Source organism: Vigna unguiculata, chromosome 1 (genome assembly GCF_037176805.1).
Source record: "Vigna unguiculata cultivar grain cowpea cultivar isolate G323 ecotype 2 chromosome 1, ASM3717680v1, whole genome shotgun sequence".
NCBI lineage: Eukaryota > Viridiplantae > Streptophyta > Magnoliopsida > Fabales > Fabaceae > Vigna > Vigna unguiculata.
The window spans coordinates 12,006,093-12,150,271 of record NC_140792.1 but is presented as its reverse complement, the minus strand read 5'-3'; the positions used below and the strand labels follow the sequence as shown (position 1 = coordinate 12,150,271).

Here is a 144,179-nt window from a genome sequence, read left to right as displayed (position 1 = left end):
CAATGTTATTGGAGACATAATGAATATCAAATACAACATATATCTTAATATACATTTGAACATTGAGACTAAACTTCATTGATAAATATTTAAACATATGATTGTTTGTCTTTATTGCTTATGGTTATGTAAATAAGATGTTCAAAGGTTCATCATGATTCAATTAGTTATCAAATTCAACTCTAATTTGTTAGTTGTTATATTGAAGATATTTCAAAAGTCAATTTATACCCATTTGAACCACAAAAGATCAATTTATTTTAGTTTGGATTTAAATTTGTCTTCAAATCAAACCATTTTCAACCCTATAATACTTTTATGCTTGGTTGAAATCACTTTTTGTCTAAAACCAAACCATGAATAACCCCAATAGAAATAATCTGCAAACATTTGGTGGTTTGTGTCAAAATAGGCAAGAAAGCAATTCATGTTGCATGAATGAAGCTTTGGACAAGGTTTATGAATCCCATCACTACCGCACGGTGAAATAATGGACTTTTGTGGCTATGGTATTCCTATATGCTCACATTCCCTATCTTCAATAAGCTCTTCCTCATTCATATTTACATGAAAGTCAAATTAGGTGAATTCCAATTAAAAAATGGAATTTATCCATAAATACAGTCCAATAAACCTAAGATTGAAGGTGTTAAATATGAATATAAATATGCTTACCATATCCTATAAACATATACCCATTTGTTAAATTTTATTAAACTTGTTTTGAACAACCAAATTTTCTTATAGTTATCTCTAACCTTTAATATAGTCTTTTCAACTTTGCTTAGTTCCATTGGCACAAAATTACTGTTTCAAAAGCAACATGAAAACAAGTTTGCCTTCATTATTGCAATTGTAAATCCAATATATCTCTATTTACATAAACCTTTTTTCAACATCACAATATTGTGCTTGCCTAATTTGTATTGAAGGATCTTAAAAACAATATTGCCTTGTACTATTGCCATTTATGTTGTATTCACTTAGAAGGAAACACTATTACAATGGATGGAATGACGAGTGACATTTTTGTTCATTTCCACGGATTTGCGAGTGAGAGTGAGTAACGATTTGCAGGATTAATGGAAGATATAATCTTCGTTCAGGGGAGAAGAGTTGTGGGTTAATATTGTAGATGGTGGGTGGTATCACAAAATTACCCTACACAAGTATGCATAATTTCATGTTGTAGATGTTGTCTTTTTGGTTTGCAACGGTCGTCGAAGTGGGTGTTTGTTGTGGTGAGAGGCAAAGTAGCACCGTATGTTGGTTTGAAGAAAGAGGACAAGGAAGGTGTTGAAGGTGACGTCGTATTCGATGGAGTGGGCGATGTAGTCTGTTTTGACGACTTGTTCATTAGGCTCATGGCATCAACGATCACCCGCCGGGGAGGGATAGGTTGGAGAGGCCGAATTTGGTGCGGTCAAAAATGAGGACAATGTTGTTTGGAGGAGCTGCATGTCCATGGCAGAGAAGTTGTCACTAGTTGTAGCTGTTGGAGATGATGACACAATGTTCATGCTCTTTCTCAAACATATGTTGTTAATGTTTTCTTTTACGAATTTATTAGTTACAATGACAATTTTGTAATCTTTACTTTTTATGTATTAAAACATTTTTTTTGTCTATCACATCCATCAAATAATTCACAAATTTTCACAAACTTTACCTTCAAATCCACTCACTTTCATCTCCAAATGCCTTATAATAAACAACACAAACATTACCTTCAAATCCCCTTAAATTCATCCACTCACCCTCCTTCAAATTCATCTTTCAAAGTGAACACAAACTTAGAACCAAGTAACGAATATCTTTTGATAGACATGATACCTAAATATGTATAACATATTTCTTCTTAGTTAAACATTGTGAGAGCAACAACTAGGGGTCCATCATATCTTATATTGAGCTTAAGTGCAATATCTTGAAGCATTATGGTCAATCCTCGAGTGGGGAGATGGAATGTATAAGTCTCATATCTCCATTTCTCCACCAAAGTGGTTACCGAATAGTAATCCACATTTATATGCTTTATTTTTTTCAATTTCAACAAATTCAGCTTGCCCTAATATGGGAACTTCTAAGGGATGTCAGTTTAACACTAATAAGTGGTTAAGAAATAATATGTTGCCACTACTAGAAGAAACTGTATGGGAAAAAACTTTACACCCTTGTAGGGCATATGTCTTAAGTTTAAATACAAGTGTGTTAATGCCTGACAAAGCATGCAACAAAGTACACATCAAATTCATAACTTTTGAAATTAACAGGGGTCTAAAACCCAAAAAATACTGAAAACTAATTATTGACATTACAAGGTTTCTGTTATAACTCAGTATATGCGTAAAAAATCAAGTGTTTATTCAAGTATGAAGGCATTGGCTTTTATAGCCTACAGACTCAAAAACAAAATAACAGACTTAATGTTGTTACTGCAGCATTATAGGAGGCCTAAAATAAGGAAACAAATTGACCTGGTACATCCTATAAAATAGGAATAGTTATTGACACGTAAAACATAAAGTAACTGACACTAACAATCCCTCCCTAAAGCTTAGCTTACTTCATCAACCTTGAATACTCCAAGCATGCTTCTGATTTTTTCAAATTGATCAAGTTTCTAAGCTTTGGTCATGACATCAACGATCTGTTCTTTTGTACTGCAGAATCTTAATCTAACTATCTGATCATTAACTAAATCTCTGAGGAAATGAAACCTCACTGCAATGTTTACTTCTGCCATGAAAGACATGATTCTTGGATAGTTGAATAGTAGAATTGTTGTCACAAAGAATCTCGGTGGGTTTTTGTTCTTCTCTTCCAATATGTTACAGAATTCTTTTGAGCCAGATACATTGACATGCACAATGTGCTACAACAATGTATTCGGCCTAAGTGGTAGAGAGGCTTACCACTGGCTGTTTCTTTGAAGCCCATGATATAGCTGCAGTTCCCATCATAAACACTGATCCGGAAGTGCTTCTTCTATCATCTGGATCTCCTACATAGTTGCTATCATTGTAGGTTGTGAAATTTATCTTTCTTCCTTTTTGATAAAAGAAACCGTGTTCAATGGTTCCTTTGAGATACCTAAAGATACGTTTAATTACTGCCCAATGGGACTCTTTAGGATTGGCCATGTATCTACTAATGACACTGACTCCAAACATCAAGTCTGGTCTTGTAACTGTCAAGTACATAAGGCTGCCAATGGCTTGTTTGAATTGTGTAGCATCGACTGGACTTCCTGTTTCATCCTTAGATAGAATTGTTCCTGGTACAATGGGATTCTTGATGGGGTTGCTATTTAACATGCTAAATCGTGCAAGAATTTCACGTGCATAGCGCCTTTGACAGATAAAAATTCCTGCTTCGTTTTGTATTACCTCAATGCCAAGGAAGTATTTCATTTTGCCCAAGTTTGTCATATCAAATTCTAGCTGCATCGAATGTTTGAATTCTTCGCAAATATCTTTGTTGCTCCCAGTAAAAATTAGATCATCTACATACAAGTTAAAAATTAAAATATTGTTTCTAACCTTTTTGTGTGAACAAGGTGTGTTCACTGGAGCAACATTCAAATTGTTCTTTAACAAAGTACGCTTCAATCTTGTTGTACCAGGCTCTTGGGGCCTGTTTGAGTCCATATAGGGCTTTTTTTAGTTTGTAAACTTGTCTCTCGCGGTCTTGCTTGATATATCCAGCGGGTTGGTAAACATAGATTTCTTCCTAAATTTCACCATGCAAGAACACACTTTTAACATCAAGTTGGAAGACTTCCCATGCATTTTGAGCAGCCACAACTAACAATACTCTTACTGTATCGAGCCTAGCAACAGGAGTAAAAATCTCTGTGTAGTTAATTCCATGTTTCTGAGCGTAACCTTTGGCTACCAATCTGTCTTTATGCTTTTCAATCTCGCCTTTTTCATTTAACTTTGTTTTGAAAATCCACTTCACTCCAATGGGTATAACTCCATCAGGTGGATCCACTAGTACCCACGTGTTGTTTCTTTCAATTGCTTGTATTTCCGTATCCATCTCCTCTCGCCATTTCGAACTAGTTTTGGCTTCTTCAAATGTGAGAGGATCTGCAGAATCAGTCAACATCATTGCCAGTAGATCCTCCTCCTCTTCTACGAAGAGATTAGTCTCATAATCTCCCAACCATGAAGGTTGTCGATGAGTCCTTGTCGCCCTCCCTTGAACTAGAGTATTTGTGAAATCTGATTGTTGCGACTCTGTGGTTGCCATATGTGGAGGTGTAAGCTCTACATTTTCACTTTCTTCTCCATGTTGAGATGTGACCACTACATTATCATCTTCTTCTTCTTCTTGGCTACTTTCGTCTTCATTTTGGCCATTCATATTAAGAGCAGTAGGCGTAGATTCTGCTCTTTCTTCTTCCCAATTCCAGCTTTTGTCTTCTTCAAATATCATGTCCTTGCTGATAATAATCTTTTTGGTAATCGGATAAAAAAGTTTATAGGCTTTTGTTTCATCACTCACACCTAAGAGGACACATTGATGACTTTTATCATCTAGCTTGCTTCGTCTTTGATCAGGAACGTGAACATGGGCAATGCATCCAAATACCCTGAAGTAGTCAACCCGTGGTTTGAGTCCAGTCCACATCTCCTCTAGAGTTCCATGATCTATGGCAGTGGTAGGACTCTTGTTTTGCACATGAATACACCATTTGACAACCTCAGGCCAGAAGGATTTTGGTATTTGTTTTTCATAAAGCACTGCTCTTACAGAGTTCATGATGGTGCGATTTTTGCGGTCTGCAACTCTATTCTGTTGAGGGGGTGTAGGCAGCTCTCAATTGCCTGGAAATACCTTGCTATTTGCAGAAGTCTGAAAATTCCTTAGACATGAATTCTCCACCCCTGTCTGTTTTTAGGCAAGCTATGAACGATCCAGTTTCTTTTTTAACACATGCTTTGAAGCTCCTGAAGCCGTTGAATGTTTCGAATTTCTCATTTAAAAAGTAAACACATGCTTTACGAGAGTAATCATCAACAAAGCTTAGTATATACCTTTTATTGTTGTTTGAAGCAGGAGAAATGGGACCACACAAATCAGCATGCACCAATTGGAGTTTAGTGAATGCACGCCAAGAGCTTTGCTTTGGTATAACATTTTTGTGTTGCTTGCCAACGAGACACGTAGTGCACGTAGTCGTAGGAATTTTTAGTGAAGGTAAACCAACCACCATTTGCTTATTGGCAAGTGTGGTAAGTCCTTTGAAATTGAGATGCCCGAATCTTTTATGCCATAGTTATGTCTCCTTTTCTACAATGGTGTCTTCAATTTGAAAACACTTAGAGTGTTGAGAGCTCATTGAAGCGTGAAACATGCAATTTCCTTTCATGGTAGTGCAGATGACTAAGCTTTTGTCGGGATGAAATATCTTGCATGTATTATGTTTAATCAGAATGGTGAGACCATGTGCTTGAAGTTGACCGAGACTAAGAAGATTGGTCTTGAGTTCCGGCACATAATATACATCTGAAATGACATAAGCCACGTTATTGATGTGTACCTGAATGCTTCCCTTTGCAGCTACTTTCAATGTAGTTTCATTGCCAAGCTTGACAGTCTTATTGAGTCCTTCTTCATGGATTTTAGTGAACCAGAGCTAATTTCCAGTCATATGGTTACTGCATCCAGAGTCAAGAAACCAGTCTTCCACTTGACCAAACTGGATTACCTCTTCATATGCAACCAATCGAATCTCCTCTTTGTCTTCCACTGCTTCTCCAAAAGTTGCATAATGAACTTGCTTATGTGCTCCAGGACACTCATACTGATAATGACCAAGCTTGTGACATTGAAAGCACTCAACAAGCACTTTGTTAAAAAATTGTCGTCAACAGCCTCTTCCACGTCCGTGACTGCCTCTTAGGGATGTCAACGGGGCGGATAGGGTACGGGTAATAGCTCCCCCGTACCCTACCCGCTAGATAAATATTTGCCCCGTACCCGTACCCATATCTGTCGGGTATCCGTTATGCAGGTATCCGTTATGCAGGTACCCGTCTATTTTCTTCATACCCGCGGATATCCATGGGTACCCACGGATATTTACAAAATTATTTAAAAAATAAATATTTAATCATAAATTCAAATAAAATAAAATAAAATACATCACTGTCATAAATTTTAAATAAATTTTAAACTAAATCAAGTCCATACAAGTCCAAATAATTATAAAAATAAATATAAAATGACGTTCAACACAATGGAGATTCTTTAATTAATGTTTTGATCAACAAGTTCACTCTCTCCGATTGATTCCTGAAAAATAATCAAATAATAAACCTCTGTCACGTGTCAAGTATTCTTATTTTGATTTCATCATTTGACAACAAGCATACCATAAACGCCATTATCTATATATGGTTTGATGTATATGCTAGGCTTGGCAAAATGGGCCAGACCTGACGGGTCGACCCGTCAACCCGCTCAAAAAAAGTCGAGCCGGGACAGAAATTATAACCCGTTAGCCCACTCCAACCCGGCCCGCTCAGCCTGGCAGCCCGTCGGGCCAGCCCGTGAATTCAAGCGGGCCAACCCGCAGCCCGTTTACAATTTAAAAAATTGGACTACATCAGTGGGCTGCATTTGTTTTATTTGTCACCAGCAGCAACATCATTCTCTCGAACCCTCTCGAACACTCACACCAACATTCTCGAACTCATACCAACACTCTCGTCTCCCACCACCACCACTGCGAAAAAGTGAACCCGCCAATGACCACCCACTACGAGCAGCGACCACCTGTGAGCAGCGACCACCACTGTGAGCAACAACTGCCACCGCGAACAACAACAACCATCGCGACACCATGCGACACGATGGAGAGCGAGATCGGAAAAGGAGGCGCGCATCGACAACAACCACCACCTCGACGCAAGGGAGAACGGGATCGTGATTGGAGACGCACAGCGGCAGCAACCACCACACTTCCCTTCCATCACTCTTCCTTTCTTTCTACTTTGAGAACCCTTCTTCCCACTACGAAAGGTTGTTGATTTCTGGTGGTTGTGTTCTGGTTGTGATGTATTGTAGGGTTAGGGTTTCTACTGATTGGGGTTTTCTGTATTGGGGATTTTATAGATCTGAAATTTTGCACATTGAAATTTTTTAGGTTGGGGGTTTTACATATTGGGATTTTTACATGTTCTCATCCTTTTTCTGTGAAAATCCTCTGCACGGTGCACTTCATCTCCATTTTTTATGCGATCGGAAACATAGAAAGAAAAAAAAATTAAAAATGGTGGGTCGGCCCGTTAGCCCGCCAACCCGTCTGGTTGCGGGACGGGTTCTATTATTCAACCCGTTTCCAGGTAGCGGGCCAACCCGGCCCGACCCATTTTGGACGGGTTAGTAACGGGTCGGGTCAAAACGGGCTGGGTTGACCCGTTTTGCCATCCTTAGTATATGCCCAATTTCAAAGAATGAGAAGAGAAAAATGTCAAGGGATGTACTTGGAAGAAGACAACGTACCAATACTTGAAGTTGGAAGAATGAAGACAGAAGACAAGATGTGTAGCTTATAAAAAATTAGGACAAAATGTTTTTACTAATATATATATATATATATATATATATATATATATATATATATATATATATAAGGGTATTTTTCTGAATTAAAGTTTAGCGGGTATAGGTATCCACGGGTACAGATACTATGATACCCGTACCTGCTCCGTTAATATGCGGGTATCAAAAATACTCGTACCCACGGGTCGTACCCACGGGTAGCAGGTATCCATTTTTAATATCTATTTCCTACCCATTGCGAGTTTTATCCGCAGATACCCACGGGTAGTGGCAGATCTTGACCAAGAGTTTTGGAGGGGCCATAATAATATAATTTTTTGATCATTTGATTAGACCATTAGTATAACACTTTAAAAAATGTCTCTTCTATAAAACAATTGGATCGTTAGATTGGATTATTAGTATAATGCTTTAAATACTTTAAAAGATGTGAAGAAATATAATTTAACTTGTTTTCATCTTTACGTGTAGCTTCCTTTTACTACTTCTACAAAATAAATTCATTATTTTATTCTTCATCGATATGCTTTTTTTAAAATATATTAAAAAATAATTTATCATAATCTAATAAAATATTGAGAGACATAAGTATTAGAAGAAAAATATATTATAATCAAGTCACAATTAAAAATCGGTTATAAAAAAACACATAATACATTATTTTTTTTCTTCTATAATAATAAAAAATAAGTATACAAAAGGCTCATGAGATAAAAAATAATTTTAATAACTATTAAAATAATATTTCATCATCAAATAAGACAAGAGAGAGTTATATTTTTTTTTCTTCGAGAAATGAAGGAAACAAATGAGAAATGAGAGTGAGAGATGTGTCTAACTTCAATTTTCTTCAAAAAAAAAACATATGATAGTGAGAGATGAGTACAATTTTGTTAAAATTTTAAAAGGCAATGACAGAAGAAAATAAAAAATATTTTAATAAATGTTTGATTTAATTACTCTTTTGATTATTGTTTTCAAAAATATAAGTTGATCTTCCAATTTTAGTTTCAATTTAGTGACAATTTGATATTTTTAGACGAAAACAGATACTAGAAGACTAATTAAACCTAAATATATTTTTATTTTTTATTATTTATTAACATTAACTATTGTATTTTATAAAATAAATAAAGAGACACAATTTAATTATCATCAATTTCTAAAATATACTATTTATAGTTTTAAAATTTTCAAAATTTTTAAAAATTAAAAAAATGGATATATAATTTTAAAAAAATCAAAAAATATTTGGGGCCCCCTCCTTGCTCCTATGAGGCTCCGCCTCTGCCCACAGGTACGGATATTTTTGACATTCCTAGCCACGACCACGATTGGACTGGAACGATCATCATGTGTCACCTTTAATACTTGTTCTTCTGGTTGAGCGTGCTGCATCCACTGTTCATGCACTAGTAGGCTGCCATGGAGTTCGTCAAGACTTAGGGTACTCAAGTCATTAGACTCCTCAATAGCACACACTACATAGTTGAATTTTGTGGTTAGAGATATGAGAATCTTACTGACCACGGTGCTGGAGTTCATAGTTTCACCATTAGACTTCATTTTATTGACAATACTAAGTGTACGCCCTATATAGCTATCAACCTACTCGCCATCCTTCATGGTTAGGAGTTCAAACTCACGTTGTAGTGCTTGCAGTTGAGCACGTTTCACTCTTGTTGAACCTTGATATTTCTGCTGCATAGATCTCCATATGGCCTGTGATGTGCTTTTATTCATCATTGTCTCAAGAATTTCTCGATCGATAAATTGGAAAAGAAAGTTCTTAACCTTCAGACCTTTAAGACGTGCCTCTGTTTCAACTTTCTGTTGTGCCTCAGTTGGTGTGATACCAAACGTTGGTATGCCATCTTCCACAAGCTACCACAGTTCCTTGCTTTGTAGAAAATTTTCCATAGTCATGGACCGAAAATCGTAGTGCCCATCAAATCTTGGGATGGCAGGTTGAACAAATTTTTCTGCAGTAGACATGACTGTACACTCACAATTTTCACTTGATGCTTAGCTCACATTGTATCAGGCCCCTTGATGTTTAGCTCACACCATATCAAGTCCCTTGCGGAGCTCTGATACCAATTGTTATAACTCGTAATCAAGTGTTTATTCAAGTGTGAAGGCATTGGCTTTTATAGCCTACATACTCAAAAACACTAACAGTTTCAAACTCAAGGTTACTGCAGCATTATAGGAGGCCTAAAATAAGAAAACAAATTGACCAAGTACATCCTATAAAATAGGAATAGTTATTGACACGTAAAAACACTAACAGTTTCAAACTCAAGAAGTAAATGAGATTTTAAAAATCTTCAATCCATCTTCAAGTCAATATAACAATTTTATTGCGTAGTTTCCAACTTAAGGTACGTACTAATATATATAATATGAGTGCGAAATTCATGTGAAAATTTTCGTGTTTGTGGCCAACAGAGAACTTTGCCCAAAGAACCTGCTCAAATAATAACGTCAACCCAAAAAAATAAGCACCACCAAAACATCTAATACATAACAAACTTCATCCTTGTTGCTGCTTGATGCTCAAGATCATTGTGGAGACTAAAACTTCAAAAATGCAAATAACACTAATAAAAATATGGATTAATATTACTCAAAATAAAATACTGTCTTATAAACTATTTTCAATCTAAATTTTATATTTATAATACTTTTTGATACCATTAAAAAGTCACACACACACACACACACACACACACACACACACACACACACACACACACACACACACACACACACACACACACACACACACACACACACACACACACACACACACACACACACACACACACACACACACACACACACACACACACACACACACACACACACACACACACACACACACACACACACACACACACACACACACACACACACACACACACACACACACACACACACACACACACACACACACACACACACACACACACACACACACACACACACACACACACACACACACACACACACACACACACACACACACACACACACACACACACACACACACACACACACACACACACACACACACACACACACACACACACACACACACACACACACACACACACACACACACACACACACACACACACACACACACACACACACACACACACACACACACACACACACACACACACACACACACACACACACACACACACACACACACACACACACACACACACACACACACACACACACACACACACACACACACACACACACACACACACACACACACACACACACACACACACACACACACACACACACACACACACACACACACACACACACACACACACACACACACACACACACACACACACACACACACACACACACACACACACACACACACACACACACACACACACACACACACACACACACACACACACACACACACACACACACACACACACACACACACACACACACACACACACACACACACACACACATATATATATATACCATAATAATAACATTATTATTTGTGATTTAGTATATTCGTCACATAAATAATACATAATTACTTTAAAATCATGTTAATATAAATTAATAAAATTATTTGAAATGTTAAAGGTTTATATTAAAATGTTGATCTAAGTTATTATATAATAAATTAAACTTTTGATGGTTATTACTAATTTAAATTATACTTTAAGTTTTTTAATATCAATAATTAATATTAGTAATTTAAATACATGTGAATAAAAGTTTAAATTAAATTAGATTATTATTTTACAACTATATTTATTAATAACACATTTAATGATCTATATAAATTATCAATATAAAAAATTTTCTAATTCATATTCTTATTAATAATTTTAAATTTTATAGAAAAATAAATATTAAAAATATATTAAAGAACTAAAAAAATAAAGATTATTATGGTCACACATAGGAATGTCAACAATGGGATAGGTAGGGTACAAGTAGTAGCTCCTTCGTACCATACCCGCTTGATAAATATCCGTCATGCACCCATATCCATATCCGTCGGGTATCCGTTATGCGGGTACCCACATAATTTTCTAATATTCATGGGTACCCGCAAGTATTTAAAAAAAATAAAAATAAATATTTAACAACATATTTTAATCGTAAATTCAAATAAAATACAATATATAACATTCATAAATTTTAAATAAAGTTCAAATAACCCCATTTAAATAATGTTGAATGATAGTTTTAAAAAAATGATTTTTTTAGAACTAATTGATAAAAAAATAATACATTCAAAATTAATATATTAATATTTTAATCATGTTTTTTACATTTTTTTAATTTAAATTAGAATATAATAAATATAAATATCTACATATAAAAATACTATAATATCTATATCCACTCTATTAATACGTGAGTATCAAAAATAACTGTAATCATAAATATATCCGTATCCGTTATCGGCATGCACCAATCTAAATACATCCTAGTCATACTTTCTAATCTTACAAAGAATGATTCTAAATGTACTCTAACATCAATCAAATCGTAAAAGACGTGTTAGAACAAAATTTAGTGTCTTTATTATGGTTTTAATTATTTTATCCATAAAATTTTACTTTTTCTGCTTTTATGTTGTATTTTTAATATTCTTCTTAATGATTATTGACTCTAAATAATACTATTTGACTAAATGACACGAATAGTATGTACAACTATTAAGCTTCACGAAAATAAATATATCATTTAAGTTAATTGATAAAAAAATCCAACAACTTCTTTTATCCACAAACTTAAAAAAAAAAAAAAAGTCTTTTATATTTTTTCCCAGTTTTCGGCCACTTTTTAAATCCAAACACCACGATTATGCACCGAATATGATAGAGTTGAATTCATTGATACAAAGATTAGAAAATGTAACGTTACAGTTAAATAGATAAAATTAATTTAAATAAAATGTGACATATATAAAAATATTCAGAATACGGAAATTTGAAATATGACGTACACAGTATCCCAACATATTCATAACAAAAGGAAGAGGCTCCACATGGCCTAAACGAAGTACAGAGTCTCGTCAAGAACGAGAGAAATTACTACTACTAAACTCCAAAAGTTGTGGCCCCCAAAGTGAGCCCGATAGTCGTCCAAGATTCATCAAACTGCAACATCTCTATTATTATTACCACTGCCAAAGGTTCTGACATCTGCTCACATCAATAAGGTTGATGATCATCGCAAAGAGAAAACCACACATAATCATACAAATAAGCAAAGGGTAAGCTAGTGAAAAAGTCCTCATATCATACACTCAACATACAATTACATATTCAAGCATAAATATTGGGAAACCACACATGATATACCAAACCATTTAAAATTTCCAATACTAGACTATCCGAATACGCTTAATGAGGTACCACCACGAGACAGTGAAATTATGTCCTAGCAGTGAGGCGTCAACACGAGGCCTTCGCAGAATTACATCCTTACAAGAGGCACCACCACATGGCCTTCGTGGAATTATGTCCCGGCCTTGAGGCACCACCACATTACCCTCGTGGAATTACGTCCTAATCTTGAGGCACCATTGTGAACTCTCACCTCGAGGTTCATGGAATTAGGTCCAATAGCTAAGGCACCACCATGAACTCCCCCTAAAAAGGCCCACAGAATTATGTCCATATGATGAGGCACCACCACAAGCCCCGCTACAAGGGTCATGGGATTACGTCCTACGCAAACCTTACTCATACATTATCAACCAATCATGAAGTTCCTATGCATACCATTAACATGTCATTTAGTATACATGACCAACCATCAATCATATCTCATGCCAAGCTCATTACCAATTCATTAGTTCCCACCCATAACATACATAGTACATGTATATCCACCCCCTTTATATAATAAATCAATGAACCAGCCAATCAAACAACCAACAACATTCATGAAACGAAGCTAGGTCTCGCTTAAGCTGGGAGTCCTCGCAAGCGAGAGGAGTGCTCTCGCCCAAGCTGCAGAATCTCGCTTAGGCGAGACTGCAACAGTGGCCCTGGAGAATTTCGCGAGCTCTCGCTTAGGCAAGGTTGTGTCGCCTGAGCGAGACAGTTCGTCACTAAAAAACATAGCCTCCTGCCTGGGCGAGCGCTCGAGCAGAAAACTGGGCGAGTTCCTGCTATTCTCACCTAGGCAAGACGAGCTCGCTTGGGTGAGAATATCAGTTCTCTCCCACTATTCCACGCGCGTTCAACCAGGAACTCATTCACCACAACACCCAACGCATTTTCACAGTATCATAAGCAATACACTATCACCAGAAACATGTAACAAAACCAAAAGCATGCAAAGAGCGAATTAAAACATGAATCCTAGCTTCCCTTACCCGGAACTAGCTAGAAAGAGGGTTCAACTCCAATAGCGGGATGCAACAGTTCCAGGGACTGATGGGCAAGCTGGAACAGAAAAACGGAACGAGTGTTAACACAAACTCACAACGAAAACCTAGCTAGAAAAGTGAACAACGAACGGAAACAAAGGGGTGTATGAGTCGTAGAGTACTTACACGAATCAAGAAGATGAACTGAGCTCACTTGATTGAGATTGGGTAAATCCTAGCAGAGCTCTGGAGAGGGGTTAGGGACTTGACGACTGCGTTTTCTCCAAATGAAGAAAATGGATTAGACTAGGACAGACTTAGGGTCTGGTTCCTTTCTTGGGCCAGCCCTAGGCCCAACCAACTTTGGAATAATCCTTAAGGATTTAGGCATTGGACCAACTTTGAAACAACCCTTAAATATTTAGGCACAAAAATAATTGGACCTTACAGACAAAAACAATTAAAGTAGAAAAAGAATCTTAGCAAATTTAAGAAAAGATATAGGTATCTCAATTAACTTGTCATAAATATATTTTGTATTTTAATCTTGTGATATTCCCGATATAGATTATAGATTTTGACCATTTTAATAAACTAGTTTGTTATAAATTATACCAGTGGAAACGCGCACAAGTGTTTCTCTTTATTTTTAATTTTAAAAATAAATATCAACAACTTTTTAAATTTTATTGTATATTTTTTTATTTATTTTGTAGATAATTATTTTATTAAAAATATTTATTTTAGTTTTAAAACAATTAATTTAAAAGATAAATTAAATGAATAAAACAGTTTAATCAATAAAAACAGTTACTTAAAAATAAAAATATAAAACAATTGTTTTAATTAAAAAATATATTATTTATTAAAGGATAAAATTAAAAATAGAAATATGGACACTAAAATAAAATATTCTTTTCTATACATACATAGATATATAGATAATTTAAAAAAGAAAAACTTATTTTAATTTAAAAATAATTAATTTAAAAGATAAATTAAATGAATAAAAGAGTTAAATCTATTAAAAATAATAAAATAATTATTTTATTTTTAAAAAACAGTTATTTAGAAAAGGATAAATTAGAAATAAAAATATGAACACCATAATGAAATATCTCTTTTTATATATCACATAAATAAACATTAAGTATGTATTTTTAAAATATGTATGATATTATTTTAATAAATGTATAATGATATTATAATTTTATTAAATTAATATACATGATAAATTTATATTTATCGAGAATAAAGTGGGAGAAATGAAGAAAAGAAAAAAAAATAATAGTAGATGAATAGAAAAAAAAAGTAAAAAACAAAACATAATTATTAGGACAATTTTGTAAAAAACATGTAAAAATATCTGTTATTTTTAGAGAAATGATAAATAATTTATTATAGAAACTAAAATAGGAATAATAATTATGAAGAAAAGAAAATTTATTTTTATATATAGTTATAGAATATGAATATATATATATATATATATATATATATATAATTCTATTAAAATATAAGTAATTAATATTATTAATATAAATTTAGATTAATAATGATATATTTATTTTATATAATAAATATGTTTATGATAAATTATTATATTTAGTATTAGTAATAATAATAAATCACATTTAATAATAACAATAAATTTATAATGTTATACTATATTTACCCATATATTTATAATACTATTTATAAATTAATAATAAATTACATTTACTAATAACAATGAATTTATAATGTTATACTATATTTATCCATATATTTCTAATACTATTTATAAATTTAATATATATTGAATATTTTTTAAATATTAATTTTCTAATTAATACTAGATTTATAAATTTATTATCAATAATAAATTTAAATTAATAATAACAGCCAATCACATTTTCTTTTCAATTAACAATAATTAAATCATTATTTTTAACATATCATAATAATAAAAGTGTTAAATTTGATATTGTTAATCCGCATCGAAAATAATTTATATTCAAACCTATCATTGTTTATTTTTTATTATATTATGCTACAATTATGTTGAAATAATTATTCATAATTATTATTGCTCAGAAATATATATGCTGTCAAATCTTTAGTAATACTAAAAGTAGAAATTAAATATTAACCTTTAGTATTTTAAATATTTTATTTAATTTAAAATTAACATGAGTATAAGATACTTGTAAATTATTAATATATATATATATATATATATATATATAATATTATTTATGAACTGAAAATATTTTCTAATATTTTAAGACTTTATACATGATTTTCTATTACAAAAAATATATTAGATATAACTTTTAATATTATATTAATTTATTACATATAAGGAAACGGGCTTAAGAGGATAAGACCAGTGGGACACGGTTTCGAAATCAAAATTGACTCATCAAACAAAACATCAGATAAGCATGAACCTCAAAAATACAACAAAATTTCTACAAATAAATAATAAATAAATAGGTTCATTTATGTAAAGAAAGAGAATGTGTCATTGGGTTATTTATTTATTTTTTAATTTGCATTTCATAAAAAAAAAAAATTCCAACCGAGTCTCGTGCTGCAAATGTGGAAGATTTTGTTTTAAAAACATAATTGCACCAGAAAATTGAAGATTTTTATAATACTGAATTCATAAAATATATATAATAAAATTTTTTTTTCTGATATTTTGTAGAAATGATCCAGCTAATAGTGTATTATAAAAAGAGAGACTTAACTATTAATTTTGTAACAGAAAAAAAAAAAAGGTTAAGAGACAAGTATGGAATAATGATGAAGTGAAATTTTTAATTTTTTTGTTGAAAAGGAGAGAGAGAGAGAAAAGAGGGAGACACGTGGCCCTAGTTTCCATGTAGGCTGAGAGAACTGTTATATATGCGTCTTCTTCTGCCACCCACCATTGCTAACCTTAACCTTAACCTGCACCAACACACTCTCTTCTTCTTCTTCGCTACTTTCTTCATTCATTCTGCAACTTCTCTCAAAAACAAACACACCGTTGCATGATCCTCTCACAATGGCTTCCGCCTGCGTCAACAACATTGCAATCTCGCCGGAAACAACCTTCCTCGACCTTCCTCCCTGGCTCTCACCACGCGGATCCGAACCCGAACCGGACTTCGAGTTCCCCCTCGATCCCCCCGCCACCATGCTCCCCGCCGACCAGCTCTTCTCCGACGGCAAACTAGTCCCTCTTCACCTCAAAACCCCCACTATCACAACCACCACCACCACCTTTCAAACCCTAACCCTAACCAACGCCGCAACAACAACAATCTCCCCACAAACTCCCAAATCCCCTTCTTCCACAGCCACCACTACGCCTACCGACCCCTATGTCTTCTCCCCCAAAGCCCCACGCTGTTCTTCCCGCTGGAAAGACCTCCTCGGGCTCAAAAAACTCTACCACACTACCACCCCTACCAAACCCTCCCCCTCCACCACTTCCAAATCCCTAAAAAACCTCCTTCACCGCAAAACGGCGTCGTCTTCTACCACCTCCGAAAACGCGCCACTTCTTACCAACTCCTGTGACGCCGAATCCCTCTCAATCTCCTCTCGTCTATCTCTCTCATCCTCCTCGTCCAGCCACGACCACGACGACCTCCCTCGCCTCTCGCTTGACTCTGAAAAATCAAACCCTAACCCCAATATGACCTCAAACGTAAACCCTAACCTCAGTCAGATCTCGATCCACCGAAACCCTAACCCTAGAATCCGATTAGTCAAACCTCGCGCCGGGTCCTTTGACTCCAACAAAACCGTTTTGGATCAGCCTTCCCGCCCTGGGAGGAGTCCGATCCGGAGAGAACCGGAAACGGTTGGGTGTAGGGGGGTTTCCGTGGACAGCCCTAGAATGAACTCTTCGGGGAAAATCGTGTTCCAGAGCTTGGAACGAAGCTCGAGTTCTCCCAGCACGTTCAACGGTGGGCCCCGCTTCAAGCACCGTGGCATGGAACGTTCTTATTCAGCTAACGTCAGAGTCACGCCCGTTCTCAACGTCCCCGTTTGCTCCCTCCGCGGCGCGTCTAAATCCGGTTCTGTTTTCGGGTTCGGGCAACTGTTTTCTTCTCCGCAGAAGAAAGAAACGACGGGGAGTAACAGGGGGCATCACCAAAGTGGTAGGAGTAATCGGAATTGACGTAAATACCCTTCTTTAGAGCAAGATAAAGGGTAACATATTATTGACTAGGCTTTTTTTTGTTTTTTTTTCACCTTTTTGCCACTTGATCAATCCATCTCTCTGTTCTGTTTTTATCTAATCCCGGAATGGAAATATTGCAGGAAGAAGCACGGTGTTGATTTGGGGGTTTGGTTGGTTCATTTAATTTGATTTTGTTAAAGTTTTAGGTTGATTAATGTAAATACGCGAGGTGGGGTTGGATGGATTTTTAGATGCCCTTTGTTGTTTTCTCATCATGATGATAATTGATAAAAGATCCGTTACTGTGTCTGAAACAGTGAGCTCTTTGGTTGTTCACGGCGTTGTTATTTTTTTTTTTTTTAAATTCATAGTGGGAAAGTAGAAAGTGATTTTTTTTATTAGTATTGATTAAAATGTTTCGAGATCTGTGGGGATAACATGTTAAGTTTATCTCGTGTCTGTTTGTAGGTTTTGTTTTGTGGTTATTGTTTTTTTTATGTTGTGAAGGGTTTTGGGAAATGATGCCAAAAATTCAAACAGAGGCGCCAGCTCTGCTGAATTATTATTTGCACGTCAGTCTGATCCCAAACCTTATTACAATGAAGTTTTAATTAAAACTTAAGTGACCAATTATGGTCTATTTTTAATCTATGATGTGTGGTTTACATGGATATATTGTATTTTATTTTTCTGGGATGGGATTAGTTTGGGGCTGGTCCACACACCTGAAGCTGATGAGTGTGTGACCTTTATGGAAGATTCAATAGGGTGGGGACAGGGTTGTTTTCTCTCCTTTTAATTTTTTAATCAAGATGTGTATTTTGATCTTGGAGATGGGATGAGTTTCCCAGAAGGGATTATGATCCTTGAATGAATAATCTAACACGATTTCACTATTAAATTTGCCGTTTGTGTGCGTCCGAGATATTGATGGAGGGGTGGAACAGAAGAGCCTGAAATTGGGTGATCTATGTTTGTTGTCCGTCAGGGTTTTATGGTTTGTTGGATGAAGTTGTTTGTGCACTTGATGATGGATCCATTGGATGAAAAGATCTGAGTGATGGAGGTGATGGGGTCCGTTGGTAATTAGATATGGTAGGACCATTTCCTGTTTGTTAGAAGCAATTTGATATTTGGTATAAGCAAAGTGCATAATTGAGGGAAGGGATATGTTGAAAAGTTGAATGGCTTTGGACCCCTTCCCCTTTTCCATCCTTTATGGTGATAGTAATGGTTCTATTTCCGTGGTACTATCACGGGTCTTGGGGATTAAACTCCTAATTAGATTGGACCCTCTGTCGGTTTAGTTGCCTTGGTTCATGATCCATTTATTCCCATTTCCAAATCCCAAACTTCATCCCTTTTTTTTTCATATATTTATCTATATCTTTACACACGCATCATGTACCCCACTAGTACCAAGCTGCGATCAAACAAACAACTCTTCAGCAACGGCAACGAAAAGTGCACCAACCAAGGAGATATAAAATAATGATGCTTCCATTTTTGTTTTGTTTTTCTAGTAGTTAGGAACAGGCTAAAATCACGTGGCTAACATGTTGCCATACTCGGGCTATATTAGCCACCATAAAAGCCAAAACCCATGTGAAGAGAGCGTGGTCATTTTTAATTCTCTGAATAAATAAAGTAAAATGAATCTTGTATCGTGTCTGCATCACTGTAGACTGTCTCTGTAATGGAGGAGGAATGAGTAAAGCGATGAAAGGTTATTAATTGGGGATGTTTTACTTTCAAAATTGAAGGAAAAAGAATTGTTGATGTGATAATAATTCAATGTTATTAATCGGAGGAAACAATAGATCTGAGTTTGTTTTTCACAAAATTCAGTTGTGGAAGTGGTGTCCCATCTTTCACCTGAGCGCATGCTCTGGGGTCTGGGGTTCTGTATACTGTGAACTATTGATTCGACATTTTCTCATTCCAGCCGTAGCATAGCATGCTATATCTATTACACCCCAAATAAATAAATAATTCTCATTTCAACAAAGAAATGAAAAACATAATGTATGATTACTGCTATTTTGCTTTTGATGTTCATGAAAATAAACATCTTTATTAATCGATAATTATCGAAGGAATTAAAATCTAATTTGAAAGATAATGATAAAAATGTTACATGAGAAAGTTGAGACATAAAATTAATGATGATGATATTTTAATTATTTTTCTAACTTATTTTTAATTTATTATAAGATATTTATTTTAAATTTTTTAGTGATGTAATATAATAATTTAATGGTGAATGATGGGTTAAAAGTGGATTAGGTATTATTATCATCAACTAATATTGACAGGTAGGGGGTGCATCGGAGCAATTTATTGCATCCTATAGTGTGTAGAAATGAAGAAAAGCGCGAAAACCTGAAAACCCTACCTAGGCAGTATCGCAGGCATGAGGAGCCATCTTGCTCACCTTTTCTTTTTCTTTTTATATATTTATAGGCTTTTTCGTCCATACTCGGATTTTGATGCATCTGATATGATATATGGGTGAGCTGTGTTGACCAGTCCTAAGCTAGTAGTCCCCATTATAATACCACATTTGTTCCCATTAGAGTTTGGGCTTTGTGACAACGTGAAAATGGATGCACCTACCAACACTTCTTTTTATAGTGATGCTGCCGGTGTCTGTTTACTGTGTCCCAATGCAGCATCGCAAGGCTACTTGTGTCTTTTCACATGTGCAGGGAAGTGCATGTGGTTGTAATTTCAGTAGTATTCCCTAAATCCAAATAACTCTAGATTCTTGCCATATTTTGCTAGTTTATTCGTATTCTTAATTAATTTCATTACGAAGCCAGGTCAGGATTGTGTGACGTGACTTATAATAGTTTGGTTTTTTTGGTTAGTGAGCTCAACTTTATCATTACTTTCTTCTCTCTTTTGCTTTATATGGAGATGAGGATGGATAGGTGCAATCATTTCTATCTTGCGAGGTAAATCAGCTGAAAAGCAACCTCATTAATTACATTAATTAAATACTACTAGACCTAGTAGTAGTATTATTGAATAGGAGGGAGGGGGTGAGTGTATTTAAAGCATGATCTCCTCCCTCTGATTTTCTGTGTCTCATAAAGAAAACAATATGTTTGTTGAATAATAAGGGAGCCTGCAAAAGGCTGATGGGAGAGTTTTGGGGCATCAAAGAGAGAACGTGCTTATGTACAGTTGGGTCTCTGCACAGATTCCCCCTCATCCAATCCCTTTTACCCTATCATATGCATCACTGCCAACCCCAACCCCAACCCCCCCTCCCCCCCTCCCTCCCCTCTCTCTTGCATAGGGAGTGGGTCACTGGGTCAGTGCACAAAAGGGATGAGAAAAGGAGGGTGCTGTTGCTAAAATGCTAACGGCTAAAAAGTGTGAGAATCTAAAGTTGAGGAGGGCAGACACAAATAACAAATAATTTCTGTATAGTGAAAGATAAAACAGTTAAAAAAGAGGGAAGATATGATTAAATTAATCACACTTCATTTCAATTATTAGTATTGACATGAAAGAAATTTGAAGGAAGAGATGACTGACTTGGGAACATATCTCTGTCCTCATCTTCATCAACATTGCAGGTCCCCCTTGTAAGATTGAAGAGCAGGTGAGAGGATGGATGTTTTAGAAATAGAATAATGCTACCACCACCACCACCTGTGAAGTCCGTACTACAGTGTGGGGGCATGTGAACTACTGGAGTTACATCAAAGTATCTTCATGAGCTGGACTGTCAAGGATAATTTGTTGTTGTTATGTTAGCGCATGTCATAAAAACTGCAATGGGCTTGGGTCCCTTTGGAATTTAGTACTGCATGCATTCCACAACTTTTTACGGTTTTACTGTACCTCAATCAGAAGAACCTTTGCTTCCAGCTGAGATGTTATGTTATTTCCTTTCTTTCCTTTTCTTCTTCACTCACTAGTGCAGCAAAACGACAACAGCAAACAAAGCCATGATTCTGGCCACTTGCTTCGGGAAATAAGATCTGCTAATGCTTCGCAAATTTTGCATGTGTCACCATATCCTTCCAATCTTTAAGTATTTTTATATATAAACATTGCACGTCTTGAATATATTACGACTATATATCATCTTCTAGGCATCTAGATGGTCTAGAAGATGCAAATAGTTCAATGAAATTGATTGGGTTGCATTTGCAGACTCTGTCTCACAAGTTCAATGAATGAAACGGGCCGATTTTTTATTACCACCAACAAACAACGTATGCTAATTTAGATGAGGAACCTGTTAAGTAGCCCCACCATGCTATAGCTTCCTGCTTTCCTCATTTTTTCCCCATTTCCTAAATGCAGGGAATGGGATATGTATAGAGAAGCATAAAATTGAAATAAAATGACTACTTGTAAATACTATCAAAGGTAATACAATATTTTCCAATTCTTATATTTGTTAACAATATAAAGTTTATCATTTAAGACAGGTTTTCAGTTTAAAATAAGAATTCCTTAATGAATGAAAAGAATTTTTACTTCGTCAAAAGTAACCCAATTACAGCTTGTTACTGGAATCCTATTCTAAAATCCTTACTCCTTAATGGGCACTAAGCTGGTATGTGCTTGACAAGAAGAATTCAATTTAAGTATACATTACATATTTGGTACATGAGGGAAGAAAGGAAGCTGCTTATTCTGACGACATTTCACCTAGAACTTCAGTGGTTGTTTTTCTCTGCAAAATTGCACACAAAATAAGTTGGTATTAAGAATATGAATTCAAAAGAAGGTTATTAATTATGTCAATGCTAACTAATGGAGTACAAGTCATTCATCATCATTTTATTGTTGGAAATTGTTTGACAAAGAACTATTTATCCACCTACTAGCCACTGTAAATAAAAAAAGAATCACTATATTGTCTGCTTGTAGCAAAAAAATTATGCAAAATGCAAGCTCGACCTTCCTGTCAACTAAAAAGGCACAGCGTGCACTTTGGCAAGTTATCAATATTCTAATTCAGATTGTCACATGCTAGGACTTCTGATCATTTGTGTAGTAGTCAATCCTAATCAGCTCAAGCTACAGTAGATACCATAACTAATAGGGTTGTCAAAATCTTCAGTGGCCCTAGAAGCAGATTTAAGCATAGAGTGGATACTGACCACTTTCCTTATCAGGCCAGAGCAGCCGTGATGCTTGTGGTCTACCCGATAAGATAACTATCACAGTGACTCCATGATTGATCTGGAATATGCCAGCTAGAGTGATTGATTCCAGTTCTCTCATGGCAAGTGTATGTGGATTCAACAGTTCCTCTTAAAGCCTAAAGGATAAAACTCGATTGTAAAGTAAAAAAAAAGTTGTCACGGAGCTTTCTCCAACTAAGAGGAAACCAGGTCAGAGCTATGAGCTAGGCTAAGAAGAGGAGTCTCAAGTCGTACACAGTGATGCAAACTGATGTAGTTCGGCTTAACTTGTCAGCATGAAAGTGATGAGAGACAAGAACTATTAACTTCAAATATATATAGCACAAAGTATTAGTTTTCCATCGTTTTTACGTGGAAGGGAGCTTTTACTAATTCATTTGATAGAAGAACAAATTTGCAGCCAAGGTTTAAATATAGCCGAGAAGATTACACTTTGACTGTTGACAAGCTAGTAAACCTGGACAAGTTATTCTGGTACAACTTAACACAAGCACAGAGGCACAAGCTATTTGAGATGATAAAATCAAATAACAATTATATTAATCACAACAATAAGGAGATTTAAATAAAGCAAAAACAAAATTCCTGCCGTATAACAGCAATATTTGAAATCATTTGACCAGAGTCACTTGCCCCTACTAAGGAAGAAAATTATAATCTCACATGCTTAAATTTAGATTTTGTCATGATGAAATATGTAACAATGACTGGTAAATTCATCTAGAATCTTTCGGTTATAGATTGTTGAAAAAAATGGTCAGAAAATTAGACTGCAAATTTTATCTAAACATTGCACAGCGAAATAAAACTGTAACTGACTAAAGGAAGAGCATACACAAGGGGGGAAACCAGCAACAGCAAAAAAATCCAATACTCAGTTACTAATTATTAGAAAACGACCATGAAATAAAGTCTATGGAGACCTGTCTATACCATGAGCAGTACCAACAGATATCATGCGATCTATATTATCAATCCGCCCTTGTATGGACTTTAGAAGTGAATTCAGGGATGAAACTCTTTTCCTAACACTAGAAATCTTAGCAGCATGCTGCATTATGAATGGCAAAGGTGCATCTTCAAGCAACTGATCAAGTTCTGCCAAAGAAAAAGATGAATTTCAGGTCAGCAAACTGGACACCTAGTGTAATAAGAAATTAAGACATCTTAAAGTAATAGGAGAATCTTTAGTAGTGGCATAAGTTTGACATGCTAATGAAGACAACATGGAGAGAGACTACAAGAGCACTAGAATTTTGTCATCATGCAGACAAGTATATAAGTTAGTTATCTTGGGAGGAGTGTAGTTTATTTTACATTTTAAAGTCAGTGGAATACTTAATTGGCTTTATACACATCTAACTTTCACGCTCTGTTTTCCACACTTCATTAGTAAAACACTCTTTTATAGAGGTTAAGCAAAGCATCTTTCACAAAATATGCTACACTATACCCATATAGATGTTTTCACTGACATGGAATGAGTCTTCTCTAGAGTTATAAAATAAATGTTCCAACCAAGGCATTAATTCAAATAGATATTAACTTTTCTGAGTAAAACGTTCCCCACCGGGAGGTGCTATGAAATCAACCCTCTACAGAACTTTGCTCATATGGACCACATAGTTCGTTGGCATAACTGTTTCCAACATCAGAATTTTATAACAGAATTCTCAGTTGCAAACAGTAATTTAAGAAAGAAAAAACTGGAAACAATTAGCCCATCAGGAGCGTATAACTTTCCGGCTTAACTTGCTTATTTCAGTATATGCATCATGCCAAATTAATAACAGAATCGTAATGCAAACATTATTCGAGAGTGTCCAATAATTTTATCTAGCAGCGCCATAATATAAATTCTTCTTCCAATAGCAACTAAAGCAAGCAAATGCATAAAATTAGCATTAAGTTGGCAAATATACGAAAAAAGCAGAGACTATAACTACTGTGCAACTTTAGATACTGTGCAACGAACAAAAACTCTAAGTCTAACCACAGAAATTAAAATCCCGTGCACCTCCAGTACACTAGACAATGCCTCTTCATGAATTGCACGTTCTTCCTTCTTCCAGTATACTTAGAATAACAAGCAATACTTCTTCTCTTCATGGCTTTTCCAAGTTTCCAAAATATAAAGCTTAGAGAGACTGTGGCTAAAAGTTATGACCAAGTACTAAAGGTGCCTACTTTTCTCACTCAAGACTCAGGTTTAAGTTGTTTCTAACGTTTCCAAAGTATCTGGAGAGACAAACCTAAGAACCACAAGCAAAATGGTGGGATTAATTGTTTTCTCTCTTGACCATATAGCATAGTAGTCAGTAGTTCACTACAGTGGAAACATTGAGCAGCCTTAGGTCACTACAGAATTAAAATAGTGGAGCAATTCTCAGTAGCGGCTGCAAGAGCTGAAACTGATGACAGAACAGAAACCTTGTTCAAAGCTTCATTCATGCAGCATGAATTGCTTTCTTGCCTGTTTTGACACAAACCACCAAGTGCTTGCCGGATTGTTTCTAGTGGGGTTATTCATGGTTTGCTTTTTAGACAAAAAAATATTTGAACCAAACATAAAAGTATGGAGTTCAATATGGTTTGATTTGAAGACACTTTTGAATCCAAACTAAAACAAACTGATGTTTTGCGGTTCAAATAGACACAAATTGACTTTTGAAATATCTTCAATATAACATCTAACAAATTAGTGTAAAATCTGATAACTAATTGAATCATGACTAACCCTTGAACATTTTATTTACATAACCGTAAGTATAGAGAAGCAGAAGACAACATATGATAATAATTGCATCACAAACCTATTCTTAAAAAGTGGACTTTAAGTTTAGTTCAACTTCTCAAAATGGTTTGATAAGATGAAATTTTCACCTTACTTGTATATTATAATTTGACTATATCTCTGGACAATGTGTGATCCCCGACACCCATTATTAAAAAAAGAAGTATATAATAAATCATTCACAATCAGTTAGCCACATATAGTCAATGTCATTCTCCAACTCACATAGAATCACATATTATCATTGAAAATTTCAAAATACCATTACATAATGCTACAAAAAAATATAATCACATTATTGGAGTGGTTTGGTTTAGTTTAGTTTTAACAGCAGGTGAAAAAACCAATCTAAACCACAATTAAAGTTGTTCTTTTTACGGTTTTGGTTTGATCAATTTTTAACTTTTTTTTTGGTTCAGTTTTGAAGTTCAAAATCTGTTTGGCTCCATTTTTTACATCCCTAATTTCAAGCCAAGCATTTTTCAGCACAACCTAGGTTTACCCACTTTTCTGTTTTGTACATACTCTGTTTCGTCAATTGCTTGCACTTCCTTCATTGCTTTCATTTCTCACAAAAGTCTTAAGATTCTTGCCTTCCCTGCTTCTGTTCTGCCACTCAACCCTGTTTATTTTTTCTCGTGTCCTCCTCCTAAGTACTCCTTAGTCTACTGATCACCCCCTCTGTTCTATCTGTTTTTGTGCTGAATTATTCTGTTATTTTAAACATCAATTTCACCCTGAAGCAATCATAGTATCACCTGCTTAAAAATCACACTTGATTTCTTGATTTTTGTTCTGATTGACTTGTGTGTTTAGCTTAAGAATATGATTTTCGATTATTTAATATATCTTCGAATTTGTAATCTTTTATTTTTTAGCATTAATATGTGTGGTATACATTATTTACCTTGTATCGATATTGGGATCCTGCTATCCACTATCTCATTGTAGTGTTTGTGAGGATGGTTGCTATGTGCTGCTATTTGATATCGATAACAATGAGAAAAACGTCACCTCTGTTTGTTGTATATCCACAAAAGTTCATATTCCGGTATTAGTTCCATCTATACAATAATGAGCTTCTTTCGGACACCAGTAAGTTGAGCACAATAGTGTTACAGTTTAGTACTAGAGTTACTACTTCACAATTTCATATAGTAAGTAGAACAAGAGGAATTTCTTCCCATGAGAAATCCACTTGATCAGCTCACTCAAATATACATACAATTTGACATGGACCTCAATTCACCAAGTAAGCTGACTAAACTTTTGGATTAGATTAGCTTATTTTATTGTCTGCCCGAACCCAAAAGAACCTGTTACCAAACATGCTCTAGGCCTATGTCCACAACCACAAGCAAAGTTTGTTCAATTTCCAAAAGCCATAACAGAACTCACTCTCATAAACTAATAACGTTAACCGTTCAAAGACAGTAAAAAAGAAATTCAGAAAAGCAAGGGCAATATCATAAAAGTATTATGAATTGAAAAGATAAAGAAAACTACAATTACACAGAAGAGCCTTATATGATAATTTTGTTTGGGTGAACCATCCTCGTGTGGGGGGCTAAGACTAATCTCTGGAATAACTGAGATCCCTTTAGAGGTTGACCAGTTTGAATAACAAATATATTTCATATGTGCATATCAAACCTTTGATTACGTGTTTAAGGGACAGGGCTATTTGCCAACAATTTAAGACCCTGTTGATGCACACGAGCCTCATATTCAACTAACTATAACCAACCATATAACTAAATCCAATTTTCAACCAATTCAACACATATCCAAAGCAATAATAACAACAAGGTAAAAGTAAAAACTACTTGCAATGCACTGCTTATAAATTGAATCGTTCTCAAAAGCAAATAACAATTGAAAACCTGGCACAATGTTGTTAAAAAAAGATGAAGAAACAAAGATAAACCTCCCGTGAGACGATCGAGGACGGAAGAGAGGTGGTCCTGACTTCGGAGAGTTTGGTTAGCTCTGCAATCGAAATCGGTAATCACCGAAGAGAGCATGGAAGACAAGCCTCTCGCCAACACTTCGGAGCTCTGCCGGAGGGGATCGTCGCCGTCGGGAGCGTGGGAAGTGGAAGGCTCCGCCTCGACGACGACGCTGTCGTTTTCCTGGGTTTCCATTGTGGTTTGATTGAGTTGGGTTCACGGAGGAAAGTGATGTTGTGACTGAGAAGGAGGATTGAGAAAAGCACGTATATGATTATTTTCCTTCAAGTCTCGGTGTGCATTAATTAAAAAAGAAAAATAAAAGCTTTAGAGCATATGCGAGAGGTACTTGAGGTCAACAGAAAGGGATGATTATGATGTCTAGTCTGTCTAGACTGGATTCTACTGCTTTGGGCTTCCTTCGTTATAGGGCTATGGCCCATCTATTTGATTAGCCTCTAATTTTAAATTGGAGTTATACTTATGTTCCAAGACCGCGCTGCTATATTATCCTGTGTGACGTATCTTTTAATTAGGATTATCGATTAAATGGGACGTTACAAAAATAAACTTGAATTTATAAAAAAATAAAATATAAAAATAAGATACTAAAATAATTTATATTAATAAAAAAAATCAATGAAAAAAATTATGAATCTATTAATAAATCTTTAAATTTATTGATCAATATATTATAGACAATAAATAAATAAAAATATTTTGATTTACTCCAAAGCTTTTATTTTTCTTTTTTAATTAATGCACTTGTGGTGGATATCTCTGCTCACCCCCAAGCTAAGTGTTACAAGTGGTACAATGTCTCAATCCCCACACACAATTTTAGTCCTTAATGAGTTTCAAGCCTCCTACTACTCTCACCACAAGAGTTAGTCCGCTCTAAGTTAGACTAATTGACTCCTTAGAGTATCAGGATGCAACCTTACCTTGAATCCTTACCAAATTCAAATTATATAAATGGGGCATCACCATGAACTCCCATTAACAGGGTCATGGAATTACGTGTTACGTCCGAACATTGAAGCACCACCATGAGGTCTCACCTAGAGGCTCATGGAATTACGCACTGACACAGACAATCATACTCAATCAATCAAGTATTATTTATCATGCACATAACTCTCATGCCAACCTTTATAACCAAATCCACATTCATATTCCATGTTGAATCCATTCCAACTCATCCTTCCCAATCCATGAATATAGAATTGTACTTCATACCAATACCATGCCATTTTGATACCAACCATTTCATTGAATCGCATGCCAAGATTTATCCAAGTTCATCATTCACAATCCATGAATCACATCACTCATGCAAATTCATTCATCTCATACTTTATAAATGCATACCAAGACATACATATATCACAAAATAGTATTCATCCCAAATAAATGAGTGCCAACATTTAAGTACTTGCGATTCCATACAATCAAGCACAACCCATAACCATAATTCTTACACCAAAATTCCTAAGAAAATTTATTATCACAAAACCAAAAATCATTGCAGTAATGCGTGACACATTTCTCAAGCTACAGACATTTAATCAACGATCCAACCTGTCAAACCATAAAATAGCATGTTATGAACCAAATGTCAAAATTTGAGCTCCATCCAACGGTTAATGAGTCAGGAAAGTTAATTTTACTAAAACTGCGCATATAAAAAAAATACACAGTAGCCCAACGAGCAAGTCAACTCGCCCAGCAACTGAGCGACGCATCAGAATACGAGAAATAACGTCAAATATCACAGTTTCATGAATATTTGAACCCCTAACTCAAAAATATACCAAAAACTAACGTTTTCCCCAAACTTTTCTCATATTTCACAAAATATTAATCACATAAAATAGAAATAACGTGAAACCCTAACTTTCCTTACTTGGAAAGGGGTTAGCAGAGGACTTCGACACCTGAACTGTGACGAACAATAGCTCAAGCAATAGCTTCGAGGCGGAACCCTAGCAGAGCTTCACAGCTACTCAAAGAGGAAGTAAGGGAGAACTATTTTTTTGAAATGATAGAATGAGTGGGTTAGGACAGGTCTTGGGTCATTTAGCTCCCTATGGGCCAACCCTTAGGCCCATTAGACCTTGGGACAACCCTTAAAGATTGGGGCTGAAATAAGAGGGCTTTACAATTATCTTATAGTTAAACTTTTTGGAGTCTCCTCAATTACTACTAATTTGATAAGAAAGTGGTTTAGACATCTTAAAGATTTTCTATATACAATGCACACACCAAACTTATATTTCAAAAATATTTCCTTAAGAGACTTAAGGAGACAAAAGAAGCTCAAGTTCTTAATAATAAAGTCTTTCCTAACCAAACTTTACCTCAAGTCCTCTAGCACTAAACGCCTCAAAGGGAATTAAGTGTTTGATAAGCAAGTATACACACTAAACTATAAGCAAATAAAATCAATTAAGAAAAGCAATAAATCTAAACTATGATGGCTAACTATAAGACTAGAAGACACTTAGAACCTTCAAAGCGCTCATTAACTTCTATGATTTTGAGAGGTGTTTTTGATTTTTCGTGTAATTTTTATCTTTTCATTAATCATAGGAAATGATCATTCATATAATGAGGATTAAATATAGTATTAATGATTATTAAATATTAGTTATTAAGAATTATTCTGGAATGCAAAATATTAATTCATCCTATAAAAGGATACAATTACAATACAAATAAGATAAATGAACATGATAGAAGATTGAGTTTTCTCCTTGTGATAGTTTTTTTTTGTGGAGTTCTACGTTATAAAAACCCTAATTTTTATCTTATCAGGGTAACCTGTGATGACCAACCTCATAACTTATCACTCACCTTCTCATCTTTCTTGAGTGTGACATTAATATCTTTCCCCAAACTAAAAATCAAAATGATCCTACCCCTAGTTTCTCATCAGTTGGTATTAGAGCATCAACTCTTGATATTCAATGATTTTTTTTATGTATATACTTTCAATTTTTATTTCTATTTTTTAAATTTATGGCAGGCATTGATGCTAAAAGTGTCCCTCAACTTTATGCTTATCACAAATTATTTGTTGATGAGTTTGTTTCAAAGATGAAGAGGAAATTAAAAAAGATTTTTGAGGAGAGAAAAATGAAAGAAAAGAAAGAGCAAATGTATAAAGATAAAGAAAAAAAGATTGATAAATATTGGAAAAGATATGCTCAAATTATGATGGAAGAGAGTTAATGAAGAAGAAAGAGAAAGAAATTAAAGAAAATGAGTTGAGAGAGAAATAAGTTAGAGAAAAGGAGTTAAGAGATAGAAATATTAAAGAGAAAGAGTCTAAAGATAAAGAAAGTAAAGAAAAATAGTTGAGAGATAAAACACATTCAAAGGAGTTGAAAAAGAAAGAAATTCAACAAAAGGAGCTAAGAGCGAAAGAAGTTCAAGAGAAGAAGTTGAAAAGAAAAAATATAGAAGAAATAGGAGAAGAATAAATAAGTAAGAAAAAAGTGACCAATAAAGAGGAAGAAAAAACATGATAATAAAGATAATGTCTTATGATTGTGCAAATATTGTTATTTTGTCCATTCAACAACATAGGGAAGAGTTTTTTTTAGACGGCTCAGTAACAACGCATCATTTGGCATCATTGATAATGTCTATTTTTACCTATTTTTGTATGTTTTTTGTTATGAATAATACAACTATTTCTTAGCTTTTATCTTGTTTTATTCTTAAGTCTATTGTGTTTTGTATTATTTTGTTTTTAGTTGTTTTATGCTTGTTTTACCTCTAATATCTTTTTTTAAATGTGTAAAATAATTGAATAGGGAGCACTTCTAGTGGAAGAAATCAAGTAAGAACTCAAGGGAGCATGTTTTGGACAAGAAAGGATCAATTTGAAGCAAATACTCGTTCGGGCACCATTGAGATCACGCCTAGTGCTTTAAATATAGAATGTTGTCAAACTATCTTGGGTTGAACGCCCTTATGCCGAACGACAGAAAAGTGCTAACTAGTGCTGAAGAACTTGCGCTGAGTAGTGGAAAATGGCATTGAACAGTGGAAAATGTGAAAGAACTAGCGCTAGGCGATGGAGAATGACGTTAAGCGCCATCTTAATAGAGGCCATTGGTCATGTTTTAACTGATGGCACTAAGCGGTGTTGAGATGGCCTTAAGTAGTGACATTGCTGACATGTCGAAATGGGTTATTTATTCATGCTTTTTGCAAGGATTTTGACTCATTCCTCTTTTTCACGACTTCTCTTCACCTAGGGTGCTTGGGAGAGAGGCCTTGAGAGACTGTTCAAGGCCTTGTAAAAAAAAAATTGTTTCCAAAAACATTTGAAAATGAGTTTTCCTTACAGTAGTGTGCATTTAGGTTGGCATAATAGTGTGCATGTAAATAGGCATAATAGTAATGAGTTGCATCATACCATTCATAGTGACATTCCATTCTTTGGGGAAGATATATGACCAATATCATTTAGAGATTGGATGTGGGATACAGGAAGTTGGTGCAACCATTGTTTAGTAAATATAGTCAATTTGATATTCTTAGGTATGTTACTTATAGGTTTATAGGACGTGCATGTGAATGGTGGCAAAAGAGACAATCAAGAGTGCAAAAGGGGAGAGATTCATGCATTAACACATTTTATGAATTGAAAGCATGCATGTGGAAACATTTCATTCCCCATTCATTTAGGATTACTTGAGAGCAACAATCTAGGATAGAAAACTTCATTGACATAGGTGATGCATTCACCCAAAATCTTGCTAAGTTTTCTAGACTAGAAAAAGATTTTAAGAACAATTTGGACTTGCTCTTGAGTGAACAACGAGAGAGAGAAAAACAAAAAGAGAGCACGAGAAAAGATTGAAAAGCTTCGAGAGTTTGATAAGCAAAGAGTAATAGAAAAGCTTGAGAAGCTTCGTGCTGAAGCAAAGAAAAGAGAACAAGAGGAATGTGAGAAAAATGAGAAGAAGAAAAGAGATGAAGAAGAATAGGCAAAAGAGGAGAGTCTTAAGAAAGCCAAAGAAGAGAATGAGAGAAAAGAATTAGAAGAAAGAAAGAAAATAAGACAAGAGAGTGAACTTGAAAGAAAATCACAAATGGTAGAGTTAAAGAGCATGTCAAAAGACAAAAGGGAATTCATTGTTAGGGATTTGGTGTACCATCCTTCACCAATTCCTTCCATAAAGACCCAATTTCCAAAAGGAGTTCTCCCATCTTTAAACTCTTCTCACTTTTTCATTAAATCTTTTGTTTTGTTTCCTTCTCAAACTTTTTGTTCTCCATCTCATTCACATATTTCATCCACCTCAAAATGTTGTGCCAAAACACACTTTGACTTTAAAATTCTTTTCAAAAATCATCTAAGTCAAAGTGTAAGATACTCTTTTTGTGAAATGGGCCTAATACCAACTTTTTTCAATTTTATAAGCCCATTTTCACACATTGCACAATAAATTATATTGCATGGTCATTATGATTTCATTATAATTTTGTTTGATGATTATTGCAAATTTGTTTTTGATCTTGGTGGAATCTTCATTTTGGTTGCTGTGAGCCTTCCACAACCCTCTTGATCTGGGACAGATCCTCTTCAAGAGAGAGGGGATGATGTGATCCCAAGGTTTATAGCATTGGGCCAACTCCTAGGCGCATTCCTTTTAATTCCTTTTAATTTCTTTTATTTTTAATTAAATAAAGTTTGTTCTAATTGGGCTTATTTTGTTAAATGCAGCCTTTAAATTCTGTTTGAGATTGGACCTTGACGTGCTGCAGGCCAGCTAGGTTCATTCACACATGATTCAACTTTTTAAGTGTCATGGGGCTTAAGCCCAATTTGTAACGTTTAAGCACCAATACGTGTGTCTGTTGGGTCACTCCTGAATTTAAGCTACTGCCAATTCATCATACAACATCTGTGAGTGGTGTGGAAGCATGGGTTGAGATACTCGCTTCAGGCAGCCCAATTTCTTTCAGACCTCACGCGTTCAATCCATCTGCAACCAGATTTTCCTTTGCATCCACGACAACAACAACTCTCAATTGGGCCTGACATACAACCCAATTACTTCAAACCCTTGCAATCTGTTTCATGACAACAACCACTAAGTCATTTAGTTTCCTTCATGCTGTTTTCAGAAGTCACAGCCAGAGTTCTTCCACCAGCCGCTAGGGTGGATCTTTCAACCCTTCACGTGTCCTACACTTTCCTTTAGGGTTTATTTTTGTTAGGTGTTTTTATTTGTTGTTTCCCAAACTTTATTGCCGTTAGGTTTTGCTAGACGACCATCCTTGCTAAAACTTTGTTGGTCACGACAGCTTTGCCGTTAGGTTTCTTCCATTCTCTTTTCGGTTGCCTTCCTCTATAAAAGGCAGACCCATCTTTGTAACAAACCAGCTTTGATGAATGCGAGATTGGTTGAGATTAATCCCCCCTTTCGTCTCAGCTCAAACCCTAAACCCTAGATTAGGTTTTCACCTCGTCGGGTTTACCAAACAAATGAGAAACCAGAGCGATGCGAGTGTTAATCTCCAAATTAGAGTCTTCCGTTGCGTTTCCCTTATATTTTGCGAGTTTCAATTGGTAGAACACCGATTGGAGAGGCTTTCCGACGAATCCCACGACGGAGCAGCCTCACACTACAAAAAAATATATTTTTAGCAGGGATTTATTTATTGGGGTTCCAAGAACCTCCAGAAAAAACTAATTTTACAGGAGGTTTTAATAAACGTCCTTAAGTATAAGGGGTTTGCTAAAGAAACCCCAGTAAATTTGAATCTTTCCTTTTTTTTTTTCATTTCCCATTTTTTTTATAATATTTTAAAATTTTAATTAGACGTACTTTCTCATTTTAATCGTGGCAATCTTACTTAGGAAAGAAGGAGACTGTTATCCACCGTTCTCCTTCGATGCTCCACCACCGTTCTCCTCGATCTCCACCGTTCTTTTCTCAATGCTTGAATTTAATGTAACGAAGATCATTCTCTCTACTGTCAATTTCGTTTCTCTACTTCTTATCATTCTTTCTCTTTCAATTTCATCTCCCTACTCTTAATTTCGATTTCGTTTTCATTTTCATGCGTTCGATTTCAATTTTCCTACCTTCGATTTCGATTTCACTGCGTTCGATTGCGATTTTCCTACCTTCAATTTCGATTTCATTGCCTTCTATTTCAATTTTGATTTCACTACGTTCGATTTTGATTTCCTGCTTTCGATTTCATTTCTCTACTTTTCATTTTGTTTTCGTTCACTCATGCCCTAACTGACTGTTGCTATTTTCAGGTATTTAATTGTCCCATAAGATCAGTTTCAGCCACTCTTTTATTTTGAATTAAAGAATCTTCACATGACTTCGTAATTCAAATTAGCTTCTCTACTATTGTATCATGGTATCATGCTTAGTTAACCAAAAAAATTTCATCTCTATAATTGTATTTTACTCTCTCTTTTGAGGCATGTTTGTATATAATTGTCCCCATTCTCCTCCTTCCTCTGTTCCTGATTTTTATTATGATGTTGAAGAACATGGCATTGGGATTGGTATATAACATTGATGGAGAAGATGAACAACCCTTTGCATAATGTAATGGTTTCTATTTTTGTATTGTAAGGTGTGAATTGTGGATGGTATTATGTAGGTTGATGTTTGTGGATTGGTTCTGTGTGTGCAGGGAAAAGTGAAAGTGACGATGGTGTTAGGAATTGTGAAGATGATTGCGAAGAAGAAAATGGGTTGAAGGCGTGGTGAAGGTTCATTGTCTTGTGTTGATGAAATTAGGAAGGAGAAGAAGAATTAAAAATGAAGGGGAGAATGTTACCCGTGTGTGTGATTCTATGAAGAGAATGATGTTTAGAGAATTGTAGGATGAATAGTTTTGAAATGATGATTGTCGATGGATGCTGGAAATTGAAATGAAATCGATGAAAAGTGGAATTGAAGTGGGCATGGGGTGCAATGAAGGAGTGGAGAAGGAGGTGAAAAATGAAAACTTTGTGATAGATGATGATGATGAGTATGGCAAATGGCATGTCGATCAACTTGTTATTGCTTTGATTGGTGACCACTAGAATTACAAAACTTAGAGCAACATTTATAAAAAAGTTAAATGGTATAATTTCTTCATACAATTTGTATTTACTACCAGTGGGAATTTGGAAACTTATGTTGTTTGAGGTTCTTCCATTGCTTAAAGCTTGAGGCTTGTGCCCACGTCGAAACCCATAGAATGTAATTGTTGTAGTTGATTTGGATAATCCAAAGCATTTTACACCATAAATTTTGATAGTTGTCTTGTTTTGTTTAAGGATGATTCCTTTCATTATTTATAGAAAGTAATATGTGCATTGTTTTCCTTTACCTTTAGAAGTTGATTATATGTAGATAACAAAAGTATTGTATTGTCCGCATGACAACTTTTAATATCATTTGGGATAGTAGAAATCTTATATCCTGTAGATTCAGAAATATATTCAAACTCAAGCTTACATTGACATTGTAGTTGAATTGATTGTTAATTAGTTTAGCTAAATGAATAGATTTAGTGGCTAGTATGGCATTTCGTCTCTTGATTTTATAAAATGGCATTGTGTTAATACATTGCGTGGTCGCTGTAATTGCTTTAATATTTTGTTATCATACATAGATCCATAGGTGATATTATATCAGTCCTGAAAGCTGAGAAAGAGGAGATGGAATCATCACTCGGCAAAGAGAAACAACATGCTCTTCAATTAAAGCAAGAGTTGATGGAAGTTAAGTCTCGTAACACTAACCTTGAAAGGTAAACTATATTAATTATTGAATTTACTTTTTTAGTTTGGAATTATAGAAATGTATTTTGATAAGAAATTAAGCATTAAAGTGGCTAATGACTACGAGCATTAAAGTGGAATCTCCCTATAGTTGATGAATTGTGACGATCCATTAAAATTCTTTGCATTTTTTTTGTTTCAAAAAGAGTTTAATTTCTCTTTTTAATACCATTTTCTTTAATAGGAATATTCTTATTTTATTAAAAATTGACAAGCAGACCAAAATGTAAGATTGAAGCATTTTTTTTTTGTTTCAAAAAGGGTTTAATGCATAGCCATCCTTGCTGCATTAAACCTTTAAACTTCTATTATTATCCATCACGTGCACATGTCTTTTTATGCCCCACACACCTTGAAAGGGTATCAAGGGTTGCAAATTCTTTTTTAGTGGGTATACTCTTCAAGATTTATTATTTGAGACGTATTTTTACTAGGTATTAAGGATTTCTTTATTTTGGGAGTGTGTATGAATATTATGCTTGGGGATTGGTGACTTTGTATTCCATATGTAGTCTTGCAGCTTTGTCTAAGTGTAATTTTTTCTGAAAATGTTTGTGGCCAATTTCTAAGACTTTGTGTCTGAATCCATCACCGACAAGATTTGGTCTAATAACCTTGCCCTTCTGGTAGAACAACATGTGGAGTGCACATTTCATCTTAAACAAGCAGAACAATTTAGCCAACAAAGGTGTAGAAATTGAGAAGATTATACCTATGGATGCTACTCCTCTTGGAGTTTCCATCCCGTGCTAATATCAAGTTGTGAATCAGAATAATTGGGCAAGAATGAAGATGAATTTAAATTGTCAGACCTAGAGCAGGTATAAGAAGTTGTTATGCAATGTAGTTTGAGGGATTGTCATTTATGTACATGAATTTAATTGGTTGTCTTTGACTAGATGGGTTGGCTAGATAAATACCTCATTTGTTTGTACATAGGAAATAGAAGGTTTGTTTCATCTTTGTCGCATAATGAAGGAGAATCACTGAACAATTTGATTGTGATATCTACTATTTTATGGTTGAGGTTATGTATACTTCAATTTGTTTCTTTAATGCTGAAACTGGACTTTATCTAATAAAATAAGCTGGTTGGCTCTGTCCGAATATGATTCTCAATTTCCATTTTTCTTTACTAAACGTGGCAAGTTTTGTCCTAGTAATTTAATCTTGAGGCCTGAGAATGTATGCAGGGATCAGTGGTGCATGTGTTGTAGTGTCTCGAAACTCTAAAAACTCATTTTTCTTATAATGCTGCATGAGAAAATATCCAAAGTTATTCTAGAAAGCATTTCAAATCAAGTTGAAAGCATGAAAAATGTAAAGTTACAGTTCTTTTCACATTTTCCACTTTAGAATGTTAGGTTTTTTAATTGCTCTTGAATAATGACTATTTAACTATGTTGCATACCTGAAGCAAAACTATTGTTTCAAAGTTCATGAGGGATTATCGAATAAGAATACAAGCACTTGAGACCTTGACAATAGGGACAACTGGGGTTTTCGGAACCCCATGCATTACTAGGGGTTTTCGGAACCCCATGCAGTACTAGGGGTTTTCGGAACCCTAGGCATTAATGGGGGTTTTCAGAACCCCAAGCATTAACGGGGGTTTTCGAAACCCTCAGTAAGTTGTGCTATTTCCAGGGGTTGCTAAAAACCCCCGGTAATCCGTTAGCGACGCTTGCACTTCTGGGGGAATTTCAAATCCCTGGTAAAACCATTAGTGGGGGTTAAAACCTCCATAAACGCCAAATATAACCCCCGTTAAAAATAATTATTTTTGTAGTGTCATCACATGGCTTTATCAATTCTTTCCTTCAAGCTTGCTTGTGCCAAGATTCTCCCCCTGAATTGATGAAGCCAACATCCTCAAGTTGAATTGATGAGCTAAGATCCATAGAGAAACCTGAAAAAACTTTTGCATACAAGATACCAAAATACCAAACATACATCCAAGCAAAAGCGCACAAGCATACATACATATCACATATGCATATGCTCTCCCTATTACTAATAATGTGATTTAACTTCAGATTTTAGATTAAGTTTGCAGTATTACATTGTTCCAGAAGATTTATTTCAGGTTTTCCAATTAAATACAAATTTACTCCTTTTTCTCCCCCTTTGGATTCATCAAATGAAAATAGATTCATAGATCAATTCTGAAAGATGAAAATTTTCATAAAGGCATTAACATAAGGTTGTATCAAGGCAACTGATACGCAATACAAACAGAGCAAAATGAAAACATAATGAAAAGTGCATCATGAAGCTAAGACTGATATAATCAGTCGATTGAAATACGAAAACAACTAATTAAAAAACTAGAACAAGTAGGCCGACACACAAAATGCAACACAAAAATGCAATGCATGACCTATGAGTCATCCCTTTCACTCATTCTCAGGGTTGTCTCTATTCTAGACATTGGAGAGGAGGTCATGAACATTATGCAACTGATCATCCAGGTCTTGGAACATTGTTGTGCAATAAGCATGATGTGCATTTTGTGCCATATTGAGATCTTGAAGTTGGTTGAGAACCATCCTCTCAAACTTGGAATATGAAGTTCCAGTGTTCTCAGGAGGGTGATAAAGCTCAATTGCCATGGGTTGGGGTTCATCTTCCCCTTGATTTCCTCCACTATTTCCTGCTTCATGGTCATTGGCTCCAACTTCAATATTTGCACCATGATCTCCTTCAATCAGCCAAGTGTTACCTATCTTGCTGAATCTCATCTTGTGCATATTCAGTGTGGAAACATGATTTAGAAGACCAATAGACTCCTCAAGCTCTTCTTCCACATCCACACCAAAGTGCTCAATGAACTTGAGATAAGCACCACATATGGAAGCTTGAAATCCGTGAGCCTTTTTGCCTTCATCATGTGGTCATGGATGGTGTATGTCCAGTCCACCATCACACCATTTTGAATGCAATACATCACCACAAGATCACCTTCATTTAAGGTTGCATGATTGCTTCCCCTAGGCATGATGATCTTGGTCACCACCATAGCTAACAACCTTTCCTCCACATGAAGCCTTCCCACATGGAAATTTCTAGTTTGCTCACCTTGATTACGCACACATTGGTTGAAATATTGTATCTTGTTGAACTCATCCACTACACTAGTTTCACCCTTGCGAACTTGCACACCTCTTTTCCTTAGGCCATCCACATCCTTCCATGTTTGCCTAGCGATTTCCATCTCCACACCTTTGACACTTGTTTTGAGAATGTCATTGCTGAACTTGAGGTTGGCATAGAACACCTTCACCAAATCTGGATACACCTTGCCCGAAAGTTCAAGGAATGTCTTCAATTTTTGAGCTTTGAGATGTTGCTCAAGGTGCCAAAATTCTCTGCCCTCAGCCATGACATGTGTATCACCTTAGAAAGGATTATTTGCTTCCTATTGATTTCAATCAAGAAGGTTCAAATTCTGTCTTCATGGCCTTCAAACTAAACTTCAAGTCTTCCATGATTCAAGGCATTAGAAGAGGACGAAGTAGGTGGGGTGGAGTTTTCATCATCTAAGGGGGGTTGTTTGTTGTCTTTTAGGCATGGTGAATTGTAGGTTTGGCTCTTGCTTGTAGATGAGAATGCCAATGCATGATGCTTATGCAAGTATTTATAGAATCAACATGTTGATTTTCAAAATCAGTCAATTAATTTGGACATACTTTCTGTTTTCAATGCAGTACAGGAAATCAAAATCAATTAAATGTTAGGGAATTTGTATCAGAGTGTGCAATGATGTGTTTCCCATGCGTTTTATGAACAATCCACTAACAAATAGTTCACATCTAATGCATGAACATTGGAAATCATGTGATTAAAGCACTTTATGGTCAATGCAATATGAAAAGTTGATTTTAGCTGATGTAATAACTGTTACATGCTGCTACTACAATAAAAAAAAAGTCATGTGATGGATACTCTGACTGGGTCAATCAATTAAAATCAATTTAAGCAAATCCACATTAACATAAGTGATTTTAACACATAAAAATACAGAGTCAGTGGACTAAAACTGTACCAGACAACTGATTTTTGGTGTAGTAGCAGTTTTAAGTGAAATCTATATGTTGATTTTGCAGTTTTAGTTGACTGAAAATTTCAGATCACACAAAATTCACACCAGACCAATTTAAATGAAATACATGTGCTATTTTGCGAGAATTAGCAGATTGAAACAGTTCTATAGCACAAATTATGCATATTTTAACAGTTTAAGTGAAATCTATATGTTGAATTTGCAAATTTAGTTGATTAAAATTCTGCCAGTTCACAAATTATGCAAATTTTATCACTTTAAATGCAACACACACACACACACACACTTTAAATGGAATTTGGTGTGGTGAAAGGAGAACTAGACTAGTGGAAGGTGGCTAAAGGAAATGTCTCTAGCTTAAGTGCTCTCCAAATAATAGAAGAGTGGAGTGATCTCAATACAAAAATTCTATTAGAAATTTCAAGAGTGATTCCAATAGCTTAAAATTTAGGCTTTTATATGAAAGTAAATACACATAAGTCCTCTTAGCCTTTGGATGAGAAAAGGAGAAGGAGGAAGCTCAAGGCCATTGGATGATGCCTTGGAAAAGGAGGAAGCATTCCTAGCCCTTGGATGCCTTGGATCCATGAGGTGTAGGAAGGAATGTTGACTTCCACTTAGTCCACCTTGGACCTTTGGTAGCTCATGGCCAAATCTCCTATTGGGCTTAGTCAAGCCCAATTTTATCAATTCAACTACACATTGTTTGACTTATTATTCTAGAAAACAAGGCCTACACAATGGACCAATCTTATTGCTATTCTATTGCTCTTCCATACACCTCTTCAAATCTTCACATCTTCTTTGACCCATGTGAAGAGTGTGAGAAGCCCATGTGGGTTTGGGCCATCTTGGATGAAGCCCAATTGGATCTTTTTGAGCATGCCCCTTGTTATTGGGCCTCTTGGTGGGCTTTGGGATTGAGATGCATGTGGGCCATGGATTGGGTCTTGAGCATGAATTGGGCCTAGGTGTTGGCCCAAGCTATAAGCCTTGTTGGGATCACATCATCTCCTCCCTCTTGAAGAGGATCTATCCTCAGATCAAGAGGATTGTTTAAGGTGCACAACAACTAAAGCTGGGTTCCACCAGGATCAAAAACATATCTACAACAGTCATCAAACATAATTTCAGTAAAATCATAAAGACCATGCAATAGATATTGACAAAAAATGTGTGAAGATGGGCTTTTAAGTTTGGAAAAATGTGAGATTCGACTCATTTCCCAAAAAATTGTGATTTTCACTTTGACTTAATTGAAACCTAAAAGGTAACTTTAAGTCAAAGTTTGGTTTTGAAAAATCTTTTGAGGAGTTTGAAATAATGAATGAAGGTGGAAAAACATTTTTAGAAAGAACCAAGACAAAAGAATTAATGGAAGATAAGGTAGAGTGTAAAGATGGAATTACTCCCTTTGGAATCTTGATCTTCAGGTTTATGCAAGGATGTTGTATCTTTACTGCCCTAAATAATAGTTCTTTTACTTCTTTCCTATTTTCTTTTTAACTCTTCCTCTTTTCTTTTTAATTCTTCCTCTTATCTTACTCTCTCTTTTTCTTCATACTCTTTTCTTTCTTTTTCCTCCTTATCTTTTCTCAACTTCTCTTCTACCTTTTGTTCTTCTTTGTCCCTCATTTCTTTCTTAAAATTTTCTCTTTCCTCTTGCTCTCTTTGTTTTTGGAATGCTCTTTCTCTTTTCTTCTTCCCATTTTTCTCATATTCGTCTTGTTCTCTTTTCTTTGCCCCAGTACGAAGCTTCACAAGCTTTTCTTTTACTCTTTGCATATCAAGTTGGCAAAACCTTTCAAGCTTCTCTCGTGCTCTATTTTGTTTCTCTCTCTCTCTCTCTCTCTCTTTGTTCACTCAAGAGTAAGTCCAAATTGTTCTAAAAATCTTTTTCAAGTCTAGAAAACTTAGCAAGATTTTGGATGAATGCATCACCTATGTCAATGAAGTCTTCTATCCTAGACTGTTACTCTTTAGTTATCCTAAATGAAGGGGGAATGAAATGTTTCCACATGCATGCTTTTAATTTAGAAAAATGTGTTAATGCATGATTTTCTCCCCTTTTTCACTCTATACTACCTCTCTTGCCACCACTCGGATGCACATCCTATAAACCTAGAAGTAACATGCCTAAGAATGTCAAATTGACTATATTTACCAAACAATGGTTGCACTAATTTTTCTGTATCCCATATCCAATCTCTAAATGACATTAGTCCTATATCCTCCCCAAAGAATGGAATGTCACTATGAAATGTATGATTCAACTCATGATTGTCATGCTTATGCAACCTAGGACTATATGTAGAATATATACTTATGGTGATTGAATGAACTTATGAAACTTTAACAAAGTGTGGTAGAGGAAATCAATCACAAGTGGACCTCCAGGTTAGGCGAGGTGAGTCTTTAAGACTTCTTAAATACCAAGGCCAATCCTTGCCAAGATGCACTTGTAAATGGTTTCAAAGATCACACAATTGTCTAAGTGCTAAGTAAATAGAATCACTTGAGTCACTAAGCACAAAACAGGCAAACAAGACTCAAAGAAATTTAACACTAAAAACGGACCCCTAATTGGAAAAATTTAGAGACTTTGGTCTCACAAATCAAGCCACCATGCAACATGAAAACATGAATCTAAACTATGCGGCCTAAGGCAAGTGAGAAAGCACTTAGAACTTTCAACACTCTTACCACTAAAAATGTTTCATTATAGGAGAGAAAAGTTCTACTTAGGAAATGGGATTGAACACCTTGTAGTTCCCTAAGACACCTAAGTAGGCCACAATTACAATGAGAAAAAATAACTAAAATTTGGAACACAAAGTAGGTGCTAAAATGAAGTATCCCGCAAATACAAAGGATGCCAAAAGAATGGCCAAAAACAAGTTTAGAAACTCACAATTTTTTAGGCCATTTTACCAAAATAATTTGCACATAAAGATACTTCAATTTGCATCAAATGAGTGACCAAAAGATGAAGAGAAAATAAAGCACAAAACTACAATGGAAACAAAGCAAAAGAAAGTGTCGAATGGTGCTGCCAAAATAGGAGTTTCCTAGAGCTTGATGGCAGTTTTAAAGCCTTAGTTGATGGCCAACACTTAGAGCACGAATTGTGGAAAATTTGGAGACACCACACTCAAGTATTTGGACATTCAAAGAGCACCAAAATAGCACCCAACAGCTGCAAAACAGTGAAGAAAAACAGCAAGAAAACTATGCCAAAATAAAATGGTTACAAAGGTTGTAGGATCAAAACTCTCAAAGGTGAGGGAGAGGAAGCAATTATAATGAAAACACAAAGCTAAAAGTTTACTTCACATCCACCACCTAAGATGCTACCACTAGAATAGCAACCAAGCTAAAATTCATACCAAACACTAAATCAAATCCAAAATCCGAGAGGCATTGCAATTGAAAAGAAGCAAAGAATAAAGCAAGAAAAACTAATTAGAAGTGCTAAACCAAAGTAAATGAACATGTAACATGACTGAAAGAGTAATGAAGGAATGACAAGCAAGAAATTAAGGCTTGAAAGAAAGGAAAGCACATCAAAAGGAATCCTAGAATGGAACTAGAATGGATTAGAAAAACTGAAAACAGAAACTGCAGTGCTCATAAAATGCTTATGGTATTCATTGCATGTGTGCCAATATGAGGGAACTAAGCCACTCCAAATGAAAGCAATTGATGGCAATATGGATACACACATAGACAAACAAATGTATAGAGCAAGAGCATTGAAATTTTGAAGCAAAACACACCAAAAACGCACTAAACAATGATTTTCCCGAAAACACAACACCAGAAAATGCTGACAGATGCCTTAACTTTGAAGATTTATCATATTTTTTGTGTTGGACATATTTGAATGATTCTTTTTGCTAATTTTTTCCCAGATGTTAAGAAAATTAGGCGAAAATCAGAAGGTGATCCAGTGCTATGAATTGTTCCAGTTAAATCAAACAAGAAAAGTGTGTGTCGGGACACAACTGAAATAGCAACAGATTTGCACTAAAAAACGTAGAAAGTTGCTTCTACTTCAAAAATTTGTCTAAAATTCAATTCTCAGCATAATTGAATGATTCTTGTTGGAGAATTCGTCTAGGACTTAGCTTTTGGAAGCAACAATCAGATTAAAATTTGGTGCACTGAGTCACTCGTGACACCTCTCAAACAGAAGGTGTGTAGTGGAAAAAAAGTTGAAAACTGGAGCAAAAGCAGAGTGAAAGTGGAAGATGTTCAATGGACAAATCAATTCGATTTGTAGCTCGATTATGATCTAAAATTAAGCATAGATCAAGATGAACATCTAAGGCACTCTAAGGCACAAACCAATCGGTGAAATGACATTAAAACAGTGAGGAAAGCTGACTCAAACATCCACACGCATAGCATGAAGCTTCATTGCGTTTTTGAGTGGATTTTGGCACGATTTTACTCAAGCAAGTGTAGAAATTGATTTCAAACAATGGAAAATGGGAGAAACATGTAAAATAAAGCATTATCAAGACTTAGAACACAACTTGAATGGTGGAAATGTAAAAGAAAGAAGAATCACCGAACAAAATGAAAGAAAACAACAGCCAAAACATAAAAATAGTGCTGGAAAATAAAATGGATTCCTAAGAACAAATGTGACCCAAAAATCATGGAGATTTACAATTTGAATCCATATAATTCAAGTAGACTCATAAATGTTTGGTTGATTTGAAAGAAAGTTGAAGAAAACTTAAGGAAAATGGAAGAACAACACAAAAAATGAAAGAACACAGTGAAAAATGGATGAACAACACGGAAATTGGAAGAAAAACACAAGAATAGACTGAGAACCTTACTCGAACTTGAGACTCCAAGCATGAGTGGCTCTTGATACCAATTTAATGGAGCTCTAATGTGTGGTGGCTGGTAGGAACTCCATAGGTAGCGAAAAATGGCATGGAGCTCTAATGTTGTAAACCTTTAGCTTAGGTTCTCTCAAAATAATAGAAGAGTGGAGTGATCTCAACATAAACATTTTATTGGAAATTTCAAGAGTGATTACAATAGCCTAAAATTTAGGCTTTTATATGAAAGCAAATACACATAAGCACTCTTAGCCCTTGGATGAGAAAGGCATTCAATCTTGGCCTCGGAAGATGGCTTGGAGAAGGAGCTAGGCTTATGGCGATGCCTTGAAAAAGGAGGAAGCATTCCTAGCCCTTGGATGTATTGGATCCATGAGGTGTAGGAAGGAATGTTGAATTCCACTTAGTCCACCTTGGACCTTTGGAAGCTCATGGCCAAATCTCCTATTGGGCTTAGTCAAGCCCAATTTTATCAATTCAACTACACATTGTTTGACTTATTATTCTAGAAAACAAGTCCTAAACAATGGGCCAATCTTATTGCTATTCTATTGCTCTTCCATACACCTCTTCAAATCTTCACATCTTTGGCCCATGTGAAGAGTGTGAGAAGCCATGTGGGTTTGGGCCATCTTAGATGAAGCCCAATTGGATCTTTTTGAGCATGCCTCGTTATTGGGCCTTTTGGTGGGCTTTGGGATTGAGATGCATGTGGGCCATGGATTGGGCCTTGAACATGATTTGGACCTAGGCGTTGGCTCAAGCTATAAGTCTTATTAGGATCACATCAAGGATTAATAATTATGGAGGTGTACGAAGTAAATGACACAGAAAAAAACACAACCAATTCTACAAAATAATGGGGGGGCAGAGATTAACGAGAGAGGTGCGCGGAGTGAAGATTGTCCTAGACCAAACTCCTTATTCTCTGAAGACCAAAACCCTAAGATCTCTCCATTCATCTTCCCCCTTTCACCTATCTTTCTGAACAACGAACACAGCTCCAGTCCTGAGGCCACGCACCAATTGGAGCCACCACCAACGACACCGGCCACCGCTGGAGGCCTCACCGACGACGCCATCGCCCTACGCTCCAATCTGCACGAATCGCTCTTGCACCAGCGTCAACAATGTCTCCTCCTTCGTTTCTTTAGGGATTCTTAGATTGTGCTATAATTGTGACTCCCACGACGGCACCCACTCAAGCATCAACTCCAGCCGTCGTACACCTCCTTTAGGCCAAAGCCACCGTCGTTGGGCTAGCCTTTGCCAAAAGGCCACACTCTTATGCTCAAACTCTAACTCGCCGGTGGCATTGACTCTTCCTCCTTTGATATCTTTGTTATTTTGTTGTTATTTTGCACATGGAAGGGGATTATTTTCTTGTTCTTTTGGTTGGGCGTGATGGTTGTACAAAGTGTTGAGGAAAGAAAATAAGAGTCGGAAATTGAATCTATTATTTGGTGATGGAGGTCTGTTAGTGGCGGATTGGTGTGGGTTCGTGATGAAAGGGATGATGGGAGAATTTGTGTTGTATAGGAATAATGGAGTGGAGTGAAAATGAAAGTGTACCACACCTAGCCGGCCTAGCCAAAGACGCCAACACTTATCATGCTTTACCGACATAGCTATACCGGTAAAGGCTGGGGGACTGGTGTACCACACCTAGCCGGCCTAGCCAAATAATAACCATAAAACTCGTCTATGTAACCACCAAAGACGCAAATAATAACAATCACCATATATATGCTGAGCAAATAAAAGTAACCGGCTTAAGCCGCTAAAAGAACAATAGCAACCAAACCTGCTAAAAGAGTAACCGGTCTAGGTCGATAAAAGGTAACCGGTCTAGGCCAGTAACTTTGGGAAACTAAGCAAAAACTTGACAAATTCAAAACATTACTGGTAAGACCCATAAGGCCCACAATGATCGAACTAAGGGACCTGGGCTAAGGCCTAAGCCCACCTACGACCCAAACAGGGCCCAGTCCATGACGTGGCTGATGAGTTCAAATTTTTGCCCTCATTTAATATTTAAATTTGGGGATTTAATTGAATTTTTTGTGCTTAAAGATTGATTTAATTAGGATTTGTGATTATTGGATTTATTGAGTAAGTTTGGTAAAAGTGGCGTAAAAATTGATTTTAGTTGCATAAAATATTATTGGATATTCTAACGTTTGTTAATGCAGCTGGAATTTATTTTTGGTCAATTAATAATGTGATTTTGAAATATTCAAAGTTACAAAATAAGTCCAAAATCAAGAAATTCTGAAAAAGAATAAATCAGGAGCTAAATGCACCCCCAGATTTTATTTGCACACTCCTTCCTCAAGTGGACCACAAAAACCTGTTCTGCACCCCCAGTTTTCACTAAGTTGCACCCCTCCTACCACTTAAACTCCACTAAACCAGATCATGCCATGTGGCAATCCCCACCTCTTAAAATTAGCCAACCAAAGCAAGCCACGTGGCAACAATCCTTGCACTAACAAGCTGTCCAATGGAAGGCTGCCACGTCATCATCTTCATCTCCCAAAACCCTAACCCTAATTTTCTCCTCTCCTTCCACCTTCCACGGTAGCCGCCGCCGCCAACCTCGCCGGCCACCACCTCCACGCCGGAAAACGCAGGAGCAAAACCAGCGGCAGCAACAACCTTCGCGTCCAGCCGCTCTGCGCGCCACCACCATCTTCCTCATTTCGCGCAGCAACGGCGGCGCCACCATCTCCTTCTCGCGCCTCCACCATCTGCGCGAACCAGCGCCGTCACGCCGCAACCACCATGCCTCTCCATCTTCTCCATGGCAGCAGCGAACGCGAGCATCTACCAGCCGCGTCCATCTTCTCGCACAGAACGCACCTGCACCTGTTCGTAACACCACCGCGTCGCATTCCAATCCCAGCTTCCTCCTCCATCTCTGCAGCAACCACCGCAACATCGTCGCACACCGCCAGCGCAAACAGCGCGCATCTTCTTCCTTCCTCTCTGCGCCACCTATTCGCATCTGCACCTCACGTCGTCACAACAACATTTCTGCACTTGTTCAAGTAGCCAAGTCGCCGAAATACAGCAACAACGGAAGCCACCAGTACCTGCACCAGTTCCGGCCACGCTGTATCTGTCGCCACGCTCGCCGGAGAAGAAGCCGGAGCAGCCGCCGTCAGCCGCGCAGCCAAGGAGAAGAGTGTGAGAGAGAAACCCTAATTCTGGAGAGAGAGTACTCCGCGCCACGTGTCAGCGTCTGATAGGCAGTCAACTGGTCAACTCTGGTCAACTGGTCAAAGTCAGCAGTCAACTCTGGTCAAAACTGCAAATATGGTTAAATAAGAGGGGCAGAATTGGAAATTGGACAGGAATTAAGTTGCTAATTAATTAAATAAAAATAAATGATTTTAGCAACTGACAGATAAAGCCCAAAGTCCAGTGGAAGCCTATATAAAGAGACTTAAGGGAGCAGAAAAAAAAAAAGACTGACAATTTACAACTGACAGCTTAGACACTTAGAACTCTCTGGTTTTGGCAGATACCGTCTCCACCACATCTCTCATTCTTTCTTTTATTTTCTTTCCTTCATATCATCATGTATTCCATCAAAGCCATGGAGGGCTAAGCTTTTAGGGTTGATTCCACTGTAATTTCTTAAATGGATTCTGAGGTTAGATGAATTTATATGTTTTGTTATTTTGATTATTGTTGTGGTTTTTGTTTATCTATGTCCTTTGCTTCTTAATCGAATAGAAAATAATGATTTTAAATCTACATACATGATAATCATATGAGTTAAAAGGTTTTTAAATTAAATTGAGACTTTACTTTGATTTTGTTTAGAAACTTTCATTTGATTAAATAAGTTTTTGCCAATAATTGAGACTTTAATTTGATTAGAGGTAATTACTTTAACTAAAATTAGTCAAGACTTTACTTTGATTAATTAAGTTTTCTATTTGGTAAAGAAACAAAGGAATAGACATGATTAGGCATAGTAAAATTAATTGAGACTGTACTTTGATTGAATTTACTATGGATAATCTAAAAGTTCTCACTTTTAATTGAGACTGTACTTTGGTTAAAAGTGAGAACGCCAACAAATTAATTGAGTCTTTACATTGATTGATTTGTAAATCAACAACAATAATTAATTTAACAATAATCTCTAGATAACCAATGAAGAATCTTATTTAGAAAAAGCAGTGGAATTGACCTATTTACTATTACTGTGTTTACAATCTTTCGTGTCATTTTCTTTGCATATCAAAACCCCCCTATTTTTATAGTTGCTAGTTTTAAATTGCATTTTTGAGAATCAAATATTTGAGATCAATTCCGTATTCATTGTGAGACGACTCAGGGTTATCTTAACCCTAACTATTTTCTTCACTACAAACTGGCAATACTGAAGTTGCTAAAGTAGTGGTAATTTGATCGCCTAACGACAGCGATATCAGTGGCCAAACATAATTAATAATCTATAAATATGCATAGACCCCACGAATTAAAGGTACGCATTCATTACTCTCCTAATCACGAGATTTGTCTTTCTAAGAGATTTTGCTGACTTGAGCTTCAGAGTCTCTTCTGCAGGTAACCCCCTCGGGTTCAAATCAATTCACACCAAGATATCCACAGGCGACACGTATCGACCGGGAGGAAGCCTACCGAGGAGATTGTGGACCGAAATAAGGTAACGCTTGTGTCTTATACATCTTATTTGTTCTCTGCAGGATGATGGACGACAATGTGGATGACCATGTGAGTGCTGCTTTTGGGTGTATGTTTTTTTTTATGTTTTATGCAGGTGCGACATGAAGATGATGGTGAACGAGAAAGCGAGTGAAGATGTGTTCAACAAAATATATCTGTTTGGGAAGTTGTGTGTTTGGGTTCTGATTTGGCAATTTCTTGCAAGTGGAAGGTGATGAGGGAAAGAATGGAGATTACCAAAATAAGAGCGTGTGATACTTTTGAATCAGGGTCCAACAGACAAAATGTAGCAAACATAATATTTATTGAAGGTGTAGGGCTTACCTCTCGGAGCTCTTTAACTTGTGTTGTAGCCCCAAATCTTTCCTTGCTTGAACTGCTTGTTTCCTTTCTCCTTTCTTGTTGCCTCTCCCCGCTTTGTTGCTCTGGCTCCCTGTGATGGAATTGTCTCCCTTTTGTGATGAAATTATGTTCGAGGTCTTCTAAAGAGCATATGAATCTCCCCTTTTCTTGTTTTGTTATCTCCCCTCCCGATGCTTGGAAGTTGTGTCTCTTTTCCAATGGCTCTACTTCCAGCCACCCTATTAGCATTGCTACCTCTATTGCTACGAGTGTCATGGGTTCCACAATAATACACACAGACATCCAATATTTCTGTTTTTGTGCTAATACGTAGAGTTGGGGTAAAATATGAAGATTTGAATGTTTTTCTTACATGGAGAGGGAAGGGTCAGTAGAGGACTTACGTTGACTTATAATTTCCACCTTTTCAAATCATCTTAATTTTTTTTTTATTTTAATACATAATATTATTTTTTTAAAAGCAAAACGAAAATAATAAAAAAGGGAAATAAAATAAGATAAGATGAAAATTTAAATATAAATTAAAAATAAAATGAATATATAAAGTAAAATAAAAAAAAACAAGATGAAAATAAAAATAAAAATATGTATACATAATAGAAATAGAAATAAAAATATATAAAATTAAAGTTAAAAAAAGATAGAAAGTAAAAAACAATATATATATATATATATATATATATATATATTTATACTCTATGTTCACTTTTTTGTATTTTATTAATTACTTTTTAATATTAAAATTTTTATTTTTTATCCGGACGAAATTGAGTATTACAAGAATAAAGATATACCTTTTCTAGCTTTACACCATAATCCATAAGTTGATGCTTCAACCATATGCTTTGAGCACATGCATGTCCACCTGCTATGTACTCAGCCTCAGCTGTAGATAGTGCTAAACATGATTATTTCTTGCTATTCCTTGATATTAGGCTTGATCCAAGTAGATGGCATGTGCCACTTGTGCTTTTCATATCCAATTTACACCCTGCATAGTCAGAATCTGAAAAAACACTAAGAATAATGTTAGATTCATTAGGATACCAAAATCCAACATTAGTTGTCCCTTTCAGATACTTGAAAATCCTTTTTGTAGCTTTGAAGTGTGATTCCCTTGGATTAGATCGAAACCTTGCACACAAGCAAACTCCAAATTAGATATCCGGCCTACTAGCGGTTAGATATAGAAAAGAGCAAATTAACCCTCTATATTTGGTTGAATCAACTTGTTGTCCAGTTTCATCTGCATTCATAAGGTCATTTGTGGCAATTGGAGTGACAACCCCTTTGCAATCCTCCATTTTAAACTTTTTCAGTAGGTCAAAACAATATTTTGACTGGCTTAAAAATGTCCCATGCTTGAGTTGCTTCACTTGCAGCCCTAAGAAGTAGGTTAGCTCATCCATCATAGACATCTCAGATTATCCCTACATAGCTGCAACAAACTCTTCACACATGGAGTTATTATTTGATCCAAAAATTATATCATCTACATATACTTGAACAAGTATTACATCACTTGCATGATTTCTAATGAAAAATGTTTTATCAACCGCACCTCTAGCACATCCTTTAGATAAAAGAAAGTTGCTTTACCTATCATACCATTGTCGTGGTGCTTGTTTCAAACCATATAAAGCCTTTTTCAATTTGAAAACATGATTAAGATATAGGCCATTTTCAAAGCCAATGGGTTGTGATACATACACTTCTTCATTTAAGAAACCATTCAAGAATGCAATTTTCACATCCATTTGAGAAAGTTTGAAATTACACATGCAAGCATAGGCTAACAATAACCTCACAACTTCTTGCCTAGCTACACTTGCAAATGTTTCATCAAAATTAATACCTTCCTCTTAATTATAACCTTTAGCAACTAGCCTAGCCTTATTCCTAACAATGTTACCATTTTTATCCATTTTATTTTTAAACACCCATTTAGTACCAATCATATTCATTGCATCAGTTTTAGGAACAAGAGACCACACATAATTTCTAGTGAATTGATTAAGCTCATCTTGCATAGCAACAACCCAATTACTATCACCTAATGCATCATTCACATTCTTAAGTTCAATTTGAGAAACAAATGCAACATGTTCAAAGAATACAAGCTTGCGTTTAGTGGATAATCCTTGTTTTATGTCACCAATTATGTTGTTCTTTGATAATCCCTTGGGTTCAATCCACTCCTTGGGTAAGTTGTTGTCTACAGCTTTTTCAGCCGACTGAATTTCCTTTTCAGCTGTCTGATTTCTTGTAGCAAATTCCAGTTTTGCAGCAGTTTGCTTTTCCTGCAATATATCTTTTTCATCTGCAATCTTAGGCCTTTGATCTTGCTGCACTAGGTTAGTTTCATAAAAAAAAACATGTACATATTCTTCAACAATCATTAGTCTCTTGTTATAAACCTTATAAGCATGACTATTTATAGCATAACCTAGAAAGACGCCTTCATCCGCTTTTGAGTCAAATTTGCCAAGTTGTTCTTTTCCATTATTTAAGATAAAACACTTACAACCAAATACTTTTACGTGATTTAGAGCACGCCTTCTATCTTTGAATAGCTCATAAGGTGTTTTCTTTAAAATTGGCCTTATCAACACACGGTTTAAAACATATGAAGATGTGTTGACTACATCAGCCCAAAAGTACTTGGGCAATGAGGTTTCATTAAGCATGGTTCTAGCTAGTTCACCTAATGATTTGTTCTTTCCTCAACCACTCCATTTTGTTGTAGAGTTCTAGGAGTTGAAAAGTTATGCTTTATACCATGTTTTTCACAAAAATGCTCAAACTTTTCATTTTGAAACTCTTCACCATGATCACTCCTTAGAGAGACTATTTTAGAACCTTTTTCATTTTCTAAAACCTTGGCAGGTTTCTTAAAAGCATAAAAGGTTTCATTCTTGGCAGCTAGAAATAAAGTCCATGTAAATCTAGAGAAATCATTAACAATAACCAATGCATAGTAGTTACCACCAAGACTCATAGTTCTAGAAGGACCAAATAGATCCATGTGAAATAATTCTAAGGGTCTTTCAGTTGAAATACAATTTTTGGGTTTAAAAGAAACTTTAGTTTGCTTTCCCTTTTCGCATGCTTCACATATCCTATGCTTCTCAAACTTAAGTTTTGGTAGCCCTTCAACCAACTGTTTTTTATTTAGCTAATTCAAATGATGCATATGTATGTGACAAAGCCTCCTATGCCATAACCAACTATCATCCTCTTTTGTAAGCAAACAATGAATACTAAATGATGCATGATGCAGATTGAGCAAGTATATATTGTGGACTCTCTTTCCTACCAACACAATGCTACCACATGCATCATATATAAGGCAATGGTTTGGTTCAAACACAACTTTAAAACCTTTGTCACACAATTGGCTTATACTTCTCAAATTGTGCTTTAGCCTTTTAACTAGAAGCACATTGTGGATGTTGAATGAGGCTCCATTGCTTATGACTCGACCTCTAAGTATCCTTCCTTTGTTATTGTCACCATAAGTCACAAAGCCTTCTTCCTTTAGTTCCAACTTTGTAAACTTTGACTTATCATCAGGCATATGCCTCGAGCATCCACTATCTCAGTACCATAGGTCTTTCTTTTCTTGTTTTATGACCTACAAAACAACATAGCATTACATGGTACCTTTTGATAGTTTGATTCCAACATGGTTATGCCTTTCTAGATCCTTTTGGGATCCATTTCATAAATCCCTTAGGTACATCATATTTTTTTAGCATAGCAATTCTTAAGAACATGACCTTTCTTCATACGATAGTTGCAAGAAATGAATGGCATAGCATTTGGTTCACTCTTGGAAAAGAAACTTGAGAACTTCTTGGTTTTCTTTTCATGGATAGGTGTATAACAAAGTCCAACCTGATGTGATCCCAACAAGGCTTATAACTTGGACCAACGTCAAGGCCCATTCCATGGCCCACATGCACCTCAATGCCCAAGTCCAATCAAAGGCCCAATAACAAGAGACATGTCAAGACATAAGATTAGACTTTAATTTAGGCCCATTGTTTAGGTCATGCTTTAAAAATAAATTGTAAAATTACTAGTAGTTTTGGGTCATAATTGATCTAGCTTTTGTAATTGGGTTCATTCAAGCCCAATTACAAAAGTCTAGACCAAGTTTGCATCTAGCCTTAGCCATGAGTGCACATTTAGCACATGTGTTAAATTAGGAAAGTGTGACATGTCACATGGCATGTGATCCACTTTTTATGGATCTTAGATCTAGATCTAGACACATGTACTTCAGATGGCCACCTTGCATTTGCATTTCATTTAGTCTTGCATTTGGTTTCATTTTAGGAGATGCTCTCTATTATAAATGAGAGACTCCACACTCTTTATAAGGTTACTCTTGAATTTTTAATGCAAATACATGTTGAGATCACTCCATGACTTGCATTTTTTAGAGTCCAAGTTGCTAAAGCATTCTCCTAGATATCTCCTCTAGCCCTCCTCCCTAATTTGGCCTAACCTCTTAGGAACCTTCACCAAACCACTTTCGTTGCCACTACATCTCCAACCTTCGGTGCTACATCCATTTTGCTGCAAGGAAGCTTCAATCAACCATCAAATTCCACCATGGAGCTTCATTACAACCTTCCCAAAAACAAAATTTTGAGAGCCACGAACAATTTCCAAGTTTGCTTTTCCTCTTGTGAACTTTGCACAAGTTTTCAAAATATATTTCACTTGATTTTTCAAAGTTGTGCAGTTTTCACAAGGTTTTATAGCCAATTATTTTTTTAGAACAATCGACTGAATTACTGTAAATCATTACCAAATGTTTGAAATCAGTTTTTAAGTTGACTGTTTCTGATTCTAGTTGGCTAACTCTGTTTTCTAGCCAACTATTTAATCCTTTTAGCCAATTGTTCATGACAACAATTTTGTTAGCCTCACTATGCAATTCTTCAAAGTCATGCAACAATTGGTAATAGTCATTTTTATCTTTAGATGACAAGGAACTCACTTGGCTTGATGAGGATGATTCATATTCGGCCTTGAGGCATAAATTTGCTTCCTCACTTCCTTCTTGAGACGAAGTGCTTGTTGAATCATCATTGTCCTCCCAAGTTATGTAGGCTCGTCTTTCCTTGGCCTTTTTCTCTTTTTTCCTATCACCAACCTTCCCCTTTTCTTTGTTAACATTAGGACATTCAACCTTGATATGTCCTTGCTTTCCACAATTATAACATGAGAATTTAGAAATATTACTTGAATCATTTTGTTTAGAAGTGTACCTCTTTTGATTACCTTTGTTGCCTTTCCTTATGAGATACTTCCCAAATCTCTTGACTAGTAGATTCAAGTTCTCATTATCACTTAACTCAACAACCTCTTCCTCGGTTTCATCACTCTTCTTGGAGCTAGCCTTAAAGGCTATGGTTTTTACCTTTTTCTCACTTGACTTAAGCTCACTTAGCCTTTGCATTTCAATCTCATGCTCTCTTAGTATGCCAAACAGTCTGTGGTGATGATGGATAAATCCTTGGATTCAGAGATGGCAGTCACCTTTGGTTGCCAATTTCTATCAAGACACTTTAGCACTTTGATGTTTAGCTCCTCTTTGTCAAATTCTTTGCCTAGACCCATGAGATGGTTGACTATGTGAGTGAACCTATTTTGAAATTCATCTATGGACTCTCCTTTTTGCATCTTGAAAAGTTCATACTCTTGAATCAAGACATGCTTCCCTACTCTCTTCACTTCATTCGTCCCCTCATGTGTGACTTCTAGGACATCCCACATCTCCTTTGCATTCTTACATTGGGAGATCCAAAAAAAAAATCATCCATACTTAAAGATGAAATGATGACATTCTTGGCATTGCAATCATATTGAGCTTTTCTCCTTTCTTCATTCGTTCATGCAATCCAAGGCTTATTCACCTGCTTATTTTCAACAAGACATTTTGGAGTATATGGTCCATTAACTATTGCATCCTAAATCCCTTTGTCTATATATTCAATGAAAATTTGCATCCTTATTTTCCAAATCTGATAGTTTAGGCCACAAAACATAAGTGGTCTATGAATAGAGGCACCTTCTGCAAAATGGAGTTTATTTTTAGCCTTTTCAAAAGATTTTTTATCAAACTTGAATATCTTTCAAGAACCTTGCTTTAGATATCAATTGTTAGTTTTGAAATGGTGATTTAAGCCAAGAGGGGAGGGGGGGGGGGGTTGAATTGGCTATTTAAAACTTTTTTGAAAGCTTAAAACTCTTTTCAATTGAATCAAATAGACTGGAAAGTTAGGATGTAAAAGCAGCAGACCAGTACACTTTCAATCGTTTAAAAAAATAAAACAACAGACTAATTTGTTCTTGAGCTATGAAATAGTCGATTAAAAAGACAAATCAGTCGGCTAAAATACTTGAGGTTTATGTAGAATGCAAAATTCACAGTTTTAACTCAAACAACAATCTTTTACATACAAAACTTGTTCCAATAAATATTTCTAACTATTATACAACCTCAGATTGCATAAGAACGCATTAAAATACAATAAGAAGTGGATTACTTGATTTTCTTGAGATTTTAAGTGATTCAAAGTGAGTGAGATGAGGGAAAGAGAATTACAGAGTTGTTTTTATATTGGTTCACTCAATCATAAAGCTACATCTAGTTTTCCAGGACAACCTGAGCTTGGTTTCCATTATATTCAAAAGTTTTACAAATCAAACACCACGATTAGACTTTTGAACAAAGAAACTCACAAGATTTTTGACTCCAAACAAAAATCTAGACACACACCTTGCGAGAATCATACTTACAGACTTGAAATCACATCAGGCAAACCAACCAGAGGCATAAGAACATCTAAACTTGATGCTGGTTGCCCTAGCCAACAATACATGTGTTCTTCAAGCTACTCACAAGCCAAAATGCCTCCAAGATCAACCAACATCTTCAAACAACGAGTTGCAATTGTATTTTGCAGAGAGAGAGTTTTCCAAAGAGGAATGACAAAGTTTTGTGCTAAAAAACTCAAAAATATGACTCTGCTCTCGAAAACACAACATATATAGTCTAGTTTAAGTGAAATCAATCGATTGAATTTTCCGTACAATCAACTGATTTCTCTTGACTTAAGTGAAATCAGTCAATTGAAAAATAATTCAACTGACTGAATGCATTCATACCAGAAAGTAGATACTGCAAGCCTTTTAACCTATTAAAATACATTTTAACAGATTAAAAGAGACACACCAAGACTAACAAGACATCTAACCTATGTCATATAGTCTACCAACATGATATAACACCAAAACATTACATTTAACATATTATTTCTAGATTTAACACTCTAAAAACTTAATCTTCAAGTGGATCTTCATCAATCTTCATCAAACACTTATGATCTTTATGCACATGGCTTTATCAATTCTTTGTTTCAAGCTTGCTTATGCCAACAATGTCGTAACTTTAGATAGTGAAATTATATTGTACTTACTCAATTTTAGGAAGTAAATAGATAAAGTAGGATTTGTAGAGCAGTTTTAATTTTAGCTGGCCTTTAGGGAGGATTTCTAGGTTTGGATAGGTGAAATTTTGCATGCTACATACTTTTCAACAATTAGTATTAATTTTATACTTATTTGACTGTTTTAAACTTGTAGGAAGTAGTCTACATAGATTAAGGTTTCTTGTTTAAGGTTCTCCTATTAGTTTGCTATAATTAGTTTTTAAGTAGTGTAGTTTCTAGGTTGTTATAGGCAGAATTAATGTTCCTAATGTTTAGTTTAGTTTCTTAGCACTTATAATGTCTCTACATAGTTTCTTACCTTTTTCCAAATTCTAGCTTAGTTTTTATATTAGGTTCGTACCTACGTTTGGTTTTAGAGTTAAATTTAGTTTTAGACTTTATGAGTTAGTTTTATAGAATTAGCACATAGAATTAACTTAGTCAGTGAATCTAGTGCATTGAGTTATGTCTAGTTTTGATTCCTTTAGGTGAATACAAGGCTAACTTGTGTTTGGTAACTTTTGTGCAGGATAAAACATTCAAAATAATGGTTGAAATTTGATTGGAAATCTGAATTCGTGGAATCCAGCAGCTGCACACAAAGATGAAGCAAAATTGAAGAGCATTTCTAGGATGGAAGTTTGACCTTGGGGTTGACTTCCAAATATGTAGGCTGTATTGTGATTCAAGAGTTGGAAGCCCTCAAGAACACTAAAAGGCATTGGAATATAGCGAAATTGTCAAGAAGGAAGCACTCATTCCACCAAACATAGTTATTTTAGTTAGCTTTTGGTATTGACTCTTAGGTATTTTTAACTAGAGTAGCTAGTTGACAACTAGGTTTGTTAGTGGCTGTATATAAGACTCAAAACAGAAAATGAATCATCCATTCAATGATGTAGACCAAGTCTATAATTAATTTAGTTTAATAAAAACTTATTCAAATTTAAATGTGCCACTAGTTTGCATCACTCGTCAAACTTAACTATGGCACTAATTTATGTAACATAGTTATTTTTTGGCCATTGAATTTGGCTCTAAAGAATGTTATTAGCTTTAAGAGTTTGTTCAATTTAACAATTCACACTAGCTTTAAGACACAAACCAAAGACATTAAGGCTTCTTCAAAACTAGACATCAAGGCTCTTGTGAATATATATATATATATATATATATATATATATATATATATATATATATATATATATATGCGCTTTCTATTTTTTATTTCTTCTAATTATTTGGGTTCTCAGGAAACTCATTTGCATCTCTAATATATTTTTCATCTTATCATAACTATTTATGTAATTACGCTAAAATAATGTATGTCAATTAAAAAAAATTTATATCTCACATTTGAATATTTCTATTATTTTTATTTATTGTATATTTTTCTTTCACGTAAGAATATTTAATACTCTCAATTTAAGTATTTAATAGCATAAACCTTTCATTTAATAGGTAGTATAAAAAAAATATCTTTACTTATTATTAATAATTTTTGTTTCATTTGAAGAAATTTTTTGTTTCGCTAAAACAATTTTCGTTATTTCTCAACCATTGAGTATTTATTTTGTTCTTTCCGTCATTTTGATCAAGTGATGTATTATAACTTTTATTAGTGTATAAAAAAGAGATTCATTAGAATTTAAAAAATTTAAGTAAACAAACATTTAAAATATATTTTAATTTGAATATTTGTTTTTTTTATATTTTTTATATGTTTGCAAATTTAATAAATATTTTGGTTCTCATGAAATTTTATTTGGTATTCTAATCTAAAATGTAAATAATTATAATTTATTTAAGAGTATTTGATATCAAAAAAGCAACCATCCTCCTAATATTGAATATTTGATAATATAATGTTTCCTTTACCGTAATTTTTATTATTTTATAAAAATTAATATTGAAGTAGTAAAACGGGTACGGGTATGGGTACGAGATTATATCTGTTACCCGGTGGGGATGGGGATGAGACAAAAGTTTGATACCCGTTGGTTTTGGGTATGGGGATAAGGATGAATTTTTTCTACGAGGATAGGTATGAGATAGTGAAACCCGTCCCCACCCCGCCCTGTTGCCATCCCTATTCAAAACAATAAGTTCAGAGTTCATACCAGAATCACCAAAATTGAATCACCTAGACTGTCCAATTGTAGTTCAATTCCAGAATATTCTTTCTCTAATTAATCATAATCAAATTGGCACCTAGCAAATCAAATAAACCAAAATTTCTCAACTAGGTACAACATTTCTAAGACCAAAGTGCAATTAGAAACAAACATAATTAATAAGTAAGTAAAACTGCAACAGTTCAGACAAAGTAACAAATATGTAAGAAAAGTTATACAAAGCCAAAAACAAGTTATGTGTAGCAGGTTTCCATAAATCTGCCAAAATAGGGAGTAGAGAAGTCCATAAATCTCCCAAAATCACTTTATATATATTCAAACAAGTTAGAAACAAGTTGATTAAATTATGCGCAACAGAAGTTATTCAAGACTTGCTATAAATTTGCCCCAAGTCCATAAATCTGCCTCAATGCCATCTCAAACACTAACACTTTAAATGCATGGCCACCCTAATAAACTCTTGACAACACTCACGTGAAATAAAACTGAATTTGACTATTCAAACAAAAGAAAAAACAGAACGTGAAAGCAAAAACATTGATTTTAACGTAGTGCAACTACCTTTAGACAAACCAATCATGTGGGAAAACCAAAAAAGGACACATGCACAAATATGTAAACACCAATACACAAATTTAACCATGTTCAAGTAGTGATGAGTCATTATTTTCCTCCATTCCACTAGCCTTTGTGTACCCACTTTATAGTTGTTTAGTGCTTAATTATTTATCTTTAGAGTGTTTTCATCTGTTGGGCTTTATTAGGACACTGTTCCGAATTTGGGTTAATTTCACATTATTTGGCCTAATTTTTGTTTTTAATTATTTTTAGGTATTTAGGTGAAGCAATTTTGGAGCCTGGACATTAATCTTCGGATGAAGAGAGTTGCCACGTCATTTCCACATCATTGCCACGTTTGCGCCATGTTAGTCAGCCTGTCCACATCATTAGGCCAACATTTTCAGCCCATAGTGGCATTTTTGTAATTTTGAGTGACAGAATGACATTTTTGTAAATAGGAGTGGCAGATTTGATGTGACCACGTTCTTTTAGGGTTTTCTAGCATGACAACCATTTCATTTTCTTCCCCCAATCTGTTTTGACGTTTTGGAGAGTACCCATGCTTAAGGTTCATGCATTTTGTTGATTCTTCCATAAATTGGAGCAATTAGTAACGTTTTATGCACATTATCTCTTTGAATTTGTGTTTTTTGTCTTATTTTGTCCTCTTAACTATGCATTTTAGTTCGTATTTCAGTCTATGGGCAACTAATTTTCGTATGCATTGATTCCTTGCAAAGAATGAAATGAAACCTTGAGATTAATGTTTTGTTCGGTTGTGTTTTGTTATTTCTTTTTTGTGGATTTGCGTGTGCATTTTAATTGAAGAACCTAATATGTTTTTGCTTAATTTTCAGAGTAGGAAATTCGTTTTAGTTGATTTTCATGCTTAATGAACTGTGATAAATTCATGAACGTTTGCATTGCTTAATTGCATGTTGAATTTGTGGTTAACCTCTGCTTAGTTGTTTAATAGCGAGTTTCATGAGGAATAACAAAACCAATTCAGTTTGTAATCTCTGATGGGTGAAATTTCATTCGCAGCAAGGAATCGTTGTTGTTTTCGTGACTGTTTAATAAAAACTGCAATTACGTTTTAGTTATTTTGTGTTGAAATTGAATCTGCCAAACCCTCTATGTTATAGGTGTTTTGTTTGTCTGGAAAATGAAGCTTTGAACAAGAATATTGGTCGTTGGGAGACGACTCTGGTTGGTTACCACATATTGCATTTTTCTGTTTTAATGTGGTGGGATACAACCTTTATCATGTAGTAAGAGTAAAAGAGAAAAAGAAAGCCCATTCATGTCAAGAAAGAAATACATTCACAACTAGCTACTCATTACATTAAGGCTACCAAGTGTTGTAAGACCCGAGAAATTTAAATAATTAAATAAATAATTATTTAATAAATGTGGGTAGTGGGAGCTTTTATGTCATTTAATGCTAACTTGTGTGATGTGGAAAAGTACTAGCTTAGGTGGTTGAGAGTACTTGGTTGTGTCGAGAGGACTTGGGTTGGAATCCTTTGTATTCAATTGTGTGATTATTTTTGTTGGTATTGTTTTATTGTATGCTTAATCGTGTTGGGTGGCTGGGAATTCATAGATGTATAAGAATTGTCAAGAAACATGAAGTGGCTTGATGGTTGTGCATTGCTTGGTAATGGGATGGACGTGGGTTTGAACCTTGGCCTATGCAAAATAACTTTCTTTTCGCTAAAGTCATTTTTGGCATGTTCTGAAGGGCTAGAAACCCTAATTTATGGGAGGCAGCTAGGAGGGATTGGAAATCTTGATTTGATGGTCATTGAATACTCCCTTAAACTCACTTTAATAGAATTTTCGTTTTTGCTACCATGAAGCCCAATTAAAGCATAGTTAAGAGCTTCATTAAGGGGGAGAGAGAGAGAGTTTGAGGCTGCCATTGTAGCTCATTGTGAGGAGAGAATTTACAAAACATCAACTATGCAAATTGAGTGAGAAGGAAGGCTGGTATGTGTATTGAGTGGAGGCAAGAGGGGAAGCCTTTTTGTAGAACCAAAAGCAACGCTCGAATTGTGAAAGTTTGATCAAGGAAAACCAGGTTAGGGGAGTTCCACCTGTTGTTAAAGTTTAAATTTGCATGATTGTGTATTGTATTGAATGGTGCTTGAGGTGTATGTCTCTGCCATGCTCTAATTCTTTTCGCGTTTTTGGATTTTTCCAGAAACCGCATGGCGGCACATGAACTGCCGCCAGGTAACACATGTATCTGAACCCAATTTTCTGGGTTTTCCTATGAACCACCTGGCGGCTAGGTGCGACCCGCCAAGCGACGTGTACTGATTTGCCTAGTTTGTAGTTTTGGTGGTTTCTGCGATAATTTAGATGCTCGAGTTGATTCTTTACGTATGCGTGTGTGAATTTGAATGTGGATAATTTCTTGTGAGTTAAACTTTATATGAAATTGGTATGAATTGAGATCCAATTGGGGGTTAGGGTTCATATGGGATTTGAAATGAGGAAATATGTTTGGGATTAGGATTGATGTACTATTTGCATGAAAATAATATTGAATTGGATTGGCAGGAACTAGTGTGATATTGAACATTAAAATTACGTTAGATTCTGTGTTGGAATTATGATTTGGGACTTTAGGGTTTACACAGGTGTAGGAAAAATATGGACAGAATCTAGATCTGTATACATCGCCTGGTGGCACATTAGTAGGGCATTTTGATATTTTTGGTGCCGGGATACGTGTAAAACATACGAAATTAAATAATTAGTGATGATTGGGATAAATGCACACAATAAAATAAGGCTTCTGGTTGGACTACGATATGAACTGTGTCTGTTTGAAGACTGCAATTATATGCATTGTGTGCAGTTGATTTAAGTAAATGGAGGATATCTTAATTCGTAAAATGATGGTTGCATAGTGGATTGTATCATAGTTAAGTTAATAGTGTGACCTTAATTGTAAAATCTATGAATTGTTGTATGGTGATTCAGTCATAGAGTTATGACTGGATAAGTGTAAAAGTGTTATGAATTGTGTGTTGTATGTTTAGGGGTTCATGGGAACTTGTTCAAAAGTGCCAAAAACCAGTAGCATTGTGTTACTAGTATGACGCTTGGTGACGTGGAACGAGCCGCTAGGCGATAAAGATCCAAAACAATGGCAGTGACCACTGGACTCGCGTGGCGCCTGCAGCAGGGGATCTTTCGCCAAGCGAAAATGGGGAACAGGAGCACTGAAGGGCGTTTGGCGCCTAACGTTGTGTGATACCGCCAGGCGGTCTGGAACCAAGTTTTGCCTAGTGATGCGAGTGGTGCGCCAGACAATTTTAGGTGCAGAGTTGGATCACGAGGAGGATTCCTACACAGCTTTGAATGAAGGTCATGATGTATTGGGGTAACACATGACCACTCGAGGTTGTAGCCTGGTGGTTTTGGAAGTCCAATGGAGTGTGTGAGATCGTGGCTCATACGGATGGGTTCCGGAAGATTGTCCTATTTAGTGTAATTGATGAATTTGGTAATCTTGGGACAAATACAGACTGCGAATCATATTGAGGAACCTCACTTGGTGTTGCAAATCGTGATCTTGGCAAATTATTCCCACGTGTGGACTATTAGGTGGTGGCCTGTAGTCGGAGGGGCGAGTAGACATTCGTGGTAGCAAAGGTCGATCATCGTACTCATCAAAGGGTGTAGAATCAAGAGGTGCCCAACGGAAGGTTTGGAAGTTGAGGATTAAGGATTTGGGTGTTAACACAGGTCATGGATTTGAATTGCTTTATTAATTCATGTTGTCATTTTTATTTTATTTGAGCTTACCCTATCTGTGTATGTTTGGCGATGATCATGTAACTTGTTACATGGGAGCAGATGTTGATGCAGGTGAGCACGCGAATGCTTAGAATCAGAGTGGGGTCAACCGGGGAGTTTTACTTAGTGATGTTTATGAACTATTTTGTAATGGATATTATAAACAGTTTATATTTGTAATAATCGAACGTCGTATGGATTTTATAATTGGCACGTTGAAATAAAGTTTTAAATTTTCCTATTTTTTGGAAAGTACTTTCATAATAAATGTAAGACCCAATATTTTCTGCCCTTATGTTTAAGGGCTGCCCCAAATCTAATTGGGCCTAAAGGCTGGCCCATGAGGAGCCAAAGACCCTAAACCAGCCTAACATTCTCCCTCTCATCTCACTTTCAGAAAACATCAATCCTCAAACCCCTTCGTTCTCAACAGAAGCTCTGCTAGGGTTTGATCCTTAGCCTTTGTCAAGTTTGCTCAAGCTCTTTCGACTCTATGTAAGTTGCTTCTTAGCTCATACTAGATCTCTCCTAGTCTTATTTTCCTGTTTACTCTAAGGCTCATCTCAATGCCGTTGTTCTGTTCCATTCTGTTGTGTTTCCAGCTCGCTAAGTCATTCCCGGAGCTGTGGTGCTCACTGTTTGTGTATACGAGTCATTTGGATAGCTCTTTCCAGGTAAGGGAAGTTAGGGCTTTGTGTTTTAAATGATTTTTGGCCTATTCTTGGTTCTATTTGGTGTTGTATGGGCTATATGTTACTATGAACATGTGAAGTGCTTGTGGTTGTTGTTTGGTGCGAAAATGTGACTGCTGCAGGTGAGAACATGGGCGAGAACTGATAGTCTCGCCCAAGCGAGCTAGTCTCGCCTAAGCGAGACTGGTAGAGGCTCGCCTAGGCCTTCTGCGTGAGCTGTCGCTCAGGATGGGCCATCCTTGTTTTGAGCGAGTGGATGCCTCGCTCAGGCGAGGATGTCTCGCCTAAGCGAGCTAGTGCGAATGGCCACTGTTCCAGATTGTCGAGCTCTCGCCTAGGCAAATGGAGCTCACCTAAGTGAGACCCTTTTGCTTGAGCGAGGGCTACGCGAGGGGTAGGTTTGCTCCTTGTTTTCTTTGTTTTGGATATTAATCATATGCTTGGACTGATTATGTCGTTTAAAGTATGAAATGAGAGACTTTGTGTGAATATGATGAATTATGGTTTGTGACTTATGAGTTTGACATGAATTGAATATGATGAGTTGGGTATGAATTTGATATGAGATATGGAGTGGTTCATGGGTGGGCAAATGACGAATTTTGGGTATGATCTTGGCATGTGATTTCAATGAAATGGTTGGTATCAAAATGGCTTGGTGTTGGTACGAGGGGAAATTCTATATTCATGTTAGGGATGGATGAGTTGGAATGGAATTCAACATGGAATGTGAATGTGGAATTGGTTATAAAGGTGGGCATGAGAGTTTTGTGCATGATAATTATTACTTTATTGATTGAGTATGTTTGGTCTGTGTCAGTGCGTAAATCCTTAAAATTCTTTAGGTGAAATTTCAGGGTAGTGCTTCAATGGTCGGGACGTAATTCCATGGCTCCTGCTAGTGGGTGTCCATGGTGGTGCCTCATCTATATAATTTGGTAAGGATTGCATCCTGACACTCTAAGAAGTCAGTTAGTCTCACTTAGAGCGGACTGACTCTTGTGGTGAGAGTAGCAGGAGGCCTGAAACTCATTAAGGGCTAACCTTGTGTGTGAGGGAATTGATTCATTGTAACACTTGTAACACATAGCTTGGGGGTGAGCAGAGGTCTCCACCACAAGTGCAAGCATTCGCTGACTCCGACCAGGTTATATATATCCAGATGAGTCGAGTCGAGTCTTAGTGTATTGATTGAAAGGTCATAACGTGCTTGGATTATATATGTATATTGGACTGTGAAGGTATATTTGATTGCATGATAAAAATCTTGTTGCCTCTAGCTTACCCTTTGCTTGTTTGATTTCTCTGTATGTTGTTCCTCTACCTTTGCGATGATCATCAATTTATTGATGGGAGCAGATGCGAGAGGTACTCGTGGTCAACGGGGAAAGATGATTCCACTACTTAGTCTTCTCGGGCTGGACTTCCTATCCTTCTTGGGCTTTCTTTAGGGCCACGGCCCATGTACTTGTCCGTCTTTAAATTTCTATATGATTCCAGTAAATTGTATAACTTGTTTCTTTTTTGGGCATCGTGGTGTGCCTTGGATAGTAAAGAGTTATGTTTAAACTCCAAGACTGTGTGGTTATATTATAATTGTGTGACACTTCTTTTAATTATGCTTATTAATTAAATGGGACGTTAGAGTCGCGTTGAAGTAAAGTCTTAAATTTTCCTGTTTTTTGGAAAGTACTTTCAAAATAAATGTGATTTATTATTATATTTCTTATTTTAATTTTAAATAAGTAATTTCCGGCTAGGATGTTACAAATGTTATTTGTGAATCACAAAACATCAACATGTTACAACTGAACAAATGCATAAAAACTAGAGCATTGCACATCTAAATTTAAATAAAGTAAATAATAACTAAAGCAAAAAAAACCAATACAGCAAAGTCTTACTTTTGTTCCAATTTGCTAAAAAAGAAAGTACCAAATGGTAAATTCAACCACAATCCATGAACGACGTAGCCTGTAAAAGTATTTTGTAAGCGTGAAGTGTTTTTCTAATCAAGCAAAATCAATATAGGAAAATAATGCAAACAAACAATGAAAAGAACACGTACTAAGGTTGTATAGCCTCTGATTTCATATATAAAAAGGATCGAAAGTAGGATTCCATAAATCACGTAAGGCTTGGATTACTGAAATCAATTTTAGGTCATGAAAAAGCAACAACAATAGTGGGTACATCAAGAATGAGTACATGAAATAAAGGTGCAACATAAGTGGTTGAACGTAAGTACATATGTCAGAATCAGTGTTATTAACACGTGAAGTGGTTGAGAATGATGTAGATGAGCCAACAACAACCATAACAGAAGCTATTTGAATTAGTAGCCTATATGAATTACCCAGAAGCTAGATGTAACCATAACAATTCATTCATAAGCAGTTAAACAACCATCAAACAAGAAACACAAGGTACATTCTCATAATTTAAGAATAGAACACAAATTTAGTAGGGGGTACATTCTCAGACATTGCCACTTACTTTCCTTGATGGTGCAACCACAAATTTAGCAACCTCCCTCGCAGCCTCGCTCACGCGAACATCTCTGCCAATGAATGGGGTTCCCTATGCCTCCCTCGTAGCTTTGATGTTCTTAACCTACAAAACACTACATAATTCAAAACACATGGATGGGATGGCAAAAAGAAGAGAAAAAACCCACACTCACCAACAACTTATCCGTCAACGATGTGGTGGCGTGAGGATTGCAGCAGCGACAAAGTCACCACACAAATTACTCAGGCAATAGTGTGAGCAGCATTGAGGAGTTGGCACCGACGACACCGTCGTTCTTGTCAGCTCTCCGGCAGTAAGGGATCTTCGTCCAGGAGACTGAGATTTTCGGGAAGAAGAAGTTTCGATTTTTAGGGAAGCGTTCTGATTTAGGGGAGACACTACTATAGTAATGCTTATCCACAACTAACCAAAGCCTATGAAGACAATTCTAAATTCGTCATTGATTTAGGTTTTGTTAAAAACAGTAAACAACAACGACAGTTATAGTCATAACCATCATTAATTATGGATTTTTTTTAAAGCGAGCTTTGTTTAATGTCTTATTAATGTCTTATTCATACTTGTAATTCAGAAAAACAGATCCAATTCAAAAACAAAATTCCAATTCAGACCTAATTCAAAAACAAAATTCCAATTCAAATAAAGTTTAAATTCAGATAAAATTTCAATTTAAACAGTTTCATCAAAATTACAAATAACTTATATGATAATATAAGTCTAATAGCATAAATTTAACCTCTAAAATGTTTAAGTTTTGCGGTAGACAGTCGCAACTGTCAATAAAAGTCATACAATTTATCGACGGATAATTGGTCTTATGTTTTATCACTAAATTATCAACAAATACATTCGTCAATAAATTCAACATTAAATTCAACATTTACATCACCGGTAAATTCTTCAGTAAACCAAATTTTTAAAGAATCTGTGTCGATGAATATCCGTCGGTTTTGTAATGTAAGGATTCTAATTGCAAAGTGAATAAAAATAGAATATGAAGAGAAAATAAGTTTGAGTGAAAATAATTCGAGGAATAAGAAGTTGAAGCAACAATGACATCGCCTATTGCTTTATCTTCTAAGCTCTCTGTTATGCTTGTCTAGAAAAGTTTCCTTGGGAGTTGACAGTGAAGTCTCTACGAGGGTTCGCGTGAATAATAAGACTTAATAAGAGTTCATGGTGAATAATAAGACTTAATAATGGAGGTAAGAGATATAATGAATGTTTCAAACTAAAAAGTTTGTGAAAGAAAAAAAAAACTTAAAACAAGAGAAAAAAACTTTTTTAAAATATAATGATTTAATTAAATAATATAAATTATGTTAGTTAAAATGCACGATTCTTTTAAAGTAATAAACCGTGACATTTTACATATAAAATATGTAAAATATCATCGTTTATCAGTGATCGTATTATGTTGTAAAAATTGATGATTTTCAACAAGTGTCAAAGTATCACAATTTTTACACGATTTTTTATAGTAAAATTTGAGAGGATTAAGGTTTGAATTAATGAGTTGAGTACTGTTAACCACGAAAGAACTATAAAGAACATTACTTATGTAAATTTGGTCGTTTTAATTACTCCAGTCTAAGTCTGTTAATTAAATTTCACCATGTGATGACTTTTCACTTCTTCTCCTTGGAGATTTAGAAACCCTTCAAACAAGCATCACATGAAAAAGGAAAATAGAATAGTGTCTGAACAAAACCTCTAAATTATTAGAAAGTCATCACATTCTTTGTTGATAACATGCCATGGACATAACTGGGAAAAATCAAAACAAGAAAGAAACAAACAAAGGTTCAAGAAATAGTACAAAACCACACACATAAATTTTTAAGGTTGTCTGTGTCGTTGATGGTGTTCAGAGTTTATCCCTGGTGAATTCTGCAGAAGAAGCTTCTTCTGGTCTGTGAGCTTTCTGCATCTGAGATTGATTATTATGAGAGTTTGAATCTTCTGTTGCAGCAGCGTTTGCAACATTGCGTGCACTTGCAAACATATGAACTGGTTGAGAGTGAGCGATGTTTCCCCCTTCAAGGGGAGTGCCATTGACATACGCCACCCTCACTGCTTCATCTTCAGAAACCCTAGCCTGTGCTGTTCCATACTTTATGTCTTCTTTACTCTTCGCCATGATTGCTTAACTCAACTATGATGTTATTCGGTCGAAGTGGGTTGGATTTATTGCCCTAATCGCTGTGATACGTGGCTTGCTCTTTGCATGGTTATGCGACAAGTGTGTGTGACAAAGGTTGAGGATGCAGTGAATGGTGACATGTGGTGGATGAAGAGAGAACTAGAATGTGTGAAAATAAATATCCATAACTCCAACTACAAAACCCAGAGATGTAATTATAGCCTTTTTGTTTAGGGGTGAGGTAAAGTTATTATATATGAAAATTAACTTTTTAATATTTAATATAGAAAAAACATAAACATGTCTTTATTTTATTTATTTAAAGTTATCTTTTTCTTTAACTTAAAATAGGTTTTTAATATTTCAATTTTTATAATTTAAAAAAATTTGTAATATTTAAAATAAGCTTTCTGTAGGAGAACTTGGGAGAGGTAAAATTATTGTGAAAGGCTATTTTTTAATATTTAATATCGAAAATATTAAACGTGGCTTTATTTTTTTTTTGTTTACAATTATCTTTTTCTTTAATCTAAAATAGGCTTTTACATTTCAATTTTATAATTTAAAATAATATAATGAATAATTTAAATTAAGTTTGAAGATTATCTTTTAATTTGATACAAAAGATTTCACGCTTACATTGTATTTATAGCATCTTCTCTCTTCTGGCCTTGCCCTTAATAATAGGATAACTAAATCGATGAAAAATAATAATAAAAAATCAATTAATTTTTTCTTAAATTGATTTGGATTTTTTTTTTCAGAAATCAAGAGTTTTGATTTATTTTCTGGTTAAACATTTTAAATTAATTATTTGAATATTATTATATTATTTATTATTTTATTTATATATAGAAAAGATGTGTGTTATAAGAAAATTTATTATATCCTATTCAATTTATATTTATAAAATTGGAACAAAGGACTACGGTAAACATTCGCTTAAGTATACACTCATTTAAGTTCGTATCCCGTCAAAATTCGCATTTTGGAAAATTTTGTTAATTTTATTTTCAAAAAAATTCGTAAAATCATTTGACTTTATATTTCGTTATATATATATATATATATATATATATGTGTGTGTGTGTGTGTGTGTGTGTGTGTGTGTGTGTGTGTGTGTGTGTGTGTGTGTGTGTGTGTGTGTGTGTGTGTGTGTGTGTGTGTGTGTGTGTGTGTGTGTGTGTGTGTGTGTGTGTGTGTGTGTGTGTGTGTGTGTGTGTGTGTGTGTGTATAAATAGATAGATAGATAGACAGACAGTGTAACGTCCCATCTAATAGATAAATCTAATTAAATAAAACATCGCATAAATTATAATATCCAAAGAACACGAGATTTAAAGTATAAAGGATTTTACAGTCATCCAAATATACCAAAAGGAAACAAAGGCATTACACAATGCTAGGAACAAAAATATAAAAGTTCAATAGTTGCTTAAAAGCTTGCTTATAGAGCAAGAGATTTCAAAATAACAAAGGTCCTTCAAAACATAAGTCCAACATCAAACCATGACCATCTAAGTTGCAGCATCCCCATTATCACTACAATCACCAGGGTTTCCGTATCTGCTCACACCAAAGACTTAGTGATCATTGCAAAAGGTAAACTAGATTAAAAATCATTTTAACATGTTATGGCACACAAATACTTAAAATAGATCATGAAACAACAAGATAGACAAACAATCATGTGATAGCAAACAAGCAAGACTCTAAGACTTAATTATTCATATACATATAATCGATCGGATTCACTGGATACTTACACTTGTGGTGGCCTCTACGGCTCTGCAAAGCAATTTCCAATGGGTTTCACCCTACCACGCACAAGGTTAGCCTTCAAACATTTAAGGACATTATCCTGCCAAAGACTAGGGCCTCCTCCTACTCTCACCACTTGAGCCAGTCCGCTCTACGTGAGACTAACTGACTCTTTAGAGTTTTAGGATGCAATCCTTACTTGAATCCTTACCTAATTATATACACTATGGCATCACCACGAAACCTTACTAAGAGGTTCATAGAATTACGTCCATCACATAAGGCACCACCATGAGATCTCACCAAGAGGTTCATGGAATTATGTCCATCACATACTGCACCACCATGAGATCTCACCAAGTGGTTCATGGAATTACGTCCAACTCATACCATAACCATGTCTCACCAACCAACCATAGATTTATCATGCATAACAAACTCATACCAATGTCCAACCAACCATCCCATCATGTTCCATGAATTCATTAATACCAAGCTCATCAATTCCAATCCCATACAATTAGATAACACATGCATATTCACATACTTCATGCTTTAAATAGGGTAATCCAATTAATCATACAACCAACAACCGAAAACATGGAAGAGAACAACCATAGAGCAAGTTCGTGCACCAGCCTCGCTCAAGCCATGGGCCTTCGCTCAGGCGAAAGAGGTCTTTCGCTCAAGCTACAGGTTCTCGCTTAGGCGAGACTGCCAACAGAGATCCCTGTAGGTTTCGTGAGTTCTCGCTTGGGCGAGACCTCCTTGCCTGAGCGAGACTGCTCTTCATCCAAAGGTGAGGTCCCTCGCCTAAGCTACAACTGAAGCAAAACACGTCAGGCTCCCACAAGTTCTCTCTTAGGCGAGACCCTCTCGCTTGAGCGAGATGATTCATCGCTCAAGACGAAAGCTCTTCGCTTGAGAGAGAGCTCAAGCAGAATCCAGGGTGAGGTTCTGTTATTCTCACCTAGGCGAGACAAGCTCGCTTGGGTGAAAATACCAGTTCTCGCCACTGTTCAAGCGTGCATCAAACAGACATTCAAAACCAAACAACATTTCAAGGTATTCCAAGCAACCACAGTAGCACACAAGCCATATAAACACGAGGCAAAGCTGAAAATAGGCAGATATATCGAAAATACTAAAAACCCTAGCTTCCTTACCTTGAGTGGAGCTAAAAAACGTAAGCACAACGGTTCTAGGATTAGAGGGGAGCATTGTAAGTCCAACAAGTGCAGGAAACTGGAAAAACAGATACACAAAGGCTAGCATGAGGTTTCAACGTCAACCCAAGGTAGAACCTAGACACCTAGACACTGGAATGGAACAAAAGGGGTCAAGTTCAAGTTCAACTTACCCGGAAAAGATGTTAGAGTGAAACAATGGGCGCTCTGATTGTTCCCTAGCAAAGCTCTGTGTTTCAGCTGTGAAAGGGAGGAGAGGAACAATTTTCTGAACAGCAGAATGAGAGGATTAGGGCTGGAAGTGGAGTTTTTGGACACCCTCTGGGTTGGCCTTAGGCCCAACAGTTAAGTCTAGGCCCTTAAACATAAGGAGTAGAAAAAGTGGGACTTACATATAGATAGATAGATAGATAGATAGATAGATAAATAAATTATATGAATAAAATAAAATAACAAATTTCTTCTGTAACATATATCTTTTATTTATCATATATCTTATATCTCTTATATGTTTACAATCTCTAAAAATTTTCAACATTCATAATATTTCATATTGTAATTTTATGACTTATAATATTTTATATTGTCTTAACATCTCAAGTTTGTATCCCAATTAAGTTTCCATCTCAATATTAATATGCGAATTTAAGCGAATGTACCGTAATCGAATATTCGAATATGTTTAATATATGAATGAAGTTGGGAAATAAATAGTTTTCCTAGAGGTGAGAGTGTTATACGTGTAGTTTTGATGAATAAAACTGTTAAAATAAAATAAAATATTATAAGAAGGAAACTAAATAAAGTTATTGATTAACAATTTTATTTTGAATTTCCTGCAATATTGTACAACGTATACATGAAATTTGTTAGAATTAAGTTATATATATATATATATATATATATATATATATATATATATATATTAAGAATTATATAGTATTTATGTCGCATGATAAAAATACAACACAATCATTTTTTTTCTTTATTATAAAAGGAGAAACACATCTCAAGTTTTTATATTTTATTATAATCCCTTTGCTAGAAGAAGTTGATAATATGTGTGAACACATTTTTTAATATTATAGTTGAAAAAAATAAACATTTAATTATAATAAAGTAGGGAAACAATGAATAATAATATAACCTTAAAGTCATCGTATGAAAAAAATAGTGTGAAACCCCTCCTTTTATAAAATTTCTCTCCTTGCTCTCTCTATGGTAATGACCCAAAAGAGCCAGCCACCTTCACTTTCCCTTCAGCTCTAAACACTTTCAAAACTCTACTTTCTTAACCAATTCCTCACCAGTTCTTTGCTTGTGATCAGATTTTGGAAGCAACAGTCCAACTGAACCCTCTGATGCATCCTCCCTCCACTCCTTGCCTCCTAGGTATGCTCTTTTTCTGTTCTAGCTCAATTCCAGCTCGAATTTACCATTTAATCTCTGAATTCCGAGTCTGATTGCGAAATTCTCCCTTCTCTACGTCTTGGTGATAAATCCTCTAGGTCAAATTGAGATTTCTGGCCCCTTGCAACTAGTTGTCTCCACCAAACTCAATTTCTTAGCAAAAAGGTAAGGGAAGCTAATTTTCAATTAAAATTCGAGTGTATAGTATCATTGAGTGCTTGAATGGTATGATCCTTGTTTAAATTGTTGTTTGAGAATTTCTTGTTGGTTGGAATTGGATTTTTACATGATTTTCGTAGCTCTGCATGTGAAAAACAGTGTGGAATCCTAATACTCTCGCCTAGGCGAGCAGCTCTCGCCTGAGCGAAAGTATCAAAGAGTTACCCCTGATACTGCGCGAGGTCTCGCCTAGGCGAGCTGGGGTCGCCTGAGCGAGATATATTCTCATCTAAGCGAACCAGCTTAGCCTGAGCGAGAATTCGCCCAGAATTTTGATTGCCCACTGTATGGGGTCTCGCCTAGGCGAGAGTAGTTCGCCTAAGCGAGACTACTCCCTAGCCTAGGCGAGATTCTCTAGCTTAAGCAATTTTCCCTGCAGAGTTTATGTTCTTTCTCTGTTATAGATGCTCAAAAGCCTGATTTTAGTGAGATAATGTGATGTTTGCTTATGGTATGCTGGATAGCTATGTTTGGTGATGTACGCATATAATTGTATAATGAAAGCTTGAGGAATGGAAATGTGAAGGGGTGGTGGAACTAGGATTTCAAGGGAAATTCTAGGAGAAGTATGTAGTGTATGTGTAAGCACTTAAGGACTCAGATTTGGTTGGCATCCTGACGCTCCAATAGTCCATTAAGACTCATGTAGAGTATGATGGACTATGTTGTAAGGAGTAGCAGGAGGTCCTAGTTTATGGACCCGATTAGTCATGGACGCGAAGGGGACTTACCTTGGGAGTGGTTGGGTGATAACCCCTTGAGCCCAAACTCTGCAGAGTTTGGGAACCATCACAAGTGCAAGCTACCAAGAGATCCAAAGTTGCTTACATAATCCGGATGTCGAGTCTAAAGTTATGTAACTGTATTGTATTGTATTGGTCACTTAAATACTTATGATAAAGTGAAATTTTCTTACTGAGACTTATAATTAAATTGCTTGATTTATATTGTTAGCTAACCCTTCTTGTCCTGGTTTGCCTTCTTTGTGTATGTTCTCTTTGCGATGATCACCTACGTTGTGGTGTGAGCAGGAAAGGATCAAGAAAAGGATACTCCCCTTCAGGATCACAGTTGACCCGCTACTATGAGGCGTTTTGTAGACTTCTATTTTGTGTAACCTTGGGTTAAAGTCCCCATTTTGATTTTATATTTGATCTTTCTCTAGTATAGACCATACTTATGCTTGAAGGTTCATATAGTTACTTGGATGACTGTATTAAACTCGTGTATAGTTTATTCCAACTATCTGCTTGTTAAATCATGTTATAATGTTCTGTTTAGTAGTTTGAAACTATTAAAATGGGATGTTACAGATAGCCATATAATAAAAAGGTATACAACAAAATCATAAGATAATCATATACTGAAGTACATCATCGATAAATATTTTGAAAGTGTCAAAACATATATACAAAAATTTTTAGGTGTCACATGCATAAAATATATTAAAATTAAAATAAAAGGAGGCCAAAACCCTCGTATAATACCAAGAAACTCTGCCACTAATCATATAATAATTTTTATTGTAATATTTATACGTGTTATAGTTGAGAAATTCCTTCATGTTGTTTTCAAAGTTATTCTAAAAGCGTCAAGTTCATTCATATATGAACTTTTTTTTAATCATTGCTGCTAAAATGATTTTTAAGTTTTTATAACAAACTAGTTAATCCCTTATTTGTGCGTGTGCCTATGTTTTTCAATCGGTAGATTTTAGCATCTTCGGTCGAAATGTTTGAAAAAATTGATGTAATCCTTAAAAGGTGACTAGGTCTTTATCGATTCAAGAGATGTCGGATAATTTAAGAACCCATATAAGCATCGGAGTTTAGTGGTAATGACAATCATGGTTAACATAATACAAAAACAAGAACAATTTGCAAAAGAAATGACAAAATGAATTAAGCAAGGAATGAGTAACAACACGTACCTTTAGGAGGTCTCAAAGGATAAGTGCAAGTAGATTCACCACTTCAATAAAATATCCAATATAAGAATCAAGACAAGATTATAACACTCTCAAGTCAAGACACTCAAAAGTTGTTTTATAAATTTAGTTTTATTCAATCATCCAAATGTAATTACATGAGAGGCTTAGAGTATGGTATAGTCAATATAAAGGAGAAATAATTACATATAATGTGAATACAAGAAAAATGAATTTGAGGTGTAAACACAAAAGTAATGGATAACACTTATTTTGAACACAAACCTAATTAAGTTAATGATTACACTGATGTTTTACTAATTCTATGGTTAAAACAAAGTTAATTCCTTAATCTTGATTATATCACATGGATGACCCTTACATATCCATGGAAGAAACACATGGGACATTCCTTGATTTAAGGCAAAGACATGTGAAGTGGCTACAACCTTTGTATATGCACTTAAAAGTGACATGTACGGCTAGTTACACAAATACACATGTGAACTAGTTGCAACCATGACATGTGCTTGAAAGTGACATGTGAAGATAATCACAATCACTGCATGTACTTAAAAATGATATGTTTAAGAAAATTACTCTTACACATATGTCTCTTCATGTCTAAAATCATCTACTCTTATAATTCTAGTAGAGCTGTCAAAACGAATAACTCGGCTCGATCCACTACGGGTTAATGATTTAGTGAGCCAACCCAACTCGGCTTACTTTTCAGTGAGACAAAAAAATTCTAACCCGGCCCGACTCACCACGGGTTGACGGATTAAACGGGTTAGCTCACGGGTTCACTTAATTAAAAAAAAAATATTTTTTTATTTTTTTTTGTCAAAATTAAATTGTAATTCTAATTAAAATCTAAATAAACTTTAATACAATCCAAATACAAGCCAAAATAAAAAAAATACAAATTATTTATGTGTTGATAAAAAAAACAACCTAACATGATCCAAATGTAAAGCCCAACTTAATAAAAAAAAATAAAAAACACTTATGTAACCCTTTTATCTGCACCAACCCGGCTCACCACAGGCTCACCACGGGTTCAACCCAGGTGAGTCAGATTGTAAATGAGCCAGTCAAAAATCAACCCGTATTAAAATTTGTAAAAAAATTTCAACCCAACCCGGTCCGAACCCGTGGTGAGCCGAGTTGGCTCGCGGGTTCCAACCCATTTTGAAAGCTCTAAATTCTAGAATACTACAAAATATTTTTTAATACTCCTAAAATATTCTATAATCTCTAAAATTTACAATCAATCTTACTTCTTTATTTCCTTTTCAATTTATTTTACCCTCCCTCTTTTAAATTTTCTTTACAATATTTTTTTTCTTATCATGTTTCTTTCCTTTTTTCCTTTTTTCCTTTTTTCCTTTTTTCCTTTTCCATTAGGTTCCTCTCTAATCTTAATCATATCAAAAACTAAAAAGATAATATTGTTAGCTATCATAGAACACAAGAACATGGCACTAACAAAACACATTTTTTTTCAGGGGAACACATTACGATAAGTATAACGAACACAAGGTTGAGCATCTAGAATTTGTCTCACATGGTGGAAAATGGAGATTGTGTTAGAAATATTTTAATATAATTTAAAAAATAAATAATTAAAATAAAAATTCTACTGTTACTCATGTTTTTATAGACCTTTAATTTATAGGTTAATGTGTTTTATGGCTAACGGCTATATTCTTATTACACTTTACTGCTTTGTCTCCTTTTCTACCTATAAATACCACCTAGGTGCATGGGGAAAGATAGAATAACACAGAATAACAAATACTAGAGTTTTCTCAAGAGTGTTTTTTTCTTTTCTATATTATCTTTAAGACAGTGGTGTTCATAAGGTTCGGAGATCCTTCGCTACACTCGATCGATCTGACGGGTTGTTGTATCTTGGGAGAGAAACGCATATGATAAGAAAGACATGATTGTGTATTGATATATTTGTTTAGCCCTATGCAGTAGGGGCATTTTCTCTCTAAAGATAGCATCGTGCGTGCCCCAACCCAAGATATTTCTACCCCTTACCTTTTATCTTTTATTTATTATTGTTATTATAATTGTTGATCTCTGATTAATATTCATTATTTATATATATGTTTCAGTATTATTATCGCTCTAATTATTATTATTATATTATTTTCATATTTTTATTATTAATAGTATTATTTGAGTAATCATTTTCTAACATTCTTAGAGAGAAAAATTATCTTGTTATTTCTATTTTTTTATTACTCGTTTGTATTCAATTCTAAAATTAAAAACAATATAAAGTCGAAGACTGCAAAACACATTTTATGAACTAATGTGTTTGTTATGGTTATAATTAAATCAGTATCAACTAAGCCTAAAAATTTATGTGTATAATTGTTTTTATTTCTATTGGTAACAGTAAATGAAATTATGGATAAATGAAATTCCTGCTCATTGAATATTTTTTTTGTGATGTCTATAGCTAATATTTTTGTTGTTTTATGCTTTAATATTGTCTATTCTTACCATTGATAAATATGTTCTATATCATGTATATATTTTAAGTGTTTGTATGAAAATAATTATAAAATAATTTGTCATACTAAAACTACTATTGTGTTATAAACAATAATTGAACTAAACTTTGCATTTGCAAAGGTAGAAAAAATAGTTTGATATTTATATGAAAAAAAAATGACTGATAATAAATATAACCTTATCAAATTTATGAATTCAAAATTATTGTTTATGACATGAAATTAAAATGAATTATTTTAATTGATATCATGTTTAAGATCATGTAAATGCTGATAAAAGATGAAATCTCCATATGATAAATTGAAGGGATGGTCAAGTAAAAACTAAACTTGTCTTCCAGAAACTTCCTTTTTGTTCAACAAAGTTATCAAGTGGTTTCCAAGTGCAATAAGATTATTAATTCAAAATATGCGTTTTGGTTGGTAAATGATATATTTGTGATGATTTGTTTGAGTTAAGTACATTTATCTTGTAATAAAATATTTATAAGTTTTCTTTGATTATTACAAAATGTTAAGTTGTAATTTTTGACATGCTATTGCTACAATTGTTGAGAAGTTGAGAACTTTTGGTTAGAGACCATTCAAATTATAAAATTTTGATGTGCAAAATTAATTAAATAGAGAAGTTATGATACATGTATGTATAAATGAGTGTTTTTGTGTGAAACTCATTGTATTATTAATTAAGTAACATCTTCATATAGTGTATGATGTTAATATAATGGTGCAGCGAAAGAAAGAAAAAAAATGTTTTGATATGGTAAATGTTATGATTCAAGTTCTAGCTTGCTTAACATTATATTAGTGAAATTTTATATCTTGCTTACCATATTTTGAACATAAAAGATTGTGATAAAACTTTTTATGAGTTATGAAAGAAAAAAGAACTACATTTAAAATATTTCAAAGTGCGGGAGTGTCTTGCAATGGTTAATATACATGTTAATAAAAAAATCTTGGTTATATATTATAAAGTGAATAAATATTTAGAGATGTTTCCTTCAAATAATAAATTGACTAAATTTGTTTATGATACCTCAAGAACTATTTTGCCATCTAGTGTAATATTATTTGTTTTTCTTCTAGTTATGCCAATATATCAAATTTCTTGAGATTATTGAATGATATATATTAATGTAATTGGATATTGTTTCTGGTGGGACAATATCAACTATTGGTTATGGTTATGTTTTAACCTTGGATGAAGGTGTCCTATAATGGAAATATGTTAAAAAATTGTTGTCATGATGTACTATGAGAGCATAAATTATTCCTTTTTCCAATGCATCCTGACAATTGAATTGTTATATTTAAAGTGTTTAAGTAAAAATGTCAATGAAATTGACATATGAGAATGAGACAAATATATATTAGAAACTTAATTACTCATGGTGTTGTCTCTTTTCACTTTGTCAGGTCGGAAAGAAATATTGCAGATCTGCTTATCAAAAGGTTGATGTATCAACAAGTATTTGAGTCGTCGAGGGGAATGAGACTATGGCCCATAAATAAGTTGCAACAATGGACACCCATCTCCACATGAATGGCGATCCCATGGAATGGAGTTCAATGGGTAACAACGAAGTTGTTGTTGACTAAAGTACACTAAATAATTTGATTAAATTTTATGTCTCATTTCTATGACGAGGTGTACTATAAATTGTGACAATAATAAGGTTGAGGTATGTGCATTATTATGCTTATTGTATAAAATACCTCTTAATAAACCTAATGGTTGAGGTATGTGCATTATTTTATAAAATACCTCTTAATAAACCCAATGACAATTATTGTAGGGGTATGAGTCACAAACCACCCTTTGAGGGTTTACCTAGTGAGTGTGATGGTGGGGCCGCCATTGTGAGACATGGGCAAGTCTCTAAGTGACATTCATGAAACAAGATACATGCACAAAGTCGTAACGTGCACCCACTAATTAGAACCTATAATGAACACCGATATTGTATGTGTTATTTACTAAAACCTGATCACAAAGGATGTAGTTCAAGACAATCAAGTCTCTGCATTTTCTCGGGTGGAAGTTTATAAGTACTAGGTGTAAAGGTCAGACCCGGAAGGTTCCTTACACTGAACTACAATATTTTGTTTTAAAAGATAATATATTTTTGTTTTATTTTTTAAATTATGTGGGGATTGTTAGAAATATTTTAATATAATTTAAAAAATAAATAATTAAAATAAAAATTCTACTGTTACTCATGTTTTTATAGACCTTTAATTTATGGGTTAATGTGTTTTATGGCTAACGGCTATATTCTTATTACACTTTACTGCTTTGTCTCATTTTCTACCTATAAATACCACCTAGGTGGGGAAAGACAGAATAACACAGAATAACAAATACTAGAGTCTTCTCAAGAGTGTTTTTTTCTTTTCTATATTATCTTTAAGACAGTGGTGTTCATAAGGTTCTGAGATCCTTCGCTGCACTCGATCGATCTGACGGGTTGTTGTATATTGGGAGAGAAACGCATATGATAAGAAACACATGATTGTGTATTGATATATTTGTTTAGCCCTGTGCAGTAGGAGCGTTTTCTCTCTAAAGATAGCGTCATGCGTGTCTCAACCCAAGATATTTTTACTCCTTACCTTTTATCTTTTATTTATTATTTTTATTATAATTGTTGATCTCTGATTAATATTCATTATTTATATATATGTTTCAGTATTATTATCACTCTAATTATTATTATTATATTATTTTCATATTTTTATTATTAATAGTATTATTTGAGTAATCATTTTCTAACATATTGTATTTCCCTTTATGTCTAAACGAATGAGATCCTCCAAAGGCAATGGAGTGACAACCAAAAACAGAGACAGAGTAAAACTAAATGTGAGACAATCTAGGTTTGACCTATGGTAAATGTCTATTATAGAAATATTTTGTGGTCATATATTTGTTAAATGTTGGCATTTATGTTAAATTTAGTTTAATTTTACGTTAGTTGCAGTAAGAGTAATGAAAATGGTTTTAGTTCCATGTTTTTGATTTTCTCAAGAAACAGTTGTTGAAGCTAGCAATTGGCCCCTATTCAATTTTGATAAGTGAGGATCAGTGGGCCATTAGTATGATGCTTGTAGATGAAAAGAGTTGATTGAATGCAAGATTTTGGTTAGGTACTCTGAAAATATCATCCACTCTGCATGAAGATTATGAAACTGGAAAAAGTGGTGCAAGTTCCAACTAGCAAAAGAAAAATATTACACTTTTCAATGGTGAGAGTACTCATTGCACATCATCCATCCATAGAGACAGCTCTAAGGTGGCTTTCAATGAAGAGAAAATTCAGGCACAGAACTTCTTTCAACAAGTAAATTGTGTCCACACACCTTAATTGCCTGCAATTTAAGGAAGTATAATTTTGCATTATTTCAAAATTTTAGACTGAAATAAGATGGACTTTATTCATAATGAAGCCTTATATCAATATTTTCCATGTGTGATTAATTTACAAAGTAACTCAAAACGTAATTTTGATAAACATACCTTTAAATAGAAATAAAACTTAAAATAAAGATGTGTATACTTGATATTGCAAATGTTGTAAGTTTGATATTTTTAAATGGTTTTTAAAGATTTCTTTGTAGTCAATATTTTTGGTTGTTATACTCACGTCTCGATCTTTGTTCAAAATTAGGAGTTTCAATTCTTTTTTGTTTTTACTTTATAAAGTGCAACATAGAGATGTTCAAGTGTACATACTGAATGTGTTAGGTAAAATTCAACTCTTGAGATTGCTCTTGACTTTAATTAATTATTATTACAAAACAGAGTGATCTTGTGAATTGTGTTTTTTGAAATTTTAAATGGAATCCAGAAAACACTAAATTCATTCTTTGTTTATTTTTGTTTTTTTCTGTTTGATTGAGAACTAATTTTTCATTTTGTGATGATTTCAACCATAGTAGGTATAGATATTGGTACCTTTAACAACTTGCAATTTGCTGAGGATTAACACTGTACATCGATTCACTTCGTAATATTTGGTTATCATTCGCAGATTCCAATATTTACCAAACCCATGGTATGAATACATTTAATTCGTTGTGTCCATGCATCAAATGTACCCACTTGCCATTTTTTTCATTTTAGCAAAAAGTGGAAGGGTATTTCAAAATAAATAATTTCATGAATTTTGTCACCATGCTTTTCTTTACACTGATTTTGTACAAACGAATTTCTTGTTTGCCATATCTAAGTACGATGAAAGTTGTATATCAACTGAAAGCAAACAAAAAAATGATAAATCTACTTATATTCATTCAGTCTATTCTACTCTATCCATATATATCTGAAGCAATCAGCATATTTTTGTCACAAAATACGGAGAATAATCAAAAAAAGGTCCTCTGATATTGTTTTAACTGCATGATGAATGCACAGTGCAAGCACCCTCATCGAGGCATTTTCTTGAGAGGAATTTTTTGCTAAGAATCTGACATTGGTATATTGGCTGACCAAACCCCTGTTGAACCTAAAAAAATTTAAAGATCATATCCAACAAGTCCTGACAAGAGCAACAGCCTGATTCAAATAATCACCACAAGTCTTGACAAGAACAATTTCCATTTCTGAAATGATGAAACCTCAAGGAGTCTCGAACGATGATTGTCACGCCAACAATTTTAGAAATGTACTTAATGACATTGTGACAGTCACCACAAATTCTCAAATTCTTGAAAACCCGAAGAGATGACTGTCCATTCAAATTAAGAATCCCAAATGCAACAGCGAGCCTCTCACTGTGGCTGCAAAGACTCGCAGCTTTTTCCTCTTGGTCAACATCTTGCAGAGCATAATCAGTGTCAGGCTTATATCCAGCCAATTTCATTTTCTCATCTAACTCATTCAAAAAGTTGTAGATTTTATCACTCTCCATGTTATTTTTATCTCCAACAACAAAAGTGTAAACTCTATTTCCCACTTGAAGCCAACTACAGCCTGGAGTTTTTGTAACTCCTCTCTCTTTCATCAATATTCTCGCTTTTGATGCCTCACTCCACAATTTGGCTGAGACAAAGATGTTGAATAATGAAACATAATTTCCAGGGTTGTTGGGTTCAATCTCAAATAATTTATTGGCTGAAACTCTTGCCAACTCCACATTCTTATAAACTCTACAAGCACCAAGAAGTGCTCCCCAAGCACTCGCAGTTGGCTCCATAGGCATTCGCTGTATAAACTCGTATGCCTCATCAAGCCGACCAGCACGGCTGAAGACATCAACCATGCATGCATAGTGATTAGCATCAGGTTGGACTTGATGATCCCTACCCATTGAATTAAAGATCTGGAGTCCTTCCTCTACCAGCCTTGAGTGGCTACAACCAGACAGAACACCAGTAAAAGTAACAGAATTGGGCTTCATCCCTGACTGAAGCATGCTCTCAAACAGCAAAAGCACTTCTTTTCCATTTCCATGCATTGCATTGGCAATTATCATCGTGTTCCAAGCAACAACATCTTTTCTGTGCATCATATCAAACACATTCCTTGAAAGATTCAAGTCACCACATTTAGCATACATGTATACCACAGCCGTCATGGTTGTCAAGTCCCAAACTAACCAATGCCTAAAGACATAGCAATGTACCTCCTTGCCCATCCTCAAGCTTTCTAAAAAAGAGCAAGCCGGTAAGAAACTACTAATTGTAATTTGATTAGGTTTAAATCCCATATTTTGCATCTTCCTAAGCATCTCCACTGCCTCCTCTATTTGCCCATTTTCCATGCAACCCCCAATAACAGCATTCCATGTAGCTTCGTCTGCTTTGACTCCTTTGCTCCTCATTTGGGAAAACAGGGCAAGACCCTTCTCATATTCTTTGTTTGTGAAGTATGCCGATAAAACTCCATTCCAAGACACAACATCTCGATAAGACATCAAATCGAAAACTAGTCTAGCCGGTTTAACACTCAAACATCTAGCATACATGTTCACAAGAGCACTGCAGACATACACATTTTCCATCATCTCATGTCTCGTTGCAAATCCATGAATAGCCCTTCCAGACTTCAGATCTTTCAATTCGGAGCACGCAGGCAAAATGCTAGACACTGTCACTGAATTAGGCTTCACCCCATTCCGTCCCATTTCGTGAAAAACAGCTAGGCCTTGTCTGGGCAATCCACAATTGACATAGCATGACGACATGGAGGTCCAAGAAACCACATCTTTCACAACCAAATCATCAAAAACCCGTCTTGCACCTTCAGTGCATTTACACTTCCCATAGGCATGAATCAATGCATTTCCCAAGAAAACATCAGAAATCATCCCACATCGAATGGCATCATCATGAACCTCCTTGACTCTCAAGACATCACCAGAGGCACCAGAGGCTTTGGCAACAGCCAGATACACAGTGTTCTGGGGTTTGATCCCACGTGCCCGTAGCGAAGCATAGAGCCTTAAAGCCTCATGTGGAAGTCCATGACTAGTGAGAGCTGAAATTAATGCGTAACAAGTGGTGGGGTCTGGTTGAGGAATATTATCAAACAGTTGTTGGGCACGTCTAAAATCACCGACATTCAAAGCTGCCCTGACAAGACTGTGACCCAAGTGAGATGGGAGATTACTGGGCACAGAGGGAGCCACCTTTGTTGAAGGTGGCTGCTTCCACAAGGAAGAGGATTATGTGTTTTTGGAGAGTGAGAACTGACAAAGCTAGCAAAAGAGAGCCAAAAACTACAACTACACACTTGATACAGTCACACTCTTCATTTCATTCATTTGGATCCATTTTTTGTATTCGGATTCAGCTCTATCGGGTCGGGTAAATTTTAATGTTTATAATATTCTTCAATTATTAAGCTCCGTTTCTTTCTTTCGAAATTGCTTTTTGTTAAAAGAATGTCCAGACAAAAAAGGTTAAGAGGACGGTTATTTTTAAAATAAATAAATATAAATACATGAAGTTGAGAATACTCTAATTAATTTGGTCATTAAAATACAGCATATATTTTTTTTCGTATATAATTATGAAGTTAAATATAAAAAGAATAAGCTAATAATTTTTCGTATGTTAAAATTGTGACATCCCATTTAAATAGAGCAATCTACTAAATAAAACATCGCATAATTTATGGAATAGAAGAGTTATCAGATGAAACAGTACACATAAGGATCTACCATTACAGTCATCCAAGAAGTACTTAAAGAAAATGAGACATATCTATCACACATGCCTCTAACAAAACATGCACCACAGGGGTTCAGCAGTACACAAAACAAAACCTCTAGAGTTAGAAAAACCAAAAGGCATTAATGCCATAAAAATGCTCCCCAAGAGCCAGAGCTGACAAGACCCTCTACGCCGCACCACTGTTACCATCAGGTCCACCTTCAACGTGCTTCCCATCTACTCCCACCAACAGGGTGATCATCGCAAAGAGAAAACGAAACAGGAACATAAACAAAATAAAAGGGTAAGCTAGAGTGAAAATATTCTTTAATAATTTATAGAGCATATACAAGGCAAAGCAAAGCAAACTATTAACATGTAACTAGGAAACACTCAGAATCATGTGAGGACCATTAAATGCAGTTACTATGACTCGATATCCGGATCATACACTTGATATAGAATTCTAAAGGAAGTACACGCCTGTGCTGGTTTCTAAACTCTGCAAAGTCTAGACGCAGGGGGTTATCACCCAACCACACACAGGGTTAATCCTCTATTGTCTCGGGCCCAAACTGTCCCAAGACAAGGACCTCCTGCCACTCTCACCACATAACCCATTCTGCTCTACGTGAGCGTGAATGCTTATTAGAGTTCAGGATACCCTCCTTTATCTAGACATCTCCTATATCAAGGTATACACTAGAGATGCATCTCTCTCTCTCTCTCTCTCTCTCTCTCTCTCTCTCTCTATATATATATATATATATATATATATATATATATATATATCACTAGGGGTTTCCCATGAAACTCCCTCACCAATACATTTCACATGCCTATCCATCACCCAATTCTCATGAAATTCCACCAGCAAGCATATCATGTTTCACATTACATACTTATCACATGCATCCCAATGTTCACTCAAATGAAATCATAGCTTATCACACAACAACACTTTCATTCCAGTCCCATTCAAGCATACATACTAAGCATGGCCACATACTATGAGCAAAGAAAATAATTAACACAGTATGGAGTCACATCAGCCAACACAACAGCCCCTGTCACTAATTCTCGCCCAAACTGAAGGTCCTCGCCCAGGCGTAATGGTTACCCTCGCTCAGACGACCCCTTCTCGCCTAGGCGAGAGTTCAACAGTGGCCACTGCAAGAATTTCATCGAATTCTCGCTCAGGCGACAGCGTCTCACTTAGGCGAGACTGTGCCTCGCTCAAAAACAATGCCAGTCGCCTAGGAGGCGACCACTCGAGGTGAAATTCAGGGGTGAGTCCCTGCTATTCTCGCTTAGGCGAGGGCTACCCGCTTGGGCAAGATTAGCAGGTTTCTCACCGTCTAGCATATGCATTTTCTCATTCAATCAAACACACACACCCAATAACCAACTTCATACATCTGACAACAAGGTTCAAGCACCAAAGACACAAGAGCAATCCAGTAATACATGAAATACTTTAAAGAAAATGAAAACCCCAACTTCCCTTACCTTTTTGGACACTAAAAGAAACAAGCCCACAACTAAGGAGGACTAGAGCTTCAGGAACTACAGTAGCGAGCTGCAACACGAAAACTGGACAACACATGGCATAAAGTTAAACCCTACGCCAACCCATGTATTCAAACAGTGAGGAATAAGAGGGAAGTGCTTGGAGACCCTAAGAGTTACTTACTTGAAAACGAAAGGATTCCAGCTAGCTCAAGGAGAAAGTCCATTGTGCCCTAGCAGAGTTCTCAAGTATCAGCAGAGAGAGATGGAAGAGGAACTGATTTTTTCTGAAAAGGTGAAAAGTGAGAGTGTGAGAGCTAGGCAGGGGTTGGGGTCCTTTCCATGGGCTGGCCTTGGGTCTGCGAAAAGGCCAGGCCCAAACTCGTAAGAGCTGAAAAGAAATGGGGCTTACAATCTCCCCAACAATAGAATTTTTCATCCTCGAAAAGGAAACTTACCAGAAAAGGTGTGGATATGAACTCCTCATGTTCTCCTCTAGCTCCCATGTAGAGTCACCTGTCCTCCGATCCCAGATGACCTTAACAAGACGAGTGGCTCTCCTTTTTCGTTCCTTGACTTGGCGATCCTCTATTGCCACGGGTTGTACCACTACTCGGAGATCCTCCCTGACTTGCACATCCTCCGCCTCCAACACGTGTGATGGGTCAAAAACATACTTTCGTAGTTGTGAGACATGAAAAACCGGGTGGAGGTTAGCCAACTGGGGTGGCAGAGCAATCTCGTATGCTACAGGTCCTATCCTCCTCAAGATCTGATATGGACCTAAAAACTTGGGAGACAGCTTCTTGGAGCGGATAGCCTTTCCCACGCTGGTGGTTCGGGTCACCCTCAAGAACACATGCTCCCCAGCTTCAAACTCCAGGGGCCTTCTCCTCCAATCTGCATAAGCTTTTTGGCGACTTTGTGATGCCTGCAGTCTATCTCTCACCATAAACACCTTCTCTGAGGTTTGCTACAACAACTCTGGCCCTACTAAAACTGATTCTCCATCCTGGTACCAACATAAGGGAGTTCTATACCTCCTCCTATACAAAGCCTCATAAGGCGCCATCCCTATACTCGTCTGGTAACTGTTGTTATAGGTGAACTCCACCAGCGGCAACACCTCATCCCAACTACCAAGATGATCCAGGATGCACGTCCTCAACAAGTCCTCCAAGGACTGAATCACCCTCTCTGACTAGCCATCCGTCTGAGGATGATAAGCAGAACTCATCCTTAGCCTACTACCCATAGCCTCCTGCAGCGTCTGCCAGAACCTTGAAGTGAACCGGGGGTCTCTGTCAAACACTATGCTACTGGGTACTCCATGAAGTCTCACTATCTCTCGAACGTAGAGCTGGGCCAACTTGGCCATAGACATTCGGAGATTCACTGCCAAAAAGTGAGCACTTTTTGTCAAACGATCCACCACCACCCATATAGCATCATGTCCTCTCACGGTGCGAGGCAAGTGGGTAACAAAATCCATAGTTATGTTATCCCACTTCCACACCGGAATATCCAAGGGCTGGAGCGTTCTACCAGGTTTCTGATGCTCCACCTTAGCCTTTTGACAAGTTAAACAGGCTGTTACAAACTGTGCAACTTCCTTCTTCATGCCTTGCCACCAAAAGTTCTCCTTGAGGTCTTGGTACATCTTAGTCATGCCAGGATGCAAACTAAGACGACTCTTGTGTCCCTCCTCAAGAACCAATCTCCTCATATCAGCATTATCTGGCACACAGACTCTGCCTCTGAACCTCAACACACCGTCACTACCCAAGGCAAACTCCTTGGCCTGTTCCGATCCCACCAGCTCTTTCACCCTCTGTAAGCTAGCATCCTCTGCTTGCTTCTCCTTTATCAATCTTAGGAAGTCACTAGATATAACCAAAGTGCTACACCTAATGAATTCTGGCTCCAACTCGAACTGTAGCTTCATGTCTCTGAAGCTCTCAAGCAACTCCATTTCTTTTATCATCAAGTGTGCCACATGCATTGTCTTCCTACTCAATGCGTCTGCCACCACATTCGCCTTCCCTGGGTGGTAGAGAAGTTCAAAGTCATAGTCCTTTAGGAACTCTATCCACTGCCTCTGCCTCATATTCAACTCTTTTTGATCAAAGAGGTACTTCAAGCTCTTATGGTCGCTAAACACCCAGAACTGCACAACGTAAAGATAGTGCCTCCAAATCTTCAAAGCAAAAACTAGTGCCGCTAGCTCTAAATCATGAGTAGGGTAGTTCTTCTCATGAACCTTCAACTGCCTTGAAGCATAAGCCACCACCTTCCTCTCTTGCATCAAGAAACACCCAAGGCCCTGTTGAGAGGCATCGCAGTAAACCTCAAAGGGTTTACTCACATCCGGAATTACCAATACCGGAGCACTCGTCAGCCTCTGCTTAAGCTCCCTGAAGCTCTCCTCACACCTATCAGTTCATGCAAAAGGGTGGTCCTTCCTGGTTAGCTGAGTCAGGGGTGCTACTATCTTGGAGAACCCCTCTATAAACCTCCTGTAGTAGCCAGCTAGACCCACGAAGCTCTGAATCTTCGTCACGGATTTGGGACATTCCCACTGTATCACTGCCTCCACCTTAGCTGGATCCACAACTATACCTTGAGTCGATATCACGTGCCCCAAGAACTACACCTCCCTCATCCAGAAGTCACACTTCGACAACTTGGCAAACAGTTGCTTCTCCCTCAAGATACCAAGCATTATCCTCAGGTGCTCGACATGTTCCTCATGCGTCCTGGAGTAAATGAGTATGTCGTCTATAAAGACCACGACAAACTTATCCAGAAACGGACAAAAGATCCTGTTCATGTAATCCATGAACAAAGCTGGAGCATTTGTCACACCAAATGGCATAACCACATACTCATAATGCCCGTATCTGGATCTAAAGGCAGTCTTCTGGATATCCTCTGCCTTCACCAAGATCTGGTGGTAACCCGACCGGAGATCAATCTTGGAGAATATCGACGCTCCATATAGCTGATCCATCAAATCATCTATTCTTGGCAAGGGATACTTGTTTTTTATGGTCAGCTTGTTCAATTGACGGTAGTCCACACACAATCTTGAACCGCCATCCTTCTTCTTGACTAGTAACACTGGAGCTCCCCATGGTGAAGCATTAGGTCGTATGAATTGTTTTTCAAGCAACTCTTCAATTTGCTTCTTCAATTCTACCAACTTTGCAGGAGCCATGCGGTAAGGAGCTATCGACACGGGACCCGCTCCTGGTACCAGATCAATGGAGAACTCTACTTCTCTCTTTGGGGGTAAACCTGGTACCTCTCCAGGGAACACATCCTCAAACTCTCGCACGACGGAAATTACCGTTATTCTCCCGTCTTTCTCCACCTCCAACTGAGCATAGATCAAGAAACACTGAGTACCCTCCTTAATCTCTTTTAAAATACCCTGAGAAGACAACAACTTCTTCTCCCGACAATCAATGAGAACACGATTGGCAAAGAGCCAATCCATTCCCAAGATCACGTCTAAGCCTTGTAGAGGTAGGCAGATCAAGTTCACTTTAGACATGCGCCCCTCTACTTCCACTGAACATCTAGTACACACAGAAGACGTTCTGACTAACCCAGATGCCGGCGTAGACACTACAAGATCAAATTGTAACTCACTAACCGGCAGACCCAACTCATGCACACAAGACTCTAACACAAAAGAGTGTGTCGCTCCAGAATCAAACAACACACATCGAGGTTTTCCCGCAATCAAGCAACATCCAACAACAAGATTACCTGAGCCTGTCGCCTTCGCCCTGGTCATAGATACTCTCGGCCTGCCGCTTGGGGCCTGCTACCCCCTCTCCCCTAACGAGTCTGAGCTGGAGCCTGCACCGGGGACCTCACTACAGTCCCTCTAGAGGAGGGGCAGTCCTTAATCAAGTGCCTCGTCTTCCCACAACCATGGCATCTCCGCGTGCTTGTCAATTGCGGGCATGCACTCCTCAGATGTGGTCCGTTGCACTGATAGCATCTAGAAACCGATGACTACTGTGGGGTGAATCCTCTGGCCACCTGAGGTTGCAGCCTAGAATAGGGTTTCTTCCTTTCTTCCACCCTAAGTCGGGACCCAGATGATCCACTAGCCTTCTACTGTTGCTGAACCTACTGAGTCTCTATCTCAGCCTTCATCTGCTCCATAACACGAGCTCTCTCCACCAAAGCTACAAAGTCTTTGATGGAAAGTGGTGCCACCATCAACCTGATATCTCCACGTAACCCATTTTCAAACTTTCTGCAGCGTCACTCCTCATCTAGCGACATGGTGTAGAAGCGTCCCAGATGCTTGAATCTCTCTGCATACTCTGCTACAGATTTATCCCCCTGTACCAGCTGGAGGAATTCCACCTCTTTAGTGTATCTCACGCTATCAGGGAAATATTCTAACAAGAACTTCCTCTTGAAGGCCTCCCAAGTGACCTCCTCAAGCCTCTCCTCCATAACCAGCCTCATACTGGCTCACCAATGCTCAACATCTCCTGTGAGCATATAGACTGTGAAAGCAAGCCTGCTCTCATTGGGGCATCTCTTGGCATTGAAGATGCGCTCCATGTCTTTCATCCACTGGTCCGCCTGGTCGGGACTCGTCTTGCCATCAAACTTGGCAGGTTAGTGCTTCAAGAAATCCTCCAAACTACATTCAGGGGGTGGAGGTTGGGGATGAGGACCATACATCTGAGCACCAGCAGCATTCTCCCCTAACTGGCGGAGAGAATCCATGTGCTGCCTTTAGGCATCATCAGCAGCCTGCCTAGCAGCCTCCATCTGCTGCATCACCAGGTGTTGCTGCTCCAGGGAGGCCTCTTGGCGTTGCATCGCCGCCTCATGTTGTTGCAACATGGCGTTGCTCTGTTGCGTCAAGGCTGCAGCCATAGCCTCGATCGCCCTAGCAAGATCTTGTCCGTCGTTCTGAGGGGGTGGAGGAGGAGTTATACGAGGGGGTGCCATAACACTGGACACATAGAAAGAACCATTAGAAACTTGGTTAGACTAGAAACTCATTTGAACACGACAAGAAAGGCACTACGAAAGCTAAGCAAACACATAGCCCACAGACACTAAGGAACGAAGGCTCTGATACCATAAAAATATGACATCCCATTTAAATAGAGCAATCTACTAAATAAAACATCGCATAATTTATGGAATAGAAGAGTTATCAGATGAAACAGTACATATAAGGATTTACCATTACAATCATCCAAGAAGTACTTAAAGAAAATGAGGCATATCTATCACACATACCTCTAACAAAACATGCACCACAGGGGTTCAGCAGTACACAAAACAAAACCTTTAGAGCTAGGAAAAACAAAAGGCACTGATGCCATAAAAATTCTCCCCAAGAGCCAGAGGTGACAGGACCCTCTACGCCGCACCACTATTACCATCAGGTCCACCTTCAACGTGTTTCCCATCTGCTCCCATCAACAGGGTGATCATCGCAAAGAGAAAACGAAACAGGAAGATAAACAAAATAAAAGGGTAAGCTAGAGTGAAAATATTCTTTAACAATTTATAGAGCATATATAAGGCAAAGCAAAGCAAACTATTAACATATAATTAGGAAACACTCAGAATCATGTGAGGACCATCAAATGCAGTTACTATGACTCGATATCCGGATCATACACTTGATATAGAATTCTAAAGGAAGTATGCGCCTGTGCTGGTTTCTAAACTCTACATAGTCTAGACGCAGGGGGTTATCACCCAACCACATACAGAGTTAATCCTCTATTGTCTCGGGCCCAAACTATCCCAAGACAAGGACCTCCTGCCACTCTCACCACATAACCCATTCTGCTCTACGTGAGCCTGAATGCTTATTAGAGTTCAGGATACCCTCATTTATCTAGACATCTCCTATATCAAGGTATACACTAGGCATGCATATATATATATATATATATATATATATATATATATATATATATATATATATATATATATATATATATATATATATATATATATATATATATATATATATACACACACATATCACTAGGGGTTTCCCATGAAACTCCCTCACCAATACTCATGAAATTCCACCAGCCAGCATATCATGTTTCACATTACATACTTATGACATGCATCCCAATGTTCAATCAAATGAAATCATAGCTTATCACACAACAACACTTTCATTCCAGTCCCATTCAAGCATACATACTAAGCATGGCCACATACTATGAGCAAAGAAAATAATTAACACAGTATGGAGTCACATCAGCCAACACAACAGCCTCTGTCACGAATTCTCGCCCAAACTGAAGGTCCTCGCCCAGGCATAAGGGTTACTCTCGCTCAGGCGACCCCTTCTCGCCTAGGCGAGAGTTCAACAGTGGCCACTGCAAGAATTTCATCGAATTCTCGCTCAGGCGACAGCGTCTCACTTAGGCGAGACTGTACCTCGCTCAAAAACAATGCCAGTCGCCTAGGCTACCACTCGAGGTGAAATTCAGGGGTGAGTCCTTGTTATTCTCGCTTAGGCGAGGGCTACCCGCTTGGGCGAGATTTGCAGTTTTCTCACCTGTTAGCACATGCATTTTCTCATTCAATCAAACACACACACCCAACAACCAACTTCATACATCCGACAACAAGGTTCAAGCACCAAAGACACAAGAGCAGTCCAGTAATACACGAAATACTTTAAAGAAAATGAAAACCTCAGCTTCCCTTACCTTTTTGGACGCTAAAAGAAACAAGCCCACAACTAAGGAGGACTAGAGCTTCAAGAACTACAGTAGCGAGCTGCAACACGAAAACTGGGACAACACATGGCATAAAGTTAAACCCTACGCCAACCCATGTATCCAAATAGTGAGGAATAAGAGGGAAGTGCTTGGAGACCCTAAGAGTTACTTACTTGAAAACGAAAGGATTCCAGCTAGCTCAAGGAGAAAGTTCACTGTGCCCTAGCAGAGTTCTCAAGTCTCAGCAGAGAGAGATGGAAGAGGAACTGATTTTTCTGAAAAGGTGAAAAGTGAGAGTGTGAGAGCTAGGCAGGGGTTGGAGTCCTTTCCATGGGCTGACCTTGGGCTTGCGAAAAGGCCAGACCCAAATTCGTAAGAGCTGAAAAGAAATGGGACTTATAAAAATGATAATTTTAAAATTAATAAAAGTTGAAATTGATTGGATTCAATTTTTTTAAGTTGTCTAAAATTTCACATTTGACATTTGCAAATGAAAAATAAAATAAATAAATGTTAAAAAGGTTAACTATTTTATTAGAAGAAAAAAAAAGTTAAATTAAAAAAGACACACCTAATACAACATTAGTAAATAATGTGTTGATTTCTGTTAAAAAAAATAATTATACAAGTCTCCAAGTCTATTTAACTTGCTTTAAATTATTAATTTTCTAAAACCAACATCTAAATAAAAACAGAGAATGAATTTTAATTAAAAGTTAACTTAACATAATCTAAAATGAGCTTTAAAAAATTTATATCGACTAGTCAGTCTTTGAAAAATATTATATTTAATGAATATAACAAATAAAAAAACTGATTATTTAAAGAAATAAGTTTTTTAAAGACTTTTGTCAAGAATTATCATTTTAAGTAACATTAATCCAACTAAAAATTAACTTTACTAAACTAATAGTTCTAATAAATTTTTTTTAATTTAAAAGCTTAATAACTGGTTGTAAAATAATACTATGACTTAGAGACTATATTGTGTAAGGCTCATGATATATCTATTTCAAAGATGATCTTGATACCTCTAGTTCAAGATGATCCTGATATATTTAGGCCAAAATAATTCTGACACATTTGGATCAGGACAACCTACCAATTGTGTAAAGTCTAATACATCTAGGTCAAGATGTTCATGACACGTTTGGACAACCTTCATAGTGCAACAGCAACAAAAACGATACTTATCACACAGAGTGAGTACATCTCGGCCTAAGAGCGAGTACATCTCGACCTAGCCTAAGAGAGGTATATCAAATAGCATGTAATAACTATAGTAATTACAATAACGCATTAACTTAGGACATTGCAATAGTTACAATGAGACATTCATTAGCATTTATAGAAGAATAAGAAGAATCTCTGTGTTACTCGAGGTAACTAGCAAAAAAACAAGTATATAAAGGTAATTCAAGCTATAGGTAAAATCTATGTAAACTCAATCTTGTGCTTGTTATGCTTGCATACTATGCTTCACCTAACTTGAGCGTCAGAGCATTTGTAGGTACTTGCTCCCCATGGTGCATTATATCAAACTTGGCGAGAATCCAAGCATTACTCGAGGTAATTAGTAAAAGACAAGTGTATAAAGGTAAAATTTATGTAAACTCAATCTTGTGCTTGTTATACTTGCATATTTCGCTTCAATTGACTTGAGTGTCAGATCACTTGCAGGTACCAACTCCCCGTGGTGTATTATATTAGACTTGGAGAGGAGACATCTCAATCTTGAAGATAGAGCATATCTAGAGATGGCAAAAATACATGTGCTTCCACAAATAAAATCCGCGTAGGTTAGTTGATACTCGCATATATTTATTACCTATGGGGTAACGGGGCGTGGATATTTTAATACCCGTTTATAGAGAGATTGAGTGCAAGTATCATACTATCTGTACCCATAAGTACTTGTTATCCGTAACAAATTATAATTAAAATTTAATTTATGTTTTATTAACCTAAATTTAATTAAAATTATATTTTGTTAGATTAAATTTAATTAAAATTAAAATTTAATTTATATATATATATATATATATATATATATATATTTGTAATTTTATTTGAAAAATTTATAAAATATCTTTTTTGTTTAAATATTTGTGAGTATCTATGAGCATCCACGAGTATTTTTTAACCAAATATTCAACAGGTAAACAAACATGTTGCTTTTTGTTGTGAGTAACCACTATCCGTGACTGATCCAACTCGTTATCGTTTCTAAACATATAATATATCTTGGTAAGCAGTATATGAATAATATAGCCGGACAATTTAATTACATATATGAATAAAGAATAATTATTCTGTATTTTTTTCTAAACTTGTTTAGATAGACAATATACAAAGTGAAATAATTCAAATAATCCATTCTTTTGAACAGTTCCAATCTTAACATTTAAATATTGGTTTCGTAAATAAAATATGTGTTTAATATATTTATATGCTTTATCGTGAAAAAATATTTGAGTAACTACTAAAAAACTATATTTCTCTCAATGTTTTTCTTTCAATAAATACTTATATTTTAGGATTTGTTCTATCTTCATATAACCAATTTATTTTCTCTTATGGTTGATGACGAAAAAAGGGTTGGTAGGTCGAATGTGAAAATAAAGCAAACATTTTTATCTCAGAAAAAAACACAACTATTTGTGTTTGGATAACACGATAAAACGTAGGTGTGTGGTGGGAACGTAGTTGACGCTGCCGAATGAAAATCCTCAGTTGTGAGTACCTTTCTCTCTTTCTCTTTCACACTCACTTTCGCACTTGTTAATTCTCGCCAGGGATCAATCTTCACACTTCACTGTGTATCCACTGTAACTGGTTTCAACATACCTATTGCAATTTGCAAGCAGAACAGAACCTGTTCACAATGTTTCTTAGTTTTTGTTCTATCTGCAAAACTTGACCAGCTAGGACTCATTCACCATCGTTATACATCATTTTCCTTCTTCAATCATGGCTTCACTGCTGAATACAGTGTCACCAGCTGCAAATTTATCCCCCAAAACAAAACGACCCACTTGTGGCGGTTTCTTGCAGTCCCAGGTTCCGAATCTCCACACTTTTTCCCTCAACAAGGGTTTTTCTAGGGTTTCGGCTTCGACCCAGATTGCCATTGCCCCAAAAGATGCGGTTTTTAATCTCCCCAATTGGAGAGGTGGGAGGAATGACCATAGGGGCAAAGAGCTGAAGGTCTATGATGCATTTCTCCATTTAGAGTATTTGGTGGGTAAGGGCCAAAAGCCAGAGGAGGCCCAAGCAACTCAGCTTTTGTACGATCTTTGCAAGTTTAACAAAGCTAGAAAGGCTGTTAAGGTGATGGATATGATGGTTGATTCAGGTATTATACCTGATGCAGCCTCTTATACATACTTGGTAAATTTTCTGTGCAGGAGAGGCAATGTTGGGTATGCACTTCAGCTGGTTGAGAAAATGGAGGGGCATGGTCTTCCAACTAGTACTGTTACCTATAACACTCTTGTTAAAGGGCTTTGCATGCACGGTAACTTGAAGCAGAGTTTGCAGCTTTTGGATAAGTTGAGAAAGAAGGGCTTGGTTCCAAATGCATTCACATTTTCTTTCCTTCTCCAAGCTGCGTACAAGGAGAGGGGAGTGGATGAGGCCATGAAGCTTCTTGATGAGATAATTGCCAAGGGTGGAGAGCCTAATTTGGTGAGTTACAATGTGCTGTTAACTGGGTTGTGCAAGGAAGAGAGAACTGAAGAAGCTATCAGTCTTTTCAGGGAATTGCCTGCAAAAGGGTTCAGTCCTAGTGTTGTGAGTTACAACATTTTGCTGAGGAGTTTGTGCCATGAGGGGCGTTGGGAGGAAGCTAACGAACTTCTTGCAGAGATGGATAAAAGGGACCAGTCTCCCTCGGTGGTCACTTACAACATATTGATCACTTCACTCTCATTTCATGGAAGAACAGAACAAGCTTTTCAGGTTTTGGATGAAATGACAAGGAGTGGATTCAAGGTGAGTGCTACAAGCTATAATCCCATTGTTGCACGACTCTGCAAGGAAGGGAAAGTGGATCTTGTTGTTCAATGCATAGACCAAATGATTCACCGGCGTTGTACTCCTAATGATGGAACCTACTGTGCTGTTGCAATGCTGTGTGAGCAAGGAAAAGTGCAGGAGGCTTTCTTTATAATCCAAAGCTTGGGTAATAAACAAAGCAACCCGATGCATGATTTTTACAAAAACGTGATTTCAAGCCTGTGTAGGAAAGGGAACACATATGCAGCATTTCAGATGTTATACGAAATGACAAAGTATGGATTCACACCAGATTCTTTTACTTATTCATCTATGATAAGAGGAATGTGTAGGGAGGGGATGCTAGATGAGGCTCTTAAGGTATTCAGGATATTGGAAGAAAATGACCATGTTCCTAATATTGATAACTACAACGCACTTATACTTGGATTTTGCAAAGCTCGGAGAACAGACATGTCAATAGAGATATTTCTGATGATGGTTAACAAAGGATGTGTGCCTAATGAGAATACCTATACCATTCTTGTGGAAGGGCTTGCTTTTGAAGAGAAGACAGATATAGCTGCAGACCTGTTGAAAGAGTTGTGTGGGAAAGAGGTTCTGAGCCAAAGTACTGTTGAAAGGCTTTCTATGCAATTTGACTTCAAGGAATTAATAGCAGCAGAGTAGTGACATTATACCCCCTAACACAAAGTAAGTGCCTTCAGATATGAATGGAGTTTTCTCAGCTTGTTTTGTTCTTTTAGATTGATTATTAGGTAAGTAAAACAAGTTACCAAATGCTTGGAATTTTGATTGAACATAGTGTCTAGAGATGAATAATGAAAAGGCTCGAGCAGATAATGTATTGCTGATTGCATTCTCTCCTTTGCTTTAGATTTAACAGATTTTGGCTATTTGAGTTCTTTGAATGTTCTGTTTTATCCATTTTTTGGTTTCTTTCTTGGTTACAAATTACTTTCCATGCCATTTTTATTGCCTTGTGAATATATGCTTACCCCGGTCCAGATTTTCTGTTGGAGATTTTTTATGTTGTGCCGTTAAAAATACACATATATTGAAATTCTTTAATATATTTTGTAAAAACTCATTTTCCAATTGACATCGAAATGAGAACATTGAAGTGTTTAATAAATAAATAAAAATTAATATAATTGGATTAAAAAATTATATCCAATATTTTTAAAGTTTAAAGAAAAAGATGTATCAATTTTTTTTGGATAAAAACAAATTCCGAAGTCAAATTTCAGGCACATTTAACATTTTTATATAAAACAGCAAAATTAAATGTTCATCCTTATGTTCCTTCCTGCTATCGATATATAGATATCGATATATCATAAAAAGGTTAAAATGTTACGTAAAATATATCTTCAAATGTCTTTTGGGAACGTAAACCTTTAAAAATAAAACATTAGTTTACGATTGTTAGAATTGTTTTCATCAGTTTATTTTTTCCAACAAAAGAAAAAACTAGTATAAATATTATTACCGTTTACATCAAGGATTGAAAATATTTGAGAATATAAATTTTGGAAATGTGTTTTTTTCACGTTGAGTTGTAAAGGAATAGTTTCCGGCATTATTTATGTATGGAAAAGTAGTACTAAGATGGGTATTTTTACTACAAATAAAAACTTTACCTTGTGTGATGCAAGATTAACAATTTCAAAAAATTGAAATACTTAATAATTAAATTGTAATTAAAAATTAAAATATTCTATAATTAAATTACTTGTAATTAAATTTTTTTTATTTCATAAATAATTAGTTTAGATGAAGTAATTAAAATATTTTAAAATTTAATTTTCTTGTTTGGATAAAATTATTCAATTTCTATTTTAAGACTTAATTTTATGATGAAGGCTTAATCCCTACTAATGATGATGGCCCATGGCACATGCTTAAGAAAGGGAGTTCCTTGATCTCTTTCTTTGTTTTTATTTTCTTTAGTTTAAAATTTCATTAAGTTAGCTTGGTTGACTATTTTTAAGTTGACATGTTGACCTTGACTTTGAGTTGACTTGTTGACTCAATAGATTAGCTTAACCTTAAACCAACATGCTAATAAATTTCTTAATTTGTTTTTTTAGGAATAAGAAAGGACCACATAGGAGACACTTGACGTCCTAAGGAAGAGAGAGAAGGAACAAGACTTTCTAGAAGCATCTAGAAAGGGGAGGCCCACATACCTTGGACACCAAGTCTTCTAGAAAGTTCTAGAACCCTCCTTTGGGAACCTCGGCCATGAAGACTTGCCACCTAGATGGCTTGGACAAAAATTCACCCATGTGCACCCTAGGATGACCTACTTTCTAGAACATGTTAGGTTTCTTTTGTAATCCTTTAACTTAGTTGTTTTGCTAAGGGGTCCCTAGACTTGTATTTAAGGAGATCTCTAACACTTGTAGAGGGGTTCAACATTTTGGAAAATTTATACACTTTGTGTTTCAACCTTTTGTGAGAGCATTCCTCTTTAGGGGGTGGAGTTCTTTCAAGCCTTATCTTGTCTTGGCAAGTAGCGGCATACAACATTCATCTTTAAAGTTGTCATGGCTTGTTCAAGGTTGCGATATATATATATATATATATATATATATATATATATATATATATATATATATATATATCAAAAACCGTTTAAGTAATAAAATATTGGGTTAAATATGTTTTTAGTTCCTGAACTTTAATCCAAAATTGGAATTCGTCCCTGGTCGAAACTTTGATTGGTCCATAAACTTTAAAAATGAATGAATATGATCCTTTTAACTCAATTTTGTTAACTTTTTTCTTAAGTTTCAAACGCATTTTTCAGTAAATATTAAGCCGAGAATGTGTCAAATGGCATAACCAACACCAATATTAACATAAAACACATTCCACATGTTAAAAAAAAAAATCAACGTAATTAAACATTCATTCACTTTTAAAGTTTAGGAATAAAAATTTATCAAAGTTTCAACCAGGGACGAATTCCAATTTTTGACCAAAGTTCAATGACTAAAAACATACTTAACCCTGAAATATTTTAAAACATGTGAACTGACGATATCAAAAATAATTTTAAAAGTCCAATATTAATTAATAGTTTATAAACTAAAAGTTATTAAAAAATATGTAACAATTACTCTAATATCTTTTTAATGAATACAAATTTATAAATTAAATGTTCTACTATTTTAATGATATAAAATCAACAATAGATGAATAATAAAATTCAAAATAATTTTTCATTATATTATAAAAATATTATTTTAGTGCATTTCTCATTTAAGTTCATAATCCATATTGTATATCATCACAAAGCAACTCAATATTTTTTTTTCTTTAATACAACATACTCTAAAGAATTTTAAACAATTTACAAATTTGTTATATTCTAAATAATTTTAACTCCAATAGGGAAGTTGCTTGAAGTAGTCCAAAGCAACCTGAGCATACCATATACAATACTCTTTTTATCAAAATAAAAGTTACAAGAAATTTCAAAATAATAAATAAATTAAAACTAAAAGTTATCACCTTCTAAGTAACCTATAAATATGGTTACATGTGTGAAAAATTATCAGATGTAAAGCATATAGTGTTGGAACAAGGTGCAAAATGTTGGCATTTTAGTCCACTTTAAAAGAAATAAACAAATTTAAATCATATTAATAAAATTAATTTTAATTTTGAATACGATAATTCGATATATAAATAAATATTAAATAGTAATTCTATACAAGTAAAAAAGTTACTTTTACTTTTAAAAATATAATAACTATTTTATAAAAGAGAAGACCAGAAAAAAAAAAACTGGTAATAAAATAAAAGCCAAAAAATTATAGATAAATTATGTTGCCTGCAGAACCAACTAATGAAGTCAGCTCTATTTTAACATCTCTATAAAATTTAAATTTCAGGTAACTCTTCCGATATATATAAGCTATTCGGAAAAAAGTATACAAAATCAGTACATAATTAGATACGATAAAACACTCATCATAACAACTTAACCCACTCAATAGTCTTAATAATGCTAACTGAGTCGTGAGATATGCCTCCCCTCCCAACTAGACTTCAAGATCATTCAAGCCCTAAAAACCCAAAATGCCATGAACCAGGTATAGGAAGGAAAGCTCATCTGACTCCTGCTCAAGCACCTACTTAGATCTCTGTCTCATCTTTCGGCGCTTCCTCTTCAACCTCCTCATGCGCTTCTTCTTCCACTGATACATAGCAACATTATGTTAGTCTGATACAAATCGGCAAAACAAACTTCTTGCAACAACCATAGTAGGTGAAGTACATATATATTCCGCGCAGAATGATACGGAACAATATTTTACAGTACATATCAAGCAATGTCTATAGGCCTTTACCCAACATAAATGCAGTACCCCTTCGGGATTTAGCTCCTCTGCAGTCGCAGAATCAACATAAAGAAATAAAGAGGTGATGATTTCACACAATTTAGAAGAGCAAAATTCCTCCCCTTATCACTCACAAAATGACAAATCACTTTTCCTTTAAAATGCATTCAGCATTGGTGAAGTGAAAATGGAGGTTAGGAGAACTATTAGTTTTACATAGTTTGGCTTAAAATGTTGTAGATGGAAAAAAAAAAGATAGGGTTAGAATCCCTCTACATCCGTATTTATGGAGAAAAAAGAAAAGAAAGATCTACACATTATTGGAATGCGTTCACAAAATTTTTTGACAAAAATATCCTTGAATTTTTACTTAATCTCCCCTTCGTTAGCAGGAATTGCTGTATTACAGTGTATACTATTATTTTCTTTCCCCTTCCTTTGCTAACTAAAAGGATACCCCCTCTAACCCTCCCTTACTCTGCTTTGAAATTTGAACTAAACATGTAAAACAATCAGGTGCTTTTGACAGCAAATGCATAAAACAAAATTCACTAGCTAATTCAGAGAAAGGGTTTCAAGAACCATTGTTTAACCTAAATTTGTTCCTCATGAAATCAACACAACTTCACCGGCCTCTTAATGTCTCGCTACACAAAATTCCTGTCATTTGAGCGATTAGACAAGCATCCAGAATTTGTACCACAAGGGAACACAGGAAACAATACTAATGTATTGAAAGACACCATGTCCAGTCGATTCAAAATTCAAAACTAATCTAATCAATTTCAAATGAGATACTTGATGCAATTCACTTTCTATCAAACAAGGCACTTGCGAAAACCAAAACCAACAAACAATGTCCTCTTTTCAATCCCCAAAATCAAACAGTGCAGCGAATTCCTTCAAATCGAATACAACAACAAACTGCAAATATCATATTAGCCCATTTACAAGGAATACATCAGCAATTCAGAAAGGAAAAAAGAAAGTCCATGCAAAATCAATATTGAACAGAAAAACACATCAAAAATCAGACAATCAAGTGAAACATTCTAATTACTGAGAATAAGGACAAATTCATAATTATACTCGGATCCTAAAACGCTCGGTACACGTAAATTATAAATAAAATAATCATTATATAAACTTGAAAAATGAAAGGAAATGCGTTTAACCTTAGCTCTCATCCTGAACAACAGGAACTCTCACGCTTTTCTTTCAAAATGTCGATTTTTTGAAGAAGATGATCCCTGAACGTAAACCTGTGGCGACAAAAACCCCTGTTTTGGTATTTATAGCGAAAAGCGCGAAACCCTAACTCTCTTTAGGCTCGGGTCGGGTTATGTGAGGGCATAATTGTAATAATGAAAATATAATTTAGGCAAAGCGAAGAAAAGAAAAAGATGTTGGATGAGAATGAGATGAGTTGAGAAATTCTTCTCTCACTTCTTTTCATACGATAAAAATAACGTTTGGTGAAACCTAAGTTACTATAGAAAATCCTTTCAGAATAACAAAAAGTAAATAATTGTAACTCGTTTTCTTTATTATTATCTTTCATATGATAAAAATAACGTTTACGGAAGTTAAAATAGAAAATCCCTTTTCACGATCAACAATCAAAAGTAAATAATTGTAACTATTTTTTTTACTATTGTATTTTACTGTTCAAAAATCGAGAAGATTAGATTAAATGTTAAACAAATAAATTAAGAATACGTCATTCTTGTCGAGAAGAGATCATAAAGTACTAGACATGTCAATAAATACCAATTTTATTGAGAACTATCAGGCAAGATGGATTAAGTATAAGTCTTGTTGGGAAGTACTAGATAAGATTGAAAAATGTCAATTTTGTTGAGAAGTAGCAGACAAGATCGAGAAATATCAGTCTTGTTGAAAAGTGTCATGTAAGGTGAATAAAGTACTAGTTTGTTAAGAAGTAAACAGCAGTCTTCTTTGATAACTAATAATACTTATCTCCCTAGGTTTCATAGTTTTTTACTTCTAAGAGTGATAAAACTTCACATTGTACTAGATAGATAGTTGGGCCAAAGTTGATATATGTTTATGTTAGATAAAGTTGACAAACATTTTATCTTTAGCACAAATCTCAAGAGATACTTGAATGAACCTTGAACTTGAAGTGAATCTCTTGATGATGATGGTGAAGAGAATCCCTACATCAAAAAATTAAGCTTTAGGATTATTCCTTTAGTTCGTGTTAGCTTAAAGTCTCAGATTTTACTTATTGTCTGATTGGTCAACATTTGCATATTTGACATACTGAAACTTGACATAGTGCTTGATTGTTTGCCATACAAAGCATATGCATCACAATCTAATCGACGTCTATTAGACACAAATTCTCATGTTTTTAGATTCAAGTTTTGTTGTATTCAAGTGTTAATCAAAATAATAAGAATGTTATTTGGCTTTTGCTCTAATATGTTTGATTTTAAAATATTCAAATTTTGATTTGTTAAATAGAATGTTTGAAGGTTTTTGTTATCTTCCAAAATAGAATCAAGACAAAATTAATTTTCACATAATTCTCTTATTTTAAAAATTCATTTAACTCTAGAAAAATTGACGTATCTTTTGTTGATACATATTATATAATATGTTAATGCTATATTAGAGTCTCCGATTGACAAACATCACAATAATTTTTAATAATACTAATGATGACAATTATTGAAGTAATTAATATGTAGTATATATTCTCGTTCATAACTATTATTCTTAGTATTAAGACATGATTGTTACTATTGTTATGATTACTATTGTTATCACTTTGTCATCACTATGTTTATTGATATTGTATGACAATGATAATCATAATAATAATGGTAAAAATGATAAATGTCATGATAATAGCAATGACCATGGAGCATTGAGTGAGGATCTAAAGAACAACTTTTTATTTTATTTAACAAAGCTTTGTTAGGAAAAAAAAAGGCCTTGATGATTGTTTCATGAGAAATGGCTTTTATAAAGTGAGGTGGTGGGAATTAAAGGTGGAAAGGTCTTGAAAATTTGGAAGTGTTGATTCTATGGTAGTTGGGAAGATCGGTAAATGAGAAAAAGAATAAAATTTTAGAAAGATAAATGTGCATATATACAATCTATAACACTCCACTCGTGTGTCACATTACCTATATTTCACTTCTAGTTAATCATTTATTAAACCATATTCAGTAGATCATTTAACTACAAAAAATATAAGGTATCGCGTGATCACATATCGTCACCATATTATCTCACAATCATAGAAAACTTGGTATGCATATAAAGATATTTACATTCCTCAAGAGTTGAGTTTTACAAAACAATACAAAATAATATTTACATCATAATATTTCGTCCCAAGGAGTATAAAGTTCTAAATACATGTGTACAAATTTTCCTATAACTAAAACAAAATTTCACGTCAAACAAATTTCATGCTAACATTTGAGTTGTTTACAACTTTTGACATGTTCCCGCTTTAATGCCAGTTGAGAAACACGTTTGACACATAAAAAAATTAATGTAATTGGGTTAAAATGTCCATATCCATTCATTTTTAAAGTTTGAGTACTAAAATGTATCATAGTTTCAGACATGGACGACTTCCAATTTCATGTCAAAGTTTAGAGACTAAAAACATATTTAACCCTTAAAAATATATAAGAAAATTGCAAACAAATGCACCAAAATTCCATGACAAAGAATTTTACAACATGATAATTATCGTTGATGTTATCAAATAGAGGTCACCCTTCTAGTGCTCTGTTGCACATAAAGTGATCAAAAGAATAAAGAGGGTTAAGCTTACCCAAGTTGTCTTCAAAGGAATCTAGTGTAAGAATTTCACTTAGAACATTACTTATAAGAGTCTACAAAAAGGGGAAACATAGAACAATAAAAGAAAATGTGGGTTTTGATAAATCGAAGATACGAAAGACTTAAAACAAATAAGACAAAACAAGTTGATTCTTCAGTTTTCTCATTATGGGATTCTTCATTGGTTATCAAATGATTATAATTCAGTAAATTTAGAAACAAAGACTGCAAATTAACTAGATAAACATCAACTAATTTAATTACACTTTCAATTGTTCCAATGTCTAAAACTAAGACTTTGTTTAGACTTCACATGTTCTAACATCTACATGTGAAATCATGCTCTACTCTTTTACCTTTGTAGTTAAATAAGCAGGTAAGAAAATTAGAATTAACCATATAACATTAACTAATTATTTTTAGTTTCTGACTCATTCGAACGTTTATGAGTAAAAACCTATTCACAATGCATTATTGTAACATCTGTGACTAGAGATGACAAATAAACCTGCCTCGTGGGTATTGTCTGAACCCATCTCCATACCTGCCATAATACTCATCACTGCGCTTATTCCTGCCCCCATTTAAATTATTAAAATACTTATAGTCTATTAAGCAACACTCACACAAACACACACACACACACAAACAAACAAACAAACAAACACACACACACACACATAGACATATAGCCACAAACACATACACATACACATTGACACATAGACACACAGACACAGACACACCCACCCATCCAGCCACCTACACCCACACCTACACCACACACTACACATTTTCTTTCTTTCCTCTTTTAATTGTTTGACTTGTCATGAAATTCATTCACATCTCCAAGATACTTTTTCTCTTATCACAACATTTGTGCATTTATCTAAAATGATGTATGTTAATTAAATATTTTTTATTTCTTACATTTGAACATTTTTACTTTTTAATATTTTTATTTATTGTGTTTTTTTTCGCATGAGAATGTTTAACTCTCAATTTAATTGATCAATAGCATAAACCTTTCACTCATTAGGTAATATAAAAAACTTATCTTATTTATTCTCTTATATTAATTTTTGTTTTATTTGAAGATTTTTTTTGTTTTGCTAAAACATTTTTCGTTATCTCTCAATAATTCGACTATGTTGATATTTCAAAAGCTCTCTTAGATCTCTAAAGTATTTTTCATCTTATCATACCCTTAATTAACATTTATTTTCTTTTGTACGATTTCATTTAACGGTCTATCAAATTATTTATAAGACACAAATTTCATAATTTATTTGTTGTTTATTTTTATCATGTAGAATACTATTTTGATATTTTTGTATATATTTTATTTTCCAACTCATTATCATAAGTGCAATTTTATCACTATAATTGTATAAATAGGTTTTATTTATTATAATATAATAATTTAATGTAATTGTCATAAATCTTTTTTATCATCATCCAATATATATTGAAGTTCAGAAGATGAAAGATCTATGCTAAATTTCAATTATTATTAGTTTAAAATTTGTTATTTGTTTGATTTAGATCTAGTGGTGTATTATAATTTTTATTAGTGTATAAAAAAAGATTTTATTAGAATTTAAAAAATTAAAGTAAAGAGACATTTTAAATATTTTTAATTTGAATATTTGTTTTCCTTATTTATTTTTTAAATATTTTTAATTTTATCAACTAGATTTCATTAACCTTTGCAAATTTAATAAATAATTTAGTTCTCATGAAATTTTATTTGGTACTCTAATTTGAAATGTATATAATTATAATTTTCTTTCTAAATATGTAATATTGAAGTAACAATAATACCTTCATTTTGATATTGAATATTCGATAATGTTATTTTTTCTTTGTCTTGATTTTTATTATTTTATAAAATTAATTAATTGATATTGAAATAGTAACAAAGCGGGTACACATATGAGTATATACTCATTATCTGGTGGAGATAAGACAAAATTTTGATACCCGTTGGATTTTGGTTTAAGTATGGGGATAAATTTTTTCTTTAGGGATAAGTGGAGTGTGTTGATTATACTTCAAAAGTTCCAACATCTATTTATGAAAATCATTTACTTCAATAAAATGTTAATAGAAAACTAACAAGATTTCTTACTAAGATTTCTTACTAAAAGCATAAGTTGAATTATACACAAACCATCTAAAACAGACCTATGAATAGTAAACAAAATTCAAAAGGAAAGAGAAAAAAAGATACTCTATATTGCACAAGTATTAGAGAATAAATCGTTGTTTACACATAACCTATGAATTAACTATGAGATTACAAGAGAATGAACCTAGTACACCTAGCCTTCCATGTGGAGGGTAATACAAGACATAATGGAAAAAAAGTAAAGAAGTGAATGGATGATGATGAGATGAGGTGATAAATGGATAAGGTGGTGATGGAATGGCTCATTGGTGCTCTTTATTTATAGTGGTTATGAATGGGCCTTAATTGTTATTCTACTACATTGAAGATCCAAAGTGTTAAGTTTAGTTGTTGCCTTGATTCATGTTCTTCATTGGTTTTTTTAGAATAAACACTTTTGTTGCAAAGTTAACAAATATCAGTACCAGTTGCTTGAATCCACATTAGTAGATTTACCCTAGATTTCATGTAGAAATTCTAGGGATTAAACTTTGTTGTTATTCATTAATATTCAGTGTGAATAAAAACATTTTAATATATCAAAAAGTCCCACAAATATCGCTCGAAACAATAGCCAAAATAATAACTTTCATGTGCAAAAAGCCTAGTTCCAACACATTAAACAAAAAGGTACCTATGAGGTCCTTCATATGACACAAATCAAAGGATACCTCATCATACGATGTAGATTAGATGAGTCATCCAAGCTCGTTGAGTAACAACTAAGCTCAATAAGCATGACGAAAGAAATACATTAACCATATGACATGAACAAAGCATCCAATAAGCATACATAAAATAATACATGTATCAGACGATACATGTATTGCATCATCTTCTTTTCTTCATGAACACTTTATTTTCAGTCATTATGCTTGCAATCATAGCTTTTTCTTGGCCACTAGAAAATGTCCAAAACTAGTTCGTCTATAGGGCTATGAAGCACTAGATGAATCATCCATGTGCCTTTTATAAATGACTTATAAGCTTCCTTCCACTTTAACTGCTCAAGCTCTCATTAAAATCTCCAACAAACATTTATGCAATTATAAAACATTACCCAAACTCAACTCATTGATGATCTATTCAATTCATATAGGGGATTTCAACATATATACTAGATTCTCTAATTAAACTCTTCTAACTAGAGCATCTAACACATATCGCCTACCTAAAACAACTATTTTTTAATAAGGCTTAAAATGCTTATTTTAGCACACAAATCTATTCAAGGCTCATTTTACTCTATTTGAACAAATCATAGTTAAAACGATGGATTTAAAGGCAATTAAAGTTCAAGAAAGCTAAGATTAAGGCATGGACAAGTGCATAAGAACATATTCATAATATAAACAAATTGCTAAAAGTGTGATGATGAAGATATGAATATGAAGTGACGATATAAAGATCTCAAAGAATAAAGTGTAGAAGCCAAGCCAAAATAAATATATACATTTATAAAAAAAGCTTCAAAAACATTCAGATCACATTGATTACTATATAAAGATTTTCAAAGCATTGGTCAAATAGATAATAATTGGAGATTAATGAAGAGCGAAAATTCAACAAGCACCCAATGGTCATATTTTGAAGAATATTTATAAAAGAAGAGTAAGAGAAACATTATAATTTTGATGAATAAAAGACGAAGAAAAATAGAAATAAGAATACACATACAAAAAGAGACAGATACAACAAGTCAAGCATTCACGTAGCACATAACAAAAAAATACTTGAGAGAAAAGGGATTAAGCCTACAATGTCAAATCCTTAGTCTGATATTGAGAGAAAAAGAGATTGTGCGAAAACCATTATAATACTCTTTACAACTATGAAGTTTACCCAATGTGAGTTTTGCACTCTATGTATTGTAAACATTAATACTCGTAATACCTAGAGAGGTTTATTGTAACACCCCTTCCGAGATGCCATGTGTAATTTTATTATTTCCAAAATTCCAAAATATAAAACTATGATACCACCTATTAAATAGGAAACTTCACAACATTTTTCGATAACCACTTGCCAAAAAGGGCATTTGAACAAATTTTTATAAATAAGGCATTAATAAAATAAACCAAACCAGTTTAAGTCATCAAAACCAAAACTCATTACAAGTCATTTCAAGTTCAAAACTCGGCCAAACTAATACATTTGCCTTATTCAATAGTAACATTTCCAAATGCTTTTCATAAAAACTCCCATAAAGCTTTCCTACGAGCTCCTCACAACTATGTTTCTCCACTAGCATTTGCATCCATATCCACTCTTATACAACGTAAGTCATACGATCATCGCAGGTGGAAACCACATCCATAAACATGAAAGGGTGAGCTAACCATGTATCACATCACATAGCAGGCATATTAACATGTAACTCACGTTGCATATTATAATGTAACATAACTTATTCATAAAGATCCACCAATACATGTTCTCAACACCACAAGTTGAACTGATCATAATATTACCACCAAGTAATATTAACGGTATGTCACTCTCTCATAGCCAACCATTATACCTTTCATGCGCACCAATGCCTATTGGAAATGTCCTTTCCCATGCTTTCCATAGACTTTCTAGCACCAACTCCACCGCTCAATAAAGCCTTGGGTGGAGCACTCTTGCTAAGCTCATGTCAAAGACTTACAAAGGAATGAAACCCCTTTACCCTAACTCGACAAAGTCCTCTAGGTAAAGAAACCATCCTGACTTTATAACTATCACAAAGTTCATATTGTCTCATCACATATGTACACACCCATACATATCATACCTCATCATAAGATCAAACATACATCAACTTATCATGCAATCACATCATATCATGTCACATCCAGTTCGCATATCTAATTAAATGGCTTGACTCTCTAGATTCCCCAGTGGAGTCGCCAGCTGTCGTAACCGAAATCGCGATGTAACGACGAACAAAAAAAAGAGTTTAAAAAGAGATTTGGAGTCGACACCATAGTTATTTCTAGAAAACTATGAAAAACCATAAAAATAAAACAAGCCTGCAAAAAACCAAATTTTTGGATCCGGGAGTCGGTTACGCGTAGGGAAGGTGTTAGCACCCTATAGTGCCCGTCCGAAGGCGGTACCTTTAATTAAAAATGCAAAGTTGATGTGGTTTTCAAAATATTAATTTTCCCCAAAAATAATGAGACAAATAATACTAAAAAGAAACAAATTTTTTTATTTTATTTTTGGGCTCGACAAGGATTGACCTTGGTCCTACGTATTCTCATTTAAAGTGATAAATCAGGGTTTCGTATTTCTTGAAAAGATATTTGGAAAGCTTTTTGGAAAATGATTTGATTTTTTTTAGGTGAACCTGACAAGGATTAACCTTGCTCCTACGTATCGCATAGTGGAGAATCAAGGGTCACGTAGTTCTTAAAAAGACTTTTTGCTTGAAAATGTTGATGTTTTCGTATTTAGAAAATTTTATGTTTTTTTTGGTCTTTTGAATTACTTGAAAATATGTGTCACACGACGCGAACGGTCGGACGAACACTTAAAGAGAAATAAAACTACTTTTGGTATTTTTGAAAATGAGTGTCGCATGGTGCGGGCGACCAGACAGACACTAAAAGAGAAAGAAAACTCTTTTTGGTTTTTTAGAAATGAGTGTCACACGGTGCGGGCAACCGGATATACACAATAAAGCAAAATAGAATATTTTTTTCGTTTTTTATATTTTTCTATTTCTTTTGTATTTTTATAATTTAAAATATTTTTGTTTTCTCTTTTTTTTTAGAAAAAATTTAATAACAAAAAAAGGATAAAAGTGAAAAAAACAACAGTAGTAGGGTGCATGAGTAATGTGTGAGGTACATGAAGTGAACATAAAACACAGGCCCAAATAGAGAAACAAAGACATAGGGGGTGCATGAAGTAAATGTGAGGGTGCAACGAGTAATACATAAACGCAAACCTAAAAATGAGAAACAAAGACATAGGGGTGCGAGACTATCACATGTGGGAGGTGTACGAAGTAAGCAGGTGTGTGTGTGAAGTAAATGTGAGGGTGCAGCGAGTAATACATAAACACAGGCCCAAAAATAAGAAACAAATACATAGGGGGTGCGAGTTATCACATGTGGGAGGTGCACAAAGTAAGCATGTGGGGTGTGTGAAGTAAATGTGAGGATGCATCGAGTAATACATAAACACAAGCCTAAAAATAAAAAATTAAAACATAGGGGGTGCGAGTTATCAGAATGTGGAGGTCTATGAAGTGAAAACAGGGATGCAGAGATTAAAATGGGGGTGCATGAAAACAGATCCAAATTTTTTTAAAACCCTAATTAAAACTAAAACTCCCTTTTTCTGGCAACCTCTTCTTCGTTTCATCACGACAGACCCTCCTCTCTTCTCTTTTCATGTGTGGAACAGATAAAAAACAACACCATCCATCATCAATGTTGCACTTATTTCGGCAAGCCAAGGACGTTGGCAACAATATCGATCACCACTGGAGGTTTCATCAGCGGTAACATTTCTATTCATTCCCTCTTTCCCAATACGCGAGCCATCACTACAGCCTTTAGGTCATGACGTTGTCTGCTTCCCGGTCTGTCAGAGCCGTCGGCGACGACACTAATCACTACCAGAAGCATTGTCGACCTTCGCGGTGCTCCAAGCTTCTCGAACCTCTTCTCACGCGAGCCACACCAGATTCGGAAGCTACGCCACCAAGCCATACCATAGCACCCCTAACTGTGATTGGAGCCGCCATCACTCAACCTTTTCGAACTCTGACTTGCTAGCGACATTGTCGCCGACAATTTTTCGTTCTCCTATGCTTTACTGTTATGTGTTGAACGCGTGTGATTATGCCAGCTGTTAGAAGTGGCAGATGATAGTGAATATGATGGTGAAAGGAATGGAGGGTGAAGGACGACAATATGAATATGTTATGGTGGTTTTGTGCAGGTTCAAGATGAAAGTGATAATGGAGGGATTGGGAGGAGGTGAATCTGTTGAGTGAATCAGAGGCAAAAATGGCTAATGGTGTTTTTTTGGAATCGTGAGGATGAAGGTGCTCAACGACTCTTGCCGATCTCTTCAATACCTCTTATTGTCCCCCCTCAAAGATGTTACTTCTCCCCTCTTGCAGTAACGCTTTCCTGTGTTTGTTTTTCAATTTGATTCCCCTCCATATGTGTAGTTCATCATGAATTCCTCGGGCAGAGGCCAATAAAAATCCAACTTAAAGTCCCTGATGCCTGTATTTCTTGAGCCGTGCGAGAAGTGGAAAAGGTGGTTGCTTCCTGGAACTTAGCCACCCTATCTCCTGTCCACCATAGACACTAGCTTTCCATTGATCTCTGCAATCTTCTCTCTCTTATTATTTTTTTTAATCTATTTTCTTTGTTCTTAAATAATAAAAAATAAAAAATGAATATAAAGAAAATTGTAAATAAAATAAAAATAAATTAAATAAGAATAAAACGAAATAAATAAAAAATAAAATAAAATAAAATAAAAGTAGAATAAGATGAAATGAAAAAAAAAATAAAAGTAAAATAAGATAAGAAGAAAAAGAAAAGGAAAAGAATAAAAAGTAAATAATAAAAATACATTATAACCTAGAAAAATTGGGTGTTGACAGCTGCCCCTCTTTACTTAGACTTTATTAGATAATATGAAAATGTGACACTAATTTTGTCCGGATTTTCAGGAGGAAAAAGATGAGTAAAAACCGATTCAAACGGGTCTGACGACCAATTCCGTGAAGAGGGTCACAATTTGGAAAGTAAAGATAGACTCAACCATTCCATAGGAGAGGGTCTTGTTGTAAACATAAAAAAATCAATGACCATTCCATCGGAGAGGGTCTTGTTGTGACAAATAAATCAATGACAATTCCATTGGAGAGGATCTTGATGTAAAGAAAGAAAACAATGACCATTCCATCGAAGAGGGTCTTGTTGTGACAAATAAATCAATGATGTAAAGAAAGAAATCAATGATCATTCCATTAGAGAGGGTCTTGATGTAAAGAAAGAAAACAATGACCATTCCATCGGAGAGGGTCTTAATCTGACAAAGAAATCAATGACCATTCCATCGGAGAGGGCCTTGATATAAAGAAAGAAAACAATGACCATTCCATCGGAGAGGGTCTTGCTGTGACAAATAAATCAATGACCATTCCATTGGAGAGGGCCCTGATGTAAAGAAAGAAAACAATGACCATTCCATTAGAGATGGTCTTGATGTGACAAAGAAATCAATGACTATTCCATCGGAGAGGGCCTTGATGTAAAGAAAGAAAACAATGACCATTCCATCAGAAAGGGTCTTGCTATGACAAATAAATCAATGACCATTCCATTGGAGAGGACCTTAATGTAAATAAAGAAATCAATGACCATTCCATCAGAGAGGGTTTTAATGTGACAAATAAATTAATGACCATTCAATCGGAGAGGGCCTTGATGTAAAGAAAGAAAACAATGACCATTCCATCGGAGAGGGTCTTGCTGTGACAAATAAATCAATGACCATTCCATTGGAGAGGGCCTTGATGTAAAGAAAGAAATCAATGACCATTCCATCGGAGAGGGTTTTAATGTGACAAATAAATTAATGACCATTCAATCAGAGAGGGCCTTGATGTAAAGAAAGAAAACAATAACCATTCCATCAGAGAGGGTTTTAATGTAAAGAAGGAAAATCAATGACCATTCCATTGGAGAGGGTCTTGATCTAAAAGGATGAACCTGAAGATGATTTTGATATGTTGGCAAACATCATGTGAATGCTTAACATCGTTGAATTTGTACCGATTGAATTTTTTCTTTCAAATTTTCTCTTTTTGAACAATTTTTTTAATTGACTTTCATTGATTTTTATGATGTATGATGGATGATGTGATATGATGAAAGTGTTTGATAATGGCAAAATATGTCAAAGGGAATCTTTTGCACTTTTGTTTTTTGCATTTCTTTTAACAATTGGCCTAGGACACCAGGCGACTTGGGCTTTGTGGGCTAGATTAATCTGGGATCGGTGGGCTAGACAAAGCTAGGCTTAGGCCAGATAAAACTGGGCTTGGGGGCCAATATCAAACCGGGCTTAGGGGGCTCAGTGAGATGAGCTTGGGGGAAACCAATATGAAATTGGGCTTGGTGGCTAACCAAAGCTGGGCTTAGGCCAGATAAAAATGGGCTTGGGAGCCAGTGCGAAACTGGGCTTGGTGGCTAGGCAAAGCTGGGCTTGGGCCAGATAAAACTAGACTTGGAAGGCCAGACAAAACTGGGCTTGGGGGCCAATACGAATCTGGGCTTGGTGGGCCAGTACGAAACTAGGCTTGGTGGGCCAAACAAAACTAGGTTTGGGTTCCAAATAAGACTAGGCTTGAGGGGCCAGTTCAAAACTAGGCTTGATTGGCCAGTACGAAACTAGGCTTGATTGGCCAGTACATAACTGGGCTTGGTAGCTTGGGCAAAGCTGGGCTTGGGCCAGATAAAACTAGGCTTGAGGGGCCAAACAAAGTTGGGCTTGGGGGACAATACAGATCTAGGCTTGGTGGGCCAGTATGAAACTGGGCTTGATTGGCCAGTATAGAACTGGCTTGGTGGCTAGGGCAAAGTTGGGCTTGGGCCAGATAAAACTGGGCTTGGGGGGTCAGACAAAGTTGGGCTTGGGGGCCAGTACAGATTTGGGCTTGGTGGGCTAGTATGAAACTGGGCTTGGTGGGCCAATACAAAATTGGGCTTGGTGGGTCAGACAAAACGGGACTTGATGGGCCAAACAAAGCTGAGCTTACAAGGGCCAGTATAGAACTGGGCTTAGAGGATATATAGGTCCTAGAAGATGACCATCAATTTGGAAAATGTCAAGATGATTTTTATAGGTTGATTCCTTTAGAAGAAACAATGGTTGAAAAAGTATGCATGAAAATTCTCATTTGTGTTATGATGTCTTTTGCTTTTTGAATTGAGTGTCAACACATGACACAATTATATGACATGCAAATGGTTATGCATGATAGAAAACATGTTTTCTTACTTTTAAGCACAATGAATCAAACCATTATTGTAGAGATCAAGATCCTGAAATGCATGAATGCATGATGAAAAACTTGTCATGCTCCGCCTTTTCGAAGTCTTGTTTTTTCACGCTAGAATCAATTGTCGTCATTCTAATCATCAAACTTATTGTTATGGAGAACGTAAGATGAAATTTGAACTATTTTGAAATGAAGTTTTTGAAAAGAAAGTAATGATTGCAAGAGAGAAATGACAAAGTGTTCAGACATTGGTAGCCATGATTTTAAAGAAAAGAAATAAGGTGTTGAAACCTTGGCAGGGTGTTGAAACCCTGACTTAAAGAGGAGAAAACAAGGTGTGAAAACCATGGTGTAAGGACTAGGGTGTCAAAACCTTGATATGCAAAAGAAACAAGGTGTCAAAACCTTGGTGCAGGGATCAGGGTGTCGTAACCTCGATATGCAGGAGGAATAAAGTGTCATAAACCTTGGTGTAGGGATCAGGGTGTCGTAACCCCAATATGCAGGAGGAATAAGGTGTCGAACCCTTGATGCTAGAATGAGGGTGTCGAAACCCTAATATGCATGAAAAGTTGAATGCTTATGAAAAGAAGTTGGTTATGTCTTGTCTTTTGATTTTTCTATGCAAGTATGAGTCAATTGTTTCATTTGCAATCATCAAACTCACATTTATTTTCAAACTTTCATGAAACTGATGAATGTCACATTTATCGAGGTATAACACCTGAAATGATTATATATTCGACTTTCTCTTTTGCAACATTAGTGCATGTGTGCTTGAATTCGTAAGTGAGTGAAAGGCCAAGAATTTTGGAAAGAGTTGGAAGGAGACTAAGATTGCGATGTGGGTATGTTGTTCCCCACACACCCTCAAAGGAGAAGTAACTTGTGAATGTCGGGGGGAAAAACACAAGAGTTCCCAAATCGGCCCCAATCTTGGTATGGAGGAAAAAAGGTATAATGATACAGATCAATGAATGTTATGCTGAGACATTCATGCGAAACCCACGAAGTTGCCCCAGTTTTGGTATACACAAAAGATTTTTATCGAACAATGGGTTTTGTTCCAGAAGATGGGGATTGATGAGCATTGGGGTGAGAAATTCATGTGAGACCCACAAAATTGCCCAATTTTGGTGTTTGGAAACAAGTGTTTGAGAATATGGATATATGAATGTTAGGGCGAGAAATTCATGAGACACCCAAAGCTGCCCCAATTTCGGGGTATCGAGAAGAATTTGAATGAAGTATGAGTTTTGTATCAGAAAAGATAGTGGATATTGAAGGAATTAGATCAAAAGAATTGCCCAGTTGGTTTTTTTTTTTCCTTTCACTTGCTTTTAGTAAAATAACAAGGAGTTCCCCTCTTCCTGAGACATTGTTTTTTCTCTTCTTTTTTCTTTTTTTTTTCAAAATTCATTCTTTGGTCTGGTCAATTTATTGAGAAGCTCTATTTTTTATCATTTCCTTTGAAGTATCATCTAAACAACATGCATAAAATTTCCAAGGGTGTTAGCCTTGTTTGATTTGGTATAGGGCACCAAGTATGTTTTGGCTTGCCCCAGTTATTGATGACATGAAGAAAATGATAGAGACTTCAAAAGTTGGCCTAGTGTGAGAGAATGGATTGGCCTCAGGGTACAAAATGTGTTTGACTTGCCCTAGTTATTGAGGAAAGGGTTAGAAAAGTGAAGGGGACTTTAAAGGTTTCTCTAATTTGAGGATCTAGATTGATACACTCCTCTAGTCATGAGAAGGAAAGAAGAGGTTGGAAAATGATAGGGACCTAAAAAAGTTTTCCTAATTTGAGGATTTTGATTGACACACTGCTCCATTTTTGAAGAGGTTGAAGAAATGATGGGACTTAAAAAGTTTTCCTAATTTGAGGATTTGGATTGACACACTGCCCCATTTTTGAAAATGTTGAAATGTGGTGGGGACTCTAGACGTTGCCTCTACTTTGACAATGATAATTGAGGTGAAGTTGCCCTATCTTGGGGTAAGTGACCAATCATATAAATGGTAAAATGAGGCAACTGCCTAGTTTGGATTTTAGAGAAAAATGTTGGACAATTATACGAAAAGGTTGGTCAAGGTTTAGGCTGAGAGTGGAGGATATGGTAGAAAATGAAGATGGAGTCCATGAAGAAGGTGGGAATGAAACAACAAAGGAGCATGCCTCTTGAATAACCATGCTTATTTTAAGGAGCTTTTGGTAGTGTGTCAACAAAAAAAGTTCTGCCCAGTTGAAAGCAAATCTCAAAACTTCTTTTTTCTTCTCTTTTTTTTTTCAATTTTTGGTTTTTTCCTTTTTCTCTAAACCACCCTTTCAGGTTTTCAGTCTAGCAAACATTTTTTATTTTTATTTTCATGTTAAGAGATTTGCTCGCAATCTATCTAGGACAGTGTGCCCCTTTTTTGTTGATCCTCCATGAAATTCAAAATGTAGGTTTAAGAGTGGAAATGTAATGGAAAAATGATGAGTTTGCAAAATTTCATGTTATTCAAGTCAGATAAATGCTTCAAAACCAATGATATCAAACATTAATTACTTATTCAACCTATATTTTGTCTTTTTTCTTTTGCCTAAATTGCCTTTCCAGGTTTTCAGCCTAAAGAACTTTATATTCTTCTTAATTTTTCCCGTCTTTTCTTTTTCTTTTCTTTTTTTTTTCTTGATGGATTCAGGGACCACCCAATAGGTGTAGGCAATGATAAACTTGTCAAATCTATTAAGCGTAACGATTTGGGTAATGTTAATGTTGACCGGGCAAATCTTTCATTTTAGAAAAGCTGAAGGATGGATGTTTTCAAACCATGTGCACACAAACGTCTTAAAAGAAAAAAAAGTCAAATCATTGTTCTTGATTAAACATTTGACCATAGAAAAGCACGACACCCCTTATTCTTTTTTTTAAAAAAAAAAAAAAGAAGAAGTGAACTTGACGATTTGCAAGAAAAACAAATGACTCAAAATGTGACAATCTTGTTTTATTTCTTTCTATTCATTCTTGGAGACACCCTTTATTCATATGAGATGAGATGCATGATACAAATTAAAAAACTATGTATGAAACTCTAAATAAAGACAACAATTGAATGCAATGCGAGTTTGTGCCCTAAGAGGCACTTATTCACTTTGTATGCCTATGTGATTAAAGAGCACCATGCATGATATGCAACTAATTAAAAAAACCTACATAACATGTAATGCATGTGCCTCAAGAGGCATTTATTCATATGATATGATGATGAAATGTGATACACTTATTTGAAAACGCCATGCATGATATGCAGAGTGACATAATGAAATGAATGTTCACGCCTCAAGAGGCGCTTATTTTTGTTGGCAAAAGCAAAAGATAAGTCAAATGCTGAAGCAACATTTTGATGATGATGATAAAAGAAGCCTAAAAAAACATTTGGAAGTTAGTATGAAGAACATGTGTTTTTATGTTTAAAGTTATCTTGTAAATTGTACTTAGAATAGTTTAGAATCAACAGCAAGATCAAAATTCTGGTATTTCTTGAAAAACCAATGTGATAATCGATTATCACTTAGGATAATCGATTATCTTGAGCTGAGTCCAATTTTTCAGAAAAGCACTGGAATAATTGATTATCACCTCTGATAATCAATTATCTGCTCAAAGTTTTGTTTTTAGAAAATACACTAGAATAATCGATTATCACTAGTTTTAATCGATTATCCCTATCAGTTTGAACGTGACTGTTCAGTTTTTGACCTAATTTTTGGAACCCCTTTTTAAGGAACATCAGAGTTACCTCAAACTTACCTTTTTGAGAAGCTGGAGTGCTAGTGTTGTGACTGCAAAGAGAGTTATCTGAGTATTCTCAAAAGAGCTTTGAAAAACCTAGTGTGGGTAGAGTGATAACTTTTCCCAAGAGGGTATAATCCACTCTAATTCTAAGTTACACAAACCCGGGTATAGGGCCTTGTAACATCCCGATCGGATATTACGGATTAAAATAAATAAAATAAAGAAATATAATTAAACTGCATTTAATGAAATATCATTTCCCAAAAACGTGGGAAATTTAAAACTTCTTACAATATAAATTGTAAATTCATAATTCATAAAATCAAATAGATAAGAAAACCACACCATATTACTCCAGAAGTTTACAAAAATCCTTAAAATACAAAACAGTAAAAACTCTGGTAAAATCTTCTCCCCATACTAGCCCCTCTCTGGCGCTATGCCTCACCAAATCCACCTACAACATCATTTGCTCACGTGTATCGCGTACACGATTATTGCCAAACACAAGCAGATAGGGTGAGCTAATAGAATAAGACATATACCCAACACATTTATATATATAACACAATCATACCAAAGGAATTTCATCCTTTGATTTCATACCACATGGCCACAACCATATTAACCGTGTTCTACGTCTGCTAGTGAGTACCTCAAGATGTCTTGTTGCCATACCTATCGACCACAACCGATAGAGCACGTGCGGGAAACAATGCTACGGATCACACACTGTAACGTCAGGTGGAGTTCCCAATACGAACATAGTTCGTAATGTCCCAAGACTACCAAACTCGTCAGCTAATTACTAAGGAGAGCAATCTATCTGGACCCATCCGTACGGGCCACAACTAGCACACTCACACCAGCAACACTCGCTAACCCGAGCCACAACTCAAGAGTTCCTCGTGTTCATCCGCCATCCTGAGCCACAACTCAAGAGATGCTATTCCGAGTCACAACTCAAGGAATACCACATGCTTAACCCCTATCCCGAGCCACAAATCAAGGGATACATTCCGAGCCACAACTTAAGGAACACTAGCAAACCGACCTTTAAGGTATCATAGAAGCCTTGTAGACCACGCAAGCAACCACAATTGCTTCACGGTATCATCTGGCACAACACTCTAGGCACCAAGCGCATCAGGCTTCTAGGCCGCCTGGCAGACACCTCATGCCGCTAGGTGCCATACGCTTTCCAAATCATACATAATTAAGTATCGAAACCAAGTCCTCTTACATAATCAAGTACTCTCAACCAATTGAGCTAGTACTTTTTCACATCATACAAGTCAAAATTAAATGTTATAAAGGCTCTCACTACCTACATTTATTAATTATTTATTTATTTAATTAATTAATTTTCACGGGTCTTACAGGTCCCACTCATAATATGCACAATATGTGTGTGTGGAGGGAGAATGATGCATACCATAACCCCCACTTGCAAAACATCCAAAAAATTTCCCAAACAAATATCTAAAAAAATAAGAAAAATAATTCACAAACAATTATTCCAAGAGACAAATGTATACACATGAAAATAGAGACAAGAATATACAAATAAAAGAAAGGGAAAGAAAAAAAAAAGGAAAAATCACATCCAGTTCGCATATCTAATTAAATGGCTTGACTCTCTAGATTCCCCTCCATCTATGTGGTTCATCATGAATTCCTCGGGCAGAGGCCAATAAAAATCCAACTTAAAGTCCCTCATGCTTGTATTTCTTAAGCCGAGCGAGAAGTGGAAAGGGTGGTTGCTTCCTGCAACTTAGCCACCCTGTCTCCTGTCCACCATAGACAATAGCTTTCCATTGATCTTTGCAATCTTCTCTCTCTTATTATTATTTTTAATCTATTTTCTTGAATAATAAAAAGTAAAAAATGAATATAAAGAAAATTGTAAATAAAATAAAATAAATACAATAAGAATAAAATGAAATAAATAACAAATAAAATAAAATAAAAGTAGAATAAGATGAAATGAAAAAAAACAAAATAAAAGTAAAATAAGATAAGAAGAAAAAGAAAAGGAAAAAAAAGTAAATAATAAAACTACATTATAACCCAGACAAAATTGGGTGTTGACAATGTTAAAACAAACCACAATAACAAAACAACAAGTTCCACGGGTGTCTAGTGGATTTTTTCACAACCTGTGGATTTAGCTCCAGAAAACAAAATGTGAACCAATGAGTTCCACATGTGATTTGTGGATTCTTCCACAATTTGTGGATTTGATTTTGAATATACAAAAGTCAAAACATCGGGTTCCAATAGTGACCAGTGGATTTTCTCACAACCTATGGATTTGGCTTCGAATATGCAAGAGTCAAAACAACGAGTTCCACAAGTGACTAGTGTATTTTCCACAACTTGTGAATTTGGATTCGAAAATGAAAGATACAACCCAAGAACTAAAATTCACCCAAGCATTGATACAACTGATGGATTCTTAATAAACACGCAAAATCTTACTACACCTGAACCTAAATTAATAGTACCCTTAGGAACCATACTCAATCCACTAAATTTATCCAAGACCCCAAATTTAACCAAATCATAGTACTCTAACACAAACCATAATTTCATCACCACAAGGAAACATTTCCAATTGCTATTACACCATCATGGATTTTCTTATATGCTCAAGAACAACAACAAAACAATTTTATTCCATACAACATTTCACCTATACTTTTCCAAACGATAAATTCAGTCCATCAAATGCTTTAAACAAAATTTCCAATCAACTTACCTCTAACGCCCTACACTTCAAAAAACATTTGTAGCCACCACCAAAAACCCATTATCAAATCATGCTTACTTCAACCATAATTAACACTCCGAAGGAAAACAAATTTTATTTACAACTATTGCTCTAACCTCAAATAAATTCACATGGTAACAAGATGAAGATCAAAATCCCCAATTTTCCCATTAATTCATTCAAACAAAAAATTAAAGTAATTAGATTAAACATCTTAACCCCACATCAAAGCGAATTTTCCATCTATCTCATCTCATATTCACCACAAAAATTTGACAACAATCATAGACAAAAAAATATCTTTCCTTACCGATAAACTTAATTCCAAACGATACATTTCACACTACCACCATGAATTCAATCACTAAAGAAACTTGTTATCATATTCCATCCCTATGAACGAAATTACCCCTTTATAATTCCATATTTTAAACTGAAATCAATTTTTCATTCATAATCACAAAATAGTGAGAACAAGGCTTAACACCCCTTACACAAAAAATGTAACCCAAAGATGCATTTTCCAATTTCTCCATTCCATAAATCAAGTAATATTAAGCAAATGGTTTAACACCCCTTACACCGAAAAATCTCCTCTTAAATTTTCATTATTCAGTCTTAACCATAGTATATAAAAATATTCACCAAAAAAACTTGACAACAATCATAGACTCAAAAGTATCTTTCCTTACCCATAAACTTAATCCTAAACGATACATATCACACTACCACCATGAATTCAATCACTAAAGAAACTTATTATCATATTCCATCCCTACGAACGAAATTACCCCTTTATAATTCCATATTTTAAACTGCAATCATTTCTCCATTCATAATCACAAATAATGAGAACGAGGCTTAACACCCCTTACACCAAAAACGTAACCCAAAGATGCATTGTCCAATTTCTCCATTCCATAAATCAAATAATATTAAGCAAATGGTTTAACACCCCTTACACAGAAAACTCTCCTCTTAAATTCTAATTATTTAGTCTTAACCATAGTATATAAAAATATTTGTTCTAAATGCACACATAAAGAATCAAACCCATGATCATCCATCCTTAACAAGGCTCTAACCAATTATGCTACGCCCCACCTTTGTTTATGACTTTGCATATCAATTTAATTAATATTTATGCATCCAATTGTCCCTTACAATTATAATTATTTTCCTAGGCCTTACATTTATACTCGTGATACTTGGAAAGATTGATACTTGATGAGTCATTATTTCTCCCTATTTACTTACCTTTATGTACCCATCTTGATTGATGTTTAATGCTTAATTATCTATCTTTAGTGCATTTTCATCTTTTAGGCCTCATTGGTCAATAATTTAGATTTTCACTAATTTGGAATTACTTGGCCTAATTTTCATTCTTAATTAATTTCAGGTTTTGTTGTGTATTGGCGTGATAATGTATATGTTTAATCCACATGTAACTTACATTTTCGCTTTATGAATGTGTGGTTTTCCACTTGCCATGACCATGTCTATGCATTCGAGCATATGGTTTAGTAGGTGCAATGGATGCTTCCTAGTAAATCGTGGTGAAAGGAACCCCAATAGTATAGGCAAAATTTGTATTCATGTTCATTCCTCAAACTCTTTTAATGTAACTTGAACAATGTGATGTATCATCTTTTGAATTTTAATGAATGATAAATGAGTATTTTGAAATGTATACCTAATTTCCTACATTTTGCATGATTTATAACTAATTCACTATACATTCAGTTGGACCTCATTAGACTCATTTGGTGAGATATGGGCCAGTAGACGATGCTATTGTTCATGCACCTTTAGACGACCTTCTGATTATGATAACTGGGGTGATGTGACGCCGCCCCTACAGGGTGTTACAAAATGTGGGGCCAGTAGACGATGCTATTGTTCATGCACCTTTAATGTCAACTTAATATGCTTGCAATGATTATAATTAGTCCTCACAAGCAAGTGTTTTTAAGATGTATTCATTTATGGTCTACTGGTCTGGTGAACATGATGATGCTAAAAAAAAAGCCAATTTTCTCAAAATTATCATTTTTTAAGGATTAAATATGTTTTTGGTCCCTTAATTTTCCTTGAAAATTGGAATTAGTTTTTTTTTTTAATTTTGAACCAATTTAGTCTTTCATCTTAAACTTTGAACTAATTTAGTCTTCCATTTTATGGAAATACGTGATTGTAGTCTTTTTAACTAAATTTTGTTAAGTTTATTTGATATTTCAAATACATCCACGATTATATTATCATGAAACGCGTTTGAAACATCAAGTAAACTTTAATAAAATCTGGTTAAAAAAAATAAATCCAACATTTCTTGAGTTGGGATGAACTAATTATAATTTTCACAATACCAAACATATATTTACCACTCTTGTACAACTATTTACTTTTCATTCCCATCTATATTTTTTTTTTCATTTTTTATTTATTTAAAAAGCATTCGATATATTTTACAAAAATGATGATTGTTTTACATTGACATTTTTAGATTTTATTTATGTATTTTTCTCATCTTTCTAGTTTGTGCGAATACAGAGTTTGTAAAGAAGGAGACTTGTGGCGGTGTTCAAACTTCAGAGCTGAACTTGCACCTTCTTTCTGCAACACACACAACACAATTCAATTTCTTCTTCCACTTTGATTCCCGTTTTCTCTCTATTTTTTCCGAATTCTCTCATAATAGGAAGAGACCATGAAATCCGGCAGAGACAAAGAGAAAGAGAACGATCGCTGCATCAGTTCGCATATGCAGACTCTCCATCGCCGTCTTCTCCAGGCCCTAAACCTTGGCACCAGGTCTTAACTTGCATCCCACTTCCATCTAATTTTTTATTCCGTCATTTTTTCATTAAATTTTCTATCTTTCTGTTTTTTCACGAAGTGGGGCCTCAAAGTGATTGAATTGTGTTTTTCATGTCGTGGATTGTTGTTCTAGCTGTGATTTTATTCTTTGTGAATACAGACATTTTGATGAGAAGACAAATAGGTGGAGGTGGCAGTGCGCCAACATTGAAGTGCAGAAAAATGTGCTACGATCAATTGGTGCCTTTCTTGATTCCTTATCGGGAGATGCACGTGCTGCACGTAATGCTGTTGTTAAGGTGTATATTTTGCTTCCTTTTCTTTTTGGGATTTTAAGTCTAGTAAGTAGCACCTATGGACCTGACTTGGGACTTTCAAAATGAAATGTGCGTATCTATTCTTGTGAAGATTGTGGAACTTGTAGATCTTTTTATGAATTTGGTTGAGTTAATCTTACTCAGCATACTTACGAAGTTAGGATTATATTTACGTCGGTGAATTAATTACAATTAATTATTACTAGCATAAATAAATAAATAAAACGAAGAAAGCATTTCACTGGGGCAGTTTGGGTTGAGAAATACAGAATTCTGTTTTCATATTTATTTTCACTTTTCTGATCTTTATACAAAAAAAGGTGAAAAAAAAAAATTAAAAAGTTGTTTTTACGTATCCTGCATTTCGAAAACAGTAGACATAGTGAAAACAGATAATGTTTTCACAAGCCAAACTAATACTTTTTGAAAATAGTTACTAATGTAAATTCCTACTCATAAATTTCTGTAGAATGGTTTAATATAGATAAATTGGTCTGGTATTTTCAATAACAATGATATATGCGCTTTCCTGCCTTGCTTTACTTCTTCAGGAATCTGTTCCTGATATTTTGGGAGCATTATTATGGATTCTTCAATGCAAAAGTGAGGCTTTATTAAGCATGGCATTAAATGTTGCTGTGAAGTTGGTTAGTGTTCTGCCTAATCCATTATTGCAATCACATATGTTGGATCTTGTTTATTGTCTATCATCCTTGCTATCTTCACATCAAGTAGAAGTTGCTATACCCTGTGCTACCACTTTGAATTTTGTAATCTCAAATTTGAATGCTACAAGTGAGAAGGAAGTTATGGAAGCACTGAAAGAAACAGAGGCGTCCCTTCGGATTGTTGGAAATATAAAGGATTTTGCTGAAGGTGTAAAGAAAATTGAGTATTTTGAAGAGATGACTTTACTTTTGAGCACAATACTGTGGCGCTGGCATCCGTCTAGGTTCCCTGTTTGTAATGATGTAGTACTTATGAAAGTTTTAGCAAATATCCATACAAAGGCAGATAGTTCTATTAAACTTGCACTTCTAAAGTTGTACACGTCTATAGGTATTAAAATACCACTCTATTGTCCATTACAACCAAATCACTTTTCCTTGTTATCATCTATTCTCTGGACCAACTAATTTCTATTGTTGTTACCAGCTTTATGTGATTCTGCAGCAAGAAGACTTGTAGAGGATGAAGAAGTATTTCCTCAAATGTTTGTGCAGGCAATGGGAAAATCAAACCCTCATGCTATTCGGATAGAGGGGTTTAGGCTTGCTCAATGCCTATTGGTAACATTTCATTGTTCTATAAGATGACCACTGTAATATAAAGTATTTCTACTAACAAAGGTTGGTTTTTTTCTGTCCAGAGATCCCAAGATAATTGTTTAAAAGTTGTTGGTTTGTGTGGTGAAGCTCTTGTTGAGGCCATAATTTGTGGAATGACAGAAACTAGGCTGAGTTCTAAAAAAATTGGAAACAACCATGAGTCTTTGTCAGTGGAAGCTTGCCAGTTGGCTCTAATAACTCGTTGGGCAGGTGATCATCATACCAACTTTTGGAAACAAGGAATTGATAGAGTCCTTCTTAATCTTCTGATTGAAAATATTCAAGACCAATTGTTTGAACCTGTCTTGTCTTTGGAAAAACAAATATATATGGCAAAAGAGGGATTAAAAGCCAATTGTCATCTTGGTCTTAGGAGTTATGTGTGGGACATTCTTGGGTGGCTTACAATTCATTGTGGAGAAAATTTAAACCCTTATACTCGTGGTAGTGAGCTCTGCATCAACTTACTAATTACATGTGCATGGTAAATTGTATTCCTTCCATTATCATTTCTTGATGGATTTAACATGTGTATAAACTTTAATATAATAACATATCATATGTCTCAGTTTCTTGCTATGACTGTTCATTATATTTCTGAAAATTTTCAGCTGATCTTTTATTTCACCTGTTGATGCGCTCCAAATTCACTAATTCTAATTTTCGGTTTCTCTATAGCTTGAGTTTTGTGGATACACTTGAAAAATGGTGCAGAATTTGTCAAAAGGATATTGATGATCATTTTCAAAGTGAACCAGTATCAAGGGCTGTTCTAATGATGATTCGTTCTCCATGTAATTCCATCTCCTCACACACTAGATTCTTATTATCAGATGTACTGAAGGTGAAAGGCATGCCATGCTTGAAAAGCTTACTACATACTCTAGATTATACATCATCCCTAGAAAGCTATGGATCATTTGATAAACTTCAACTGGTTATTAATTTAATTGGGTTTACTTGTCTTTCAAGTTTACCACAATACCCAAGATGTATCATTGAGAGCAAAGGGATAAAGGTAGTTGTTCTTCTTCTGAAACGATGCTTAAATAATGACATTCATATTGAAAGGCAAAACTTTACTCCTCATTTGTATACAACATGCCATGAAAGGTCTTGTTGCTTTTTTGATAAAGAAGATTGGGAAGGCTCCAATGTTCTCTTCTTTTATAGTTTGTTGGGCTTAACTGAAATTCTTCATCATTGTGACCTTTTACAAGAGAATTCTCCACAGTTTTCTAGAGAGGTGACAAACATTACACCACAATTAGTTAGCAAACTTCAAGAGATCTGTAAAAGAAAATCTTTCAGTCCTGGTGTGAGATGGTATGTTTCTTATATTCTAACTTATTTTGGATATTATGGTTTCCCAAGTGAATTAGCCAAAAGGATCCGAGAATCTCTCAATAAGGAAGAATACTCAGATATGAAGCTTGTCTTAGCAAATGGGGAATCTCTAAATGTTCATGTTGTTATTCTTGCTGTTCGATGTCCATCACTACTGCCTCCTCAATTGTTAAAGAGTTCTAAAGAGATACCAGATGAGTTTGTCAGAGAGACCGTGAGAGAAGTTCGTCTATCTTCTCATGTTGATTATGAAGCATTGGTATTGTTGTTGGAATATGTATACTTGGGATACTTACATGCTAGTGAAGAAACAGCAAAGAAGCTAAAAATTCTTGCTAAGCGCTGCAATCTACAGCCTTTGTTCCAAATGCTTCATAGGCAGCGTCCAAAATGGGGCTTACCTTTCCCCAGCGTTAATCTTACTTCAGCTTTTGGTTTAGCTGGAAGTTGTTTTTCGTATGGTTTGCTTCTTGATAAACTTCTTATAAATATCTTGAAATTGCACATGATTGTTGTAATCTTGCATTTTCTTTTTCGTTTATGTCCATTTCCATCTTTTATTCTCACAAAATTTTATGTATTAATTCACATATACTTATATAGCAACCTTTATTTAATTGTTTGTGAGGTTTATTCAGTGCTTTTAAAATGAGTTACTTTTCTGAAAAGACTGTTGAACTTGGACGCAGTTGCTAAATGCAATTGTATTATCAAGTACAGTGAGGCATATACATTTACTAGTTGGAGATTTCTTATTGATTAAATATTTATGGACTTTGTGATTTTAGGGTAATTGAAATGTTTATACTTTCTATACAATGAGGAACAGTAACAGTGCGATTGCTAACATTTGTTTTCAAAGTTTGGGAGAAAAAATCTGATTTTCTCAATCTATTTTCAGGGATGTCATATTGGCAGCTAAATCAAATGAGCTTGTTGGGTGGACATGCGATATTTGTTCTGACACAGTACCCCATATGCATGTTCACAAAGTTATATTGCAGTCTGGTTGTGATTATCTACAAGGTTTGTTCCGGTCAGGAATGCAAGAAAGGTAATTATTGATCAAGATATTCATAATGATCTTACAGTTTTTCTGATTTATGAATGATGAAAAGCTTTACGATTTATTCAAACTGTGGCTCATGAAAATTGAACATGTACATGGTATAAACTCAAAAGGTAGACATGCATGGCTGTCTATTACTTATTCTTTGTTGATCAACATCTATGTAATCTGTTCTTGGCTAAACTCTAATCAAGGCTGATAGAACACTTGATCAGAATGTAGGTGAAAGATAGAGCGGAATAGAAGGGTGCTGAGTTGGCAAATTCTGTTAATGGAGTGTAGGATGGGAATAGGAGAATGTGGCATAGTGGAGTCAGTTATACTTTTGGGTGATTGTGTTGGGAGAGAAGATTCTTCTTCTCTCAGAAGCATACACTCTGGTATTGCTGTAAGGAGCTTATGCTATGTTTTTCATTAAATAATATTCCCTTTTCATGGTATCCTTGATGATATAACAACTATGTGGATTGAAGGAATATTGAAGGGAATCATAGTAATGATGATGGTGGATGGTGTGGCATTGCATAACTTCATTTCTCCATAAGTAACAATTTTTGTCAACAGCCCTATTGTTTCAACTCATGAAATCAGAATTCGGTTTGGTGATAGTCATATAGTTTACTACTATAGGTATTTGTTTCAATCTTTGCATTCAATTGCAGGCAATTGACATCACTATAGGGGCTTAGTGCTAGATTTGGATTTGACAATAGGGGTTTGTGGTTAAAGACTTAAAGAAAAATGGAAATGAATTGGGGGAAAATGACTTTGAAATTTGGCACCATGAAAGTCCACTTTTACTGCTAGGGTTTTCCACTAATGGTGTGGGGGATCCAAAATCTTTCCATAGCCGGTTGAAGGAAGTCACTGATGGAAATTTTGAAGATGGGGGATGAGTTGTAAATGTATCTATGGCAATTGTTGATCCAAACTTAAATTCATTTCAGGGGAAAGAACTCCTGGATGTTTTAGAAGAATTCAAGGGTTTTTCAAGCAGGTGATGGGGTTACGCCGAAAAGGGATTCTGAGCATGTGATTGAAATGGAAGTTGGTACAAGGGCCTGTGAATGTTAGCTTGTAACATTATCTGCTCCTGCTCCTGCACAACATAAGATTGATAAACAGGTTGCTGATTTACTACAACAGGGAGCAATTTGACATAGCTCAAATTCTTTCTCCTGATATTAGTTAAGAAAAAAGACTACTCTTGGTTGTGCATGTTTTAATAAAGTAATAATTCTTGACAAGTATCTTATTCTTGTAGTGGGTGAACTTTTAGATGAATTAAATGAAACTTGTTATTTCTCAACTTTGGATCTCAAGTTTGGTTATCATCATATTCGAGTGTGAGAACATGACATCCATAAAATGGAATTTAGAACTTATGAATTTGGCTTGATGAATGCTCCGACTAGTTTTGAACCTATAAGTTTTTAAAACTAATTTAAGAAGGTTCGTGTGTGCATTTTGTTTATGGCATCCTTGTGTACTCCAAGAAATGACAAGTGAGTTTATTGCACATTCAGTAAGTGTTACAATAGTTGCAGAATATTTACTTTGTAGCCAACAAGAAGAAATATACCTTTGTGAGGAAACAATGAGTATTTGGGTCATTATCAGGAGTTACCATGGATCCTGCTAAGGTGGGAAGTGCGGTGGAGTCACCAATCCTTCATAATGTCAAAGGTGTAAGAGGGGTTTTGGAGTTTACCAGTTATTGTAGTGTAGGAACTTCATTTAAGGGTATGGATTTACTTATCGTAGGTGAAATAAAAAGTTATTAGGGTCTCTAAATTATGTAATTATGTAGTATAGAGCACAACCTAAGTTGATTATCCAAGGACACATACTAAATTGTATTCAATCTTTAACATTTTTGTCATAAAAATTAAAATTGGGGATTTAAGGATTTAAAAATGAAAAATGGAAAACAAATTAAGAGATTAGAAGCGAAATCCAGAGATAGAAAATTGATCAATCCACAAATTCAAATTACCAAGCAATTCAAAAATCATAGTTCCCTAAAGATTTAATCCAAGTTTGAACATTTAACCTAGTTCAATCAATCGACTAAACCAATTATATGAATTGAATCTCAATATCTTTCAATACAATTCATATTTAGTTATCAAATCAAGATTCAATCAATTCCTAATTTGAATTCTAATTTCATAAATGCAAATTGATATCACAAAGGGCAAAATCGAAATTAGGGAAGAGAAGAACAAACTCAGAGTGAAGAACAATCAATACAAAAACTCAATTCGTATTGTTTGATCTTGATTCCAAGAATTGATCAAAAATTTAGTTCTCCATTATTCAACATAAAAATCGAGAATAGAAAGAAAAGGAGGAAAACTAAAACTCTAAAAACTATGCAATTAATTTTTGTCTATTTGTTTAGTAATAGTTTACCTTGGGATGAATTTTAGCATTATACTACATATCATATCTCCACTGTTCTGACCCGTTTAAGGTTGTTTGTGGAAGAAATCCACCATCAGTTATACGATCCTTTCTGGGTGATTACTAAATTAGAAGCTGTAGCACAATATCTTGGACAGAGATGAAACTTTGTTGTTTGAAGTAAAATTTTGAGTAAAGCATGAAAACAGATAAAAAAAATTTGCTGATAAAAGGCATAGGATGCAGTCATTTGAAGTGTGGAAGTGGGTTTTTCTCAAACTGCATCCTCATAAAAAACAATTGGTGGCATGCCGCATTAATTGAAAGCTCTCCCCTTGATTTTATGGTCCTTTTGAGTTGATTGAAAAGTTAGGAGTGGTTGCTTATAAATTGCAGTTGCCTCTTTCTAAGGTCCATTATGTCTTTCACGTGTCCTAAAAAGGGCCATTGGAGAGTACACTGCAGAGGCCAATCTGCCATCGGAATTAGAGGTGGAACCTGATGACCACATTGTACCTGGGCATGTTTTGAGCAGTATAATTGTTATACAGAACAATTGTCCCATCAAACAATTTTTGGTATAATGGAAAGGTTTGCTATTGAGGATGCTACAGGGGAAGAGGAGCACAATTTGCCTGTCAATTTCCTCATCTCAACCTTGAGGACAAGGTTGCTCTCCTAGTGGAAGGAAGTGATAGAACACTGGACCAGATTGTCGGCCCAAATGTTGAGAGACCCAAAACATGGTGTAAACGGGTAGAAACAAGAGAGCAGAATAGAAGGGTGCTGAGTTGGCAAAATTCTGTTAGGGGAGTGTAGAGTAGGAATATAGGAGAACGTGGGATAGTGGAATCACTTACGATTTGGGTTATTGTTAGGAGCTTAGGCTCTGTTTTTCATTAAATAATATGCCGTTTTCAGTATATTTATTGAGAGTTCTATCAAATGCCTGATAAGACCTTTGGGCCCCAGGCCTTGTAAACCCTGCACTAAAACTTCTAATGTGGGACTCAACTTCCACCACAGCTTGAAATTATAGATCAAGATTGATATTTTTCTCTTCAAAAACATATTAACTTTCCTTTGGAGACTCACTAATGGTGTTCTTAATCCCTTGGAAGTAACGTGGAATCATGTTGTCATGATGGTTTGCGTTGTTATGTTCTTCCATGTTAACTTCATTTCAATTCTCAAGTTAGTCTAGGATATACATGCAAATCAGGTGTGAGAATTTTTCATTTCTATTGGACACTTTGCAAGCCTCTTTGCTTTAATTTTTGTTTCCTTCTACACTTGGATTCTGTCTCCTATGGGTCTCTCTTAAATGTTATTCACTCATTGTTGCAGTCATTCACAAGTAATAAAAGTTGATATTAGCTGGCAAGCATTGATTAAACTAGTGCAGTGGTTTTATTCTGATGAGCTGCCTGGTCCTCCATCTGGATGCTTGTGGGATAATATGGATGATCAAGAAAAGCTATTTAATCTACAACCGTATGTGGAGCTTTATTGGCTTGCTGAGTTCTGGATTTTGGAAAATATTCAGGAAGCTTGCTTTAATGTTATTATGTCTTGTCTTGATTCTTCCTGGCGGTTGTCCATTAAAATAATCAAAATGGCTTATAATCTCTCTTTGTGGAAGTTAGTTGATATTGCGGCAAATCTCATGGCTCCTTCATATCGTCAATTACGAGATTCTGGTGAACTAGAAGAATTTGATGATGCGCTAGTGCACTTGATTTATTCTGCTTCTATTCAACTTAACTAAGAAAACAAAATTGCTTTTGGTGAATCAATACTCCTCAAGATGGTTCATAGGGCAAGAGATTCTAGAGGCATATACTAACTCTTTTAGGAGCTACAAACTTTGTCAAGTATGGTATGCTGATCTTTCTGTCACATTATTTTTAATTTTCAAGGTTCTAAAATTACTTCTAGAATTTTGATATAAATCCTTTAACTTTTTGTTTTCTGCTTTTTTATTAAAATCTGAAAGGAAAATTCTGCTTAATTAGGGACATTAAAATTTTCTATACCATGTGCTATTCTTTCTTCCTTTTCCTTCAAAATATTTATTTTTCATTTTGCCCTTGCTTACTGGTTTTTCTGAGCTGACAGGTCTACCCTCTTTATTAAAATGAGTGAAAGAAAAGCAATTCAAGTGCTCCCATTTTATGTAACTTCTTGAATACTTTATTCAAAGTTTTCTAACTTCTGTAATTCATCAAACTCATAATATTCTAAGGCATTTTCATAATCTCAATTTTCTTATTAGATAACATTTTTTGATAATAAAAATTAATAGAAAGGAGAGAAGATACATCTGGGGAAGGATAGGAATTTTCCTTGTCAAAAGAAAAAAGGAAAAAGAGAAAACAATGACCTGAAGTATAGCTCAAATAAGGCACAAAATTGATTAATCTCTTTTACACATCACTGATAGGAAAGTCCTTGTAGCAATCATGGGCAGAGCATAATTATAATATTATCCCATGGCAAGTGAAAGGAACCAGTAAATTATCTGGGTGAGTAGATAAGAAAAACATAGGGAGATCAAGAGAGGGTGTGGGGACTCATTTGCATAGTCACTAAGTGCAGGTTTTTAGTACCTTAATTATTAGGGAAAATTTGCTTTGTTTTCAAATGATGTTTTAGTAGGATTTTGTTTATATGGTATTGTAAACACAAAATAAGCTATATTGGAACAAATGTTTATGACCAGGTGATTGTTAATACCTTTTGGTCTCTTCTATATATTGATTGTAGGCATCAGAAGGACCTGGGATGAGGCTTGCTCCATGATTCAAAGCAAGTAAAGTAATTTGCTGTGGTGGTTAGAGAGAGAAAACTTGTTGCTCGTGAAGAAATCTAATGTTTGGTCAGTTTAGAATGCTCGTATTACTTTAGTAGTTCCTTAAAAATAATTCATAATAGTCAATTTGTATTTGTTCCCTCCTTTTTCTTCTTATTGAGGTGCTTTCTTGGATTTAAATTGCAGTTGAAGATGCCATGCCATGCATGCCGTTTGATTTCTGTTCACAAGGCATTAGTTCAAAGCTCATTTATCTCTTTTATTTTGAAAACACATTCATTAGTTCTTCCATCTAACTATATTCATAGGCATTTCTGTCTTTTATTTTGTAAACACATTCTTAATAATAGTGTTTTTGTCTTACTAGTAGTTATTTGTGATGCAACAAACTATCTGCTTTGAGAAATTTTCCATTCCTCTCATATGATTTCTATTGGTGCTCCATGTGGCCTATAGATTTTATACATGAGGTGCTAAGCAAGTGTTATGGATTTACAGGGTCACAAGATGGGCATAGTTCAAACAATCAATGATGACCGAAACAAATAGTATCTTTTCCTAGGCAGTAAAAACAACAATTTTGGGACCTGTGTTTTGCTGCTGCTTCTGCCGTTAAAGCTCTTGACACTTTCGAAGAGTTTTTGGGAGCAAAAAGGTACTTCTTGGCTTTTCCACTTGGCAGCAGCCATGCAACTAATATTCCTACTCAACATTTTCCTCTCAACTTTTCTTTGAAATGTGATTTCTTGCATATGTGTCCAACTTGAACTTCTCTCATGGTTGTTGGCTTGAACAAACAGACTAAGCATCAACAAGTTATTCTTAAAATGAGCAAAGTTCACAGAAAATTGCATCAAATTCATCATCATTAAATTCTGTCAAGGTGCCACGTTGAAATTGATCTTCTTGGTGGCATGTATGATGGAACCCTACTCAGTAACCACGTCCAAGATTGGTGGAGGCATCGTCTCCTTCGCATATTAGTTGCTCAAGCTGATTTTAAATGCTCTCCCTCCACCTTGTATAATAGTGTATTCCAACACCATATATTAGCTTCAGGGATTCTTTGTATTTCAGCATTGTACCAGTAGTAGGTTATTTTCGTTTTTCGTGGTTCCAACACCATATTATATTCCAAATAAGTTAGGTCAGACATTAATGTGAACTTTGAAATCTTAAGTGATACTATAAAATTTATCGATTGTTGTTACATGAAAAATTATTAAAATGAAAAGAAATAGATGAATATAAATATAGAGATAATATCAAATTTGTGCTAAAAGTTACATGAGATATAGATAAATTATATCTATTATGAAAAAAAATTAAACATATAGAGTTATAATATTGACTCATTTATATTGTTGTCTAGCTAACTTATTAGTATAATAATTTCTTTCCAAAAAAATAAGAAATTTTGAGTTGTATATGTATAAAAAATATTGCAAGTATGAGTGTCATTTCCCTTCGGACTCCAAGAATCACTTTTTGATCTAAAAATTATAACAAATTAGAGTAGAACTATTTCCAATTTAAAACTTCTAAAAGTCTTTCTTCTAAGTATTTTCTAAAGCATAAATGATTCATAAATTCGCATAAGTAAAATTTACACTCATAAAAAGCTGAAAGTTACATATTCGACCTTCTCTAAAAATATTAGCATATGTAGTTAAACTAAGACAATCTCTAGTTACACTATTAATATTCATCTTAAACCAATTGGCACATGAAACTTGATATGTTACATCTTTAAGAGTGTGTTCTTACGTGGGTGATGATTTGAGGGAGAGGGAGATGATTGATTTGGTTTGATTAGAAAGTGATATTTAATATTGTTTTTTTGTATGGATTTGAGAGTGATAGTGGAGTGGATTTAAGAGTAATTTTTGTGAAAGTTTGTGAAGGATTGGAAATTAAATTTAATAGATAAAAATGTAGAATGACCTAATTGTCCTTGGTGTTAAAAAAGTATAATTAAATGATATTTAGATAAGTTGTAATTAGTTTTTCATATATTATTATCATAAATAAAAATATTATAAATATTTATGAATTGAAAAAAATATATTAAAATATATTTGATTTAGAAAATTTAATATTTAATTTAAAAAAATAATCATCTGGATACAAATGTGGTAAGTGGAAAGCTGGAATCAGATACAAATGTGTGTATTAGAAATCTTGTTCGCATACCTCAAGCCCATGCCTATTAGTGGACCTAATTTTTTTCACAATATAATAACATGGATAATAAAAGGATAGTGTGGTAATTTGTCATATTTATCTCACAAATCTCTTCGAAAAAGGGAGATAGACTCTATGCAGTAATATCACAATTAATTATCTTTTTGGTCGCTTTCTTTCCCCAAAACAGAACAATTGTTTCTCCCCTTGTTCATCGTTCTCAATTACTACAGTATTTCTTCGCATGAGAAGAGACCCTAAAAGAAACCACCATACTCCCTTTATTTTTATTTTGAATATTAAAAACGTTAAGCACAAAAAATAATCCTCATATGTTTATTATATTTAGTTTTAGTCATAAACACCAACTCCTTAATTTAGAAAACAACGTAAATAAAAGTAATTGAATCATGTAATCTACAATTAGAAAATATCATAAATAAATAATAATACATTAAAAAAATATTATATAAAATTTATTTTATAATTAAATTATATATATATATATATATATATATATATATATATATATATATTATAATCTTATAAAACAAACACAAACACATGGTAACCTGTATTTCTGAAACAGATTTTCTTAAGGTGGTTTCAATTGAAGATCCTCGTTAGCACCCTCTGATTAGAAGGAAGCACTCAATTATTATGTCTGATGTTTCTTCCAGCATTTGTTCTCAGTTATATTTGCATGTGTTTTCTGTGTAGATGAGTACCTTCTACTTAAAAGTGTAAGAGAAGAAGGGATACAGGTACACCAAATTTTATCTTTGAGTTTATTAGTGGTTTTCCGTTTATCAGTAATGGTATTGTTTTATTAGAATCGTGTTTCTTTAATTTTAATATTACGTATTAGGAGGGTATAATTGATAAATGTGTGGTATATTAAGTTTTATTTGACAAATTTGAGAGCTTTTATTTTTGTTTGTAGGGTGCTTGATTGAATTTCCTATATACGTAGGCATAAAGGGTGTGATTATTTTGAATGGATTGAAAAAATATTGAAAAGCTAAGTATCGAAATTGTAGAAATGAAGAGTCAAATTTCTATATTGGAGGGCAATATGGAAAAGGTTCTTGAAGAAAAATGTGAGTTATTAATTAAAAGAACATGTTCTTCATTTAATACTTAATAGCAACTCGAATTTTAAATATTTCGAATGTAATTAAGTTAATTTTTAAATAAATGTAGTTGTAATTGTTTACTTTTATTAAAAATTGTTAGAAAATTTAAGTGTAATTCTAATCAGAAAATAGAAAGTTAAAAAATATCTAAGGAAGAAGACATGTACATTTATTCTTTCAAGATTTTGAGTTCGAGATACTTTTAACATTTTATGAAAGATTAACTCAAATTTTAATATTATTGAATCTTTCTGACGGATTCTCCTAAAACAAATCATAACCAATATATGAAATGAAACTTGAAAGATAATTATTGTATATAGTGTTATTTCATTATGAGTTAAATATGATTTTAATTCTTAAATTTTGATGAGAAATTGAAATTAGTTTCTGTTTTAAACTTTGGTACAATTTGATTTCTAAATTTTGAAAATAAATATCTTTTAACTCAAGTGTATTAAATGTTTTTATGTGTTAAACGATGTTTAAGACTAACATTTAACTTGTTTACACCGTTTAACACATTACAACTCAAATGTTAACTTTGAACATTGTTTAACACATAAAAAAAATATTAACACTATTGTGTATCAAAGTTACAATAATGACGGATTTCAATTTTGCGTCCTAATTTATGAACTACAAACATATTTAACCATTTTATTATTATGTGTTTCTTATTTCTTACAACTATAAAATGAATGCAGAGCTTTATGAGAAAGAAACAAACAAGAGAAAAGAAAGATCATAGTGTTGAGAAATTGTCATATAAATTATGTTTAGAAAAATTGGATTAAGAGTTTGAATATTGTAAAATCTTTCACTGAGTAAAATTGTAACCCGTGAATTGTATTGTACACTCTTGCTGAGAGAGTGTTATTTGATTATTCATTATAATTGAGAGTTCACGATCTCAAGAAAAGATTGAGAAGGATACCTAAAATGGTCAATGCTCAATGTAGCTTGGAGAGGTTTGTACTCGTATACATGAATAGAGGTTGTGACTTTAGACTTTTATCAAAGTTGTTGCAGCTATGATTATATTTATATAAATTATCTTTTTAATTGTGATTGTTTTTATTTTGTTTAAAGATATATACTTTTGACTATTTTCTGTTTTGAAATTTTGATTATAAAATTAATTATGATTTTGATATTATTGTTATTATAGGATATATATATATAAAGATAAAAGTTTTATTTTCTTTTTAGCATTTTGATTTATTTTTAATATTTTTATAAATGAAATTTTGACTTTGGTTTTGGTTAAGAATTGAAGTAACAATGTTTATTTTTGTTTTGTTGATGTAAAGGTTTAATTGAGTTGGCAAATTGCAACATTGTTTTCTTTAAAGTAATGGCAGCTTTGAGGTGGCATTTTGCTACTATGTGTTTTGTTTAATTTTATGTATATAATGATAATAAGATGGCTTACGGATTTTGATTATTAAGCATTGTGTTGTGACTAAATTTTTGAGTGGTACTTGCAGGGCATTAATTTTTTTTAGGTGTAAAAATTTGAATAAAATTAGTTTCATAATATCAATGGATTTTTAGAAAGAAAGCGATTATTTAAGAAAAGGCAGTTGGAGTAGATGAGTACAATGTATATAATTATAATAATAATTTTTCATTGGCGCATGTGAACTTTTTCGAATTGGATTAATGGCATAAGTGATGAATTTGGTGATTAATTAATGTATGTTAATAAATGGTTTATCACAAATAAAGTTTATGTAAATACATCAAATTTTCAGAGGATTGTTGGTTTAAAAGAAGCTAAGAGTTTTTAAAATCAGTATCTGTGAATTGATAAATTGTAAAAATAGGTTTATGAGATTAATGTTTAATGGACGAAATTTTAGGATTAAACTAGTATACTGAACTTGCATACGCACGAGACGTATTTGTTTTATTTTATATATTAAAACAATAAAATAGTGAAAGTATTATGTAATAAAATATTATGAAAATTAAGTTATATTGTTGTAAATGTTGTTATTAAAGTAATGAAATACTAGATCTAAGTGGGGCAATAATAATTTCAATTTTAAATATAATAAATATAATTGATATCACAATACAATACATTTTACGAAATAATTATAATAGCCTATGATTTTGTTTTTTGTTTTTCTTTTATTTTAAATTTTTTTAGAATAATAATATATTTTTATTATATTTATTTAACCATTAAAAATACTAATACTAATATTAATATAAATTATAAATTATAAATTATGAAAATTTTAAAATATTAAAACTCTATTTAGCAAAAGTATTTAGTATAACAATGTTTTCTATAATTAAAAAAAGCACACTTATAATAATAACAACATTATGAATAGTAATAATAATAATAAAAATAATAATGATACCAATAATAATAATAATAATAATAATAATAATAATATTTATGTTATAAATATTAATATTAATGCTAACACTAAGGCTAATGTCAACTATAATAATCTATAATTATATATAAAGATATACATTAACAACAAAACAAATACAAATGATAAATAATTGAAATATGATTCCGTAGTAAATTAATTTAAGATTTGTGTCTAACTATAATGATAATAATAATAATAATAATATCATTATAATAATATCTGGTAATGATAATAATAATAATAATAATAATAATAATACAATAACTACATATATATAAAGAGATATACATTTGTTGTGTCCTTTTTGGTTTATATAATTTTATCCTCTTAATTATTATTTTTTAAATTAAAATAATTATTCATAATGAAAATTATTTGTCCATTTTATCATTTTAATAATTTTAGTAACTATATTTTTAATTCAACTCATTACATAGATATAAAAATAAAATGAACAACAAAACAAATAAAAAGTGCAAGTAATTGAGATATGATCCTAATGAAGGATTATCTTGTTTCTTTTTAAGGATTAGTGAACTTCCTTTCTAAACATGTTTAGTCTTAAACAAACATGTGTCTCCATCCTTGGTTGGTGTCAATGTAAGGCCCATTAAAATCTTGTTTATTCAATTCTACCCTAAAGTAAAGGGTTGCCGCTTGTAATTGGGCCTAGGGCTGGCCCAAGTGGTAAAACTAAACCCTAATCTGCCCTAAGACACTCACCCTCACTCTTCACAGAATCAGCCGTCACACCTTCTGCTCCGAGAGAGAGAGCTCTGCTAGGGTTCAGCCGCCTTTTTGCATCCAGTGGGCTCGAACCAGTTTTTCCGCTTCTCGTAAGTCCATTCCAACTCGTACTCGTACTTCCTTTGGTGCTTCTTCATGTTTGTTTTCAGCTAGGATTCCGTAATGAGCTTATTTTGTGATCTGCTCCTTTGTTTTCCAGTTCATAAGCATACCTTAGAGCCGTGGTGTCCGTGGTTGCGGTTGAGTTCCTGTACTAGCATATTCCAGGTAAGGGAAGCTAGAACCCCTTGTCTGGTGTGTTTGTGATGTATGTACTGTTGATTTAATGATTTTTCGAGTTCGATATACTGTCATGGATGTTTGGACTGGCTGGTTTCCTTGTTTGGATATGTTTATGTGCGTTGCAGGCGTGAACAGTGGTAAACACTAATAATCTCGCCCAAGCGAGCTCGCCTCGCCCAGGTGAGATGAGCAGAGGCTCGCCTAGGGCTTTCTGCGCGAGTTGTCGCTTAGGCGACCAAAACTCGTTTTGAGCGAGCAGATGTCTCGCCTAGGCGAAGGGGATCTCGCCTAAGCGAGATTGCGCAGGGGCTACTATCCTTCATGTCGAGCTCTCACCTAGGCGGAGGGGAGCTCGCCTGAGCGGGGACCTCGCCTGAGCGAGAGTCATTCTCGCTTGAGTGAGACCCTCCAGCCTGAGCGAGGAGCTAGGCGAGGATGCGTCCCAACTTGTTGTTCTCTCCGTGCTTGGATGTTTAAAGTATTCTTCTATGGGTTATTTTATGATGGCTTAATGGGAATGTTAATATGCATGATTGGGAGGGGATTATATTGTGGGGGATTGTGAGCTTGACATGATTCGTATGAGTTGTGCATGAGAAGTTGGATATATATATGTGCGTGTGGTCACAAATTTGGCATGAGCAACAATGGACCTTGATGGTTGGTAAACCAGTGGCATGGTGTTGGTATGAGAGGAAGCATTTTACTCATGATTGGTAATGACGAGTTGGTGTTGATTTAATCGTGGAAAATGAGGATTGGTTATGGATGTTGGTATGAAATTTATGTGTAATGTATGTGTAAATTCTTGGCTGTTTATATATGTTGGTCTGTGTCAGTGCGTAATTCCTTGGAGTCTCTAGGTGAGACTTTCAGGGTTACGCTTCAGTGGTCGGGACGTAATTCCATGGCCTCTGTTAGTGAGTGTCCATGGTGGTGCCCCATCTATATGGTCTGGTAAGGATTCAAGGTAAGGTTGCATCCTAACACTCTAAGGAGTCAGTTAGTCTCACTTAGAGCGAACTGACTCCTGTGGTGAGAGTAGCAGGAGGCCCGAAATTCATTAAGGGCTAACCTTGTGGTGAGGGAAAATTGATTCATTATAACACTTGTAACACATAGCTTGGGGGTGAGCAGCTCGGGGGTGAGCAGAGGTATCCACCACAAGTGCAAGCATTCGCTGAATCTGACCGGGCTATATGTATCCAGATGAGTCGAGTCAAGTCTTAGTGTATTGTTTGGAAGGTCGTACCATGCTTGCATGATGTATGCATAATGAACTGTGAATATGTATATGATTTTATTAATGAAATGGTTTTGGCTCTAGCTTACCCTTTGTTGTTTGATTGTCTTGTGTGTGGTACTTCTCTTTTGCGATGATCATCAATTTATTGATGTGAGCATAAACGAGAGGTTCTCGCGGTCAACAGGGGGACGGTGACTCCGCTGCATAGTCCATCTGGGCTGGAGCTGATGTTTTATTTTTTGTTGGGCTTTTCTTAGGGCCACGACCCATGTATTCCGTTGTCTTGTGATCTCTTTATGTTCCTTTAACTTTATAACTGGGTTTTTCCTGTGGCACCGTGGTGTGCCTTATGTTGCAAGGAGTTGGTTTAAACTCCAGGACTGCGCTAAGACATTATTCTAGTGTAACGCTTCTTTAATTACGCTATTAATTAAATGGGGTGTTA

At 35.0% G+C, this 144,179-nt stretch overlaps 5 protein-coding genes, 2 long non-coding RNA genes, 1 other non-coding gene and 3 pseudogenes across 21 annotated transcripts; 6 read left to right on the top strand and 5 right to left on the bottom strand.

The window, feature by feature from the left end:
- Window positions 1–8,740: 8,740 nt before the first annotated feature.
- Window positions 8,741–9,682, bottom strand: LOC146888706 (uncharacterized; annotated as a pseudogene).
- A 7,124-nt stretch (window positions 9,683–16,806) lies between these two features.
- On the top strand, window positions 16,807–22,045 carry LOC114191670 (uncharacterized). Of its 2 annotated transcripts, none has more exons than XM_085670130.1 (2): window positions 16,807–18,163; window positions 21,722–22,045. In XM_085670130.1, exon 1 carries the CDS (start codon window positions 17,007–17,009, stop codon window positions 18,129–18,131), a length of 1,125 nt encoding a protein of 374 aa, XP_085526256.1. In that variant the 5' UTR covers window positions 16,807–17,006; the 3' UTR covers window positions 18,132–18,163; window positions 21,722–22,045. The 2 variants fall into 2 exon arrangements, with proteins under 2 accessions (XP_085526256.1, XP_027936809.1); XM_028081008.2 differs by lacking the exon at window positions 21,722–22,045 and adding an exon at window positions 18,275–18,448 and having other exon boundaries at window positions 16,808–18,163.
- Window positions 18,645–18,723, top strand: LOC114165704 (small nucleolar RNA Z122). The gene has a single exon (XR_003599760.1). It is a non-coding gene; the product is annotated as a small nucleolar RNA Z122 (small nucleolar RNA).
- A 541-nt stretch (window positions 22,046–22,586) lies between the features above and the next one.
- LOC114174574 (SNARE-associated protein-like protein) lies at window positions 22,587–28,337 on the bottom strand. 2 transcript variants are annotated; one of them, XM_028059411.2, is made up of 3 exons: window positions 28,030–28,337; window positions 24,232–24,406; window positions 22,587–22,833 (listed from the first exon to the last, which is right to left on the bottom strand). In XM_028059411.2, the coding sequence occupies exons 1-3, from the start codon at window positions 28,244–28,246 to the stop codon at window positions 22,809–22,811; spliced, it is 417 nt and encodes a 138-aa protein (XP_027915212.1). In that variant the 5' UTR covers window positions 28,247–28,337; the 3' UTR covers window positions 22,587–22,808. The 2 variants fall into 2 exon arrangements, with proteins under 2 accessions (XP_027915212.1, XP_027915216.1); XM_028059415.2 differs by having other exon boundaries at window positions 24,242–24,406; window positions 28,030–28,333.
- A 5,512-nt stretch (window positions 28,338–33,849) lies between these two features.
- Window positions 33,850–37,982, top strand: LOC114169561 (uncharacterized). 2 transcript variants are annotated; one of them, XR_003601046.2, is made up of 3 exons: window positions 33,984–35,646; window positions 35,735–36,844; window positions 37,506–37,982. It is a non-coding gene; the product is annotated as an uncharacterized LOC114169561 (long non-coding RNA). The 2 variants fall into 2 exon arrangements; XR_003601017.2 differs by having other exon boundaries at window positions 33,850–35,646; window positions 35,735–37,982.
- A 31,824-nt stretch (window positions 37,983–69,806) lies between these two features.
- SMP1 (seed maturation protein) lies at window positions 69,807–70,275 on the bottom strand. Its single transcript, XM_028068854.2, has one exon. The coding sequence runs from the start codon at window positions 70,243–70,245 to the stop codon at window positions 69,973–69,975; it is 273 nt and encodes a 90-aa protein (XP_027924655.1). The 5' UTR covers window positions 70,246–70,275; the 3' UTR covers window positions 69,807–69,972.
- A 13,154-nt stretch (window positions 70,276–83,429) lies between these two features.
- LOC114188306 (pentatricopeptide repeat-containing protein At1g20230 pseudogene) lies at window positions 83,430–86,054 on the bottom strand (annotated as a pseudogene).
- An 11,299-nt stretch (window positions 86,055–97,353) lies between these two features.
- LOC114164231 (Pentatricopeptide repeat (PPR) superfamily protein) lies at window positions 97,354–101,256 on the top strand. The gene is made up of 2 exons (XM_028048823.2): window positions 97,354–99,403; window positions 100,804–101,256. Exon 1 carries the CDS (start codon window positions 97,664–97,666, stop codon window positions 99,377–99,379), a length of 1,716 nt encoding a protein of 571 aa, XP_027904624.1. The 5' UTR covers window positions 97,354–97,663; the 3' UTR covers window positions 99,380–99,403; window positions 100,804–101,256.
- A 1,353-nt stretch (window positions 101,257–102,609) lies between these two features.
- LOC114175092 (uncharacterized) lies at window positions 102,610–104,486 on the bottom strand. The gene is made up of 2 exons (XR_003602800.2): window positions 104,241–104,486; window positions 102,610–102,921 (listed from the first exon to the last, which is right to left on the bottom strand). It is a non-coding gene; the product is annotated as an uncharacterized LOC114175092 (long non-coding RNA).
- Window positions 104,487–126,157: 21,671 nt separating this feature from the next.
- Window positions 126,158–136,933, top strand: LOC114191456 (BTB/POZ domain-containing protein). 11 transcript variants are annotated; one of them, XM_028080639.2, is made up of 11 exons: window positions 126,162–126,455; window positions 126,622–126,760; window positions 127,330–127,837; window positions 127,934–128,067; window positions 128,148–128,590; window positions 128,785–129,909; window positions 130,355–130,507; window positions 134,276–134,807; window positions 135,695–135,806; window positions 136,239–136,395; window positions 136,541–136,933. In XM_028080639.2, the coding sequence occupies exons 1-8, from the start codon at window positions 126,352–126,354 to the stop codon at window positions 134,694–134,696; spliced, it is 3,027 nt and encodes a 1,008-aa protein (XP_027936440.1). In that variant the 5' UTR covers window positions 126,162–126,351; the 3' UTR covers window positions 134,697–134,807; window positions 135,695–135,806; window positions 136,239–136,395; window positions 136,541–136,933. The 11 variants fall into 11 exon arrangements, with proteins under 11 accessions (XP_085526224.1, XP_085526230.1, XP_085526226.1 ...); XM_085670104.1 differs by lacking the exon at window positions 134,276–134,807 and having other exon boundaries at window positions 126,159–126,455; window positions 128,785–129,914; XM_028080648.2 differs by having other exon boundaries at window positions 134,276–134,802; window positions 136,239–136,933.
- Window positions 136,934–143,135: 6,202 nt separating this feature from the next.
- The window catches only part of LOC114188290 (uncharacterized), an 8,239-nt pseudogene continuing 7,195 nt past the window's right edge, over window positions 143,136–144,179 (top strand).

Bases quoted from the DNA above. Each gene is read 5' to 3' on its own strand.
- LOC114191670 (XM_085670130.1), top strand. From the start codon at position 17,007: ATGGCTTCCGCCTGCGTCAACAACATTGCAATCTCGCCGGAAACAACC.
- LOC114174574 (XM_028059411.2), bottom strand. From the start codon at position 28,246: ATGGAAACCCAGGAAAACGACAGCGTCGTCGTCGAGGCGGAGCCTTCC. The intron at 24,407-28,029 runs GTTTATCTTTGT...TTTCTTTGGCAG, and splicing joins CCTCGATCGTCTCACGGGAG to AACTTGATCAGTTGCTTGAA. The intron at 22,834-24,231 runs GTCTCCATAGAC...GCAATTTTGCAG, and splicing joins ACTGCTCATGGTATAGACAG to AGAAAAACAACCACTGAAGT.
- SMP1 (XM_028068854.2), bottom strand. From the start codon at position 70,245: ATGGCGAAGAGTAAAGAAGACATAAAGTATGGAACAGCACAGGCTAGG.
- LOC114164231 (XM_028048823.2), top strand. From the start codon at position 97,664: ATGGCTTCACTGCTGAATACAGTGTCACCAGCTGCAAATTTATCCCCC.
- LOC114191456 (XM_028080648.2), top strand. From the start codon at position 126,352: ATGAAATCCGGCAGAGACAAAGAGAAAGAGAACGATCGCTGCATCAGT. The intron at 127,838-127,933 runs GTATTAAAATAC...TGTTGTTACCAG, and splicing joins AAAGTTGTACACGTCTATAG to CTTTATGTGATTCTGCAGCA. The intron at 128,591-128,784 runs GTAAATTGTATT...GTTTCTCTATAG, and splicing joins TTACTAATTACATGTGCATG to CTTGAGTTTTGTGGATACAC.